General features: G+C 48.9%; 6 protein-coding genes and 1 non-coding gene across 30 annotated transcripts in view; 4 read left to right on the plus strand and 3 right to left on the minus strand.

Annotated features, from left to right (window-relative positions):
* LOC107146666 (CREB binding protein) overlaps window positions 1-4966 on the plus strand; it is a 133605-nt gene extending 128639 nt beyond the window's left edge. For both annotated transcript variants that reach the window (XM_015490802.2, XM_048789245.1), the window contains 2 exons: window positions 256-537; window positions 1624-4966. In XM_015490802.2, the coding sequence (XP_015346288.1) occupies window positions 256-537; window positions 1624-3783 (2442 nt within the window). In that variant the 3' untranslated portion in view covers window positions 3784-4966. The remainder of the gene's footprint in view (window positions 1-255; window positions 538-1623) is intronic.
* A 5805-nt stretch (window positions 4967-10771) lies between these two features.
* On the plus strand, window positions 10772-47432 carry Trap1 (TNF receptor associated protein 1). The gene is made up of 19 exons (XM_048789246.1): window positions 10772-10919; window positions 16322-16325; window positions 23070-23239; window positions 24402-24484; window positions 25614-25754; window positions 28139-28210; window positions 30158-30318; window positions 31640-31749; window positions 32198-32271; window positions 32708-32863; window positions 34503-34623; window positions 35500-35569; window positions 39365-39512; window positions 40868-41053; window positions 41341-41479; window positions 41950-42035; window positions 43139-43284; window positions 47022-47094; window positions 47202-47432. Exons 1-19 carry the CDS (start codon window positions 10838-10840, stop codon window positions 47301-47303), a joined length of 2124 nt encoding a protein of 707 aa, XP_048645203.1. The 5' UTR covers window positions 10772-10837; the 3' UTR covers window positions 47304-47432.
* Window positions 19754-19826, minus strand: Trnaa-ugc. The gene has a single exon. It is a non-coding gene; the product is annotated as a tRNA-Ala (tRNA).
* Window positions 43441-56999, minus strand: Dnase1 (deoxyribonuclease 1). 7 transcript variants are annotated; one of them, XM_048789248.1, is made up of 13 exons: window positions 53860-56999; window positions 52028-52147; window positions 50821-50936; window positions 50382-50646; window positions 49950-50027; window positions 49421-49578; window positions 49055-49143; window positions 48837-48920; window positions 48383-48498; window positions 48088-48248; window positions 47854-48008; window positions 47667-47763; window positions 47386-47568 (listed from the first exon to the last, which is right to left on the minus strand). In XM_048789248.1, the coding sequence occupies exons 6-13, from the start codon at window positions 49565-49567 to the stop codon at window positions 47515-47517; spliced, it is 903 nt and encodes a 300-aa protein (XP_048645205.1). In that variant the 5' UTR covers window positions 49568-49578; window positions 49950-50027; window positions 50382-50646; window positions 50821-50936; window positions 52028-52147; window positions 53860-56999; the 3' UTR covers window positions 47386-47514. The 7 variants fall into 7 exon arrangements, 6 of the variants coding, with proteins under 6 accessions (XP_048645205.1, XP_048645206.1, XP_048645207.1 ...); XR_007342615.1 differs by lacking the exons at window positions 50382-50646; window positions 50821-50936; window positions 52028-52147; window positions 53860-56999 and adding an exon at window positions 43441-47316 and having other exon boundaries at window positions 47408-47568; window positions 49950-50160; XM_048789249.1 differs by lacking the exons at window positions 50382-50646; window positions 50821-50936; window positions 52028-52147; window positions 53860-56999 and having other exon boundaries at window positions 47854-47970; window positions 49950-50174.
* Window positions 57000-64109: 7110 nt separating this feature from the next.
* Slx4 (SLX4 structure-specific endonuclease subunit) lies at window positions 64110-86251 on the plus strand. Of its 5 annotated transcripts, none has more exons than XM_048789254.1 (14): window positions 64110-64992; window positions 66674-66898; window positions 69557-69746; window positions 70848-71060; window positions 72474-72682; window positions 72812-73128; window positions 73673-73880; window positions 74290-74378; window positions 75520-75666; window positions 76826-76992; window positions 77987-80229; window positions 83708-83807; window positions 84399-84812; window positions 85153-86251. In XM_048789254.1, the coding sequence occupies exons 1-14, from the start codon at window positions 64635-64637 to the stop codon at window positions 85505-85507; spliced, it is 5235 nt and encodes a 1744-aa protein (XP_048645211.1). In that variant the 5' UTR covers window positions 64110-64634; the 3' UTR covers window positions 85508-86251. The 5 variants fall into 5 exon arrangements, with proteins under 5 accessions (XP_048645211.1, XP_048645212.1, XP_048645213.1 ...); XM_048789255.1 differs by having other exon boundaries at window positions 64123-64992; window positions 66722-66898; window positions 83705-83807; XM_048789256.1 differs by having other exon boundaries at window positions 64123-64992; window positions 66725-66898; window positions 83705-83807.
* A 2205-nt stretch (window positions 86252-88456) lies between these two features.
* Nlrc3 (NLR family CARD domain containing 3) lies at window positions 88457-116355 on the plus strand. Of its 6 annotated transcripts, none has more exons than XM_015490813.2 (19): window positions 88461-88726; window positions 99356-99417; window positions 99647-99848; window positions 99931-101680; window positions 103008-103094; window positions 104837-104920; window positions 105408-105491; window positions 106829-106912; window positions 108410-108493; window positions 109084-109167; window positions 109739-109822; window positions 110465-110548; window positions 111168-111251; window positions 111697-111780; window positions 113886-113969; window positions 114346-114429; window positions 115083-115166; window positions 115535-115618; window positions 115894-116355. In XM_015490813.2, the coding sequence occupies exons 3-19, from the start codon at window positions 99671-99673 to the stop codon at window positions 115982-115984; spliced, it is 3198 nt and encodes a 1065-aa protein (XP_015346299.1). In that variant the 5' UTR covers window positions 88461-88726; window positions 99356-99417; window positions 99647-99670; the 3' UTR covers window positions 115985-116355. The 6 variants fall into 6 exon arrangements, 4 of the variants coding, with proteins under 4 accessions (XP_015346299.1, XP_048645215.1, XP_048645217.1 ...); XM_048789258.1 differs by lacking the exon at window positions 99356-99417 and adding an exon at window positions 99490-99550; XM_048789260.1 differs by lacking the exon at window positions 113886-113969.
* Window positions 116356-122511: 6156 nt separating this feature from the next.
* Cluap1 (clusterin associated protein 1) overlaps window positions 122512-139683 on the minus strand; it is a 29481-nt gene continuing 12309 nt past the window's right edge. For 6 of the 8 annotated variants that reach the window (XM_048789262.1, XM_048789263.1, XM_048789269.1 and 3 more), the window contains 7 exons: window positions 136492-136625; window positions 133651-133792; window positions 131361-131433; window positions 129261-129368; window positions 126442-126497; window positions 126110-126166; window positions 122512-123005 (listed from right to left, as the gene is read on the minus strand). In XM_048789262.1, coding sequence (XP_048645219.1) covers window positions 122856-123005; window positions 126110-126166; window positions 126442-126497; window positions 129261-129368; window positions 131361-131433; window positions 133651-133792; window positions 136492-136625 — 720 coding nt within the window. In that variant the 3' untranslated portion in view covers window positions 122512-122855. The remainder of the gene's footprint in view (window positions 123006-126109; window positions 126167-126441; window positions 126498-129260; window positions 129369-131360; window positions 131434-133650; window positions 133793-136491; window positions 136626-139683) is intronic. The other 2 variants (XM_048789268.1, XM_048789267.1) reach the window with 1 other exon arrangement.

A 139683-nucleotide genomic window follows, 5' to 3' on the forward strand; every position in this document is an offset into this window, starting at 1 on the left:
CAGGGACCAGATGAAGCAGCAGCTCTGCCTCTAGCCAGGAGATGGAGAGGGCTCAAAGCCGGCTATCTCCAGGTACCCTGTGTAGGTCTACAGTGGAAGGGAGGAGGGCTACTCATAGAGAGCAGAATTGGCTAGTTGGTACTTGTCACCAATTCTGTTCCATCCCATGAAGCTAGGGCCCTTAAGCAGGCATTGGGCTCTGCTGCCTGCCTATTCTGCAGGTGGAGGGGAGGCTAATGCAGCTCCTCTCTGCAGGTCTTCTTTGTGATTCACCTGCATGCTGGGCCTGTCATCAACACCCTGCCCCCCATCGTGGACCCTGACCCCCTGCTCAGCTGCGACCTCATGGATGGACGTGATGCCTTCCTCACCTTGGCCAGAGACAAGCACTGGGAGTTCTCCTCCTTGCGCCGCTCCAAGTGGTCCACACTGTGCATGCTGGTGGAGCTGCACACCCAGGGCCAGGACCGCTTTGTCTATACCTGCAACGAGTGCAAACACCATGTGGAGACCCGCTGGCACTGTACTGTGTGTGAGGTAGGCCCCACCACTTCCTTCCCTTCTCCAGCAGCTAGCACAGAGTTCCAACTGAGCACACACAGGTCACTGTTGGTATCTTTGCCCAGCTGTGTTTCTGCTGACCCTTCCACACAAGGAGCCCGTCGGGACGCAAAGTCTTTGCTGTCTTCTTCCCTGTGTTTCACTGGCTCCTACTCTATGTCTAGTACAGCTGCAGTACCCCCAGGGCAGCCTATGGTTTTGGTTGGGCAGCCTTGGAAGGGGCAGTGGGGTACTTTGGTCCTATGGTAATTCAGATCTCTTTGCCTCCTTGTGACTCCAGCTCTAGTCTTGCTAAGAGATCAGGGATGTCCTCTGCCCTGCTGGCAGGTTGGGCACCTTGGGTCAGGAACGTGAGCCCCTCCTCTCATGTCCCTAATGGACTCCATGGACAGGCTCACTGGTTGCCCCTTGGTGGGCTGGTAGGTCAGACTGTGCTGGGCCCTCTGGTTCCCTTTCTAAAGAGTCACTGATGCCATGCTTCCCACCTGCACTTCCTCCCAGGATGGCCCACAGTCACTGCTATGTGGGCAGCTTGCCTTGGCAGGGCTGGGGTTACCCATGTGTATGCCTGGCCCCTCCTTTGCCCACCTCTGAGTGCCTCTCTTTACCAGCCTCCTCCCACCTTCTCGCCTTCTTTCTACTTTCCTAATACTGGGGCTTTCATATTCTTCCTGTGAGCAGTTTTCACACCCATCCTGGGGCTATATTCTTCAGATTTAGTACTTTATTCTCTGTTTTCAGGTGCATGCAGTTTTCAGTCACTTGGGCTTCTGTGTTGGGGAAGGACCACTTGGCACTCATGCCTTCCTGGGAAAGAGGTCCCATGGTCTCTGGTGGAGTGTGGAAGAAATGGTTGCAGCGTTCACAGTCTGGGTGTGGGAGTCGGAGGGATGCAGCAGGACCTGATGTTTTTCCCACAGCAGAGGAAGCAAGACAGGAAGGGGACAGGTGTCCACTGCCTGGGAATCTCATGCAGACACTAGCGTGGGGAGGGACAGCCAGAATGTCTGGTCATGGTGGGTCCTGTGTTGATGCCAGCCTGTTTCCTTTCCTTGTCTGCAGGACTATGATCTTTGCATCAACTGCTACAACACAAAGAGCCACACCCACAAGATGGTGAAGTGGGGCCTGGGCCTGGATGATGAGGGCAGCAGCCAGGGTGAGCCACAGTCCAAGAGCCCCCAGGAGTCCCGGCGTCTGAGCATCCAACGCTGCATCCAGTCCCTGGTGCATGCTTGCCAGTGCCGCAATGCCAACTGCTCACTGCCATCCTGCCAGAAGATGAAGAGGGTCGTGCAGCACACCAAGGGCTGTAAGCGCAAGACCAATGGAGGCTGCCCAGTGTGCAAGCAGCTCATTGCTCTTTGCTGCTACCATGCCAAACACTGCCAAGAAAACAAATGCCCCGTGCCCTTCTGCCTCAACATCAAACACAAGCTCCGCCAGCAGCAGATCCAGCACCGCTTGCAGCAGGCCCAGCTCATGCGCCGGAGGATGGCCACCATGAACACCCGCAATGTGCCTCAGCAGAGTTTGCCTTCTCCTACCTCAGCACCACCTGGGACCCCCACACAGCAGCCCAGCACACCCCAGACACCACAGCCCCCTGCCCAGCCCCAGCCCTCACCTGTGAGCATGTCACCAGCTGGCTTCCCCAATGTGGCCCGGACTCAGCCCCCTACAACGGTATCTGCTGGGAAGCCCACCAACCAAGTACAGGCCCCCCCACCCCCAGCCCAGCCCCCACCTGCAGCAGTGGAAGCAGCCCGGCAGATTGAACGTGAGGCCCAACAGCAGCAACACCTATACCGAGTGAACATCAACAATGGCATGCCCCCAGGGCGCACAAGCATGGGAACCCCAGGGAGCCAAATGGCCCCTGTAGGCTTGAATGTGCCCCGACCCAACCAGGTCAGTGGGCCAGTCATGCCTAGCATGCCACCTGGGCAGTGGCAACAGGCACCCATCCCCCAGCAGCAGCCAATGCCAGGCATGCCCAGGCCTGTGATGTCCATGCAGGCTCAGGCAGCTGTAGCCGGGCCTCGAATGCCCAGTGTGCAGCCACCCAGGAGCATCTCTCCCAGCGCCTTGCAAGACCTACTGCGGACCCTGAAGTCTCCCAGCTCCCCTCAGCAGCAGCAACAGGTGCTGAACATCCTCAAGTCGAACCCCCAGCTAATGGCAGCTTTCATCAAACAGCGCACAGCCAAGTATGTGGCCAATCAGCCTGGCATGCAGCCGCAGCCTGGCATGCAGCCCCAACCCGGCATGCACCAGCAGCCTGGCATGCAGAACCTGAACGCAATGCAAGCTGGTGTGCCACGGCCTGGTGTGCCTCCGCAGCAGCAGGCAATGGGAGGCCTGAACCCCCAGGGCCAGGCTCTGAATATCATGAACCCAGGACACAACCCCAACATGGCAAGTATGAATCCACAGTACCGAGAGATGCTGAGGCGGCAGTTGCTCCAACAACAGCAGCAACAGCAGCAGCAGCAACAGCAGCAGCAACAGCAACAGCAGCAGCAGCAGCAGCAGCAGCAGCAAGGCAATGCCACCATGGCTGGGGGCATAACTGGGCATGGCCAGTTCCAGCAGCCACAAGGACCCGGAGGCTATGCTCCAGCCATGCAGCAGCAGCGCATGCAGCAACATCTCCCCATCCAGGGTAGCTCCATGGGCCAGATGGCCGCTCAGATGGGACAGCTCAGCCAGATGGGGCAGCCTGGGCTGGGGGCAGACAGCACCCCGAATATCCAGCAGGCCCTGCAGCAGCGGATTCTACAGCAGCAACAGATGAAGCAGCAGATTGGGTCCCCGGGCCAACCGAACCCCATGAGCCCCCAGCAGCACATGCTCTCAGGACAGCCACAGGCCTCGCACCTCCCTGGCCAGCAGATCGCCACATCCCTTAGTAACCAGGTGCGGTCTCCAGCCCCTGTCCAGTCTCCGCGGCCCCAGTCCCAGCCTCCACATTCCAGCCCGTCACCAAGGATACAGCCCCAGCCTTCACCACACCATGTCTCACCCCAGACTGGTTCCCCCCACCCTGGACTCGCAGTCACCATGGCCAGCTCCATGGATCAGGGACACCTGGGGAACCCCGAACAGAGTGCAATGCTCCCCCAGTTGAACACCCCCAACAGGAGCGCACTATCCAGCGAACTTTCCCTGGTTGGTGACACCACGGGAGACACGCTAGAAAAGTTTGTGGAGGGTTTGTAGCATTATGAGAGCATCACTTTTTGTCCCTTTCATGTTCTTGGACCTTTTGTACTGAAAATCCAGGCATCTGGGCTCTTTTTATTCCTAGATGGAACTGCAACTTCCAGGCCATGGAAGGGTGGATTGATGTTTAAAGAAACAATACAAAGAATATATTTTTTTGTTAAAAACCAGTTGATTTAAATATCTGGTCTGTCTCTCTCGCTCTCGCTTTCTCTCTCTCTCTCTCTCTGTGTTTTTGGTTGGTTTTTTTTTTTTTTCCATTTTTTTTTTCTGTTTTCTTTTTATTTTGGGGGGAGGGGGGCTTGTTTGGATTCTTTTTGTTGTCATTGCTGGTGACTCATGCCTTTTTTTAATGGGAAAAGCAAGTTCATTATATTCATATTTTTTATTTGTATTTTCAAGACTTTAAACATTTATGTTTAAAAGTGAGAAGAAAAATAATATTCAGAAACTGGTTCCTGAAATAATGCATCTTATAATGTATCCCGATAACTGACGTTGCGGGAAGATTTTTTTTCTATAGTGAACTCTGTGGGCGTCTCCAAGTATTACCCCTGGACGATAGGAGTTGACTCGGCGTGCACACACGTACACACCCACACACATCTATCTATACATGCTGGCCTAAGCCAAACTCTTGTCTTGCAGATGTAGAAATTGTTGCTTTGTTTCTCTGATAAAACTGGTTTTAGACAAAAATAGGGATGATCACTCTCTTAGACCATGCTAATGTTAATAGAGAAGAAGCATTCTTTTCTTTCTTCTATGTGAAACTTGAAATGAGGAAAAGCAATTCTAGTGTAAATCATGCAAGCGCTATAATTACTATAAATAAGAAAATTCAAGAAGATTCAATCACTGTATAGAATGGTAAAGTACCAACTCATTTCTTATATCATATTGTTAAATAAACTGTGTGCAACAGACAAAAAGGGTGGTCCTTCTTGAATTCATGTACATGGTATTAACACTTGGTGTTGGGGTTTTTGTTATGAAAATGCTGTTTTCAACATTGTATTTGGACTATGCATGTGTTTTTCCCCCATTGTATATAAAGTATCGCTTAAAATTGATATAAATTACTGAAGTTTTTAACATGTATTCTGTTCTTTAAGATCCCTGTAAGAATGTTTAAGGTTTTTATTTATTTATATATATTTTTGGAGTCTGTTCTTTGTAAGACATGGTTCTGATTGTTCGCTCGGAGTGGAGAGGCTGGGGCTGCGCTCATGGTGGCGATGGGGGGGGGGGGTAGCTGGGAAGCATCCCAGGCCAACAGCCTCCTGGGGCTTCCTTCCCAGAGACTGAGACAACAGCCTGGCCTCAGCCTCAACTTTTGATGCTCACAAGTGAATTTCACTCGTGCTGTGAGGTCCACCAATGGGTCTGAAACAGCACTTTGCTTCCAGCCCACTTCCCCTGTCCTGCCTTCTGTTGGAGCCAGTCACCCTGGTGGTGGGGAGGACTTCCTGCCCTTCAGGTAGCCACCTGTTTCTATCTGCAAATCCCAGAATTGTTGAAAAGGGTGCTCAAGGGACTCAGGGTGGTTCCTGACCCCATTCCCTGCCCCCCGTCTAAAATCCTGATTTCATAGGGCAGATACCTCCTTCAGCCTGTCTCATCTGGCCTCAGCAGAGCCTTCTTTACACAGGCCAGGTGCCACCCAGGTCCCATCCTCCCCGAGGTCCAGTTGTGCCCTTACTGAGCAGATGACATGATCTCTCGGATGACATCTCATCCAAGAGGAGGACCAACCCCAGGGGAGCCAAAATTAACCACGTAGTCTGCTACCCTCTCCCCCAGGAATCCATCAAAGAGTGGTCTAGAGGAGAAGAGCAGGGTTTGTGGTGTTGGATTTAGAAATTGTGGCCCTGATAGGTTCCCTTTTGTGGCCCTTATGTTCACAGAAGTATTTTCAAAATACTTGACTTTTGGCTTGGGAATCTCAATTTGAAGATTTCAAAGAAATTGGAAGAGTGCAATGTAGATATAGCATACAGGTTTCAATCTTAAGTTTTAATGATGTGAATTAATCAGGTAAGGATAAAATCACCCATCCAACACCCCTGACCAACCCTCCCACCATGGTGATGGCATGCCCTTCTGTGGAGATCTGCCATCTTGCTCAACTTACTTAGGTCCTTGCACATTCAAAGTCCTCTTCAGATTTCCTTTTCCACCAGAGGGGGAAGCCCTGAGCCCTGTGTACAAACAAAAAGCGGATCTGGAGACCTGGAGGAGCCACTCCCAGCCCCTGCTCAGAAGGTGGTGCTCTCTGACATGCAGCCTTTTAATGGGCAATGGGGTTATCTTTTTCAGGTTATCCTGGAATTTAAAACTTATGTACCAACCTCATCCTCTTTGGAGTCTGCATCCTATGCAACTGTCCCGAGCAATCAATGTTAAGGGTGTGGGGCTGTGGATACTAATCCTAAGGAAATTTCTGTAAGAACTGGAGAGCCCAGATGCTGTGTCTCATGCTGTATACTTCAGAAGAGAAGAAAAAAGTCCTATATTTGTGATCAAAAAGAGGGAACTTAAAATGTGCTGGTGTTTATAATAAAAGCTGGTAAAACTGCTTGGATTCAAAGATGGTTCGGATTGGCTAATGATCCTTAGCGTTAGCTCAGCAGCTTGTCACTGAAAGACTGGAGGTGCTCAGTTGAAATTGTCTGGACTAAATATGTGTTTGATGCTCTCTTTGAACTTCTACCCTTAAAGAGCTGGAATCGAATGAGATGCCTTGGAAGGCATGCTTTACCAAAGCTGCTGCTTCTCCAGAGCTCTCCTGAGCTCTCTGGTAAGTTTAACTTGAGACAGGGTCTCACTAAGTCGCCCAGGCGAGCCTCCAACTCTCAGTCATCCTACCTTAGTCTCCCACATCTAGGATTACCTGCATGTGCCCTGGTGCCTGGCTTCTGTGTCTTCTGATTGCTATACAATTAAACCAAAGGTTTCATTTGAACAACAACGTAGTTTTAGCACTGCACTGCAAAATAAGCTGCTGTTTAGAACAAACACCTCATTAGGGCAGTGATTGTACATTTGGTATCCACTGTGTAGCCCAGGAAATGCTTTTGACACAGAATAGTATGCTGGGAAGTGGAGGCACAGTTTCAATACTGTAGCAGACTCATACGTGGGGGCATGTAGGAATGGGAATAAAGTCTGTTCACCTGGGCCTGAGAAGATGTAGTGGCCTCCTAACAGATGTTGCTGTTAATTACACATTTTTAATCATGTATGATTCCATTATGAATAATAAGAAGTCAAGGATGGGGAAACAAATTAGTTGAATGAAAGATAACTTGAGTGAAGGTAACACCCAAAGTAGACTCCAAAGAACCTTGATGAGTGATGGGGATGCTTTGCAGTTTACCTAAATTGTCCATAAACAATGCTTTCAGCTTGCTTCAATCTTCTTAGGAGTTAGTAGGAATCTTATTGACTGATTTCACTAAACAAAGTTTCATAGGGAGCTGATGGCTACTGAACACTTTTAGTAGAGTGCTTGCCTAGCATGGGGAGGAAGGACCTGGTGTGGTAGGTTTTTAAGGGATCAGGAAGAACCTGGAGAGGGCTTAGAAGTGTTGGCACGAGGCCTCTGTGAGGTTTGGGGGCACTGAGGAACAATCCCAGCAAGGAGCCCTGGGCCTTAGCCTTGACCTCAAGTGAGCTTGCCAAATTCTGCCTTCCTGATATAGACAATAAAGTGAAGACATAGAAAAGGCATTATAATATATGCAAATTGTTTAAATGGATTCACTCCTTTGGCCTGTAAGGTAGAAAAAGGTAAGTGGGGTAAGTGATTTAGCCCAGTCCATAGAGCATGCAGAGCAGAGCAGAGGCACCTGGGCCCTGAGCTCTGCTCTTGCCCAGTGCTTGAAGAGGAGCCCTTCTAGCCTTTGGAGCTCCTACTGCCATCCTTACCCAGCCAGGTTTACCCTGAACCCACCGTGGGGGTGTTTGGGGAACTAGGAGAACAACCTTATATAGTAACCCCCTCAGACATTAAGTGGACAGAAAGTGGTAACAGTTGCTGGTTAACTTTAGAATCAGGAAAATGTTTACATCCTAGTGGTCAATTCAGTGTTCACAGCAACAAGATTATGGTGTAGGTGACTCTGGCCCATCCTCTGCCCAATGCCTATGAGAGGACTGAAACTGAAATGAGTTTTGTAGTCTGATCTTGCATCCCATGTCCCTGGGCTCACAAAGAAGCCTCTTAAAAACTGATTTGGGGGTTTATTTTTTTGGTTTTGGGTTTTTTTCTGTTTTTGTGCTGGGGATTGAACTCAGGCACTTGACCACTGAACCACATCCCCACCCTATTTTGTATTTTATTTAGAGACAAGGTCTCACTGAGTTGCTCAGCACCTCGCCATGGATAAGACTAGCTTTGAACTCACTATCCTCCTGTCTCAGCCTCCCAAGCCACTGGGATTACAGACGTACACAACCATGCCCGGCTTAAAAAATGATTTTTAAAATCCAGGTATGTCCAGGAAATTCAGATGAAAGAAGGCTTGAAGAAGATAGTTGGGGAATGCGCCAAGCCAGGATGAGAATCCACATCTGAAGGTCTTTGGAAGCCCACCGAATCTGGGAAGGGTGACTGAAGGTGTATTCTGCCATCAGTGCTTTCTCTGTTTCTCCAGTCAGCCAGGCTTCCTGCTGCTGGGACTCCTTCCTTGTAGCCTCTGACCCCACCAAGGATGCCTCAGACCTCGACACAGGAGTGGGCCCCTGAGAAGAGGAAGGTTATTTCCTGTGCTTCCTGAGGAAGGAATGGAGGGAGAGTAGGTAAATGCTGCTAAGAGTCTTGGGAACCAGACATGTTCCCAAAGCTGGGAGGTAGAACAAGGAAAAGAAAAGATCATAGGTCAAAGAGACATTTGAAGCTGACAGGTGTTTGTTAGGCAGCTAGAATTGGTGTCACCAGAAAGCACTGGAAGGCAGCCAGGACTGGAGCATAGAGGAACCGCAGACCTTTGTGGGAAGTTACTTCTGACCCTCAATAGATAACATGAGTTCCAAGCATTGGTTTCCTGAGCAAGGAAACCAGCTGGGAGTGGACAGAGGGCCCTAGATATCTTGTCCTGAACCTGGTAGGTTTATCCTCCAGGGAGCCTGGGTCCTGCTGTTTCATGTCCCATCCTAAACGGAGCCCAGGTTTTCCTCCCCTTGCCGAACACCACTTCCCCTTGCTGAAGTGAAAGGATTTCCAAGCCAGAAGTGCCTGTAGATGAATGTGTTTGGTTTTACACAAGAGATGATTTCCTAAATGGTGTGAAAAAGGAATAAAATAGGCAAACACCTCTCAGTTTCCCTGGGAGTAGCTGTGTGAGAACATCCTGGAGACCACTCTGGAGAGTGGTGATGGGGAGGGAACCAGGCAGAGGCAGGGGCAAGTGATACAGGGCCTGTGGGCTGAGACAAGAATTTGAAATCGATTTTTAAGTTTGAGGGAAGGTACAGTAGTAGTTGGCACATCTTGTAATCCCAGTGACACAGGAGGCTAAGGCCATATCTTAAGTTCAAGGCCAGCAAGATCCCTTCTTAAAAAAAAAAAAAAAAAGCCAGGCACAGTGGCACAGGCCTATAATCCCAGTGACTCAGGAGGCTGAAGCAGGAAGACTGTGTGTTCAAAGCCAACCTCAACAGCAAGGTGCTAAGCAACTCAGTGAGACTCTTGTCTCTAAATAAAATACAAAATAGGGCTGGGGACGTGGCTCAGTGATATAGTGCCCCTCAGTTCAATCCCAGGTACCTCCACTCAAAAAAGTTTGGGGTAGACCATTGAGGATTGAGTAAAAAGAAAAGTACTTGGCTTCAGAGGATGGGGGTGCTGGCAAGAGTGTCCAGGTGAGAGGGCTCCTGCCTTCTATGCAACAGTGTCCACCAGGTTCGTTGGATACTCCCCTTCTCAGTTGCTTAGACCAGTACAGTGGAGAGTCATCCCCTATGCTTTCCATCTTGACACATTCCCAAACACACTGTCTCCCAACACCCCAACTCTGTCCAAGATCAATATAGGAGCTGTCCTGGGACCTTCACTTCTCGCAGCTCCTGTTACCAATCTCAAGGAACTATGGGTTGGTTTTTTATTTTTATTTTTTTAAATATTTTTAGTTATAGGCGGACACACTACCCTTATTTTTATGTGGTGCTGAGGATCGAACCCAGTGCCTCACACATACTAGGCAAGCACTCTTCCGCTGAGCCACAACCCCAGCCCTCTATTCTGCTTTGTTTTTGTGCAGGCGGGGTCCGGTTGTAGAGGGCAGCGGCGGGAATAAGCCCAGGGCCTCACACGTGCTAGGCAAGCACCCTACCACTGAGCAACCCCTCCAGCCCTCAAGTAAATGTTTTTGTGTAGTTATTTGGTCACAGCAGCAGACCTCCAACGTGCCTCAGGATCATTTGAGAATCTGTGTAAAAAAGAGCTGTCAGGGCTCCATTCCTGGGTACAGGTGGTGCAAGGCAATCTGCATATGAAGTGGTGCAGGGTTAGGACCAAACCTTAGAGACCAGGTTCATGGTCTCTACCCAGACTCCTAACTTCTAAGAGGGAGGGAGAGAGCTGGAGTATACGAATCATCCCGTTGTGCCGGTGGTGGAGTTAACGTTTTGCTGTAGACCCCGCTATTGGTTCTTCTTAGCTTTAGGTCGGCTAGATTCAGGAGAGACTTCCAGCGGCTTAGTCGGGGGCTGCAGAAATGCTACCGGCTTCTTCCCATCCTCGGCCCTGCACGGGCGCCGACCTCGTCCCACTTCAGACAGACGCACGCCGAAGAGCTCGCAGCCGGCGCGGGCCCAACTACGACCACCTCCCGTGGATCAACGTATGGGGCCCTCGCCCTTGACTACGCGACCCAAGGTCAAGGAAGTCCCGCCCGAAGCCCGCCGGTCGGGCGCTGAGCCGACCCCGTCCCCGTGCCCGCGCAGGCAGCGCCCCGGGCATCCCGGCGCGCGCGGTGACGTCAGCGCGCCGCGCCCAAGGAAGGCCCGCCTCCGCAGCTTCTCGCCGTGAGGCGCTTGAGAGGACAACATGGCAAGGGAGCTGCGGACGCTTCTGATTTGGGGCCGCCGCCTTCGGGCTCCGTTGCGGGCTCCCGCGCTGGNGGGCGCTGGTTTGGTGTTCCTCCGCCCCAGCTGTTCTGGAGCTCTGCGCTGCTTGGGTCCGTGGTTCGTCGGATGCCGCCGCACGCCGATTGAGCCCGGCTCGGGTTCTGGGGCCCCGAAGGCCATCCTGGCCCTCGGGTTGGGCTCTGGGCTGTCGACCACCACATCCAAGGGCCAGGAATCGGTGGGTAGAGCAGTGAATGCAGAATGACCTTAAGCCCCGCTTTCCTGCTGCCAGTCGGAGATAACCACGGTGCAGGTGTTGGCGTTCCTGGTGGGCTCTGCACACTCACGCTACGCACGTGTAAGTGTATAACTTTTTGCCTAAAAAGGCCTGAGTCAAATATGCATCGTGCTCCAGAATTTTTTAACGCTCCCAGTATTCCTTGTACATCTTTATATATACTCACATATATCCTTATACTCCTGGCATTCCTTATGCTGACATGAAAATATCAGTATACGGGTATCCAGCGTATTTCCAGTGGCAACACAGAGTTTTGTATTGTGGATGTATGTTTCTTCGCTTAACGTCCTATTAGATGCAATAAAGATTATTTCAGGTTATTTTATTACAGTGAAGAGTACAGTGAGCACTCCCCCGCTTCCCTTGATCCTGGAGATTGAACCCTGAGGCACTCTACCACTAAGCCACATCCCAGCGCCCCCCCCCCTTTTAAAATAAAATTTATTATTTTCTTTTAGTTGTAGATGGACACAGTGCCTTTATTTTTATGTGGTGCTGAGGATTGAACCCAGTGCCTCACACATGCCAGGCAAGCGCTCTACCACTGAGCTACAACCCCAGCCCTTTTTATTTCTTGTTCTGAGACAGGGTCTTGCTAGGTTATTGAGGCTGGCTTGAAACTTGTGATTCACCTGCCTCAGTCTCCCAAGCTGGAATTAGTCTATAATCTGTGGTTATAGAGACGTGCTCCACATCTTTATTCTGTTTAGCTTTTTCTCTTACTCTCTGTCCTATCCTTGCACTTTGTTGTTGTTGTAGTACCAACAATTGAACCCAGAGTGATACGTTAACCACTGAGCCACATCTTCACCCCTTTCTTTAGTGTTTTTTATTTTGAGACAGGGTCTCAAGTTGCCAGGGTGGTTTTTTTAAACTTGGAATCCTCCTACCTCAGCTTTGGGAGTCACTGGAATTATAGGTGTGTGCCATGGCCCCCAGCTCTTCCTACACCTGCCGGTATAGCAGTTTAAGCTTTGCAGACGCCCCTGTGTTACCTTGATGTTGTCACCTATGTGCACAAGTGTAAAAGTAAAATGTTTATTAAGGAAGAAAACATCGTTTATATATATATACTAAGGGAGGAAGAATGTGGTTATAGGTGAATCCACCCATACAGAAAATCCAGAACCCTTGTTTTTTTTTTCCTTAGGAAAGTGTTGCTGGAATCAAACATGTGATTAGCTTCAAATGTAGGATTCATCCTTCCAAACCCTGCTGACTCCATCACCACTGGCCCCTTCACTCTTCCTCAGAATAGCCCTGTGAGATGTGGGCTAGGGTTTCTGCTTTTATTTTTCATTTTTGCTCACTACTTATCAACAAATACATTTCAAATGCTCTCTGACTTGAGAGGTAATATGACCCTACTGTCAGTGTCATATGTGAACTGGGCAGTGTGCTTAGGCTTCTGTGGAGGCCTTTGTAGGGTATTAGGAGCACAGAAACACATGCAGGACTGCTTCATCTGCTTGCACCAGAGTATGTTTTGCAGAGCTGGGGCTGCAGTTGTGTGGCTCAGTGGCAGAGCGCTTGCCTAGCACGTATGAGGTGCTGGGTTCCATCCTAAGCACCACGTAAAGATAAATAAAGGTATAAAAAAATACAATAACATCAAAAAAAAAAAAAGTAATTCTGTGCCCTGGTAAATGTAGTTATTCGTTGTTGGGAGTAGGAATGGCAGAATATGGGTTACCTGGAAAACATGATGTTAATAATAAAAACGTAAACTGGGGGAATTGAATGTAGCTCAGTAGTAGAGTGCTTACCTAGTATGCGCCCGACCTTATCTCCAGCATCTCAGAAAAAAATAAAAAACAAAATAAAAAATCTGGGGTGAGAAAGGGCTGTCCAGAACGGAGCCTTGAACATGAGGGACTCTTGTTTGAACCCTCCACAACAACAAACGTAAACTGCCATCACATCTTTTCACCAGAGCTCTGGCAAGTATCAGAACTGGCTGGCTGACCACCAGACTGATAGGCTAGTTTTCATCAGAGAGCTAGAGCTACGGCCAGAAAATCCACAGCAGACTATCTTCCCAAGTGCATTGACTAGTCAAGCAGATAGGATGCCAGGCAATCATGATCACCGCAGCCACTGAGCTGTGCCTCTTCATTCTGCCAGATACTTTTGTTTTCAGGATTGAGTGTTTTTTGATTTTTTTCCTTCTCATCCTGTGAGCTGGAGTCTTTGTTAGAAGTGTCTGTCTTGGAAACAAGAATTGCAGGGTCGCCTGCAAGCTCTGGGCACATTAGAAGAGATGATTGCTGATTGCTCTGGAGCTCAAGCATTGGTAGATTTGTTTCATCTAATGAAAAGCACCTCACCTTGGGCTGGGGAAGTAGCTCAGTTGGTAGAGTGCTTGCCTCACATGCACAAGGCCATGAGTTCAGTCCCCAGCACCATACACACAAAAAAGAAAAGAACCGTACCTGGACCCTTCTACACTCCTGAGGGTGGCATTGCCTGGCTGCAGCCTCCCATTTCATACTTTATTTTCTTGATTTATTTTGTTTTCTTTCTCTGGTTATGGTTGGAACCCGTGCGGCTTAATTTTTATCCCTCTTGTGCTGCGGCCTTCACAAGAATCCGGATGAATTCGTGGTGTTCCCAGACTGGACTTCTCAGGATGGAGTGGGGTTGCTGCTTGCTGTCAGATTTTACCCTCTCTGTGAAACAGCTTTATGTTCCTAAGATGACACGATAGTACAGGTTTAGTGTCTAATGTTTTCGCCATCTGTGTGATTTGGGTGCTAGGGCATAAGGGCATAGACAAAAGCAGAGGAGGAAGATGTGGCACAACTACTTGCAAGGTATTGAGTGGGCCTTGGCTTGGTGAGGACCAAGGGGACCAAAATATCTGAGCTGTCTGAGAAAGGAAAAATCAACCCAGATGTAACAGTAGCAAAAACCTCTTTAGTCCCTAGCTGAGTTTTGCTGCCCCCTGACAAGAAGAGGGAATATGGCTTGAAGGAGGAGGGAGTGTGTGTTGAGCTGATGAGAAAACTAGAGTAAATTCTGATACCCTGAATGTCAGTAAATACCAGGTGCAGAGGTAAGTTCTGTAAGGGAGATTTGCACTGAACCCAGCAGTGCTCCTCTGCTTCTTGGAATACTGACAAGCCTCTGATAGTAAATGAACTGTACCCATTTCACACTCCGTCCTACTTAGTCTTGATACTGAAAACTTGGCTTCCACAAGGAAGCTGCTTTTCTTTGTCCATCAGGATTTCTTATAGTTTTGCAACTTTTAGTAAAGACAGATTTCAGGAGATTTGTTTCTGGGGTGGCTGGTTATTTCTGCTGAACCCACTAGGAATTACAGACCATGAAAGCCATAGCTTGCAGATCCAGGATCTATGTGTGGGGCTTCTCTCTATATGCTTTTTAGCTGGGTAGATGCCTGTAGATGAGGGAAATTGAAAGCAAGTGTAACTTCGTCATGGGTGTAACTGATTTAAGAGAATGGCTCACCTTTAGCAACCTTGTGATTAGAATATAGTTAATTTTGAGATAGCCAAAATGCCATATTAAAAAGGCAGAAAATTAGATATTAATATTATTAAGAACAAAATAAAGAGTGTGCATCTTCCTAGTGTACCTGGATGTGATATAGTACCCAGAAGGAGAAATTAAGGCACATGTCTGTTTTAGTTCATCCACCAGTAGTCTAGCCTTGGCAAGTAAATTTTCCATGAAGCTTACTTTTAAAGTGAAGCATTAATTTATTGATTAATTTTTTTGGTCCTGGGGATTGAACCTATAGGCACTCTACCACTGAGCTACATCCCCAGCCCTTTTTATTTTGAGACAGGGTCTCACTAAGTTGCTAAGAATGGCATTGAACTTGCCATCCTCCTGCCTCAGCCTCCTGAGTCTCTGTGATTACAGGTCGGCGCCACTGTGCCCAGCCTAAATATTTTATTTTATATGATTGGAAGTCTTTCAAAAAGACCTATTGGTTAGTTGGGACATAGCTGAGCCATTCTTTGGTGGTTTCCAGGTATTGCTGGATGTCAGTTCCTTGTCTTCCATTGAGTGCTTTGGCCCCTGCAGGGCTTTGAGATTGAAGAACACTTCATCTGTGAAATGCCTCCATACCAAAACTGTGTCTTGAGTACTGAGGAGTTATCATCCTCCATTGCAGTAGCTTTAACCTGGCAGCCTTCTCTGGGGCTGTTGTGAGTGAGCAGTGCTATTGACATATACCAAATGTTTGTTTCTTTCCACAGTGTCAGGGTTTATTAGAACAACAGATTCACTAGCTACACCACTGATAGAGCTGGCGAATCACAAGTTCCTTTATTCTGTTCTAATCTAAATTTCTGATATCTGTGGTGCTCACACTTCACACAATGATAGATAGATAGATAGATATACATATACCATATGTACACACATATATATACATACACACAGATCACAGAAAGACTAAGAAAGGGTTAAGGCAGTCACAGGGTTACAGGATACTGTGCCAAGAGCACAGGCTGAGAACAGATAAGGAGAGTCACTGCAAGTGGTCACATAAGAATTTTAACAAGCCAGTTCTGCAGAGTTGTCAAAATGTGGGTCTGGAAATACAGAAGGCAGTTTCAGAGTGTCAGCTTGGAGTGGGCTGACACTTGGGTAGTCATGAGGATGGGAAAACCCAAGCTCTGCTGAAGCCTGGAGATGGAAGCTGAGGTTCATCACTGTGACAGTTTTCCAGAGTTTGTGGTGAGTGACCAGGTGACAGGGCCAGGGTGCTGCTAAGTCCAGTTTGCAGGGGCTCCTTCATTTATGGATCTTAGGTGAAGGTGTTACATCTTCTGAGGTAGATAAGCTCCTGTGTCTAGTGTTTCTGATATGATTTGGAGTGTCCAGGTGATTGCTTCTGATTTAGTTTCATAAGTTGGCACAAGTTATCACTTTGCACCTTAAAGTTGTGCCAGGTAGATGGTGGTTGTTGACTTGTAAAAACAAGGTATGGAGTTATCCCACTTTGGTACTTGGACTTAAAAAAGGAGTAACTTGAAGATTAACATTTAACAGGGATGAGAGGTGGGAGGGAAAGGGAGAGAGAAGGGAAATTGCATGGTAATGGAAGGAGACCCTCAGGGTTATACAGTGGAGGAGGTAGAGAGAGAGGTGGGGAGGGGGGAGGGGGGAGGATGGGAAAGGCAGCGGAGCACAACAGACACTAGTATGGCAATTTGTAAATCAATGGATGTGTAACTGATGTGATTCTGCAATCTATGTATGGGGTGAAGGTGGGAGTTCATAACCCACTTGAATCAAAGTGTGGAATATGATATGTCAAGAAATTTGTAATGTTTTGAACAACCCACAATAAAAAATTAAAAAAAAAAAAAGGAGTAACTTATGGCAAATTACTGCTTTACAATGTGGAGTAACTCAGGATTAAGCACAGGGAAATTGGGATTGAATTCAGGGGCACTCGACCACTGAACCACATCCCCAGCCCTATTTTGTATTTTATTTAGAGACAGGGTATCACTGAGTTGCATAGTGCCTTGCTGTTGCTGAGGTTGGCTTTAAACTCGCAATTCTCCTGTCTCAGCCTCCCAAGCTGCTGATACTACATGCGGGCACTCAACTCTCCTGTCGAGCAGGCGGGTACCACTGTGTCTGGCTGCACCTTTATTTTAAAAAATTTATTTACATGCAGTGCTGAGAATCAAACCCAGTGCTTCACATAGTGCTTTATCACTGAGCCACAACCCAGCTCTGCTGTGTCCTTTTGTAAGTGTGTTTTGTATCTCTAATGAATTTTTATGTGTTGAAAGTTGATCATTTCTGTAGATAGTTTTATGAACAGGTTACACTGTGCATAGGTTATTGATGCATAGTGCAGAATTCAGAGGACTGTGTGCAGTGAAAAGCATCTCTTCCCCGGCTGCTATGGCTCAGACACCAGTCCTTCCAGGCCCTGCTGCCTCCGTGATGCTTTTCCTGTCTTCATCCAGAGGCGACCGCAGGCCTGAATTTTGTGGGTTTTATTTCCTTTTCTTTATATTTCATTTAGAGATAGGGTCTTGGTAAGTTATTGAGGCTGGCTTTGAACTTGTGATCCTCCTGCCTCAGCCTCTCAAGCCGCTGGGATCAAGGCGTGTGGTGTGCCACCATGCCTGACACACCAGTGTCTTTGATTCCAGTATCTGGATCTGTGGGGATCAGCCTCCATGGACTCTTCTGTTGAGCAGGGGTTACATTTTCCCCTTTCTGTATCAGTGATTTTTTTATTACCTCCTGGGTGCTACGGGTGCTATTTTGTGGACTCTATAGGCTGTTATTTTTCTGAATTGCTTCTGTTTTAAAGTGGGCTATTGACTCGATCAAACTGCACGACAGCAGCTGCATTATTTGTCCTTGGATGGGTCGCTTACAGTTTGCCACACGGCATGGTTTAGGGGATCCGTCAGGAACTTGAGAGGCTCTTTCTTTGACTCTTTTCCTTCAGGGATTTCCCTTTCAGCTTCTGTGATTGCTCCAGTCCTCCCTTTGGCTCTTCAAGTCATTGTGCGGTTTCTCTTGGCGTTCATCCACCTAACTCCAGCCTGCCTCCTTTTGTGTTGACCCCTTCTAGGAAGTATCAGTTGCCTTCAGAGTCTCCTGTTCTTGTTCATTAGCAGCTCCGATAGTCTCTTTTTGTTGATGATCCTGAGTTCATGCTTATCTGTAGGAGACTTAATGTGGTAGGACACAAGTCAGCTCAGCCCGTCAGGAAGTGTTTGAAACTAAATGTGAAATAGTTTTTATTGCTGTCACTCATGATAAAATTGGAGATGGTGCCAGGTGAGGCAGCTGTCTCAAAAAGGGCTAGGGATGTGGCTCAGTGGTAAACGCTGGGTTCAATCTCGTACAAAAAAAAGAAAAAGAAAAATATTACTAAGGAGCGTAACTGAAGATGACATTTTGAAGTAAAACCATAGTAAGGACAGTGACTGATTGGTAAGACAGATGGGTGATCTTTTTATATTAAAGCACAATAGCCAGTGTTTTTACTCATTGACCTTACTTTGGTGGCCTCTGGGCAGGTGCTGTTCTCATTCCTTCATACTAGTCAAAAAAGGGGCTGGGAGTGTGGCTCTGTGGTAGACCACTTGCCTAGCCCGTGCAAGGCCCTGGGTTCCATCCCCAGCACCACACACATACACAATAAATAAGTAAATAATAAACTTGTCTAACAAGCCCCTGAAGAACACCTAACGCCACTGTGGACCACCTTGTGTCTGCTAGAACATAGTGATATCTAAGTTTATAAAAAGTCCTGCATCTGGGGGCTGGGGTAGTGGCTCAGCAGTAGAGCACTTGCCTAGCATGTACGAGGCACTGGGTTTGATCCTCAGTACCACCTAAAAATAAATAAATAAAACAGAGGTATTGTGTTCATCTACAACTTAAAAAAAAAAAAAGTTCTGCATCTAGAGATGTACTGCTTTTGTAATAGATGCCTCCTGAGAAGTATGGATGTTCTTGCCTTCCGAGTATTTGATACAGGGAAATATAAGCTCATTCCTACTCTTAATTTAGTGAGATAAATTATATAGTAACAAGAAATTAATAGAAGAGATGCCTCAAGCCAGCATGTAACAGCAGTTTTAACTGAGCAGCATGGAAAGTAAGTGCTGTAACTCTTTGTAAGGAGAGGTCACTAAGAACCACAATAGGGGAAGAGGGCCTTGACAGAAGGCCTACTGTCAGGTCCTGTGGATGGTGTCACATTCAGACTCCCAGTGTTTCTCTTTCTGTGCGACCCCAAGCTGACTGATACTTTAACGCAAGGATATTGTGGCCTGACATTGAGGTTTGTGGCTTTTCCTATAGGGTGTGGGGGAAATATGAAGACAGATACTGTGCAGATGGTACGTTTGGTATCTGATTTGGGCAGATTGATTGCACTATTTTGGCTTATTTGTGGAGTCATCGAAAGTTCAATAAATCTAAAATCAGGTCTCCTTTTTTTGTTTGTCCCAGGGATTGAACCCAGAGGCACTTAACTACTGAGGCATATCCCCAGTCCTTTTTGTATTTTATTTAGAGACAGGGTCTCACTGAGTTGCTCGGGTCCTTGCTAAGTTGCTGAGTCAGGTTTTGAACTCGCCATCCCCTGCCTCAGCCTTCCAAGCCACTGGGATTATAGGAGTGTGCCACTGTGACCAGTGGATTCACCTTTTTTTGGTGGGGGAGAAGTAGTACGAGGATTAATTTCTATATCAGAAGCACTCAACCACTGAGCCACATCCCCAGCCCTATTTTGTATTTTATTTACACTCAGGGACTCACTGAGTTGCTTAGTGCCTCGCTTTTGCTGAGGCTGGCTTTGAACTCATAATCCTCCTGCCTTAGCCTCCAGAGCCGCTGGGATTGCAGGCACGTGCCATTGCACCTGGCTCCAGACCTGCTTTTAATAGTGATGTGGATTGATGTAGTCTTAAAATTATGTTTCAAGAATCTTGAAGTTCCAGGTAGAAATATGGATTGCTGCTTTCCTTCCTTTTTCCAACTATGGGTACTTATGTACTTATTCCATCACAACATATCAAATCCTTTCAGAAGAATTTTTTTTATTTTTTTTTTATTTTTTTATTTTTTTGGTGGTACTGGGGATTGAACCCAGGGCCTTGTGCATGCAAGGCAAATACTATACCAACTGAGCTATATCCCCAGCCCTTTCAAAAGAATTGTGAATATTAAGGGGGAGAACAGGAAACACCAGACACGGGGAATCATATTTAATCTTGAAGTGATGAAAGTTTTGCAAACAGAACTAGTTTCCTTAGTGTATAAAAGTTTCTTACAAGTCAGTAAGAAAAGATTCAGGATATAGTAGAAAAATTGTCAGAAGATATAAACAGTTGGGCTGGGGATGTGGCTCAAGCGGTAACGCGCTCATCTGGCATGCACCGGGTGCTGGGTTCGATCCTCAGCACCACATAAAGATAAAATAAAGTTGTTGTGTCCGCTGAGAACTAAAAATAAATAAATAAATAAAAAGATATGAACAGTCCATTAATTAAAAAAGAACATATTTTAAATTATGGAGGGGTGGGGGTGTGGCTCAGCAGCAGAGTGCTTGCCTAGCATGTGTGAGGCCTGGTCACAAATTCTGCGTTGGTTTCTATATCTGATCTACCTAGACCAAGGTGGTGAGTCCATACAGAGCCTCCACTTCCAGTGTAGTCCTGCAGGGTTTTTCCCAGCCTCCTTCCTGCTGTTACCACCTTTCTCTCTCAGGGAAGAGCTGAACTTGGTCCACACTCAGAGCAGTTTGGGGCTTGCTAATGTATACTGATGAACAGATTTAGCAACCTGAGTACAGTAGTTATATGCAGTCCTTTTTGAGTTTAGCTTCACAATAAACACCAATTTCTGAAATCACTTAGGTTAGTTCTTGTTTCCTCTTAGGCTCATTGTATCATCTGTAACACGCACCTTTGCTACTGTTTGTGTTTCCTTCTGTGTTCCTGCATGCCCTGCATGGTTAATGGCTCATTTAAAACATTGCTATAGTTCAAAGAGTTAGATATACAAAGAGGTATACTTAGGAGTGTCACATACCCTCCCTCTTTCCACTCCATTCACATATACCAGTTGGGGGTTGAATCCCCAACACACACCAAAAAACAAAACTAAAGTCTTCTCAGTCCCTGTGAATGTGACCTATTTGGAGATAGGGTCTTTGCAGTGATCAAATTATGCTGAAGTCACTAGGGCAGGCACCAGTCTAGCATTCTTATAGGGCTGGGGATGTGGAGAATGGCCATCCAGAAAACTCAGGTGGAGCCAGCCCTGCCCACCCCTTGATTGCTGACTTCTGGTCTCCAGAATTCTGAGACAATGAGTGTCTGTTGTTTAATAAACCATCTGGTTTGCGGCACTTCTTAGGGCAGCCACAGGAAACAATACACACCTCCTTGTAGGTAACCAGTCTATTGTGGTTTTGAATTGTGTCCCCAAGAAGACTTTTCAGGCCCTGACCACTGATACCTGTGAACTAGTTGAAACAGATGCCTCTGATTTCAGGTGTTCTTTTGGGGTAGAGCAAGGTGGCAGAAGAAGAGCTGAGGGGACCAGGAGCCCCAGTGGTGAGGAAAGGGCCTCCAGCAGAGCAAGAGGTCGGGTGGAGGGAGGTGATGGTCTCGGGAAGTGTGCTCCATGGCTGGAGTGGACTGAGGCTTGCTCTTCCCAGCTCCGACCCACCAGAGTGGAATGCCAGCCCCTGCAGGAGCACTGTGTGTGTGTGTATACACGTGTACGTGTACAGAAGCTTAGCAAGTGCTTCCATGTGCCATCAGGGCTCAGGTGAAAGTGTGGGTATAGGGGCATCACACACCTGCTGGAGGGCGGGGCAGGAGGCAGTTGGCAGGCTGTGACTTGAGTGCGGGAGTCCCAGCCCAGAGCAGCCTGCATCCATGTGGTCGGGGTCACAAGTGCCCCACAATTTCAACAACAAGGTGGAACCAGGCGATGTTGAGGTGACCATGTAGAGTTAAAGACTGGATCTCAAGCTTTTCAACTCTTGCTGTGAAGGGATGAAGCACTGGGTCAGAGGAGGGGAGGGCCATGAGTGCTGCTGGGGTGGCCTCCTGTATGAAGTGTGGGGAGGGGTTGCCAAATAGACGGTGGGAAGAGAGAACCCAGGGCATGGCCTGACCATGCAGGAGTGTTGTCATCTTAAATGTTTGATGGGCTGGGCACGGTGGCCACACCTATAATCCCAGCGACTTTGGAGACTGAAGCAAAAGAATCGCAAGTTCCAGGCTAGCAATTTAGTGAGACCCTGTCTTAAAAAATGAAAAGAGCTGGAGATGTAGCTCAGTGGTAAATACTCTTCAGTTCAACGCCCAGTACCAAAAAAATTAATAAATAAATGGGGGAAAAAAACAGGGCTAGGGCTATAGTTAAGTGGTAGAGCACTTCCTAGCATGTGTGAGGCACTGGATTCAATCCTTAGGACTGCATAAAAATAAGTAAAATAGGGGCTGGGGATGTGGCTCAAGCGGTAGCGCGCTCGCCTGGCATGCGTGCGGCCCGGGTTCAATCCTCAGCACCACATACCAACAAAGATGTTGTGTCCGCCCGAAAACTAAAATAAATAAATAAATAAAATATAAAAAATTAAATATAAATAAATAAATAAAATAAGGGCATGCTGCCCATATACAACTACAAAAACAAAGAAAAAACCTGTCTCCTTGTTTCTGTACCTTCTACATCATTCCTTTCTTTTTTTTTTTTTTTTTTAAGAGAAAGAGAGAGAGAATTTTTTTAATATTTATTTTTTAGTTTTTGGCGGACACAACATCTTTGTATGTGGTGCTGAGGATCGAACCCGGGCCGCATGCATGCCAGGCGAGCACGCTACTGCTTGAGCCACATCCCCAGCCCCCATTCCTTTCTATTTGTTACAAGTTTCCAAAAAGTAGGAGAGTACCTGACAGGGCAGATAGATTCATTTAGGCCCGGATTCCTGCAGACTGTCATGTTGACTGTCTACATATCCTTGACCATTCTGTGTCGAACATCTAAGCAACTCCAGTGCCCTGGCCTGCTGGCTCCAGCTGGCGAGAGCACTGGGCCTGTGAGGTTTCTGTGGCAATGAAGGCAGAGGAGTCTGTGAACAGCAGACTGGAGGAGACATCAGCACCCAGTGGGTGAGCTGCTGACTCCCTGGCTGCGAGATAGAACATATCTTTCGCTGTTTTTCATTAAAACACACTTGTGTGGTACATGTAAGGAAATGTCACCAAAACTGCAGCCACACCATGCTCAGTCTTTTCACTCCTCCAGAGCAACAGGCTGCCTTAGAGAAATCCTCATTCCTCTGCTGGACAGAGGAGATGTGAAGAAATTGGGGTATTCTGCTTCTGAGTATTAATTGTCATCCTTTCCACACATTTGCCTTTTCAGGAAAGTCAGTTCTGTGTCCTCAGAGGACCCCACTTCAGTTCAGGAGCCCCGGGCAAAACCTGGTTTCCAGCTTCTACCCCGGACGTCTGTATAGTACGTCGCAGGCTGCTGAGGACAAGAAGGAGGAGCCCCTGCATTCCATCATTAGCAGCACTGAGACCGTGCAAGGTGATGTGGCCTGGGGAGTCTTTCTTGGGTCATTGGTGGCAGGGTAGGGGAGGTTTTTGAGGCAGAGGCAGTGATTGACAGAGCTGCTTATTGACTACAGCCCCATGTAGGTCTCAGTTGTGGGGAGCGATCCCTAGACTAGTGAGTCCTCCATTTCCGTCCCAGTAAACAACTTCTGGCTTTCTCCTGTTGCGCCTTGCCCCCTCTGGTGGTCACCCAGGAGTGTGCTGAGTGGCGATTCACTTCTGCTAATGATCATGGAAGCAGAGTATTGGCCCAGCTTCCACAGGACTGAACTCTGAAGTACGGCAAGTTAGCCTCCAGAGCCAGGCCTGAAGGGGTTCTGTTTCTGACTTTTAAATGAGGCAATAAGAACAGAATCTTTGATGTTGAGAGAACTGAGTTTTTGTCATTTTCCTTTTGTAACTAATTTAATAGAATGCCACTTTTTTTGGAGACCATGATGCAGGATCTGGTTGTCAGGGCCAGCCTGATTCTCATGACCAGCAGCTCTGAGAAGCTGGCCTCCACAGCCCACTTAAGTGTGTTGACCTCATGTGGGAGAGCTTTTCCACATGCACCCACTCCTTTCCGTGGAGATAAGAGTCATGTGGAAGATGTCCTGCTCCTGAGACCCCTTACCTGAGAGATTTTATTTTCTGTCCACTTTTCTTTTTTGTTCACTCTTGAAGAATATTTAAAACTTAGCTGGGCATGGTGGAACACACCTGTAGTCCCAGCAACTTGGGAGGCTGAGGCAGGAGGATCAGGATCACAAGTTCAAGGACAACCTCAGCAACTTAGGAAGGCTCTGAGAAACTTAGCAAGACCCTGTATTCAAAATAAAAAGAGCTGGGGATGCAGGTCAGTTGTAAAGTGCTCCTGGGTTCAGTCCCTACTACCAAAAACACAAAAAGGAATATTTAAAACTTAGAACCTTAAACTTTTTTTTTTTAAAGTTGTCAATGGATCTTTTGTTTATTTATATATTTATATGTGGTGCTGAGGATTGAACCCAGGGGCTTCACACAATGCCTGGCAAGTGCTCTACCACTGAGCCACAACTCCAGCCCTTAAATATTGTTTTGAGTGGTATTATAGCATGTTCTTGCTCAGAGATGGAAACATAGCTTTATTGGCTGCATCTGTGATTGATTACCAGGGTCCATCTCCAGACACGAGTTCCAGGCGGAGACAAAGAAGCTTTTGGATATCGTGGCCCGTTCCCTATACTCAGAAAAAGAGGTGTGGTGCCATCTATCGCTTTCAGGTCTCACATGTTTTGTGGCAGAACTATTCTTACACTATCTTGCCAAGGTGCCGGGATATGTCTTAGTTGTGAGAATGCATTAGGCTGCAGATAGGCCCTGGTCCTAATCTACCACAGGGAGTATTTTCACCAAAATCTGCTTCAGCTTCATGGATAAGTGTATCCAAATGATTTTGGAGGGGCTAGATTGACTCTGGGAGAGTCAATCTGGGAGTTATTTGAATTCTGCTGATAACTTAAAAATCTTTCAAATGCTGGCATGAGCTGTGCTGAGGTTCATTTTTGAGGTGCTGTTGGTGTGCCCTGGGGCCCCTGTTTGTTTACCTCTTTGCTGGCATGACTACATGCAAGTCTAGTGGGACAACAGCGGCTGGAGGACACACTATCTGTGTGGCATAGAGCAGGGAGGGTGACAAAAGAACTTTTCAAGGAGATTAAAACACATTTAAGGGTGACGGGACTTGGATAAAGCAGAGAACAAATAAGCTGTAGGTTCTATGCTAATCACTGCTGGGAAGAAGGGTAAAGCACAATGTACAAAGTGGGAAGGGGCTTTTCAGGAATGCTCGCAGGTCTCCTCTGCCTGGCCAGCTGCCTCCCCCACCTCACCTGAGTGCTCTAGTATAGTTTGAGTGGGAGCTCTGCGTGGGGCAGAGGTACCTCCCAGACTGTGAGAGGACTGTTGGGCCTGGGGCCCTCTTCCTCCAGACCATGGGGGGCTCTGATGTTTGATGACCCCACTAGATGAAATGAAGCAGTAACCCTCTTAAGTAGGAGAGAAAGATGTTGAGGACGATATTTTGTCATCGCTGTGCAAGAGACAGGAAAGAAAATAGCTATAATTTGAGTTAATAGACATGTAATAATATCAGGCCTGACTGAAAACCCCAAAGGAAAGATCAGTAGAAGTCAGTTTGCCACAGAAAGCTGTGCTGGGGAGGAGCGACCCACCCTTCATGTGTGGGCCTGCCTTGACCATCTGTGTTTGGGAGCTGAGTGATCTGTATCAGGTCTCAACTTGGAGCTAGGGCAGATGCAGCCAGCCAGGCAGGTCCCGCAGAGTCAGTGCCCTTCATTATCCTTCCTCTTGCTTCTGTCCTGTAGGTGTTTATACGGGAGCTCATCTCCAATGCCAGCGATGCCTTGGAAAAGCTGCGACACAAGTTGGTGTCTGATGGCCAGACCCTGCCAGAAATGGAAATCCACCTGCAGACAGATTCTGAGAAAGGCACCATCACCATCCAGGTACCTCCCTCTTGATGCCCAGACCCACTTCCCACCTCTCAGAGTTGACCAGGATGGTCTGGTGGGCAGCAGCCCTGCTTAACATGCTGACACAGGGAGGCCACGCCTGCCTTCCAGTTACATCTAGACTCAAGTGATACATGGACTGTCCTTCCTGTTCTGAGGGTTCCTGCCTTAAATTTACTATAAATTAACACATGCCCATCATAGAAAATTTGGAACACACAGAAAGCCGAAGAGAATTTAAAATCACCAGTCTGTGGCTTGTTTTTTTATTATCTTTTGAAGAGCAAAAGATTATTGTTGTTGTTTTCTTTTTTACAGTGCGGAGGATGGAACCCTCATGCTAGGCAAGTGCTCTGCCACTAAGCTAACCTCCATCCCCTTAAGTTGTTTAATTTTAAGGAAGTCAAGTTTATGACTTTTGCCTATTATACTTCATGCTTTTAGTGATCTGTTTGGGACAGATTTTTTTTTTGTACTGGGGATTGAACTTGGGCACTTGACTACATCTCCAGCCCTATTTTATATTTTATTTAAGAGACAGTCTCATTGAGTTGCTTAGTGCCTTATTTTACTGAGGCTGGCTTTGAACTCGAGATCCTCCTGCCTCAGCCTCCCTAGCCACTGGAATTATAGGCATGCACCACCACGCCTGGCTTGTCTGGGACTTTTTTGCTTCTTCCAAAGCCAAAAGTTTCTCCCGCATGGTCTTCTAGAAGGATTGTAGCTTTAGCTCTTACATGTAGGTCTGTGATCCATTTCCGGTGAATCTGGGTGTGGTTTGAGACTGCCATTGGCTTCATGTGTGTGGTGGGCAGTTGCTTCAGCACTGTCTGTTTAAGTACTTCCATCCCCACTGGTCTGTCTGGGAACCTTGGTTAGAAATTGGGGGCACCACAGCTTAATGCCTGTGATCTGTGTGTCTGTCCTTAAGTGTCCGCGTCCTGGCAACATAACTGTTGTAGCTTATGGTAAGGCTTAAATTTAGGTAGTGTAAGTTTTCCGGCTTTGTTCTTTTTCAGTTTATTCTAGGTTCTTTGTGTTTCTATATAGAATTTAGAATTCTCTTGTCGTTTTCCACAAAACCTGTGAAAATTTTCACTGAGTTTCAATGAATCTATAGATCAATCTCAGAAGAAATCACTGTAAGCTGAAAACAGGAACCATTAGGTGCTTTTTCTCCTTCACATCAACCCCAGCAAACACTCTACTGCTGAGCTACATCCCCAGCTCTATACTAGAACTTTCAACAGAATCCTTAGGGGAAGGGCCATGAGGCTGGGGTGTGGCTCAGTGGTTGGGCATTTACCTGGCCTGCAGGTGGCCTTGGCTTTAATTCCAGCACCCAAAATGAAGAAAGTTTTAGTGCATGAAAGTAAGCATTTTAGTGTAATTATATTTAATGACTAATACCAACCAGAAGCTAATTTAAATCAGCTCTTTATCTGTAATTATTACATGTATCACAATAAATGGATCAGGCCAGGTTTTGGACTCTTCTACGAGCACCTCAGAATTTACTAGAAGCCTCTTAGTGTCCCATTTCTTGGTGGGCCTCAGGGCCTGTGTAACAAGTGCAAGGACATCCTGACGGCAGCCAGGGGCTACAGCTGCCCCATGGGCTGTTCTCAGGAAGAACACCTAGAAGTGACTTGCTATAAGAGGGCAAAAGCTGCTTCTGCATGCTTTCCCACTTCGCAAGTTGATGGTGGCATGGCAGCTTGTGCCTTGTGTGGGGTGTCTGCACGTGGGAGCAGGCCAGCCAGCAGAGGTCTGAGGAAGAGGGAGGGCCCGTGGCAGCCTCACTAGCATGTCGCCTGTCTCTGTCTGTTGGGGCTGTTACATTGATGAGCAGCACTAATGGTTGCTGGAGTTATGAGGCCGGGCAGTCCACAGCCATACCAGCAGACGTGGTGTGTTTCTGTGTGTACACATGAGGCAGAGGAATCCTGTCCCCTTTCCTGAGGGGAGCTGCTGGTGGCCACTGACCAGTCTCCTCATGACATCACCACCTGGGGGCAGGGGCATTGGGGAGTGCAGGCCGTAGCCCGTGTGTGCCAGGCCGAGGGTGCAGAGCTGGCTACATCTAGGGCAAGAGTTGTTTTCCTTCCAGTTACTGATGGAGCGTCTCCTCCTCGGTTGGTTTTCATTTGCTTGTGCTGGGGATGGAGCCCCACTGCGCTCTGCCCATCCCCCTGAATTGTCTTAATAACAAATCTCCCACCCCTTCCAGTGTTCTCCAGGGACTCAGGGCTCACATAACTGGACTTGGGCTTTTCTGATGTGTGTGAAGTGTACTTCCCAGATCCCGTCTGGGCCCCACCACTGAGGCTATTTGTGCCGCATGGGCCATGCTTGGCACTTAGTGTCTCTCTCCTCAGGACACTGGCATCGGGATGACACAGGAGGAGCTGGTGTCTAATCTGGGCACAATTGCCAGATCAGGGTCAAAGGTAAGATGGCGCAGTCACTGCTTCTCCTCCGCAGGGCGGCCCTGGGTGCCAGGCTAGTGAGGCCTGGTCAGTTGGGCCCCCCAGAGGGCGCTGTGAGAGCAGCGTTGTTTCCCTTTAGCGTCACAGGTCCCAGGCACTGCTGGGCAGGAAGGGTTCAGACAAGCACTTTGCCCAGAGTGGGAAACAGGATGGCAGGTTCATAGCTGTCAGTCTATTTTGAGGGTGCCATTCACCTCCTGGTGCCTTTCTGTGGCAGCTACTGGGCCCCTGCCTGAGCTGTGTGGGCTTGACACCACAGCAGAGGTGGACTGCCTCCTCCCAGGCAGCCCGGGCCACAGTCTACAGGTATAGCAGTTCTGCTCTGCCAGCCACACGGGGATCATGTGGCCACCAGTGTGGCACAATCTGATGCTGGGAAGAGATGAGTGGTCCAAGAGTCCTCTCAGTGTGTCTGTTCCAGCCTAACACAGGCTGGAGGCCCTTGCTGCCTCTCCTGGTGACTGAGTGCTTTTCTGTTTGTTTTTATTGGCCTAAGTGGTACCATAGTCAGTCCAAAGCGACTCAGAAATTTCTGCTTTTAAAACTTCTGTGAGGGGGCTGGGGATGTGGCTCAGAGGTGGAGCACTCGCCTTCCATGTGTGAGGCACCGGCTTCAATTCCCAGCACCACATTAAAAAAGTAAAGATATTGTGTCCACTTGCAACTAAAATAAATAAGTAAATAAATAAATGGGGGGAAAAAGAACTTCTGTGACCATGATGGCAGGGATAGTATGCGCTATCCTGTGTGGCAGCTGTGAGCTAGGTGTGGCTGCTCACATTTATTTATTTAAAAAAAATTCTTTTTTAGTTGTAAACACAACACCTTTATTTATTTATTTATTTATTTTTTGAGAGAGAGAGAGAGACTTTTAATATTTATTTTTTAGTTTTTGGCGGACACAACATCTTTGTTTGTATGTGGTGCTGAGGATGGAACCCGGGCCACATGCATGCCAGGCGAGCGCGCTACCGCTTGAGCCACATCCCCAGCCCCGCTGCTTACATTTAAATGCAGTAAGAGGAGATAAAATGTCAAGTTCAGTTCCTCAGTCACATTCCAGGTGCTCCACAGCCCCTTGGTGCAGATGTAGAATGTCCGAACCTTGGCAGGACACTGGGCTGGGCTGAGTTGGCAGAGCAGCAGAGCATGTGCATTTTGCTTCCTGTTTAGCCTTCAGAATGTTGATAGCTCAGAACAAGGAACGCTCTGCAATCACTGTCAGCCTACTGTGTGCGGGGGTGCCACAACTACAGATTCAGCCAATCCTAAAAAGTTTTTTTTTATTATGTCTGTACTGAACACGTACAGTTTTCTTGTCATTGTTCTCTAAACAGTATGGTATAACTGTTTACACAGCATTTGCATTGTATTAGGCATTTTAAGTAATCTAGAGGTGATTTAAAATACAGGGAAAGATGTGTTATAAGCAGATGATACACCATTTTATACAAGGGACTTCAACATCATGGGCTTTTGTATCTGTGGGGGTCCTGGGACAGCTGTGCTGGGTTTGTGCTGTCTCCCCCAAGGCTTCAAGTCTTGGAGACACAGGGCAAAAGACAAACTGAGGAGAGTCTTCATTCTTTACTCAGTGACCTGATAGGTGGAGGCACTACTCTGCCCACTCAAGTGTGACCTGCAGGTTTGTCCTTGCCTTGAGACAAGCGGAAGTGTGAGCTTTATGATGAATAAGGACCCTCCCGCTTTGGCCCAGCTGTGTGTCTTTAGGTGGGTTGTCCCAGCTCTTAGTTATTTATGTATAGCATGGGAAGAGGGCATCTCAGCATGGTCGCCTCAGCATTTACTGAGATCTTGACTGTGCTAGAGAACCTACACAGAAAGTAAGAATGTCGGCTCCTGGTGCCAGAGGGGCAGCCTCCCTATGACCAGCCTTTGTCCCCTCAGGCCTTTCTGGAAGCACTGCAGAACCAGGCGGAGGCCAGCAGCAAGATCATTGGCCAGTTTGGAGTGGGCTTCTACTCGGCCTTCATGGTGGCCGACAGAGTTGAAGTCTATTCCCGCTCAGTGGCCCCTGGGAACCCAGGTTACCAGTGGCTATCAGATGGGTAAGTTAGGAAGCAAGCCTCCATCACATGGGCAGTGTCTTTGCCCTTGGGAACACTTGGAGTCAATGTTACCTAACACTTGAGTTTGACCACTGAGTTTGGAAAGAGACTTTATTGAGAAAATGCAAAAAACAGGTTTATGGGTGTGAAACCTGACTCTCCTACTCTGGGAAGGTAGTTACTTTGTGGCTCCAAACAGTCTGTGTGACTGGACACCAATCACTGTGCTCTGTGGTGCTGGCCCGTCCAGGCTGAGCCCCTTCAGTGGCTGGGTATGGGATGGGCCTTCCTCCTGGGCCATCCTGTAGACGGCCTCTCTGGCCTGGGTTCTATGGGGGCTCCTCTGGTTCTCCCCACCCTCTAGGTTCTTGTCCTTAGTACTCCACCCCATCGGCAGGTTCTAGGATGCCTCTGTGCAACAGGTGGTGGCACTCTTTAAGAGCCACTTGCTCATTTCCTGCTCCCATATGTGACGAGTTGATTAGGTAGGTGTTTTAGCAGCACTTCAGCTGTGATTGAGGAGAGTGGGATCTTGGCCAAGTTTAAGCATTGTTTTCAGCTGGCCCCAAAACTTTGTTGTATTTTTTTAGCGTACAATTTAAAATCAGTTTATATATAAACTTTTTTTTAATTTGTTCTTATCAGTTTTAAATGACACCAGAATGCTCTTTGATTCATTGTACACAAATAGAGCACATGTTTTCACTTCTCTGGTAGTACGGGAAGTAGGGTCACACCATTCATGCAATCATACATGTACCTAGGGTAATGATGTTGATCTCATTCTACCCCAAAACTCTGAGTTTGACCTTCTGGCTGTGCAAAGCAGCCCCAGGGGCAGGAGGCCTGGCTGGAGCATAGCTTGCCTCCTCCCTTAGTCCATATTGAGGTCTCTAAATTTCATGAAAGCAGCTGCTCAGCATGAACATGGCCAAGGCATCAGCAAGGCCCTGTCTGAGGGCATCCCCTCCTCCCTCACTTCTGAGGTGGCTTCTGCTTTTCTCAGGGACCCCTGGCCTCTGCTGCAGTTCAGAAACAGCAGAGGTATCTAATGCTGATTTATACTTGGGCCAGGCCTCACTGGTGCCCAGGGTCTGCTTTCTGGTCACTCAAGCCCAGGAAATTCTCCAAGGGAGCCTGGGGGCTTGTACCTGCACCCCAGCACAGAGGTTCTCATCTGGTGTGTACTCTGTGACCTGAGGGGTACTGCCTAGGTCAGAAGAGGCACATCTGGTCTCCCACATGTTGACCTGGGCTCTGCTCAGGAAAGCAACTACCTTTGCCCTACAATGACACTGCCTTTCTTTTCCTTGGGTCTTAGCTCTGGAGTGTTTGAAATCGCTGAAGCTTCAGGAGTCAGAACTGGAACCAAAATTGTCATCCACCTCAAATCAGACTGCAGAGTGTTTGCCAGTGAAGCCCGGGTTCAAGGTGAGTGGCACCTGGGCCCCAGCTGGGCTCTGGGACTTGTGTGGTAGCCAGGTGGGTTGGTGAGGCAGGCATAGCTGAGAAGGGCTGGGCAAGGACTGGGCTTCCAGTTTGGCCAGTAGTTCTGCAGAGGACAAAATTCTCACTGACTCTTTCAGAGAACCAAAGGCAAGGCTTGCTGGCAGACAGGGTGTGTAGCCCTCCATCTTTTGTAAACTTGGTGGGTCTGACAGAGAGCGCTGAGCTCTCTGATGCGGTTAGCCTACATGGTCTCACAGCAGGCCCTGGAAAGTCTGCTCTCTCCAGGTTCTGCCACCGCCTCCATGCAACTGGTGGGCAGGACCTGTGTCTTTGTCGGACCCTGGCCTGCACCTGTGAGTTAGGTGCAACTCAGCAAGCCTTGTCCTCACCCTGGAGCAGCTTTGCTTTTCTCTGTCTCCACCTCCTGCAGATGTGGTGACCAAGTACAGTAACTTCGTCAGCTTCCCTCTGTACCTTAATGGAAGGCGGATTAACACCTTGCAGGTGAGGCCCTGAGCTGCCTACAGGGCTCAGGCAGCCCTGGAGACAGATGTGCCTGCTCCATGGATGGAAGGGTAGAGATGACAGGGAGTCACTGCCCAGAATCCCAGAACGAGGCATCATTTGTGGAGAGATGAGATTGGGGGTGCTGGCAGGGTCCCCAGTCCCAGTGCACCCAGTCCACATTCTGTGTTGGTAGATGGCATGATTCTCCCTCACGCTCTGCTCCAGCCTCCTGGTTGGCCCTTGCCCAACTTCACTGCCCTGGGGAAGGGACGCTTGTGCCAGAGCCTTTTAGGTACTAGAGGGGATGGAGCTGGAGGTGGAGGGTAGGCCCCTCCCCACCCCAGGCTGTCGAGGGGCATGCACTCCTCCACCAACCTATGGGGTTGTGGTGGAGATGCAGCTCTCTGTGCTCCCCATCCATCTCCATCACCAGGCCCTCTGGACGATGGACCCCAAGGATGTCAGCGAGTTGCAGCATGAGGAATTCTACCGTTACATCGCTCAGGCATATGACAAGCCCCGCTACACCCTGCACTACAGGACAGACGCACCCCTCAACATCCGGAGCCTCTTCTATGTGCCAGAGATGGTGAGGCACTTAGCTCAGACCTGCAGGGCCCTCACATGCTACAGCTGCGGAGATACCCCTCTGCTCTCAGAACCAGGACGTTCCTGTGGCCACAATGATGGCCCCAAATGGGCACATCTTCATGCAGACATACCACCACATTGGCAGGATTACAGCAAAAGAAAAGCAGAGGCCTCTGGGTGGGGAATGCAGTCTCTTCAGTCTCCCACATGCAAGGTTGTCTCATGTGACATCTTTTGGAGCAGGCCTGGGCTCAGGCACTAGCATGGTGAGGGGCCCTTGGAGCCGCTGTGCTGGCCGGGCAATGCAGGCTGTGTTGCAGGTCTTGTGAGGCTTTCCCCAGGATGCTGCAGAAAGGGCTCTGGTGGATCCACAGGGTCACTGTGTGCTTCCACTCGTCCCTCAGCCTGGCTCGTGTGGGCATATAGGTTCCTGTGCCTTCACCTGACCAAACTGTAATAGTGCCGGTTTCTTAGTATCCCTTTGAGAAAGAGCTGGACAGTGTCCTCCCTCCAGGTGAGGTCCATGGACTACAGCCTCAGCATCCCCTGGGACTTGTTACAAATGCTGAGAGTCTTAGCCTATCAAGACCTCCTGGATCAGAGCCCACATGAGCAGGACCCAGTGCTGAGGCAGAGTGGGCACCAATAGCCTTTTTTTTTCTTTTTCTAAATTTTTTTGGAGATGGAAGTACTGGTGATGTGTGTCCTAAGGATGATTTATACAGTTTTAAATATTTGGGGTGCTATACTGCTGAGCCACTTCCCCAGCCCTTTTAATTTTGAGACGGGGTCTTGCTAAATTGCTGAGGCTGGCCTTGAACTTGTGATCCTCCTGCCTCAGCATCCCAAGTAACCAGGATTACAAGTGTGCATCACTGCACCCAGCTCACCCCAGCACACATTACTGTAAGAGCACAGAGCACTGGGTTTGGCCCTGCAGCCACATGGTCTCTATGTGGCCACTGACCCTGCTACTATGGTGAGAGAGCCCCATAGACGGTGCCTTGGGAACCACTCAGGCAGGGCCTCTGGGCCTGTAGATGTTAAGATATAGTTACAGGGGTTGGGGCTGTAGCTCAGCGGCAGAGCACTTGCCTAGCATGTGTGAGGCACTGGGTTCAATCCTCAGCACCATGTAAAAGTAGACAAAGGCATTCTGTCCATCCACAACTACAAAAAAATTTTTTAAAAAAGATACAGATCTTTTCACATGTCATTAATTATTTAATTTTCCCCCCAGATATTTAAAACTGTATAAATCATCCTCAGGTCATACAGATAGGCAGTGAGCCAGATTTGGCCTCTGGGTTGTGGTTTTCTGACCCCAGATTTATCACCAAGTTTGGCTCCATTCTTGGAGACACGCACGTCCTTTTATGTTCTCCAGTGGGAGTGGGTTGGGGAGGGTAGCAGCTGCCCAAAGAAGGCCACCCCACACCCTGCAAAACCCTCATGTTAGTGTTATGGAAGTGTCCTCCCTGGACTGGGGCCTCTGGTGGAGCTGTCCCCTGGCCTTCCCGGTTCTTTACCCAGGGCAGCCTTGGAAGGGCTGTCTCGCATCCTGCCACTGGGCTCTGCCTCCCTGTGTCTATCGTGGATTTCTGCCACTGCTCCTGACCTTGTCCTTTTGTTCTCAGAAACCTTCCATGTTTGACGTGAGCAGGGAGCTGGGCTCCAGTGTGGCACTGTATAGTCGCAAAGTCCTCATCCAGACCAAGGCTGCAGACATCCTACCCAAGTGGCTGCGCTTCGTTCGAGGTACTGTGCTGGACTTTGGCCCTGAGTCTGTGAGTGGTTTCCTATGTGGCCTCACATTGCTCACTGTTTGCAAAAGCGGGCTGCTGGTCTGGCTCTCAGATCTGCTTTCCTAAGCATGCCTCAGTGCACTGGCCGTATTTATGGAGTGGGTGAGAAATATAGCTCAGAGCCTCTAGGACTGTTTCCAGCCTCCACATTAGTTGTAGTTGATTTGGGTAAGAGGGCAGGGGAGATTGAGTTGAGTTCTTTCAGTGATTAGAATTATCATGTGAGTTTCAGATTCATGCATGAATTACCTTGAACTTGAGATCATAAGTTGAGTAAAGAATTCAGTGCTTAGATCTTTATATCATTGTAGCACAAAGGTGTCTACTGTCCCTGATGTACCTAGGATTTTTTTCACCTTTTTTTTCCTCCCTTTTAACCAGGGATTGAACGCAGGGGTGCTTTACTACTGAGCCACATCCCCAACCATTTTTACATTTTATTTAGAGTCAGAGTCTCTCTTAAGTAACTTAGAACCTTGCTAAATTGCTGCGGCTGGCTTTGAACTCACAATCCTCCTGCCCCAGCCTCCCCAGTCACTGGGATTACAGGCATGTGCCACTGTACCTGATGCAGCTAGAATTTTTAAGGTCGAATCCCGAGTATGTTTGCCAAGTGTCGAAGGGCTTCTGAGGCGGTAGGCATACCCCCAGCCCAGGCCGGGCCTGTCTCAGATGTGTCTTGTCCCCAGGCTGTCTCTAGCCCCCTGTCTTCCTTGCTCTTCTCACCACATAAGGCCAAGGTGTGAGGCAAAGGGCCAGATAAGAGCTCTTGGGTAGTGGTTGAGGGGCCACAGGCGCAGGGAAGCTCTGACATGCCCTGTTCTTGCAGGTGTGGTGGACAGTGAGGACATCCCTCTGAACCTCAGCCGGGAGCTCCTGCAGGAGAGTGCGCTCATCCGGTGAGCCTGGGGGAAGGGGCAGTGCGGGCTTCCTGTTGAGGACCAGGCACTCCAACTAGGCTGTGCCTCTCAGGCCTGAGCTTGGTTACAGGAACCCAGAGCGATGTAAAGAGCAGAAAGCTGGGCCTGGCCTACTCTTGAACAACTCAGGCTGTGATCTGAAAGAGTTTGGGAGTAGTTGGTCATCACCTAGGCTGAATCTAGAGAGGACAGGGGCTACGGGACCAGCTGGGGTGCCCAGCTGCACTGGGCCAAGGCTCTTGGCAGTGAGCTACAGCAGGCCAGGCCCAGTGCAAAGGTGGAACTCCAGCACAGGATTCTCCATCAACATCTTTACTGCACCCACTCTGGTTCCAGGCTCTGTAGATAGTGTTTTCAAACTGCAGTCACTGTTTTTTTTTCCTAGTGAAAGTTACTGTTTGCTTTTATTGGACATATGTCTCACCTGTAATCCTAACCTAGAAATAGCCATGGTTGGCATTTTAGGATTTAGAATATAGGAGCAGAGGTTTTAGAGCTAGAGTGCACAACAACCAGATCGGGGCCAGATGTGGTGTGGCACACACCTATAATCCCAGGTACTCGGGAGGCTGAGGCAGAAGGGTCACAAGTTCAAGACCAGCCTGGACAATTGAGTTGAAACCCTTTTTCAAAAAATAAACAAGACTGGGGTGTAGTTCAGTGGTAGAGTGCCCTTAGGTTGAATCCCCAATACCACCACCACCCCAAGTAAATAAATAATAAACCAAATTGGGAACGTGGCCTTCAAGAGTCTCCAGGTTGCCCATATAGAACAAGACGCAGCAGCAGCGTGCCTCACTGAGTCTTGCAAGAGCTCGCAGCAAGGGACTGCTCTTCCATCCTCAAGAGGATGTGCTTCCTGCGTAGAGAAGGGGCAGCTCGCTGGTGAGACACCTGCCTGGAGAGGAGCCAGGGCTGTCTCATCCCAGGGCCACTGGCTCCCACTTGTGAGGGTTGGCCTTCAGGAGCAGATGTCATCATGCAGATGCTTTTGTCTTTGTTTTTTACATAATTCATATTTATACTATTTTCCTTACGTAGTAGTTTATTTTGGCTATTTCAAACCACTGTTAATTTGCTGGGAGGCTCTTTTAATAACTGCATAGTAGTATGTCTCACAGATGTGTATAGTATCCAGTCCCCCAGAGTAGAACCAGTTATTTTTCCTATTAAAAACAACCACAATGGGCTGGGGATGTGGCTCAAGCAGTAACGCGCTCGCCTGGCATGCGCGGGGCGCTGGGTTCGATCCTCGCACCACATAAAAATAAAGATGTTGTGTCCACCGAAAACTGAAAAATAAATATTAAAAAATCCTCTCTCTTAAAAAAAAAAAAAAAAAAAACACAAGGTATAATAAATAAAAAACAGACCTTAGTACCTTGTTCCAGTCTGTGCCAGCGATGCCATCCTCCTGAGAGCTGTGGCCTCTGCTTCTTGGCCAGTGGCCGCAGGGCAGTTTCCACTGCTGAGGGCAGAGGGCTTTGGTGCATTTGCACAAGGGTGCTGAGTGAGCCTGGGGGCTGGTGAGTCTGTTGCTTTGCTCCTCGTTAATGGGAAGGGTCCTGGGGCCCCACTGTGGCACATCCCTACTTCTCAGCCCAGGGTACCACAGTCAGGGAGATTCCAGGCCCCAACCACATCTTGGAGATGGAGAGACAAGAGCAACCCTAGAACCAGGAGACTGGTGGCGTGACCCCAGGCTGACCATAGCAGAACTGCATGGGTCTTGTCACACAGCCCCTTCCTGTGTGCGTCACGGAGAGGTCATGTGCGTCAGTCAGCAAACCTGCAGCTCTGACTGCCATGGCCCCAGCGTCTGCCAAACAGCCCACTGTGCCCCACCTGCAGAGGCCCCTTGTCTCTGATCGTGGTTGTCAGGTTGCCAGTCTGACAGCTCAAGAGCCCACCTTATGAGAAATTAGGAATTTCTCATAAGAATTATGAGAAATTTTAAGAATTGCAAAGTCTACAAAGAACATTTTTCCCCTGAATTCTTCATTCAAGTCTTCTTTCACTGCCTCGCCTTCCTTTAGATACCTTGGGGTCCTGTGTAGCTCCAGTGCAGCCTCAGGGTCAGGGTTCAGTGTTGCCATGTCACTATCACCGTCTGTCCTCCAGCCAGTCCAGGTTCCCATGCTGTCCCACTGAAGATGGGCACCTGGGCTTTCTTTGACTTCAGTTCCCAGGATACTGTTGGAGAGGAGGTCTGTGGTTCTGTGGAGTGACCCTGTGTTTGCCACTGATGCTCTGGTGAAAGCACACGGGGACAGTCCTGTCTGGTGTGGCATTGGTTTGACTTGTCCCATGCCGGTGAGGTTCACAGCGACACTTGGCTCAGGGGTGTCTACAGGTGTCTCTACATGGTGTCTCTTGACCTTGTTGTTAATGAATATCAGCTCTGGTGATTTGAAGCAGTGTCATACCATCTTCAAACTTTAGCATATTCGTTTATGATCCTTAAATGTTCATAATTTCTTTCTGGTCTGATTTTCCATTTTCATCAAAGGGTAATAATCTGTTCATCATTGATTTGATCTCTGATTGTCCCCTAAGGCAGGTGAGAGGCTCCTGTCCCTTTGATGAATCTCCACTGAGCTCTGGATGCTTCTGCTGGCATGAGGTGCTCCAGGCCTTCTGGTACCTCGATGCCTCTTTTCCAAGCCCTTCCTTGCTTCCCCTGGGAGCCCTGGTTGAGATCTGAGAACTGGGGAAGCTCGTGGCTAGTGAGGTGTTACTGCTCCCAGCCCTCCTGGGAGAGAGTTCAGAAGCGTGTGAACGTGTGGGTGAGCTCGCACATGATTCCATCTGTGTTTCCCTCTTGTCTGTGGAGCCCATACCAATACCTCCAGTGCTGAGCCAATAGCACGGGTGCATTCTGGACTTGGCCCTCTCCATGTTGAAAACGCCCTTTTGACATGAGAAATCTGCTTCTCATTATTCTTAACGTGGTTCCTTATTTGACGGATCTCCCTCCACATAACTGCTCTGGCATAGTCCCCACCCTCCTTGTGGGGGCCACATCACCTTGCTTGGCTATGATACCCTGTGCCTGCCCACCCTCCTTTCTGGGTGTTCCCCTCCCAGGCCTGGACACTCCACACAATCCCTCCCCAACTTGGGCAGTTGTGACCGCTCTCACAGGTGAGGATTCCCACCCTGTCCCATTCTGCTCAGGGGCTGAAGATGAGTGTTTGGGACAGGAGTACAGGAGGGGGATTAAATGAGCTTTAGACATTATTGTCCCATGCCTTGGATTGATGAGGAAATAAATCCCAAGTTGGACACTATGGTCTGGACACTACTGGTCCTGGTTCCAAACAGATGTGGACAGATGGAGCTGTTCTGTCTTGTGATCTGTCCTGTTGGGATGGCTCTGATTTCTCCTTGGCATGTCTCGGGCTGCTGGGACTCAGGTGATCTGGTGGCTGTGTGGCAGCACACCACTTGTGCTGTTCTTTCCCACTGCTCCAGGACCTTGCTTATAGCAGCTCTGCATCTGTGTGCCAGGCGAGGTCCTGCTCACACAGCCTGGTGCTCCCCTTGTTGCCCATTGCCCTGCAGTTGGAATGACCCGTGCAGAGGGTCATGTTCTCAGGTGTCTTGGGCCTGCAGAGGGGCAGCATGGTCAGCTCTGGGCCTCCAGGGTGACCCTCTGCTGAGAATCAGGAGGCCCAGTGGTTCTGCTATTCTGACATTTTTGAGGGTGGGCTGGTCATTTACCTGAATGTGTCACAGAAGCTGTCATTCACCGTGAGTGAATTCTGTTCCCAGGAAGCTCCGGGACGTGTTACAGCAGAGGCTGATAAAGTTCTTCGTTGACCAGAGCAAAAGGGATGCTGAGAAGTACGCAAAGTTTTTTGAAGATTATGGCTTGTTCATGAGGGAAGGCATTGTGACCACTGCAGAGCAGGAGGTTAAGGTGAGACTGGCTTTCTGGGCCTTTCTCTGGTCTGCCTCAGCACTAGGGCTTCAGAGGAATTGGTTCCTTCAGAGGTATTGCTTCTGTGAATGCAGCAATGGGGCAGCCAGCACCTGGCCACTGCCACAGGGGTCAGTACACTAAATGCTGGGTTCTGGGCCTCTGCTGGCAGACGCAGCAGGCCGAGCACATGGTGCTTGCATGCCCGTCCCTGGTCCCACAGGCACTGTGGCACTCAACTCAAGGGCTGAGCCTCTTCTTCCTGAGGCCCTGGCCTCTGAAGCTGCAGGAAGAGGGATGCACACTCTCTGAGAGCTTGCTGGGGGCTCAGGCGGGCACAGAAAGGCAGGGCAGGCTAAGGAAGGGGTCTGGTGTTAACCAGAGGTTTGCCTTTCGTGACAGTGGAAGCCCCTCAACACTGCTGTTGTTTATTGAGGTTTATTGAGGTGTCATTTGCATACCTTAAACCCATGAATGTCACCCTCTTGAAATGCACAGGTCAGTGGCATCCAGCGCAGCCATAGCGTTGTGCCAGCTCCAACACCCTTTTGTCCCAGGATGTCCTCATCCCTGCCCACGGCATCCTCCCTAAGGCCAGGGAAGAAGGCTAAACACTGGGGCATGGGCCCAGTGGCTTGCCTCTGACACCTCCACCGGAGGCAGCAGACTGCGCTCCCCTGTCCAGCTCACCCCTCGTTCCTGCTGGTCCGGCCTTTGCTTCATAGACCTGGTAGATTTGGTCTTTTCCAAGTGCTTTGTGAACGTGCAGCTGTGCCTACCAGGAAGGGCCCCATGCCTGCCATGTGCGGGACTGTGTTGTGGCCGCTCCAGGGCCATTCCTGGTCTTCATCTTTCCCTCAGTTTGTCTGTGTCTGTCCACCTTGAGTCCCAGGCTTGGCACTTAGTTTGGACCTGTCCCTGGGTGTCCTCTTCACCCTTCCCTGGGTCCCACACTCTCTGCCACCCTTCTGCTGCACTGTCAGCGGTGACAGCAGCTTGGGTATGGCAGTGTCTGGGCTGGGGACATCAGGCCCAGGCTCCCAGCTTGCTGCTGCTCCTTCCTGTCCTTCACATGCAGCCCACATGGAGTCTAGTCGTCACACTCCACCTAGCCCTCCTAAGGGCCTGCTCCAAGGCCCACTCTAACTCACACCCTACTGGCCAGAGCTAGTCACTGGCCACCCCTGGCTGTGAAGGAGGTTGGGAAATGTGGACTTCGTATCTAGGTCCAATCCAAGGTCCCTGTCCCTCTTTAGGTGGGGGTGCATGGGCAGAGGGAGGCCTGCGGCCTGCAGGGTGGAGCTGCTCAGGGAGTAGTCCTGCAGCAAGCAGTGATTGCCCGTGTCTGTCCACAGGAGGACATCGCGAAGCTGCTGCGTTACGAGTCTTCAGCACTGCCTGCTGGGCAGCTGACCAGTCTGTCAGACTATGCCAGCCGCATGCAGGCTGGCACCCGCAGCATCTACTACCTGTGCGCGCCCAGCCGGCACCTGGCAGAGCACTCGCCCTACTACGAGGCTATGAAACAGAAGCACACAGAGGTGGGCAAGCAGTGGGGCTGCCCTGGGGCCGCTGTCCTGGCCAGGCTCCCTTGCAGGGTCAGAGCCCCTAAGCAGAGGTCTCAAATGTCCCAGCCCAGTGTGCCCAAGGCTGGGAGGCCACATGGTATGAGCCAGGCCTTCCTCAGTGGACCCTCTCCTGCCCTGTGGCGCATTTCTCACCAGCAAGTGGCAGGGGAACTCATTCATGAGTAGAGTGAGCCTCAGGACCTGCTAAGAGGTGTCCCCTCTTCTGTCGCATATCCACTGAGGTTCTGTGACGTCGGCAGGTCCTCTTCTGTTATGAGCAGTTTGATGAGCTCACCTTGCTACACCTTCGAGAGTTTGACAAGAAGAAGCTGATATCTGTAGAGACAGACATTGTTGTCGATCAGTACAAGGAGGAAAAGTTTGAGGACACATCACCAGGTGGGCTTGCTTTCCTCTCCAGGGTACAGGGCTAGCACAGGTTGTAGCCTAAGTAGCAGGTGGCCTGGGACTGATGCTTTGGTCCTATAGGTCCTTTCCTGTCCTGTCTGTTGATTGACCTGGGATGTTCTTTTTCACCTTGGTTTGGGGACACCAACCCATGAAAGAAGGTGCTTGGGAACATCTTAGTGATTCATGGAAAATAGGTCTTAGGGCCTCTCTGATGCTCCTTTCATGGTGGCTTCTACTGTTGACCAAGTGTCCCAAGAGAACCAGATTTGGTTCCACCACCAAAACCTGGGCCTCAGGCAACCAAAGTGCCCTCCTGAGGTTTTCACTGTAGATGAAATGAGTCTTCTGGAGCAGCGGGCAGTCGGCGGGGCAGGTGTGGGGAGAGCCCAAGGAAGAAATCCGTGGAGCAGTGTTGTGGGCAGTGGCCCCTGGGCTTGCTCATGCTCATTCTTGTGCAGCCAGTGACCGCCTGTCTGAGAAGGAGACAGAGGAGCTTATGGCCTGGATGAGGAACGCACTGGGATCTCGAGTTGCCAACATAAAGGTCAGGCCCTCCTGGGCGGGTTTCCCTCTACCCCTGTGGCTGTTAAGTTGCTGGCCTGGTGGACATTGGCCCTGGCAGTGGTGGAAACCTGGAGCATATGGTGGAGGTCATGGGAACTGAGGAAGTGGAAGGAGCAGCCAGGGCCCTGGAGGACAGGTGAAGGCAGTAGGTCCCCAGCAGGTACCCCAGGGCCAGCCTGTTCTGGACCTTGTAGAAGCTGTAATGGCTAAAGTGGGGGTTCCAAAAAAGGGAAGTGCCTCCCCTCTGCCTGAGGGGAGTTCATGTTCTCAGTTGGGGTCTTAATGGGGTTCTGGTGGGCTTCATAGAGCTAAGAACCTGCTGGCCTAGCTCAGTGAAAGGAGAGAGACAACCAGCAGCAAAGGGCATCTGGTGCAGGGCCATTGGCTCAGGGTGTGCAGGAGTGAGCTCAAGCAAAAGGCAGTGAGGTGAGGGTGGCCCTGGCTGGAAGAGAAAGAACCTCTGCAGGACACTGGGGCCAACCTGTGCAGACAGGGTTACATGTGGCACCTGCTTCTGTGGTGCGTGTTGTGTCCCTGCTTCAGAAATGCCAGGTCCTTAAGCCCTGGGCAACTGTTGTCCCTGGTCTGTGGTGAGGAAAGAGGACCACAGCTAGACATCAGGGGGCAGAGCCTGAATTGGAGCTCAGAGCCTGTTCCCCAGTGGCCAGGCTGGCAGGCAGGAGGGTTCTCAGCCTGAGTCAAGAGTCCATGGTCCCAGCCACTCCAGACGCTGGAGGGGGTGCCTTGCTGGGAGGGTGTCTTTTTATGATGGGAGGAGGGAGAGCAGGGTTGTAGGACAGAGCAAAGGAGGAACTTCCGAGAAGGACCTGCCCTGGGGCTGGGCCCTCAGAGACACGAGGGCCTGGTGCTTCAGGGAGGCGGCATGGGCCTCAGTGATCCCCTTCTTAGTGGGCAGTGGGGAGGGGGAGCAAGCAAGGCTGGCTCCAGGCTGTGAGGGACTGTCCCTGAGATCCTGCCTTCTACCCTGTGGTGTGGGAGAGCATCCCCCCATTTTAGACCCTGCCAAGCCTGGCCCTTTTGCCCCTGCAGTCCCCCTCAGCTCCACCTTGGCCTTGCTTGCAGGTGACTCTCCGCCTGGACACCCACCCTGCCATGGTGACTGTGCTAGAGATGGGGGCCGCCCGGCACTTCCTGCGCATGCAGCAGCTGGCCAAGACACAAGAGGAGCGTGCTCAGCTCCTACAGCCCACACTGGAGGTCAACCCCAGGTGCAGTCCAGGCGCTTTTCTGACCTGCTGAGGGGTTTTTATCCTACAGGAGCATGCATCCTTCTCGGGCATGGGAAAGTACACAAAGGTTTCACTCAGTTAGACGGCTGTTTATAAGGAGAAGGCCTGTGTCGCTGTGACAAAATACCTGAGAAATTCAACTTAAAAAGAGGAAAAGTTTACTTTGGCTCATAATTTCAGAGTTTTTAGCCAGCATTGATTTGGCTTGGTCACTTGGTGTCTGTTGCAGGGCAGAACATGGTACGGGTATGCAGTAAAGCAAAGCTACTTATGGCAGCCAGGAAGTAGGGAGAGGGGAAGGACCAGAGTCCAATGTCCTTTCAAGGGCATGCCCCCAGTTACCTAACTTCCTTCTGCTGGGCCCTACCTCCTAAAGGTTCCATCCCCTTCCAGTGGTGCTACTCATGGGGGACCAAGCCTTTGACATAGGAAACGTGGGGGATATTTAAGACCCAAACCACACACGATCCACACCTTTGAACTGTACCCCATGAGATTTAAACAGACTGGACACCCTCCCAGGGTTCTGCCCTCTGTGATTGTCCCTCAGAGGTCAGCCACATTTCACAGGACCGTCCTGGCCTCACATTGCCCTGTGTGCCTTAGAGCAGCAGACTGGCCTGTTTTGGACCCCAGGCCTCTACCACTGAGCCACACCCCAGCCCTTTATCTTGAGACAGGGCCTCAATAAGTTGCCCAGCCTGGCCTTGAACTGCAATCCTCCTGCCTCAGCCTCCTGAGTCCCTGGGATCGTGGGTGTGCCACTGCATCTGGCACAGATGTTCTCTTTGAAGTCGTCTTTTTCACACAGCATCTGAGAGATGGTCTGCATTCAGGGGCCTTTGAGGGTGGTTGTCAGAGATGAGTGGCACCCACTAATGAATCCCCCTCGGCACAGCTTGTTCGAGCGTTCTGTTCTGATGGGCATTTTGGTGGTTTCCAGTTTGGGGCTGTTGGAACAGGGTTGCTGTGCACATTCTTGTCCCAGGTCTGGCACGCATATGGCTTCTCTGGGAGGATCACCAGTGGTGAAGTGGCTACAGGTCCTCAGCTGGCCCAAGCTGCTGCCAGGCAGCTGTGGTGCTCTGGGCCCTGGACGGCTCCTGCGCGTGCTTTCTCAAGCGTTTCCTGGCCTGGAGCTTGGCCCCTCTCTTGCTGGGTTCTCTTTTCCGTGGTGCTTATAGTTCTTGTACCGCCATTTGTGGCTGACTCTTCCCTCTTTCCACCTGCCTTAAGGTATCTTCTGGTGAGTAGAAGCACTTGACTTTAATTTAATCAAATCTAGGAATCTGTCTTAGAGGCTTTCTTGGATCTTAAGGAACCTCTCACTGGAGGCCGCACTTACCCCCTCCCTTCCCTTCTAAGGGCTGGGTGACTGTGGCCCTTCAGCTGGCTCTGTAGCTGACTGGTGGTCATGTGGGGTTGGATTTCTACCCACTCTGCAAGACAGCCATCGTCCCACCCACTCGCTGCACACACCTGTCCTTGCCCAGGTCACGGGGTGTCAGGTGTCCACGCACATCTTCTGCTTGTCCCTCTGCCAGTTCCGCAGGGTCCTGGGTGCTCAGCTTTCCCAGGTCTCCATGCCCAGCAGCCAGGTCTGCCCCTTATTTTTTCGAGCAGAGCTGGCTGCTTCTCTGTAAGTGGCCTGACCTGTGCCACGCCCACACCCCTCACACACAGGAATCCAGCGATTGTGACGGGGATTGTCTTAACTCCCTAAATCAGTTTTCGAAAGAACATAGTATATTTCTCCGTTTACTTGGGTCTTTAGTACCTTTTGGCAATTTAGGTTCTCTGTGTAGTTCTTTTTTGTTGTTGTTCGATTGTTTTGTTTTGTTTTGTACCGGGGATTGAACGAGGAACACTTAGCCACTGAGCTACATCTACAGCCCTTTTTATTTTTCATTTGGAGACAGGGTCTTGCTGAGTTGCTTAGGGCCTCACTAAGTTGCTGAGGCTGACTTTGAATTCACAATCCTCCTGCCTCACCCTCCCAAGCTGCTGGGATTATAGGTGTGTGCCACCACGCCTGGCATGTCCCTTTAGTTTTTATAGCCGATGTCTTTTTTTCCTTTGAGATGGAGTCTTCCTAAATTGCCTAGGCTGGCCTTGAACTTGTACTCCTGTGTCAGCATCCTGAGTCTCTAGGTTTACAGGTGTGTGCTACTAAGGATTGAATCCAGGGTGTTCCACCACTGAGCCACATCCCCGGCTCCTTTTTATTTTGAGACAGGGTCTTGCTAAGTTGCTAAAGCTAGCCTGGAGCTGGAGCTTCCTGCTCCAGTTGTTGGGATTCGGGTTTGTGCCCCCACACCCAGCTGGCTGCTGATGGGTCTTTTTATTAAATGTATAAAGTTATCATTTTCTGAACTCTTTTTATTTTCTGTGGTGCTGGGGATGGAACCCCGGGCCTGTCCATGCAGGGCAAGCACTCTACCAGCTGAGCTATGTCCCCAGCCCTTGTTTTGCTTGTTGTTTTTTTAATTGGTAATAATCTTTTGAAATGAAATTACATAAACAAGTTACCAAAAATGTTAATAGCGAAAGGAAAACCCTCATCCACCTCCTCACCTGCCACAGCGTGGCCTACTTGGTGAGTCACATCTGTGTGGAGTTTTCCTGTGGCACATGGCTTAACTTCTTCATTGTCACTTTATCATGGTCTTTACCATGAACTAGTGGGCTGGGGAGGTCTCTCCCCTTTTTGCAGGTCACTTAGGTGAATTGAGTGTGGAGCAACAGGTGGCAGCTCTGGGCCAGCGGCAGCTGTGTCCAGGCAACATGGGGCTGAGGCGGCAGCTGCTGACTGGTTCTGCTGTATGGAAGTGGCCAAGGGCTTCACTTTTCAATCTTGCCTTTAAAACCTGTGTGTGTTCATGTGGTCCAGAATTGGAATGTACCTGGAGTTGATAGGAAAAACGCTCCCTCCTGGCCTTGTCCCCAGTGCAGCCAGAAGTGCGTGTCCCAGGGAGCAGCCGGGGCTCCTCCCGGGCAGCGTGCAGGTGGTCACTTGGATTTTCTCACTCGGTGGTGTAACTAGGGACCCCCCCCCCTGTGCTAGAGCATCCCGAATGCCCTCCTCCTTTGTCCAGCTGTGTCGATGCTGTTGTAAGGACGTACATTAGAGGTGCTTCCTGCTAAGGTGCAGTCTGCAGATGGAACTGCTGCTCTGGGACGCCATCTGTGCATAATTGTGGACCTCAGGTCTCTGTAGAGATCAGTTAAGTTTACCTAAGTGAAGTCTCAACAGTTTGATGTATGTTTCTTATTATAAAGTTATTTTTTCTTTGTAGGAAAAATGTTTTTGTCATTCTTTTGTTTTGGGCTTCTGGGTTTATGAATTTTTTTTAATTTACCTGTTTTCTTCTGAGATTAAGCTTTTTTGAATTGTACTTTTTATCTTTGATCCCAGTTAATTTTGGTCTAAGGAAGAAGGCAGGAATCCAGTCTCATCGTTCTCTGACTGGCTGCTGGTGAGCCCAACACCGCAGGCCAGCTGATCTGCCTTCCCCGAGCCCTGCCGAGCGTCAGCATCCTCCAGGGGCCCTCTTGGCTACTTGCTCTTCTGTGTTTTTTAACAGTCTATTAGTAAATTGGTGGGTTGTTTGGGGATTCACTGGCCATTTCCGGAATGTTCTGTTTACCTGCATGCTGCTGACCCTCTGAGGGGGTTGAGGCCTGAACCAACAGCTCCTGTGGTTCCCACATTGCAGGCACATGCTGATTAAGAAGCTCAGTCAGCTGAGAGAGCAGGAGCCAGAGCTGGCCCAGCTGCTGGCTGACCAGGTGAGAGGAGCCGGGCCCACCCAGGACAGCCCCTGCCCACCTGGGAGGTGGGAAGCTGCTCTCTTGTCTTTGTGACCCAAAAAACAATTTCCACCCTTGCCTTTCAGATCTATGACAACGCCATGATAGCAGCAGGGCTAGTGGACGACCCCAGGCCCATGGTTGGCCGCCTCAATGACCTTCTCGTCAAGGCCCTGGAGAGACGCTGATGACATGGTCCTCCTAGGTGACAAAGGAGATTATGTGCCTGGGAAGTGTCCCCAAGCAGAGACAGTAAGGACAAGAGACCACCACCTTCTTGAGCTTTATTTACCTCCATTAAAGTATTTCTTAATCCACCTTTGGGCTGTCTAGGCTTTGAGATGTCCAGTGAGGTAGCCCCCTTGGCTGGAAGCTGCACAGCCATGCTACTCACTGGCGTCAGGCTCTCCTCAGCGTCACCTCCACTGGGTAGTGGTCACTGATGGCTTCAGCCTGAAGGGAGACACACAGGGCTTCGGGACTTAGCCCCACCCCTTCCCTGGAGGAGGCGCATCATCTACCGACCCTGAGCTGGCAGGGTGCACACTTACGAGCTTGTTGCCCAGGCCGTAGGCCACTTGGAAGTCATAAGGGACAGCGGAGTCGGGAACAATGGCAGCTTGGAGGAGAGCTCCAGAGACCACAATCCTGTGTGACACAGGACAGGAGGTGAAGGCTGGGCTTCAGAGGCTTGGTGATGCATTCTGAGGCTGGGTGCCCATGATGTGTCCTACTCACCTGTCGTAGGCACAGTGTGTGGATGTGACTGTGGTGTCCGCAGTGTCGGGAATGAGCCACTGGAAGGCAGGGTCTGTATGCAGACGGATGGAGGACCACTGGGAGGGGGTCACATAGCTGCAGCCAGCATTAAAATCACCCATCAACATGATGTCCTGCGGGAGACACCTGCCTGTTGGCCCTCGGACTGATTGGGCTGCTAGAGCCCACTGCCCACAGGACAGACCGTCTCACCTCCAGGCCCCACTTCTGCCGGACATCCAGGTAGACGTCATAGAGAGCATCAATCTCCGTCACTGCGTCAGCTGGGGCAGCATGCAGGGGCACGATGGCAAACTCCCTGACATCTGAGGAGACAGACACATTGAGCACCTGGCAGGCAGAAGCAGGCTCAGCTGTTGGGATAAAGGACACACAATGGTGCCCCAAGGTGTGGACTTTCCCCTGCATGACTTGAACAATTAAGGACAACAAGATCCCAACGGGTGTGGGGACGGCCTGGGTAGGGCTGAGGCTCAGCAACATTCACGTGTATATGGGGAGAAGAACTTGACAATGGCTGGTTCTCGACTGAAGGTGTCATTCCCACAGGGCTCACAGCCGTCGTCGTAGTAGTAGCTGTCCAACACGGACACTTGGTCAGGCCTGCGGGAGGGCCAGACAGGAGGTGACCCTGGGGCTGGTGAACCAGCCGGCTCCTTCACATTATCTCAATGAACCTGCTAGCACTGGCACTAGCAGGTGGCCCTGGGGAGGAGCCGGCTCACTCTGGGGCTGGAGGCAGGGGTGGTTGCCTCCACCTGGAGTGCTCTCTTTTATTGGGTTCTTATCCCTCCCACTTTCCTAGGATCCTCCCAGGAGAGAGAGGGGCTTACTGGACTCTGGACTACCCCTGAGCCTTGTGAGGTGCTCTGTGGGTACAGACGGGGTCCTTCTCACATCCTGGTCCTGGCAGTCACAGACTGCACTGGCCCAGGTTTTACCTGTACACGAAAAGGTACTGCTCCTTATAGCTACTGCGTCCCAGTGGCTCGCTGACCACGTAGTGGTAATTGTCCGGTGCATCTCTGGATGGGGGAAACAAAGGTCCATCAGGGCCTCAGCAGGGCTCTGCCTCCTGTCCCTGGGACCGGAATGAAGTGAGGCTGTACCATGGAAGTGGTCTCTTCTCCCAGAACCCTACCCTACCACTGTCACCCACCGATTAAGTTCATCCAGCAGTTTCCCCACAGCTGTCAGGTAGGTGTCTCTGACCTCCTGGACAAGAGCAATGTCGTAGCGACTCAGGATCTAGGGGACAGGGCCGCACGGGTACTGAGCAGGAGCTGGGTGGTGACTCCAGCCCTTAGCTGCCTGGGGCATCGGGTCCCGCCCATCTCAAGGGTCGCAGCCAGAGCCGTGGCTGCTCCTTGGGACATTCTTAATGGTGCAGCAGGCCCTGTCTTCACCTTGCCTGGGTCCTGGGGCTTTTGTTGCCCCATGGAGCTGCCCTGCCCAAACCACTGGCCCTATGTTCGTGGGGCTGTGACACCCTCCCCCTGAGGTCTGCCCTCAGGAGCAGACTTACCTGCACAATGTAGCTAGAGAGGGTTGCATTGGACATCTTGGTCTCCCCAAAACTCCGTATGTTGAAGGCTGCAATTCTCAGAGATGTGACTACGTGCTGCAGGCTGGCCAGGGCAAGCAGCACTATTATGGGCCTTGGGCCCCTCATCCTGGGAGAACCTGAGTTATAGGGAACAGTGGGACATCACCTGTCGTCCTCGCCCCCGCCTCCCCAAGGTCAAGGGCATCTGCCCTCATGGCTGTGCTACAAGAGCACAGGCCAGGGAGACCCTCAGTGCTTTCACCACATATCCAGAGGGACAAGCACCCAGTGCCACAGAAGTCCCTGGTTTTCCTCCTCCACCCACCAGGGGAAACAAGCCCCAGAAGCATGCCATCCTGAGCCACTGGGGCCACCAGAGTCTCCCAGAGCCTGCACTTGCCAAGCAGACCCTGTTCTGTTGGTGGGACACAGCTGAGCCTGCCCTCCCTGCTCAGGGACTGGCTGGTCACCTAGAAGGACTCCACAGATGACCAAGCCTAGCACTCACCCAAGGTGATGTCTGCAGAGATGATGGGATTTCTGCTAAGAATTTGGAATATTCTTTGATGATAATTTTCTCCTTTTGCTGCTTTAAGAAAAAGTTAATTTCCAGAGGGAGCTCTTGGAAGAAACAACACAGCGAGGACTTGCAGATCTGCCAGGGCTCCTCCCTGTCCAGACACTGCTGGTCCCAGCCAGGGTTTTAAGGGTTCAGGCAGGGAGACCGCCCCCAGGGCACACGTGCGCCTGCACCTGAGCAGAACAATGGCACCACCTGTGTGGCCCTTGACAGACCGGCTCCATCATGGGGTGAACACAGCAGCTGATAATGATGTTTGCACTTGGCTGTAAAGTGTCTAGTAAATGTCCTTTGCCCATCCAGTATCTTCCCCACCAGGGATGGGCACAGGTGTGTGCTGGAGGGCAGGGCTGCACTCACCCACCGTCTGCCTCAGATCTAGGATCCTGGAGGTCACCTTGGAGCCAAGGCCAAAGCCAGGAACACAGCTGCACGTTGCCAGCGGAGCCCCACCACTCTGGCCCAGGACCTTCAGAGCACCCCAGTTCCTCCCAATTCATCAGCTGTGACAGGCGGCAGGCTGGCAGCTGAGCAGGAGCAGGGCTGTGAATGGGGGTGCAGGCCATGGCATGACAGCGTCACTGGGTAAGGGTGAGGACTGCAGGGCCAGGCAGCAGGGAACTTTCTGAAACAGATGAGAGGCTTAAGCCTCAGGGACCTTCAGTGAAGAGGTCACAAGGCCACACCTTGGTCCAGTCATTTCAGACCCCTTGGCCTTCCCATGCGTGTTCATGTCCTGAGGCTACAGCAACAAGTCACAGATTCAGTGGCTTAAGACAATAGGAATTGATCCTCTCACCGTTCTGGAGGCCTGGAATCAGCATGGCCATGGGTGCTGCTCTAGGGGAGGATCCTCCTCTAGGTTAGCTCCACTCTGCCTCTGTGATCATGTGGCCTGTCAATCTGTCAATTCTCCTAGAAAGGTAACCATGGTTGCATTTGGGGCCCTCCCAGGTCAGCTGGATAATGTCCCCACCTCACCATACTTAGTCTCATCTGTGAAGTCCTCTTGCCACATAAGCTTAGGACATGGGTATTTCTTAGGTACCTTAGGTACCGTGCTCAGGCAGTCCATCTAAGTGGGCTCTGCCCCATGTGGGAAGAGCTATTGCATCTCCAAGGACAACCATGTGGGAGGCCTTGGTCCCTCCTTGGGAGGTGGGAGGGCCTGGCAGAAATTGTAGGACCAAGGCTCAAGAACCTTGGGGGAGGGGTGCTAAGGGAGATCAGGGAGCAGGGTGGCCTCCAGGGCAGGAGTCAGTAGGGACTAAGGTCAGTCAGGAAACTACAGATCTGGCCTGCTGGCCAGGAACCAAGTGCAGGCTCAGTGAGGGTTAACAGAGGGTAAACCTGAACTTTAAGGAATCAAAGGGCACTGAGAAGTGACTCTGGCCATCAGCACAGGTTCACTGGACTTTGTTATGGCACCTGAGAGATGGAGTCACCAACTTGCTCCAGCTACCAGAAGCCCCGTCAGACTTTTTCAAAGGTCTGGTTGCTGGGTTTTCCCTATTTTCAATCTCAGGAGCAGGCTTAGCAAGTCACTGTGCTCCACAGAGGTGACTTGCTCAGCTTCCAGGTGGATGCGGGGCACCGATTACCATTGACACAGTGTGTCAGAGGTAGCTCGGGTTTGCAGCACACTGGACAAGGGTACCTGGGGGCCTCTCATCCCTTCCCTACTCTTGGGAACTCCCAGGCACCATCCTCACCCTCCTCCTACCCACCAAGAAGGTTGGGACTCAGGCCTTATACAAAAGACTGGGCCCTGGACACCCACTGCATGTAACAGCCTTCAAAACAGGGGCTCCTATTCTGTGTGAGCCCCCAACTCAGCACTGGTGGTCCCAACCATCAGAAGGGGTGGGACCACCTCCACTGCTGTCCTGAGGTTTAAGTAGCAGTAGACACAACACCATTCCACAGAATCACTGCAGCTCTTCAAAAAAAGTCCCGCGCTCCCTGAGGACAAGCCCTCTCAGATGCTGTACCACCATCGATCTTACCTTTCCCTTCTGGGTATTTCCATTTGTTTCAGCCAGTTGTTGCTGTGTAACAAGCTGCCCCAAAACGAGTGTGCACAGCCAGGCATAACAGTGCATGCTGGCACCTCAGCAACCTGGGAGCTGAGGCAAATTCAAGGTCAGCCTGAGCAATTTAGTGAGACCCCATCTCAAATTTTTTAAAAAGGGTTGGAGATATAAGTGCCCCTGGGTTCAACCCCAGTATTGGGGGGGACAAACACAAGTCTCTGTGCACAGCGTGCATTTCCTTTCCTGTGTGCAGGTCTGCAGACCAGCTGGGATGGCGCTGGGCCTGCTGGGGCTGGGCTGGAAGGTCCCAAGGGGCAAGCAGGGTATCTGACACCCCTTGAGGCCTAGGCTTGGACTCTGTGCTGTCCCTTCTGCCCACTCTTTTGGCCCTGGCAGGCCAGTAGGCCAAGCCAAGGTGAGCGTAAAGGAGTGAAGTACACTCTTCTCAAGGCCCCTACTTTGCAGATGCAGAGATGGGCACCAGGGAAGAGAGAGGCATGGCATTCCTGGCATTTCCAGTCGTATCAGCAAGGATATATGTGCCGAGAGCCAGTGCCCACAGCGTGGAAGCTGGCCCCTTTTTTACGTCAGGGTGAGCTGTTTTTACATCAGCCAAAAGGATCTGCAGCTTTCTCCTGTCTCCTCCACAGAAACACAAAGGGAAGCAGCTCCTGACAATGGTCTCCTCAAGTATGAACCAAGTCACAGGATAAAGAAAATCCTACAAACACCCAGTCAGGAACAAAGTGTAAAGAAAATCCTATAAACACCGCAATCAGGAACAAAGTGTTATGGGCCAGACTTTATAGGCAATGACCAAACAGACTCCATTTTGCCCTGAGACTCCACATCATGTAAGAAATGCTCCTCCCATGGGAATACCTGCCTCTGTGCCCATCAAACAGCATAGCATGTTTGGCAACACAAAATGGCAATTCTTTTTTTTTAATATTTTTTAGTTGTAGTTGGACACAATACCTTTATTTATTTGTTTATTTTTATGTGGTGCTGAGGATCAAACCCAGGGCCTCACGCATGCTAAAGCACTTTGCCACTGAACTACAGCCCCAGCCCACAAGATGGCAATTCTTACACAATGTAAAATTGTTCTCTTTGGTTCACATTTTTCTTGGACAATGTACCCTGTCAGATTGGTTGTCTAGATATTAGTAACCATTCTTTAACTTGTACCAAATGAGGATCATTTTGACCTACTTCCCCTTCCCGTTATGATCTCCTGATGTTTGCTTATGGTCTTGAATCAGCAACAGCCACTTATGATTAATGTGGTTTTGGACTGTAAAGGTGTGCTCTAACCCCAGAAGGGAGTCGAAGGGTGTAGACTTGCAGCCTGCCCCTTGACCCGCCAGCTGGTGGATGCCAACCACAGGCTGCTGAATAAAGATGGTTCCATGTCCTGCTTTAAGATCTACTCAGTGATTTAATGCAATCTCGCCATAATAAAAGGACCTCAAAGGGACATGTGCAGTGGCACAGGCCACACAGGGGTCAAGGCAGGGTGCAAGGAGCTGTGCGAAGGCACCCTCAGATCAGGCATATGCTGCTCAGGGAAGTCCACGGTCCTGAAGCTGCATCCCACTTTACTCCTTTCTATGCTATCCAGTATCTGCAGCGCTAGCTTGGAACCCAGGCACACCCCCTTCCTGGCCCAATGCAGTGACCCCACCACATGCAGATGCTAAAATTCCTGAGAGCACTCCAGGTCCTTGCTGTCCCCAGCCCTCCCCCAAACATCCAGAGTCCACTTCTCTCCAATCCTGCAGCCACCACACTGGCCCGCTCACCACTGCTGTGTGGCCTCCCAGCTTCCAGAAACACCTCCATGGTCCACACGGTCCCAGAACATCTCCTAAGTGTGTAATCAGATCACATAACACATTATTCCTCTGCTTGGAATCTGTCACCAATTTCTCATTGTCCTTAAGGAGAAATCAATGCTTACCATGACCTAAGCAATTCCAGCTCAGAGCTTCTGCTCACCTGAGCATCTGGGGCCTTCTGTCATGTCATCCCAGTTTCAGCTTAAATGTCACCTCTTCCAGAGAGGCCATTCCCTCCCTGCCCACAGGGCCCTTGCTGCTCAGTGGTTGTAACATGCTCCTCATTCACACTCCCCGATGGCCGACTTCTCAAGCAGAAAGCTCTGCGGCAGAGACCCTGGCTCTCTGTCCATGTAAGGTCCCCGATGCACACAGCAACACCTGGAAGGCCCAGGGCACCCACAGCTAAGCTGCGCTCAGCTTTCCTGCTCCTCCTGGCTGAGAGAGAATGTCCCTTCCTCCAGGACCCTCCAGAGAAAAGCCTGTCCTCAGAGACACTGGGCACAGGGGACACTGCGGGCATCCAAGGCATAGCTCCCTTCAATGGGCTAGATGTACCTCAGGAGGCACATGTGCTGCCCCACACATCTTGGAGGACAAAGGCCCTGTCTTTGCCATGTCACTGTAATCCCTGAGGAGGTCACAGGCTTCGCTCAGTACAGTGTGCTGCCCTTGGCCCATGACTGGCCTGCACTTGCCAGCCCAAGTTCATTTCTGCTCATTTCCACCCAGGGTGGAAAATTCCTCAGAACAACACACATGAAATGCCAAGACTCGTGACCGCCACTCTGTCACGCTCGGCCAGTCATGCCAAACCCAGTGCGTTAGGGGGCGGATGGCATCTGGAGGCCAGGAGCCAGCACTCCCAGGAGGGCTCTGCCAGCCTGAGCACACTATTCTGCACCCTGATTTCAGGAAAACACAAATACAGGTCGTCTGCCTAAAAGGCACATTCTAAAGTGCATGCTGGGTGCGTGGGTACCCCGCAGCACATGCCTCTGGGGTGCCAGCCACAAGCTGCACTTCCTGGGCATGCAGCAGGGCCCCAAGTGCTACCATGAAAATGCCTCTCAAATCCCCTAGTTCCAAAGCTACTTCAGCCTCCCACAGGCACAAGGAGCGCTCTAGGCAGCTCCCTGTGTCCACCCTGGGGCTGGAGCTATAGAGAGGTACGCAGGTCCAGGGTCCCAAGGCTCAGGCCATAGTGTTTTCCACTGACCTCCCCTCAGCTCCCTAGTCCTGGTCTGCTGGCCTGCTCTGCTGACAGAGCCACCCGAAGGTAGACTCCAGCCACAACCCTCTCCTCATCTTCCTCTGGGAATTCCAATGCCCCTGAACTCCCCTCACCCTGTCTCTTCAGGGGTCAGCCACAGCTGTTCCCAAGCCCATCTGTGAGTCATCTTCCCAAGCTCCCATTTCCTAGTGTGCCTCGTCACTTTCGACTAAGCATTAGCCACTGTGACAGAAGGCAGCATCTGGGTGTGTCTCCTCCACGGAAGACTTACCTCCTTGGAGGGCCAGAGGAACAGCCTACTGGGGGGCACTCAGGGACCTTGTGAAGACCAGCTGCCCTGTGGCCTGCTCACTTCCACGTGCCCCACACCTGTCCTGACCAAAAGCCTGCGTTCTACCTTAGGCCCTTCCTCCCGACAGGCCTGACCTCTCCCAGATTCTCCACTTCCGGATTCTCTTCCTGGTGCTTGGGATTGTCTCTTCTCTGGCCTCCTCCTCCTTGGGGATCCTGGCTCTGGGGTACTGCTGCTCAGCTGGGGCCCACCCTGGGATACTGCCTACAGCCCTCGGCTTCACACCTCAGCGTCCTGCCTGGCCAGGGCCCTGGGGGGAAGGACCCCGCACAGGAGCCTTCCTGTGACTGGGGTGGCTGTCCTGTGTTGGGGCCTCGCGTCCTTGGCAGCGCTAGTCTGCCGCAGGCTGCTCCATGGGAGCAGCTAATCTGGGAGCAGCACCCTGAGTCACTTGAGATGGGCTGACACCAGTGGGGCTGGTCCAACCAGTAGCCGTTGAACAGCCCTAGTTACGGATGTCCTGTCTAGAGTGCGCCAGATGAGGGAGAATCAGGATGGACACAAGCCCATTTTGTGGGGCAGCCAGGGACTGAGCTGTACCTTTCTGGGACAGTGGCCTCTGCATCCTTGGCAGCCTCGTCCTAACAAGGATGGCATGTGCCGGGAGCTGGTCAGTCCTCCCACCAGAAGCTGCCTGTTGGCTCCTGAAGTGAGCGAGAGGGCCTGTGCTTGTCCTCGGGCCTCCTCTTGGACACAGGTGCAGGGTGTAAAGACGGCTTCTGCCCTCTTGGCCTTCTGAGGGCTGCATGTCCCTCTGCAGCTGCCAGGGCGGCTGCTCCTACCCAGCCTCTGCTCTCCCAGGCACCTCAGGATTTCAGCACAGGACACTGGGGCAATGTGACCCTGCCAGGGCAGCCCAGCTCCAGTTGTGAGGAGTCCATGGTGCCGAGCTCACCCAGGTCTTTCCCCCACCTGCGTTGCCCAGGAGAAGTCATGTGCTGTTACATTCTCCACAACTGACCTCTCCTCTGGGGGCAGGGACATGTGCAGGAAGCACACTTGTTTTCAGCAGTGTGGGGAACCAGTGCTCAGGGAAAGGCCTTGCCCCATGGTGGCCTCTAGGACACATGCCTTCTGAGGCTGCAATTAGTACACCAATGTCCCTCCTGTCCCAATCCCCCACTGGCATGAGGGGCTCCCCAAGGCCCTCCCTCCATTCCCACCTTAGCACAGGCACCAGTCCAGGGCAGGATCTGAAACACAGAGGCCTGGCTGTGGAAAGGGAAAGGTGACCGAGGGGGAAATGTAGCAGCCAGACATCTGCCTCATGGGGCCCGGAAGCAGCACCATTCCCAGAGTCCCCTCACCTTGGGAAGGTGACTTCCTGGGCTCCCTCTCCTGGACATGCAAGGAAGCACAGGTGTCCACTAGGGTGAGCACTTCTCCCTGCGTCCCTGTTCAGAGTTCCAGCATGTGCCGCCACCACCAGCACCCTGCCTTGAGTGAGCCGGGTGCAGTGGCGCATGCCTGTCATCCTAGTGACTCAGGAGGCTGACACAGGAAGATCGTGTGTTCAAAACCAGCCTCAGCAAAGGCAAGGTGATAAACAACTCAGTGAGACCCTTTCTCTAAATACAATACAAAACAGGGCTGGGGCTAGGGCTCGGTGGTCAAGGGCCCCAGAGTTCAATCCCTGGTACCAAAATAAGCTCCTAAATGATCGGGCTCTTTTCTCACTTGGGCTCTGTGCGGAGGCGCTGAGGGGCCTCAGGTCCCCAATGACATAGCTGTGGGACACTGGAGAAGTGCAAGCTTGCTGGGGTGGCAGATTCCAGCTGCCTCCTGGCTACCACTCACAGCCTCTGCCATCTTGCTGCTCCCATTCCCAGGTGGCTGGATCCTAAGGAAGGGAAGAGGGGTGTTGACACAGCCAGCTTGGCAAGTGGGTGCCACCTGTTCTTCAAGCTCCTGACAGGCTTAAAGTGGGACAACAGGGACCCCTGAACACATGGACAACACAGATGAGGATTTGCAGGTAGAGAAGAGGACAATGCCCAGAGGGTCCCCTGGGGCCTGCAACTGGGGACTAGTCAATGCCTTGTGAGGGGGAAAGGACCCAAGGGAAAGGACCCTGCAGGGAATGGACTAAGAGTCCCCAGAACCCACTTGGGCCACTGTTCCTAACTCACAGGAGACTGGGTAGAACCTCAGAGGAGCACGGCCCTTGATAACAAAAAAAAATTAAAGCTGGACTAAAGGCAGCTGTGAGCAAAGCCCAGAAGCACACCTCTAAAGACCCTCGAGTCGAACGAGCTTTGCTAGATCCTAACTCGACACTGCTGAAGGAAATATAGAACCCCAGAGCCAGCGATTTAAAATCCACAATATCTTCAATCCAGGTCTGTCCGTGGGTCCAACTCGGAGACAAAGGCCGTTCAGTACAGAGAACAATTAATTACTTACAGAAATTAACTAGGAACCAACAAAAGAGAACTCCACAGAATCCCTAGGGTAGAGAGGCACCAAGGGAAGGATCCAGACCTGGGAAGAGTGTGTCACAGGTGCCCCGCCATGGTGTCCCAGGTCAAGAGTCGAGAACCCCTGGGGGTGCTGAACCCAGCTGGCAGGCTCTCTGTGGAAGGGATGGGAAGACCTGAGGTGGGGTCCAGCTTCACGTGTGCAGCCATCTTGGTGGTAGCCTCCATCTTGCCACCAGGAGACCCTGGCACGAGTCGCAACTCCTAAAGGGCAAATAGATCATTAAGACAATCAGCTGAGTGGGCTGTGCCCTTGACCCATGCTTGGACTGCTCCTTGCTCCTTGACTGTGTGGACATGTTCAGAGTTCATGGGAAAGGCCAAGTGCATTCTAGACGGCACAGCCCACCTCCATCCAGCTCAGCATGAAAGCCCGTCCTCCTGCCACCACCACCCAAGACACCTTCTGTCCTCTAGTCCCCAGGAGACTACAGTCGGTGCATTACTGGCTCTGTCATCCTCTTACTTTGGTCTGTGACCCCTTCCACCTTTGGCAACTGGTTCTCAAACACTGGGACTGGCTTTTTCTAAAGCACAAACTCACCAGAAAGTAGCCAGGAGCCAGCTGGGGCCACAGAACCTGCCTAAAAGCGCCCAAGTATCCCACAGGCCAGACTGTCACAGAACAGGCATAAGCAGAGCAGCAGCACAGAGGATGCTCCTCCAGCCCCAGCAGATCAGCAGGCAGCAAGGGAGGAGGGTGTCACCCGCAGCAACCACAGAGGCCTTGAGTGGAGGTGACACACCAAGTCTGCTGTAACAGACCTCAGTCAAGGGGACGCCAGCACACAGCCACTGCCTTAGCAGCTAAGTTGCCAAGACTGGCCTCAAACTCCTGAACCTCCCCAGTCCCTGGGGTTACTGGCTGTGCCACTGGGTCTAGCAAAGAAAATAAAATCTTAAAAATGGCCCTGGTAAAAAGCACACTACGGCCAGGCACATGGTGCACACCTGTAATCCCAGAGACTCAGAGGGCCACACGTTCAAGGCTAGCCTCAGCAACTTAGTGAGGCCCTGTCTCAAAAAAAAAAAAAAAAAAGGGGGGGGGGTGTGCTGGGGATATAGCTCAGTGGTTAAGCACCCCTGGGCTCAATCCCCTGGTACCAAAAAAAAAAAGTATACTCATCCACGACTGAGGATGGTTGCAGTGCAGCTCAGGGCACAGGACTTATCTAGCATGCAGGAGGCCCTGGGCTCCACCTACTGTATTGCAATTCATTAAAAAGAAGCAAGCCAGCCAGCCAGGTATGCACACCTGTAATCCCAGCTACTTGGGAGGCTGAGGCAGGAGGATGGAAAGTTTGAGACCAGCCTCAGCATCTTAGTGAGACTCTGTCTCAAAATAAAAGAGGAGGCTGAGGATGTAGCTCAGTGCTAGAGCAGCCCTGGGTTCGATCCCCAGTACCACCAAATAAAAATATAAATGCTCGGGCTAGGGATGTGGCTCAAGTGGTAGCGCGCTAGCCTGGCATGCGTGCGGCCCGGGTTCGAGCCTCAGCACCACATACAAAGATGTTGTGTCTGCCAAGAACTAAAAAAAAATAAATATTAAAAATTCTGTCTCTCTCTCTCTCTCTTTAAAAAAAATAAAATAAAATAAATGCTCTACCAGGTTCATTTCTACATACACTTCTTGCCTTTCCTGACCAACTGTTTCCCTCCCCCTGCTACAAAGGTGTTTGTGAATCCTCAACCCCCCACCCCAGCTACAGACCCAGGAGAGAGAATCATTAGCCTGGGGGGACAGGGGGGTCCTATTCAGAACCGGGCAAACAGAGCCTCTGAGTGCCCCTAGTTCAGTCCCCAGTACAACTGGAAAAAAAAAAGGGAAAAAGTAAAATTACTACAACCAAAAAAACTGAGAAGACAATTATTTGCTTACTCAATCTGCACTCTCCCTGACCCCTGCCCAGATAAACGAGGAGGAGCTGGACAGGTTTTGGCTTTGCAGAACTGAGACAAGTGCTTTCACTTCTTCCACAGGACTGCTTCAAACATCAACTCAGTGGAAGATGCCAAAAGTTTTCTAAAAGTAATTATTCCAGGACGGTTAGGCTGTGATAATCAGAGCATTCAACCTCTTTGCTTTTTCCCCTGGACTCAAAAAATTACCTACTCCAGTAGGCTAGAAAAACAGAGCCCATGCCTGGAACAACAGGCTTCTCCCACACACTTCTGCATCCATCCAAGGTCAAGCCTCACTTTTTAATACTTGAAGTGTCCCTTTACCTCCCTGGGTTATGGGTTTTGCAAAGCAGGAAACATACAGTAATATTCCCATGGAAATAACGTGGACCCAGTATCAGTTTCTGGACACTTGTCTCTCAGCTTAGTCACAGTGGATGACTTCTGCCTAATCCCAGTGCTTCTGCTGGAGATTCATCCCAACAGGGTCAATATGCTCACATCCTTCACCCTGAGTCAAAGAGAAAGCTGTTCCAGTTAGGGATAACTTAAAAATTTTCTGTATCTTATGATACTTAATCTTGCTGTTGGGAAAACACCGCCTCTCTCAGGACTAGCTAATTCCTAGGGAGTACAAAATTTAACTAGGGAGTGTAGACTCATAGGCAAGCCACTACCCTCTTTATCTAACTCACACACCATTATTTTCCTTCCTCTAAACCATCCCACCGCCAGGTACCAAGCATCTGGGGAACAACACTATCTAGCCCAAAGCCCCTGGAATTATTTATTCATAAAATGTATCTCATATATATTTGCACATATTTAGTTACATAGATGGACACAATACATTTTTTTAGGTTTTTTTTTTTTTTTTTAAGATGGACAAATCATCTTTATTTTTATGTGGTGCTGAGGATCGAACCCAGTGCCTCACATGTGCTTGGCAAGCGCTCTACCACTGAGCCTCAGCCCTAGCACCCCCACCCCCAACTTATTAAAATCAGCCAATCCTATATGTCCACTCTGTCCCAGGTGCCTTTCCTGCCAAGGCCCCATGAAAGTGCTCACCTAGGCTTCCCTTTGCTCCTGCTTCCTCCTGAGCAAACCCTTCCCCTGTGGCCCTGACTGGTTTGGCATGCTCCCTCTTCTAGAGAAACTATTCAGTTCCTCTTTTGATGGCACTGACCTCTACACATTGTCAGGCAGGCATCTCCATAGGCTAAAACTCCAGACAACCCATGCTTCCCTGCTGCCTTCCAGGCTTGTCCTATCTACTTAACTAGTCCAGTTGGGAACCATACTACAAACTAAGATTTCCAAACCCAGAGACCAAGTAATACCTCCTAGCTCATTCACACAGAAAAAAATCTTGGAATTTCTCTACCATTTGAAATTCAACAGTCAGAGCTAGGGTTGGGGATGTAGCTAAGTGGTAGAATGTGTGTTTAGTATGCAGGAGGCACTGAGTCTGCCCCCCACAAACGCAAAACTAAATGTTACCAAAAAAAATCCAGAAGTAGTTTTACCCAAGTAATGCCACTTCTAGAACACAAAATCTTGCAGCATTATTTAGAGTAACCAAAAAAAAAAAAAAAAAGGAAGCACCCATAAGTCAATTAACTGATTAATGAAATGTGGTGTATACCTACAGGGAATGTTTATTCAGTCACAAAAAGGAATGAAGTGCTAAGTCAGCTACACCATGGATGAACCTTAATTAGTAAAAGCCAGACAGAAAACTCCTGGTTTTACGATTCAGGGGAGACGGAACACAAGGAAACGGGGAGGGAGAGCAGATAGCTTCCACCTGGGGTCATTAGAGGGGCAATGGAAGCACAATCTTGTGACTGAAAAACCACGGAATCGCACAGGTTCAAGGGGTGACTTTTACATTATGAGCATCACACGTTTAAAAAAACAGCAAACATTATCTTTCCTCAAACCTACTCCTTCGCCTTGAGCGGTCACTCGTACAGCGCCTGGGATCCCACTTAACTCAGATGCTCGGCCAGAAAGTAACCGACGGCGACCGGGCCGGGCCGCTCCAAGCCCTTGGCACCGGCCCTTCGCGCCCCGCGCCTCCCCTCCTCTGAGCGCGGCCGTCCGCACCACCGCCCAGGCCTCGGGCTGCAGCGTGGCCCCTACGCGGGCCTCGACCGTGCCCCCCAGGTCCTGCGGGCGCAACAGGTTGGGGCTCGGGGCCACCCTGGGCGAGGCTCCCGCCCGCGCCACCGCCTTTCCCCGCGCTCACGCTCCGCGGCAGGTGCTGCGACGGGGCCGCGGCTGCACCCGTAAGCGTCCCAGCAAAACCACGACGCGTGGGGCGCACCCGGCTTCTGCCCCGACCCTGAGCCACCTTCCTCGGAGCGGTACAGCCGCGCCTCGCCCCGCCCACTCGCCCTGCCCCACGCCGTAGCGCGCCCCCGAGGCCGCAAAGGAAGACGGGAAGACCCCCCTCCACATCCCTGACGCGACCGCTCTGCGCCTGCGCACAAGCCGTGCTCCGTGGGACGCTGGGGGGCGCATGCGCCAGCGCAAGGCTCTCNCGGGACTGGGAGTCCGCGCCCGGGAGGAGGAAGGCCTCTCCCCTCGAGCCGTTCCCGCTCTTCTGCGGGACGATCTGTACTCACCCGCCTCTGGCGGGCCTCCTAGCCTCGGCAGGGCCGCATTCGCGGCCCAGAGGCCGGAGCCGCGCCTGCTGCACGGGGGCCGCTCGGAGGGAGGCGGGGCGGGAGGTTGCGGCCAGCGATCGGGGTCCTTCTCTGGCCTTCGGGCTCTCAGGGCCCTTGGCATCTCTTCCCCAGACGGACCCCCAGCCCCTGCCTGTAGTGGCCGGGATGGGGAGGCGTCCCCCCGCCCCGACTCATTCATTCTTCCCGCGCCTGCTGGGAGCGCGCCCGCAGAGCGCCCTGTCCTGCCGGCCCCTGTCCGTTTGTCATCCGGCAGGTAGTGACTGCGCACCCACCGGGGACCGACCGCCTTGACAATCACCGACCGAGGCGTGGGGGCTCCTCACTGTGGCGTGTTGAATTTGGTCTAGCCGCCCCCACCCCGACAAGACGAAATCAGTTTGCTTTAGCCTGATGTTACGCGCTCTCCTGAACCGATCTTTGCTGCTCCCTGCAGACCTCCCTACCACTTCCTTTACTTCTATTATATCAAACTCTCTGCAGTTCATGATCAACAAATGGTTGTTGAGCACCTTATTACAGGTCAGGTGTTGGATCAGCCAGAAAGAATTCACTGTGCCCTCTTGAAGTGTTGAACTTAAGTTTGGACAGATAAGTCAATGAATAAAAACATAAGAGTGATACTCTGGAACCACACTGCCTGAGTCTGATCTCTGCCTCGACATTTGAAAAGCTGTATGGACTTGAGCTAGTTCCTTATTCAGCTTGTGCATAGGTCCTTGCTGTAAAGAAAAGATGATGGTTGATTTTCTTGTTTAGAGTTGTAAGGATTAAATGAGTTAAAGACTTGAAAAGCAATTGGAACAGTCTGGCACACAGTAAGCACTCAATAAAGGTTTTTCATTGTATATGACTGTAACCTTGATGAGTGCCATTTTGAAAACCATGTGTGACAATACATGGAGAGTGTTCACTTAAACATCAAAGGAAGCTGCTCTGAGGAGATAACATGGAAGATGAGACTCAGCCAGCCACCATACAAAGGAAATTCTGGGCAGCTTTATCTGCCCAGTTCTGGAAAACTAAATGATTAATTAGACTGGGCATTGGAGATTTTGTTGAATTCGAAATGAAGGACTTTGCCATCTGATAATTCAGTTTTGATTTTTGAACCACACTAAATAGTGTGCTGAAATAAATAATAATGCCCTTTGGTTCAACCTTTGCATATAAGCAGTATTCTGGTTCTCTGGGTTTGGAGAGCTCTTGTGGGCTGAGAAGGTAGAGAAGTGGCCTTTTCTCTCCTACATGTTTGGGGTTATATGCTTTTTCTTTTATGCAGCATTTATTCATGGAGCCCCAATCCATTAATAAATCTGGTAGTTTTAGGTCTGTGTAGGGAGATAGGTTCCCTAGGTTTGGGCTTACCCAGTTTCTTTGGCAACTGTCCTTTGTAGGGTTCTCCAAATTTCAGTAAAAGCAAAGCTCTCTTAAGATGCACATATTTTTTTCTGCCTATGGAAGACTGCATTAGCAGGTTTCTAGATACCCTGATGTGTTGTGATGTCCTGTGGGATGATTATACTGTGTTAATAAGGCCATACAGAGCATTTGTAGAATGTTATTACTCTGAAGACTTTTCCCACACCCTGCATGGTTTTTACCTTCCTGGAAGAAATGACATATGATGGTAATATTTGTTGAATTACAGTTCTGCTTTTGGTTTTCCACAGATATGAAATCAAACCAACCCATGTGCTTCATTATCATGGAGATCTTGGAGATTCACCTGAGCACGGAGTTCATGTGTGTTTTATGTCAGAGGCCTCTGTTGGACAGCAGAATATTTTCTCAGCTGTGAACTTTAGCAGAAGGAAGCTTTAAATATGTGGTTTAACCATGGGCCCAATTTGAAGAAAGATATTTAAATCATTACGGAGAGGAAAACAATACTTTTTGCTCAGTTGTGCACTCTCCACGGGACTTGGTAAGGCGAGGAAGAAGCTGGTGGAACTGAAAGTGTGACTGAAGCTGGGCTTGTAGGCAGCCTCTCTCTCTCTTACTGTTGAAATGCCCTCAGATCAGTCCTTACTCCCCTGAAGACCCTCCCCAAAGCCTTAAAACTCAAAACTGGTCAGATGATGGATGAGTCAGATGATGATTTTAAAGAACTCTGTGCCAACTTTTTCCAAAGGGTAAAAAAAAATGGGACCAAGGAAGTGTCAGGAGAAAAGAAGACCCAGAAGGCCTCAAACAGCACTCAGATCAGAAACAAACTGAAAAAAAACAAACAATCCACCACCAAGAGCAAAACACTTCTTGGCCCTGCAGGGAAGAAACCTAAATTAGGCAGCGAGGACCCTAGCACTAAAAAGCCAGAGGCAACCAAGTTGCAAGAAAATGAACAAGCTCTCTCTGTGAATGGGGAGGGAGGAGTGCTTGTTCCTGCTCTGAATCAGCCCAACCTCTGCGGAAGAGCACAGAGCATCCAGACAGGTAACCAGGCAAGAACCATGGCCACACCTTTCAGAGAGGACCACAGAAGTGATTTGCACTATCTCCAACCATGGGTTGGAAAACTTTCTGAAAAAGGCCAAAGATAGTAATATTTTGATTTTGTGGGCCCTACAATCTGTTAGAACTGTCATTGACCCTCCCTATAGGTGGGATACAAATCTGAAGATTCAGCCAGCTTCAGATAGCAAATATTTGAGGAAAAACAACTGCATCTGTACTGAGCAAGTACAGACTTATTTTCTTATTATTTGCTAAACAATACTGTGTAACAATTACCTAACACATTATATTAAGTGTCATAAGTCATCTAGATATGACTTAAAGGTCCTTTGCAAATATTGTACTATTTTATATAAGGGACAAACATCTGCACATTTTTATATTTGTAGGGGGTCCTGGAACCAGTTCCCTAGAGGGATCACTATACCCAACTCTGATACTATAGTGTGAAAGCAGCCATAGACCATATGGAAATCAGTGGGTGTGGCCATGTGCCAATAAAACTTCATGTACAAAAACAGGCAGCCAGCCCCAGGCCCAGAGTTTGCCAACTTATAAACTGTAACTATAGAAAACATGAGCCCTTTGTGAATCTCCCATGCAATTCTCTTTGGAGCCCTTTGCTCTTTGAGAATTGCTCGTGAATGTTTACGTTACGTAGCTAACGGGAGTTACACAACCTGAAAATAATGCTGTGATTTTCTTGAATTCATTCCAGTGTGGGTAAGTTGGAATGGCCAGCCAATTTGTTTAGGTTGCTGAGAAGGCTGAGGAAGTTGTGCTGAGTCTAGATCCCAGGAGCATCTTCAAGTCTTAACTCTTCTCCAAAGACCTTTAATTATTTTTTTCCTTTTCTCATCGTTTGAGGTAACCATTCTGTCCTGCTGCCCTCAGCACATTGAGGCCTGCCTCAGCATAAGTTCTGCATGCAGAACTGAAGGCCAGCCATGTGTGAATAATGCACCACAAGTCCTCTGAGCTACTGTTCTGTTTCTAAATTTTCCTTACCTTCACTTCCTGACCTGAAATAGCATTTTTCCCCCTAACATGGGCAGAAGCTCCTCTAAGGAGTGGTAATCAAACCTTAGCTCAGAGACTGTAGACGGCAGCAGTAATGTCGCCTAGACACTCTTGGCCCTTCATGCTCCCTTTTGCGCATCTAATGAAAGCTCTTCATGGTTCCCAGAAAACCCTATGCCTGTAAAATTGACCCAGCTTCAGAGGGTTCATGGTCTCCACTGAAGGCCTTCTGTGGATCCAAAGTTAAAGGAGAATGGATCTAGAAAGAGAGAAACATTTGTCATTAATAATTAATAAGTTTTATTGAAATATAATTCACTTCCTGTGAAATGTATTGGAATTTAATTCACTTATTAAAGTGTAGAGTTCAGTGGTATAATCAGAGTTGTGCCACCACCACTGCTACCTAATTTTAGAACATTTTTAAACACCCCAAAAATAGACCCCAAGCTCATCAGCAGTCACATCCCTCCTCCTGTCATTGCCACAAACAAGTTCCCAGCAAGCAGTCTTGCTCATACTTGCAGGTCCAACCTAAACTGGTTGGTAAAGTATCCCTTGGAACCTTGGGTCACTTGCCTCTGGTGGGGAAAGTCTTATTTCTCTAGTAGTACAGACACTGAATATTTTCTTCTGCCAGAGAATGCTCCCAGTGGTGACTCCCACCTTGCTCCAACCTGTTTGACAGCAGCTGTGCCAAGTCCCTCCAAACCCCGCACTGCAGAGCTGGTTCTCCAGCGGATGCAGCAGTTCAAGCGAGCAGACCCTGAGCGTTTGAGGCATGCTTCAGGAGAGTGCTCCGTGGAGGCCGCACTGGAAGAGAACAGCCCACAAAGTCCTCAAGAGGAGATGGTGACAGGAAACGGTATGAGAAGCATGTTCTTCTTCCAAGCAGAGATAAGTTATAGCACTGGAGTACGGGGGTGGAAAGGAACCAGTGTTCATTCCATTTCTGTTGTAGGCAGGCTCTCTGCCTATTGTTTAAACTTTTCCAGCCAAAGAATGAAGGGTCCCTTGGTCATTTCAATTGGCTTCCTTGACAAAAGTACCTTTTTTAAAAAATTTTTTTTATTTTGACATTTCATTATATAAGTCTTTGCTTACAGAAAAGTTTTTTAAAACACAACAAATTGATAAAAATTACAATGAATTCTCTATACTTTCATATAGATTCAACAATATGTTAACATTTTGCCACATATACCCTTTTTTTTTAGTTTTTCAGATCTTAATTGGTTTTGTTTGTGATTCTAGAATTGGCCAGTAGTCCCAAAGTTGGTTCAGAATGTTCCTGTTGTATGTTTCTTTAAAAATGTATATTTTTATATTATTTGAAAATAAGTTATAGACATTATGATGCTTCACTGCTGGATTCTCCTGCATAACCACACCACCAACATCCATCTGATTCCACGATTGAACTTATATGCAGTTCATAGTCCTATTTCCCAGTTGCTTCAGGCTCACATAACTGTTTTTTCCTAGTGAGGACTCAGTATAAGTAATACACTTTGTATAGTTATAGCTCTGTGGTATCTTAAGGTCATATTCTAGACTAGTGCCCTGGTTATATTTATTTATTTATTTATTTATTAGGTGTAGATGGACACAACACAATGTCTTTATTTTTATGTGGTGCTGAGGATCGAACCCGGGTCCCGCCCATGCTAGGTGAGCACTCTACCTGTGAGTCACAATTCCAGCCCCAAGTGCCCTGGTTTTTATTTTTATTTTGTTTTGTTTTAACACTAACTTTCCTAGGAGTCCAGGCTAATTGTCCTATGAGATCTCCCACTTTCTGGATGTGTTTGATTCTTTCCTCTGGTGTCATTTCATGCCTTCTGCTGGTGCTTGGGTTGTGGTGCACTGTGGGTAGGTCGGGCTCCACTGGCCCAGGTTAAACACTGTGAAGCCACACTGCACAGTGCTGTGTACTTTGTATTGCACCACTGCAAGTGTGTCAGTGTCGTAGTGCCAGATGGTCCTCTTTATCGCCTAAAAAGCATGGATCCTCTGATAAGTACATAACAACAGGAAAAGAAGTAGGAATAAACCATTGTGGTAGAACTACAGCTAATAAATACAGATTGGTAATATATTTCCTGATTTCACCTAAGAGCATGAGGATTCTTGGGCTGCCACAAAGGTCTACAGCATGTGAGTTGATATCCTACAGAGGCATTGATCCTTGTGACACAAGTGGGGGACAGAGGAGTCACTCAGCAATTACCTAAGCCTCGCACCTGCCATACATTTGACTCAGTTGTTTGCCAGGTGTTTTCACATTATGCCCAACTAAGATTCAGGAAGGGATAGACCTTCCTTGCCCCCAGTACTGGTGATTGAACCCAGGGCACTCTGTCACTGAGCTATGTCTCCAGATACCCCCTTTTCTTATTTTTTAAGTTTTGGGACTGATTCTCACTAAGTTACCAAGTCAAATCTTGAACTTGAGCTCTTTCTGCCTCAGTCTTCCTAGGTGTTGGGTTTACAGGTATGTGCTACTGTGCCTGGCTCCACCTCTTTATTTAAAAAAAAAAAGAAAAGAAAGGGAGGGCTGCCCAGCATGGTGGGCATACCTGTAATCCCAGCGGTTCGGGAGACTGAGACAGGAGGATAGCAAGTTCAAAGCCAGCCTCGGCAAAAGCGAGGTGCTAAGCAACTCAGTGAGACCCTGTCTCTCAATAAAATTCAAAATAGGGCTGGGGATGTGGCTCAGTGATCGAATGCCCCTGAGTTCAATCCCCAGTACCAAAAATAATAATAAAAAAAAGGGAGGGTACCTGGGAGCAAGCTCGGTGGTAGAACATGTGCTTGGCATGGGTGAGACCCTGGGTTTGGTTCCCAGCACCACAGGAAGAAAGGAAAACAGGATGCCAAATGAAGGGGTGCTGCTGCTTCCTGGTTTTGTGGCTGCAGTGATAGGCCACAGTGATGCTCAGCTCCAGTAATATCAGATGGGCCACCCGGCAGCCATTTTAGGGTCAGAATCAGTTCCTCCTTTGGTCTAATGCTAAGTTGGAGACTCTGCCTTTAACCACTGAAGGCCTTTTACTTTGCTGTGGTTTTTCTGTCATGGGCAGCAGGTCAGCAGTGGGGGAGGCTAAGCTTGAAAGAGAAAACCTAGTTCTGCTGGACTAGGAGCCGTGTGACCCTGTAGTGCCCAAGGTGCAGGATTTAGTGGAAGATGAAGGACAGCTTCTGCAGGACCACTCAGAGTGGCCTGGACCACTCACATCACCCATCTGGTGGCTGTTAGAGATGCAAAGTCCCAGGTGCCACCTGGACCTCCTGAATCTGAGCCTGCATCTTAACAAGCCTCGCAGGTGGTTCGTGTGCATACTGGACTTTGGGAGAGCTGTTCCAGGAGTGCCCCCGTGCCCAGTCTCCGTGGGCCGCACCCCCATCACCAAGCCTGCACAGTGGTGCTGGGTTCTGGTTTCTTCATGCTCTGTGAGAGGCATAGACTTGGCAGAGTCTGGTGGTGGCCCTGTCCTCATGGATCTTGGTTGCTTCTCCACAGGGTATGAGGCCAGGTTCCCTGCCACAGACAGTGATGCTGCCGTGGCCTTGGCCTTGCAGCAGGAGTTTGGAAGGGAAGCAGCATCTGCGCACAATGGTAGCCTGGAGGAGAATGGGTTGTTCTTCTGCCAAATGTGTCAGAAGAACCTCTCAGCCATGAACGTGACCCGGAGGGAGCAGCACGTGAACAGGTAGGAGCAACACAGACCATCCTGTCTCCCACCTAAACGACCCAAGTGGGGAACAGCCCACTCTAGAGGGAATTGAGACTAGCACCTGGGTGTCATCACCATGCCCTGCCACCTAACAACTTTATTGGGATATAATCACATATCATACTTTTCACCCATTTAAAGGGCACAATTCCAGCTGGGTGTGGTGGCACATACCCCTGATCCCAGCTACTTGGGAGGCTGAAGCAGGGAGATCACAAGTTTGAGGCCAGCCTAGGCAAATTAGCAACACCCTTATCCCCAAATAAAAATAGTAAGGGCGGGGGCGGGATACAGCTCAGTGCTTATCTAGCACTTCTGAGACCCTGGGTTCTATTCTCAATGCCACAAGAAAATAAAAGTGTACAATCCTGAGGCTTTTGTTATATCCACATGGTTGTGCGGCTGTCACCAGTATCAGTTGTGGGTTACTTTCATCACCCCAAAGAAGTCTCTACCCCATTGCCCCTCCGTCACTCCCCTAGAAACCACAGATCATGGTTTGTGGGTTTGCTCACTCTGGACACTACATAGATGTAGAGTCAGGCATTACTTGATCCTTTTGTTTTCTTCCTTCACTTACATGTTTTCATGTGTTCTTTCCTTTAACATAATGTTTTCAAAGGTCATCTGTGTGGTGCATGTATTAGTGTGTCATTCCTTTTCATGGCTGAGTAACAGCCATTGTATGGAGCCACCACATATTTATCCTTTCATCCCTGTATATACGGTTGGATGTTTCCCACCTCGTGGGTTTTGTGAATAGAGTTGCTCTGATGGAGATTTCATGTATTTGTTTGAACACCTGTTTTCAGTTCTTCAGGGCTTGTGCTTGGGAGTGGAGTTGCTGGATCCCAAGGTAACTCTGTTGGGTCTCTCCTTGCTTTCTTTAGCCACTTTACTAACAGATGTCTAAATTTAGTTTCTGGAGCCAACTGCCGGGGAGATGAGCAGACTGTGGGGGACTGGCTTTGGGGACATGCCTAGACCACAGCAGATCCATGTTGACATGAACCAGCATTTGCTGCCTTCCATGTTCCTGGGTAGGCTGGCTCTCCCCTATTTACTGTTTTCCTTCAGGTGCTTGGATGAGGCTGAAAAGGCACTAAAACCTTCCATACCTCAGATCCCTGAGTGCCCGATTTGTGGCAAACTGTTTCTCAGCTCCAAGAGCAGAATCAGTCACCTGAAGCAGTGTGCAGTGAAGATGGAGGTGGGCCCCCAGCTCCTGCTGCAGGCCGCGCGGCTGCAGACAGCTCAGTTGGAGGCAGGCGGCAGTCTTCCTGTACCCAGGTGAGACACATGACGAAAAAAGGAGCCAAATGATAGTGTTGATATGTGGTTTGTACTTTTTTTTGGGGGGGGGGGGTAGTTGTAGATGGACAGAATGCTTTTATTTTATCTATTTTTTTTGTTTGTTTGTTTGTTTGTTTAATGTGGTGCAGAGGATCAAACCCAGTGCCTCACACAGGTTAGCTTTGCTCATACTGCCCTGGGGCTCAGGACACCCAAATTGATCCCAACTTTAGAGGGAACGAAGGCACTGTGGGCCTCAGACTATTTTAGGTTTGGGACTTCTTTTCTTTGACAGCTAGTAGGAGTATAGGGAAGACGAAGGTTGGGGACTGTTTATACCACTGTCTTGCCTGTGGGTCATGGGCAGCTGGGCTTGGTCAAGCTGAGATTGCAGAGGCAGAGGGGTTCTCTTAGCTGAGAAGCCCATTTATATTTAGACATCCACACTAGATTATAGGATGGGCAGCCTGAGGCTTGTGAATAGACTGTCTCACCCATTGCTTGCCAATCAGATTAAATGTCTGCTTCTAAAATTCTCCCAAGTAGTGAAACTAGACATATGTGGGTCCTAGAAGGCAGGTTGAATAGAAAGCTACAGGAATTGGATACCCTTGAGGGGTCTTTGAACTCACCCTCCTGAGGCCAAGCCTGGGCATGTGGCTCTCTGGCAGAGCTCGCTGGCCTGGGTGCCTATGTTGCCTGGGCACCCAGCCCCTGAGCTCCTCACTTGCTTTCCTGGAGCTCAGGCCCTGCCGCCCTCATAGGAGCAGGCTGGCCCCTTTCCCTTTGGCAGTTATGGTTCCTAGGAAGCTGGAGCTGAGTTAGGGCTTGCTTAGATCTTCCAAAGCACCCCTGGGAATCTCCAGCCTTCCTCACCCAGCAAGAACACAGCATTTGCAAAAGCCAGGGCAGGCAGATTCCCTCCAGCCAGAGACCCCTCCACACTAACTGCCCATGTCAGAGGCGCTGCACTAGCTGAGGCTGCTCACTGTTGAAGGAAAGGAGGCCCTTCCTTTAGGCCTGGAGTAGAGACATTGCCCTGGAGCCCCTGAAGGAAGGGCTGCTTTGGGGCCACCTGAAATTTCAGTGCAAATCTAGGGAGCCAACTCAGAGCCATCAAGTGTTGACTACACCAGAAGGTTTGGACACAACTAGGGTTTACAGGGACCACCAGTGGCTTTGTCTGTCTGCTAAGAACCTAACTGGACAGTCATAGAAAGGGCCCAGATCCTTCTGTGTCCCGCCCATGCTGAACTTTTGGCTAGGATTGTGTGAGCTCAGGAGGAGCAGAATCAGCACAGTGGAAGCTGAGGTGACTGATGGCATGTCAATCCTTTTCCTGTCACCCCTAAAAGGGAAGAGGCCCAGGCTTTGGGGATGCCCTCACCAGCCTTTCTCTGTGCCTTTTAGCTCCGGCAGTCACACTAGGGGTTTGAAACGGAAAGGAGCCACCAACAAGAAGGAGCCACAGAAGAGGCGGAAGGTTAGCAAGCCCAGCGTGCCATCCGAGGACCTGCTGGTGGCCATGGCTCTGTCCCGATCTGAGATAGAGCAGTGTCCAGCTGTGCCTGCACTCATACTAGAAAACGCTTTTTCTGAGAGAATGAGACCAGGAGCAGGTATGAGTGGCTGGGAGCAGGGCCCCCCGGAGATCTCGCTGCTGTGCCATGACTAAGTTCCTCTTAGTGGGGGCTTCCAGACAAGGAGATAGATCCATCACTGACTGAGCCACTTCTGTTTATCTCTAGAGAAAAAGAGTCGCAAGAAGAAACCCCCGGCATCCCCCCCACAGTTGTTAGTTCAGGATTCTGAGACCACAGGTAGACAGATTGAGGACCGCGTGGCCCAGCTGCTTTCAGAGGAAGTTGAGCTGTCCAGCACGCCACCACTTCCTGCCAGCAGGATTTTCAAGGAAGAATGGGAAGAGGCAGGCTGGCGTCTACAGCTGCCTGAAGGAAAGAGGAACTTTCTGTGGGAGGGAAGTGCCCTGACTAGGGCCTGGGCTGTGGAGTCCTTTTACACCATGGGCCTGGTACCTCCCATCGTGCCCCAGCAGCCAGCCAAGGTGAGCCTGTCCCTCCTAGCACATGGACAGGCTTTGGGGAGAGTACAGAAATGCAGCCCTGGATATGACAGTGGGCAATGAGAAGTCCAGGAAATAGAAGGGGAGGAAGCCAAAGGGGCACCAGCTGCCATTCATTTCTCCTTCTAGCAACTAAGTGGTTCTCTTGATAAGAAAAGAAGGACTTTGGCTCCAAAAATTAGCATGCCCTCCACCCCCAGGGGGACTAGTAAAGTCTTTCCTCAGAGGATCCTCCTGTAGGAGGTCCTCAGTCAACACTCACTGCATGCAGCCATTTAGATGACATTAGGTCCCCTTCCAGCCCAGGGATGGACTGCAGACATGGATGCCATGGCCTAGCCGGGCCATGACAGAGCCCAGGATACAGGGATGAGAGAAAGCCTCCCAGGACTGCTCCTGGCTATGACTGGCCACCCTCAGGACAGCCCTTTTCCTGCTATGCAATTTTAGGTCCAGCCGTGTGGGGGGGAGGTGGCTGCTGCAGTGCGTGACAGTGATCAAGCTGCTGTTTTCCACCTTCTTGCAGGAACCTGAGCTACCACTGGTGCTGTGGGAGCAGCCAGAGCCAAGCGTGCAAAAGTCACCTGCTCTCCACAGCAGCCACCCTGCAGGCCTTGGCCCCAGGGACCCGTTGCTCTCTGCCAGCCAGAGGGAGCACCAAGCCCTGCAGGACCTCATGGACCTGGCAGAGGAGGGGCTGAGTGGCAGCCCATGGCCCTGCAGTGGGGTTGCAGGTGAGCCCTGGGGTTTTGGGCCAGCCCTACCTGATGTGGCTGGCCAGGCTAGACCGAGCTGTGAGGTAGCTCAGACCTGAGGCTCATCCCAGCTCAACGTGAGGGTCAGGCCTTGGGTGTTTTCCTTAGAGGGAAGTGTGATGTAGGACACTTGTGTCTGCCACAGTTTTGCAAGAAGTTCAACCAAAGACTGAGCCATCCTCGCTAACTTTGTCTGTTTTACTGTCCTTTTACCTCCCCCTCAGGAAGGGTGGTGAGAATAGTCTTGGTGGTGTGCTTTAAGTGCAGGTGGCCTTGGCTGGCAGTTTGCCAGGGCACTGCTGGTGCAGCCGAGCCTAAGGTGGTGCTGCCTGCTTGGTGGTTGACGTTGCCAGGAAGTGATGTTCTAATGAGTGACTCCTTCTCTTAGGGATAGATTCGGTGCCCAGCAGCCTTCCACTGACTGGCTTTGTCCTGCCGTTCAGGGAGAAGCCTCCTGAGAGAGGTGTCCACACTTCGGTAAGGATGGGCTTCTGTGCCACAGGCCAGGCTTTTGGCTGTGCTCCAGCTCCATGGTCTTGGCCACTGGTGCTCAAATACTGGTCTCTGCTTCCCAGATGACTGACACCCTGACTGGCCCTTGAATGGAGCCAGCAGAGAGCCCACCTGCCCTCCTGAGTCCCCTCCTGGTGCTTCTGTCCCTTCATCCTTGGATGCTGTGGGTTACCTCAGCACCAAAGCCTTGGAGCCTCTCTGTCCTGGGAGCCCAGTGGGACTGCTGACTGCAGCTTCCTCATCCTGGCATCTGCTCACATGCTCGTTTCCTTCATTGTGTAGGGACTTGCTGTGACCCTTCTGTGTGTGGGTCCTGGGCTCCAACTAATGGTCCAGTGTCCCATGTTGTTGGCAGAGAGCATTAGAAGTTGGGTCCTTTTTTTTTTTTACACCTTTATTTATTTATCTATCTATTTACTTATTTATTTAAATATTTATTCTTTAGTTGTAGTTGGACACAATACCCTCATTTGTTTTTTATGTGGTGCTGAGGATTGAACCCAGGGCCCCGCGCTTGCCAGGCGAGCGTGCTACACTGAGCCACAACGCCAGGCCCTATTTATTTATTTTTATGTGGTGCTGAGGATCGATGTCTTGCACATGCTAGGCAAGCGCTCTACCATTGAGCCACAACCCCAGGCCCAGAAGTTGAGTACTTTTTAGAGTGGACATCATCCCAGGAGACCCAGCACCTCATGCCATGGGCCAGCCTGGTGATGTCACCACGTATAGTCAGGAAATGGCAGGTCCCCGAGCACCTTGAGTTCAGGGTTCTGGTCTGCTACATCAGGCTGCTCTGAGGATTGGGTGTGACAGCATGTGCACACACAATCCCAGAGGCTGCGAGGACATCTTATCGTAATCTACTTGCAGGTCCCTTCCGTTGTGGGTCAGGGAGCACAGTATGCTAGGGAACCTGAGACAGAAGTAGTGTTTTGCTCCTCTGGATCACTGAGGGCTTTAAGGTAACCCAGAGGTGGTGCACGCACGTTCTAGAGAGGAGAGCAAGCGTCCTGGCTCAGCCCACCCTAGTGCCCCGCCCCCCGGTTGGGGCCCTCAAGGCCCAGTTAGAAAAGCTAGGATTCCTCCTTTTCTCCTTCTGCAGGTCTCCCTGGGGCTGTTGGCTGCTGACTTCAGTGCCATGGTCAATAACCCACACCTGAGTGACGTCCAGTTCCAGATGGACAGTGGGGAGGTGCTTTATGCCCACAAGTTTGTGCTTTATGCCCGATGTCCACTTCTCATTCAGTATGTAAGTATGCAGGGCAGTGGCCAGCACGTACCTCTCGCCCTCCCTTGCCACCTTTCTCCGACCGGGCCCTCTCTTATGTCTCATGCAGCCTTTTCCCTTCCTCACTCCTCATCTCACCCCACACTGCTGTCCTGTCGCAGAGCAGGCTTCCTGATGGTTGCCAGCAGGGTCTGCTTCTGTGGTTCTGTGGAGAAGGGAGGACTGCAGAGCTGGGAAATGTCAATTTTTTTTTTTTTTTGTACTCGGAATTGAACCCAGGGGCAACATCCCACTGAGCAACATCCTCAGTCCCTTTTTGTATTTTTTTTAATATTTTTTTTTTTAGTTGTAGATGAACACAATATCTTTATTTATTTATTTTTATGTAGTGCTGAGTTTTAAATCCAGTGCCTCACACATGCAAGACAAGTGATCTATCACTGATCCAACCCCAGTCCCCCTTTTGTATTTTAATAGAGACAGGGTCTTGCTGAGTTGCTGTGGGCCTTGCTAAGTTGCTGAGGCTGGCTTTGAACTCACAATCCTTCTGCCTCAGTCTCCTGGGCTTCTGGGATCACAGGCGTGTACCACTGCAACTGGCCAGATTTTCAGTTCCTTATTTTCCCCTCAGAATTGTTCCCTTTTTCCTCCATTTGTACTCTTTTAAAGTCTTACATCAGTCTCTTTAAGATTGAGTTGCTGTTCAGACATGTTGTAACTTATAGGAATCCAAGAAATTAGTCTGTGTCAGAAAACTCTAGACCCTGTCAAAGGAAAATGAACTAGCTCCTTAAACATCCACCCATAATGTGACTTTGAAAATAAGAACTGTTATATCCCAAGCCAGGAATGGTGGCACCCACCTGTAATCCCAGTGGCTTGGGAGGCTGAGGCAGAAGGATTGAAAGTTCAAGGCCAATCTTAGCAATTTATTGAGATCCTGTCTCAAAATAGAAAATAGAAAGGGCTGGGGATGTGGCTCGGTGGTTAAGCACCCCTGAGTTCAATCCCTGGTACAAAAAAAATAAAGAGAAATGTTATAGCCCATCCTCCAGAGTTGTGGCCAACTAAATGCACAGCAAAGGCCCAGGCTCAAGACACATGGACATCTGGACAATCTGCTCACTCCAAGTCACAACTGTCCAGTCAATTAACCTTCTGTATTTTGTTTTATTTTCAGATGAACAATGAAGGCTTCTCTGCTGTAGAAGATGGTGATCTGACCCAGCGTGTCCTACTGAGCAACGTGAGCTTCGAGGCGGCCTGTGCATTCCTGCACTATCTTTACACAGCAGATACTAGCTTGCCTCCGTGCCTGGTCCCTGCCCTGAGCTCCTTGGCCCTCAGGTTGGGACTGTTCCTTCCACAGCTTCACAGTCTTTGAGTCAGTGGTGAGGGCTGGCAGACTGACAGCTCAGGGGAAGATTGTGCTGCAGGAATGTCAGGGCTGAGGCTGTTAAAACTTGGAGTCCTAGCCAGGTCTGTTAGTACACCTAATGTCCTAGTGGCTCAGGAGGCTGAAGCAGGAGGATCACAAATTCAAAGCCAGCCTCAGCAACTTAGTGAGGCCCTAAGCAACTTACTAAGACCTTATCTCTTAATAAAACATAAAAAGGGCTGGGGATGTGGCTCAGTAGTTAAGCATGCCTGGGTTCAATCCCCATTACTCCCTTCCCCCAAAAAACTTTGAAAGTCCAATTTTAATCACAAGTTTATGACCAGTGACAACTCTGAATAGAGTATGGTAGTTGAAAATTGGGATGCCAAGCCCTGGATAGGGAGGATTCTGCCAGGCCACAAGCATGATGAGAGGCTGGCCCGCGGCCTCAGCATCCCCACACTGCAGCCTCTTGATCATCCCTGTGAGCTCAGCAGTAGCAGCAGGCATCCTGCCTCCCAGCCACCTCAAGGGCCTTGGGGGTGAAGCCTTGCTCCTCCCAGGCTGCCTCATTCCTCAGTGTCTGGGAAGGAACAGCTCAGCCCCCGTGTTTAAGAGGCAATGCTGAGTCCCAGAGCCTCGGGGCAGTGGCTGACTGGCCTGCTCTGGTCTCTGACTGACTATCCCAGGGGCCTCTCAGGGCAGCCTGCACTGTGCAGATTTGCAGCCCTGCCAGCCCCTCCATCCCGTACTCTGTCTACACACCCCTGTGTTTGTAGCAGCCCAGTAAATGTGGTAGGTCTCTGGTTCCTAGAGCTAGTGGCTGGGGTGTCCTGGGCAGGAGAGTGGGCGCCATCTTAGGAGAGTGGGGAAGGCCACAGCCGAATCCCTTGGCTGCTCCTCCTCCTGAAGACAGCTTGGGCCACCACCCTAGTGGTGGTGACACAGTGCTTCCTGTTGCAGGTTTGGTGTGAATGACCTCGTTCACCTGTGTGAGCAGGTGCCTGTCCTGATGGACTCCGAGGGCGAACAGCAGGAGAAGGAAGATGAGAACTGTGACAGCAGAGTGGAGAATCTCCAAGAGCTCTTGAGGGCAGTGTGGGCGGATGAGGAGGAGGAGGAAACAGAGAGCCACCAAGAAGACAGAGTGCAGGTCAATGAAGCAGAGATGGAAGAAATTTATGAATTTGCAGCTACTCAGCGAAAGCTACTCCAGCGGGAGAGAGAAACAGACACAGAGAAGGACAGTGACTACCCCGGGAAGGACAGTCCAGTGGCTGGGCCTGTGCTGGGAAGGGTCCAGAGTGACGAACAGTTAGAAAAGCAAGAACAATCGGAGTTGTCTGGGCCTGGCAAAGAGGAGGCCTCAGCCACCTGGGGAAACGCACCACATTCCCTTCCGCTGCTCCCGGGCCTGCGTTCAGTCAGCACAGGGGAGGCAGAGACCCACGAGCAAGAGGTGCCAACAGGGGCACCTGGCCCGAGCCCCTCTGGGGGCTGCCAGGCAGGGGGAAAAGAAGGCTTCCTTTTGCATCCAGTGAAGATCCACAATCACCAACAGGCCTGTTCATCAACTCAAGGATCTGAACTGTCCCAAATAATGAGCAGCCCTGAGGAGCAGAGTGGCACTGTCAGGGAGAGGCAGGTGGAGATGGCCTGTCCTCTGGCTCCACAGCAGATATCCTTGCCACACCCATGCTACCTCCTGTCACAGCCCCCCGGAGGCAGGAGTCCTGGCCAGTCACAGTTCCACCTTGACATAGGTGATCCATCCCCAGCAGCGTCTCAGTCACATGGTGGTGCTTCCCGGGTGGCCTCCCCAGGCTCACTGTCCCCACTTGTACCTTTAAGGCAGAAGAGGGACAATAGTTTTCTCACTTCATTCACAGAGCCAGGTCACTGGAAAGGCAAAGGATGTAGTTCCATGTTAGAAGGCAAAACCAAGGGTGTCCCGATTTCTCCAGAAAAATCTTCACCCATTGACCTGACCCAGTCACAGCCTGACCACTTGAGTACCAGCTCCCAGGACCTCCCATCCCATTTGAGCAAAGAGAATGAGATTATCCTTTTACTGGATTCAGATGAAGAGTTGGAACTGGAACAAACCAAAACAAAGTCCATTTCTAATGATCTCCCAGAGGAAAGGAAAGTTCTAGAATTTAGCCCCAGGTCCTCTGAACTATTTTCAGTCATTGATGTTGATGCAGATCAGGAATGTTGCAGCCCACTGAAGGAAGGAGCTGGGATACAGCGGGAGGAAGAAGAGGGAGAGCTGGAAAATCAGGATGCATTGGGCCGTGGAAGGGTCCCCTGGCTGTTGTGTGACCAGGAGAGCAGCCTCCACGAGGACAGCACAGACACCTCATGGCTGGTGCCTGCCACCCCACTGGCCAGTAAAAGCCGTGACTGCTCATCACAAACCCAGATAACAAGCCTTGTTCCCAGGACTCCAGGGGACAAGATGGGTCGGCACACGCCCAGCGCCGCCTCAGAAAACAGGGCCGCTCAGGAAGCTGCACAGTCTTCAGTGAACACGCCCCAGATGTCACCTGTCACCCCAGGAGCCTCTGACAGTGGAAGGCAGGTCTACAGAAGCCCTTCCGGTCCCCACCCCAGGTACTGCTCACTTTCTTCTCCACGTGCACAGCAGCCCGCTATAGGAGGCCTCACCGATGTCACCAGCAGGTTCCAGAAACTCTCACCACTGGGGCCATTCCTGCCGAATCAGGCTGCAGCAGGCGAAGTGGTGGAAGTTGGGGACAGTGAAGATGAGCAGGAAGTGGCCTCCCATCAGGGAAACAGCAGTACACTGCAGGATAGTGACCCCCCAGTTCCAGTGGATGACTGTTGTTGGCATGTTGAGCCCCTCTCACCAATTCCAATTGACCACTTGAACCTCGAACGGACTGGCCCCCTGAGCACCAGCAGTCCCAGCAGACAGGCCCATGGGGCTCTAGACAGCAGTGACTGCCACTCCCCAGGACTCCCCGGCACCACTCCAATTCGAGGAAGCTGTGCTGCCCATAGAGAACCTCAGCAGCAGTCCCCACAGGCCGGCTCCTCAGGGAGCAGCAGGCTCAGCTTCCTGAACACAGCTCTGTGGGACAACTGGGATGGGGAAGAGCAGAAGTCTCCAGAGGCTTCGCCTGTGGCCCAGACACCAAGTGCCCACCGAGCTCAGCGGTTAGAAGGGCCAGAAACGCCAAGTGAGTGGCCATGAGGGTGGGGAGGGATCTCGTCTTGTAGGCTGTTTGACCCCGCAGGGGTGTGGACAGCAGTAATGGGACGGGGCTGATGATGCTGAAGGCATGCTCACCTGGGGGTGAGCTCACCTGGGGGGCCCTTCCTTCCATTGCCTACAGACCGTTTCCACAGCGCTGGGAAGCTGGCAGGCTGTCGAGCTCATTCTCCGCGGCCAGTTGGTCAGCGTTCCTAAGCTGACCTGGATCTCACTAGTGCTCACCTGGGAACTTGTTAAAACTCTGTACCAGCTGGGCGTGGTGGTGCAGGCTTGTAATCCCAGTGGCGCGGGAAGCTGAAACAGGAGGATCACAAGTTCAAAGCCAGCCTCAGCAAAAGCCAGGCACTAAGCAACTCAGTGAGACCCTGTCTCTAAAATATAAAATAGGGCTGGGGATGTGGCTCAGTGGTTAAGTGCTACTGGTTCAATCCCCAGTACCCATTTAAAAAAAAAAAAAAAAAAAGCTTTGTACCTTACGAACTCCCCTCCAGAGCCCTGGACCAGCATCCCCAGAGGTGGCAGCTCCCAGCAGCAAACATCACAGTTGCAATTCCACACTCACCGGTGTGTCCACAGTCCTCCAGGACAGGGACTCAGATAGCTGCTTATGGCACATCGGCAGCACTAGTGTTGATAGACGGTGTAAGTTACCCAGATGTCCCTCTACTGACGAACAGGCAAGCAGAATGTGCTTTATCCATACTGTAGAAGGTTCAACCATAAAAAAAAACGCGACAGTGTGGATGAACCTTGAAAACGTTATGCTAAGTGATGGAAGCCAGACAGCAAAGGCCACATGGTATATGATTTCATTTCTATGAAATACCTAGAAATCCAGAACGATAGGATGAAGACCAGCAGATGCTTGCAGCTAAGGGATGGGTGACTACTTACTGGGTACAGGGTTTCCCTCTGGGGTGATGCAGATGTTTTGGAACCAGATAGAGGGTGGCTGCCCAATACTGAATGTAGTGACACATTTTTAATGTGAATTCCATTCTCGTTAGACAAAAGAGGGGCTAGGGGCAACTCGGAGCACATGCTTAGTATGCATGAGGTCCTGGTTCGAACCCGAGTGGGGCCTGGTGTGGTGGCGTCTGGTGGTGCACGCCTATAATCCCAGCGGCTTGGGAGGCCAAGGCAGAAGGACTGCAAGTTCAAAGCCAGCCTCAGCAATTTAGCAAGGTCTTGAGACGGTCTCAAATGGAAAATAAGAAGAGCTGGGGACGTAACTCAGTGGTAAAGTGCCCCTGGGTTTAATCCCCTGGACTTAGAAAAAAAAAAAAAAAACAGGAATGGGGAGACTGTGAGCCCCTGCTCTTCCTCACCCCCTCTGGGAAGTGGGGCTCATCTCAGACACCCCAGGAGGCTCAAAGCCTCGGCTCCCAGCCAGGCACTTCGAGTGAAGGGAGGAAGGGCCCGCTGCATTGAGACGTGACGGACACAGCACGCAGCACTGCAGCCTGGTGCCTCCTTCCCTCCAAGATCCCAGATCAGTCAGGCCATTGATGGTGCTTACCCTTCAGTGGTTTCAGAGTTGCTGAGAGCTTGTTAAAATGCATGTGTCACCGGGGCTGGGGTTGTGGCTCAGCAGTAGAGCGCTCGCCTAGGACATGTGGAAGACCTGGGTTTGATTCTTAGCACCACATAAAAATAAATAAATAAAATAAAGGTATTGTGTCCAGCTATATATATATATATATATATATATATATATTTTTTTTTTTTTTTCCCCTTAAATGCATGTGTCACCAGTTACACACCTTTAATCCCAGCCACTCAGGAGGCTGAGGCAGGAGGCTCACAAGTTCAAAGCCAGCCTCTGCCAAAGGTGAGGTGCTAAGTAACTCAATGAGACCCTAACTCTAAATAAAATACAAAATAGGGCTGGGAATGCAGCTCAGTGATTGAGTGCCCCTGAATTCAATCCCTGGTACAAAAAAAAAAAAAAAAGTGCATGTGCCATTTTAACATGCTAGAGCTTCTGCTTCAGGAGGCCCCTGGGGACTCAGAATTTGCATTTCTTACCAGTTCCCAGAGTGGTGCTATGAGGACTTTTGCAGCAGCTTGAGACCTGGGCACCTCAGTCGGAATCTGAGGGAGGCTCAGAGACAAACTCTGAAACCATAAGAGGCAGAGCCTTGGAGAGGCCCTGTGGCCACAGAAGGATGAGAGGGAGAGTCTGCATGGCCCTTATTTGTCTCTGTCTTTTTAAAAGCAATGGCTTTATTGAGATACAATTTATATGGTATAAAATTTACCCTCTTAAAATGTACCTTTGGGTAGTTTGCAGCAGTCACCGTGCTGTGCAGCCGCCCCGTGGTACAGTTCCAGAGGTTCTCGCCGCCTCAGAGCCGAAGCCCGTCAGCAGCCACCTTGCCAGCCCTGCAGCTGCTCATCCACTTTCTGTCCCTTTGAATTGACTGCTCTGCACACTTCATATAGAGTGCCCCTAGGTTCAATCCCTGCTACCCTCCAAAAAAAGAAAAAAGTGCAAGACTGTTTGCCAAAGCAGCTGCTCCATTTTCCATCCTTCCCAACCAGCTGCTGTGAGGGTTGTGATTTCCCCTGCCTTTGCCAGCACTCACTGCTGTGTCATTCCATCCAGCCTGGTGGGTTCCCAGTGGCATCTCATTGTGGTTTTGGTTTGTATATTCTTGATGGCTCACAATGCCGAGTGTCTTTTCATGTGCTTCTTGGACATTCATATATCTTTGGAGAATCGCCTGCTCAGATTCTTTGCCTGGTTTTTTTGTTTGTTTGGTTTTGTTTTAGGTGCTGGGGATTTTGAGGAACCAGGGCCTTGCACATGCTAGGCAGGCGCTGTACCACTGAGCCACATCAAGCACTTTTTTAATATATAAAAAAGACAGCAGAATGCATTACAATTCTTATTACATATAGAGACCACAATTTTCATATCTCTGGTTGTATACACAGTATATTCACATTGATTCGTGTCTTCATATACATCAAGCACTTTTTGAGACAGGATCTAAGTTGCCTAGGCTGGCCTCAAACTCCTGCTTCACCCTCCCAAGTAGCTGGGATTACAGGCATACCCCATTGTGCCCAGGTCTTTGCTCATTTTTAATTGAGTTATTTGTCTTTATTTTTGAATTATTAAAAAGTACTAATGTCTAAGCCTGTCAGTGCTGCCCATTATCAGAAGCCAGACCTGTATCAGGTGTTGGGCTGTTGGGTTGAGCAGCCCCAGGGGCCCATTTCCTGGGCATCAGCACTATACAAGGTTGTGCTCTAGGCTGCTGTCCAATGGGAAGATGTGACTCCAAACAAGGGTGGGTATCTCTGCTCTCATGGAGCCAAGTGCTGCTTGGAGTCTTTGAGAGATGTATTTCTCTTGGTGACACTTGCAGAACTGGAAGTGGTCACAGATCCACATCTCAGACTGAGATTTTTGCTTCTTCTGTTTTACCCAGAAGGTGCTAATCAGAAGAAGAACTTGCCCCCCAAAGTGCCCATAACTCCAATGCCAAGGTATTCCATCATGGAGACCCCGTTGCTGAAGAAAGAGCTGGACAGGTTGGTGGTGCTCTTGAAAGCTTGCTTGCATGTAGTCTTTTCCCTCCTGCACATTACCAAGCTCAGCAAGACTGGGAGTGGAACTGTCCAACAGGTGGCCTTTCAGATCTGATGGGCACTGCTGGGCCAGGCCAGGGAAGAAGTTGTGCCATCAACTCTGCAGGGAGTGTGTGGCTCCTGGGGTGGGGTGAACGGCCTGGGACTGTCTGCATACTGCTCCCAGATTACAGACGAGATCGGGCACGTTCAGGGTGGTATGGCCGTAGACTGCTCCCAGATTACATGGGCCCAAAAGAAGCCAACCAATGAGACTCCTTTGTGTCACCATAAGGAAACAGGTCTCCATGCTCCACAGGGTGAGTGGCACCTGGGGAACTCGCTGCAGAGCACTATAAGAATGCCCTCGTGGGTACTGTGCAGCATAAGCTTGCTTGGTGCATGAGTGTTCTTGGAGGACAGGTGTCTCCAGTGTCAGTCCCATTGAAACGTTCCTTGAATCCGTTGGTGTTTGCTCTGTGCTGACATAGAACAGCTTGGAGTGTGTAGGCAGGCTGCAGAGCTGTGTCGAAGTTCACCTGTTTCCCCATCCAGGTTTGGAGTCCGCCCTCTCCCTAAACGCCAGATGATTTTGAAACTGAAGGAGATTTTCCAGTACACTCACCAGACCCTGGAGTCTGACTCTGAGGATGAGATCCAGTCCTCACAAGTGCCACTGGAGGCACCTTGTAGCCAGACCCTGACCACTGAGACCTATAGGCCTTCACAGGCAGGCCACACCCAGTCTAAGGCCACTGCAGGTCCTAGGACCCAAAGATCCAAAGGTCCCACTAAGGCCAAGGGCCCCCGACATCCAAAGCACCAGCCTGGTGAAAGCATTCCGCACCCAAGGAAGTCAGCAGCTGAGGAGCCATCTCCAGGCCCTGATGGTGACGCTCAGCTCCCAGCCTCCCAGGAATCCGTGGCCACCTATGTGGACAGCAATGACAGCTCCTTCAGCTCACAGAGGTAACTGGATGGAAGCGACAGGGCTGCCTCATGTGTCCTCTGACTAGCAGGGCTGAGGGCGGGCTCAGCACGGCCTGATGGTGATGTTTAGAAGCCTGTTGTCTTGGGCTTGAACTGTAGGAAGCCCGGGTGGCAGACCTTTCCTTGCCCACACGCCCAGAGTTTATGGCTTACGGGGGATCCAGCTCAGGCAGCCCAGCTATGGGGTATCATCAGGAGATCCTGCCACCCTGGGGGTTGGTCATCTCTGCCATGCCATGCCCCACAGGGACACAGAAACACACTTCTGGCCCCAGGCTAGAGAGGAAGGGCACTCCAAAACATCATGTGTTCTTTTCAGTTCTTCCTCCTGTGAGTTTGGAGCCACCTTTGAGTCTGCAGGTGAAGACGAGGAGGGTGAGGAGGCGGTCAGTGCATCACAGGCAGCCGTCCAGGCAGTGGACACGGAGGAGGCTGTGAGATGCTACATCCGCTCCACGCCAGCCCTATACCGGAAGGTGCTGACGTACCAGCCCCTTGAGCTGGCAGAGCTGCAGGCCGAACTGAAGCAGAATGGCATCCGCGTGGCCACAGGCAAGCTGCTGGACGTCCTAGACACCCACTGCATCACCTTCACCACCGCTGCAGCCCGGAAGGAGAAGCTCAAGCAGAAGGGGCGACGGCGTGTGGGCAGGAAGAAAGGGGTGTGGGATTGACAGGGCCCTGCCCCATCCCCACTGCCAGTGGCCTGTAGCATCTATGCCCAGCACAAGTCACCCCCTCTGGCCATCTCCAGGAGGGCCTGGGTACCCAGGGTCAGATGTCCACAGGCATGCCTGGGCCTCAGGACATCAGCCCACCTGCCTCCTCCTGACCAGCTTCTGCTGCAATAGCTGGAGCATGGTGCCCACTTAGTTAGGGTCCTGTGAGAGGGCCATAGTGCCTGTCAGGCCCTGCCAGTGTGTTCCAGAGGGGCAGTAAACCACCCCAGCTGGCCAAGGGAAGGCCATTTCTGCCCCTTCTGCCATTCGGTGTCCTTTAGGCCCAGGCAGACTGCCCCATGAGTGTGTCCCAAGATGTCTGTCGGGTCCAGCCTGCCCCAGTTGGCCAGCCTGTCTTCCTTCTCTGCACTCAGACCAATCCCAGTCACCACCAGCAGACCCTGGCATCTGCAGGCTGCCTGCACCACCATGCCTCAGGGGCAGCTTCTAGCACAGCTGCCCAGACTTGTCATTGTCACCAGCAGTCTCCAAACTGAACAGTACACAGGGCCCGGCACACCCCTGCAGACCCCTGTTTGTTAGTGGGTTCCATCCACGGGTGGAAGCTGCCTCTGGCCTGGGAGTAGTGTGGAGCACGGGCGGAGCTGGAGAGGAGCAGAGCTTGGGCCTCCATGTCCTGTGAATGTCCTCGTCTGTCAAATTCAGCACAGTTGGTTTTATATGATGTGCAATAAACATGAAAAAGACTATAAAAACCAAATGCTATGCCCTGGAAAAATCTGCAGGAGCTTGAGCTCCAGCCCCTGCTGCCCACCTGAGGTGGCAGAGACTTCTTTGTGCCTGCTCTCTTGGGTTCCAGGCCATCGTCTCCCCTTTTTCTGGTTTCTGGATAACAGACACAGGTGCTCACTTGTTCCCACACTGAAGGGAGCACTCACTGGCTGTGCTCAGGAGGCCTGGGCACTGTGCCCAGCCTTATCTGGGGGGCATTTCAGGAGCAGGATGCTTAGACCTGCCAGTCAACCTGCCTTTGTACAGTCAATCACTGCCATGGCCTGTCCCCTGCCTAGCATGGGGGTCAGGGCTCCGTGGCCTGGAGTGGCATCAGGGACAGCTTCCTGGAAGAGGGATTTGTGAACTGGGCATTAGGGCAGATAGCACTTAGGAGAAAATGGGGCTTCATAAATATGTAGTGTGTGTGCTGGTGGCCACCAGGTGGAGGGACCCCAACCTGGCTTACGTTGCTGTGGCACCCAGAAACAGTAACTGAGGAGGAGGTTGCTGCTTCCAGAAGGGGAGGGGTTGTGTGGGCCGCTGCCGTCAAGGAACAGTGCAGATGGAGGGGCCTAGTTACTGAGCTGAAAATGGTGGTGAGGGGCTGCTTCAAGCCCAAGTCAGGGGGCATCCCCTCCAAAGGCTTCCTGTCCCTGACAGGAAAAAAGCCCCGAGCCCCTGCAGAATGTTCGCTGGATTGCCTGAATCTTGATGCAATGTGACCAGACTGCCACACCTGCCCACTTCCTGTGGCCTTGGTCCTGGCCACAGCCTGCATTCGTCCACTCAGAGAACAGTCAGAGGAGAACCACTGGCCCAGGCAACGAGGCTCACAGGGAAGGGCCCTGGGCTCCGCAGGCAGGACGCCTCATGCGGCTGCTGAGTGGACAGAAAGCCCCAGACCACTAAAGACTCAGGAGCCTCTTCATCCCCCATCCGTCCCCAACCCCCAGGAACCAGAATGCCCTGCCCCCAAGTTAACTGCTAAGAACAGGGATCAGCCCTGTGTAGGTTGAAGGACATGCCTGTGAGCTGGGGTGTAGCTCTGGGAGGCTCCCCGAGATCATTTCCTCTCCTGTGTGCTCAGCATCTGTCCGCAGGAACCTAGGAAGGAGGCAGAGTGAGCCTCTGTGTCCTCCTCATGTGACAGACCCAAGGCCCTGTGGTTTCCAGCATCCTGTGGGCGGCTTGGCTTCAGCTTTTGCTGCACCCCAGGGCCGAGGCGCAGCCACCAGTTCTGGCTCTGCCTGCCTGGAGGCTCACGGGCTTCTGGGGGCCCAAAGTCGCATCCTCTCAGCACCAGGCACATCCCTGGGTGCTCAGAAAGCACTACTGGAAAGGAGCGGGGGAGGCAGACGGAGGGTGTCATGAAACCCAGTTCCCCCTCCATCACCTGGAGAACCAGCAGAGAACTGGTGCGTGCCCTGCCCCCGCGACAAGCTGCTGTGTGCACCTGACTCACTGCTCTGCGCCACAGCCATTGCTGGCTCCAGCTTGCTTGTTGAGGAAATGCAGTCCCCAAGGCCCCCATCCCTCACCTTGTCACCGATTTCCCTCGGTGTCCACGTGTTAAGTGGCTGGCTCCCTGTCAGAGGAGGATGTTCCGCATCTTTCCTTTTTGTAAGTTTTCTCAGGATGTTCACTCTGGGCCACGGTTCCTCCCTCCCACGCCCTTCCCTGCCGGGACCCACCACCTGGGGGTTCTGCCTGCAGGCCTGGGTGATCCCTGCCATGAACAGCCACTTTCTGCAGTTTCAAGGTGCAGGGGACCTGGCGTCAGGGGCTCCTGAACTCACAGATATTGTGGGGTCCAGCTAGTCTGAAGGTGCCTGTGGAGTGACAGAAGGAGGAAAGGGAGGATTCACCACAGGTGGGAGGAGTCCAGCCCCAGAGGTCTTGGCACCCAGGCACTGACCTTCCCCACCACCTGCCATCTGTTGATGGCCTGTCTCCCTTTTTGGCGGGAGGAAGGGACATGAGGACAGCTTTGACACTGTACCACTTTCTGCCAAGCACAGTCTGCAGGGATACTTGGTCCCAGAATCGAGGCTCCAGTGTCACTCCCTGCTCTTAGACTTGTGGGGTGATGACAAAGCGAGGTGAGCCCGAGGCAAACCCAGCTCATTGATCTGTGTGAGACTGTTGGCTTTTGAAATCAGACAGGAAGGAAGGCCGAGGTGGAGCCTGGCGGCACAGGAAGAGGTGAGCAGCCAGGGCCGCAGTGACAGGTGACGGCACGCATTAAGCTTCCCGGATCCCTTCTGACCAGGCTTCCTCAGCCTCGGACAGAGCCCAAGGACTCGGATAGCCTGCCACAGGGATACCCAGGGCCTCCCACCGCTGCCCAGCACTGGGGCAGGGCAAAACCCAGTGGCAAGGAGATGGAGCTCCCCGGCTCCCCATTCTTGTCATCTCTGGAGCAGCAGCTTGGCCCAGGAGGTAAGCAGAGTCCAGGCCACCTCAGTGAGGGGCAGATGAGGCGGGGGGGGGAGGGGGCAGACGAGGCGGGGATGGGGTGGGGCAGCTAGCAGGAAGGACGGTAACTTTTTATTCTTTTTTTTTTTTTTTATGTACTGAGGATTGAACCCAGGAGTGGTCTACCATTGAGCTACATCCCCAACACTTTTTATGTTTTACTTTAAGACAGGGTCTTGCTAAGTGGCTGAGGCTGGCCTCGAACTTGTAATTCTCCTGTCTCCCCTCCCAAGTCACTGGGATTTTAGGCATAGCCACCGTGCTTTCCTGGAATGGTGACTTTTAAGGACTGAGTTACTCTGGGCATAGAGGAGTCTCCAGTTAATTTTTCTCTGAGTGCTAGGAGCTGCTGAGGCCAGACTGGTTTCAAAGTGTGAAATAAACAAACATGCCCAAGGGACAGGCCCAGGGGAGGAAGCCCAGTCCCCACAGGAAGGGTGGGAAGGTAGGAGGCAGCGGAGCACCCTGCAGGCTGCGCTCCTGGAAGCGTTGCTGTCCGTGGAGGTAACACCATCAGCACCTGCCCCAAGGGTCATGAGGTCAAGGGAGGAGATGCCCGTGGCTCTGGGTGTAGCTCATTGCTCCTGCCCCATAAATGCTGTGCTTGTGTTGGTGTGCAGCCTCTGGGCCTTTCCCAGCTGCACCCTCAGGGAAATCGACGCTTGGCATTCTGAGAGACATACCCATTGAGGGCCTTCTTTGGAACAGTGCTGCCAAGCTGGGCTGGGTGGGTGCTGGCCATGCTGGGGTATTGGCTGTCAGGCCCTCCCAATTGGACAGGCTCCTGGGTCCCAGGTCCTGAGTCTCTTCCCAGTTCCCTCTCTAGAGCCGTGTGCTTCCCAGAGCCTGGAGCTCAGCTTTGACCATCCCAGGCTGCAGGTGGAGCACCCCTCTCCTGCCCAGGGGTGCTGGCTCCCAGGATCAGGCCTGCCCTCCCACTGGTGCCCCAGGGTCAGTACAGTAGGGTCTATCTGAGGACAGGTGCTACTTCCTCCTCCCTTTGGGGAGGCTTCACTCAGGGGTTAGGCAGCTGGCCATGGCGCTAGGGCCATCTCAGGAGGGCTAAAGTACTAAATTTCCAGGCCTGGGGAGGGAGAGGATTCGGAAGAGAGGCGAACCTAAGGAGCTGCGGCCAGAGACACATGGCATCCAGGCAGTGGCCAGTAAGGGAGGCCGCACCTGTCCAGGGCTGCAGGTGGGCAGAGTGGGGGCTGGCCATTCAGGAAGGGCCCAGTAGGCTCAGGTAGCACTGCAGCCCCAGGGCTGAAGTATAAGACAAAGCAGGATCCACTGGTGGAGACAGGGAGCCCAGCCAACCAGGCCTTCTCAGGGTGGAAGCTCAGATGTTGTGCCTGAGCGGCGGGGTCTGAGCCACACCAACCCCAGGGAGGTCCCTAGAACCACCCTCCCTACTCAGAGCTCAGGAGACGGGCCATGGGGACACCTGGAAGGCTCCCAAAGATGGCAGTGACCACCCCTTGTCCCTATAGCCTTGCCCTGTATGCTACAACTTGGATCCCCCAAGACCACCCGAAGCCCATAGTCCCCAGTCTTCCCCTCTGTATCTGGGCTTGCAGGGTCCCTGCAGCTTCTCTGGAAGCCATTTACACTGGGCAGATTGCAGCATGACTGTGATGGCATCTGTGGTCTCCTGACCTCATCAGCTCAGAGGTCTGTGGGAGGCTCCAGCCCACAGAGAGGCTCTGGGGCCCTCAGGGCCTGCAGGCAGAGTCAGCCAGGTAAACGCCCTGGGGTGGGGTGGGGTTGAGATGAAGGGTTGCGGGTCCCCCTGCGCCTCCTTCTTTGTCCTTATTGGAGAAAGTGTCCACAGGGAAAAGCCAGGTTGGGGAGGCTTAGGGTCTTGTTGGAGTAGGGCCTGGGCAGAGGTGTCAGCTCAAATACAGGACGTTGTAAAATTTGAATTTCAGGTAAGCGATAATTTTTTTGTCATATATCACGAGGATTATACTTGTACTAAAAATTATTTGTTATCTGAAATTATAATTTCACAAGTGATTTCCTAATTTGGCAACCCTAGGCCTGAGGTTGGTGGGGTAAAAAAGATGTGTGGCTGATAGAGAGGGAATGTTGGCCCCCAACACAGAGGACCACAGAGGACCACAGAGGCAGGGTGCTTGCTGGGAGCCCCTTCTCAGGTGCATGCAGGTCCCGACCCTGCTCCGCATCCATGTTAGCCTGCTACTCTCTCCTGCTTTGTTCCTCCCGCCTCCCTCTGATCCAGGGGTTCTCGACTCTGGGGGTCCTGCAGGTACCTAGGGGACTTAAAATAGGTCCATGTTGGGGCCCTGCCTCACAATGGAATCCCAGGGTGGTTGGGCTTGAACAGTGGAGTGTTAAAGACAACGCTCCATAGAATGACCATGTGGTGAGCAATCCCGCCTCTGGTAACACACCCCAAAGAACTGGACACTGGGTCTCAAAAAGATGTCTGTACCCTGTGTTCACAACAGCATAATTCACATAGCCAAAAGGTAAAAACCACCCAGGTGTGCACTCCTGGACAAATGCGTAGAGAAACTGTGGTCTACCAGATACCATATCCAACCATGAAAGGGAGAGGAGCCGGCTGGACAGAGGGCTTTCCACTGAGCCAAGGCAGCGAACACAGAAGGACAGACCCATGATCCCCTGTGAAGTCCCTGAGCAGCCACACTCATAGAGATGGAAGCAGATTGGTGGGCGCCAGGGGCTGGGGAGGGGGACAAGGAGTTGTTCAGTGGGGACAAAGTTTCAGTTCTTCAAGGTGAGGGTCCTGCAGGTGGGGGCGATGGTTGCTTGACAACGTGAATGTAATACATGCTACTGAACTGCATTCTTAAATGCTTAAAATGGTCAATTTTATATTATGCATATTTTGTAACAACTTAAAAACTGAATTAAAAAAATGCTCTAGATAATGTCCTTCAGAGCTGAGAAGCACTGAGCTGGGCCATTCACCCTCCTGGCCACCATGCCATCACCAATAGCAGCAGAGTTGTCACCTGGTGGGCATACCTGAGAATCCACCCCAGGGCCACACCCTGACTGCCTGGCCTGAGAGCACAAGGGTCCCCTGGTGTCCTGGCCTGAGGCACTAATGGTCACTGCTTCCTTTTGAACTCTACTCTTTTGGATTTTTAGATAGTTGCTAGCTTAAAAATCAAGGTGTGACTTCCACATGACATGGTGAGTTCAATGGCTTTGTACACACCTATACACCTGTGGAAATACCACTCAGTACCGTAGAGGGCTCCAGTGAGAACCGTCCCCCAGGGTTAACCACTGTTTTGGCATCTTTTGTTTTAGATTGGTTTTGCCTGATTTCAAACTCCCCATAAACAGAATCCTAGATGGAGCTTTTTTTTTTTTTTTGTATGAAAATGTGAGAATCATCCACATGGGTGAAGATGTCCATAGTTCGTTCCTTTTTCTTTTCTTTTTTTTTTTTTTAATGGACACAACACAATGCCTTTATTTTTACATGGTGCTGAGGATCGAACCGGGGTCCTGCCCATGCTAAGGGAGTGCTCTACTACTGAGCCACAATCCTAGCCCAGTTCGTCCCTTTTTCATTGCTATATAGTATTTGATAGTACGAACATACCCCAGGTGATTGTGGGTGAAAACTGGTTGGTCCTACTATTTGGGGAGGTTATGAATGAAGCTATTAAGAACGCCTGGTGGGGGGCTGGGGATATGGTTCAAGTAGTAGCGCACTTGCCTGGCAAGCATGAGGCACTGGGTTCGATTCTCAGCACCACATAAAAATAAAATAAAGATATTGTGTCCACCAAAAGCTTAAAAATAAATATTAAAAAAAAAGAAAGCCTGGTGGGCTGGGGCAGGGGCTCAGTGGCAGAGCGCTTGCCTAGCATGTGTGAGGCCCTGGGTATTGATCCACATTACCACATATAAATAAGTAAATAAAATAAAGGTATTTAAATAAATAAATAAAGGTATTGTGTCTATCTATAACAAAATATTTTTAAAAAGAAAATGTGTGGTAACTGTTTCTTGGCAGTCATAAATGCTCATTTCTGTTGGGTTTCAGGAGGAGAACTGCTGGGCCAGAGAGAATACGCATCTTGTTTTTGTTTTGTTTTGGTGCCAGGGATTGAACCCAGGGCACCAAAACTGAGACACATTCCCAGCCCTTTCTTTGTACTTTATTTAGAGACAAGGTCTGGTTAAGTTGCTTAGGGCCTTGCTAAATTGCTGAGGCTAGCTTTGAACTCGAGATCCTCCTGCTTCAGCCTCTTGAGTAGCAGGTATTACAGGCTTGTACCACCAAGCCCAGCTATAGTCCTAATTTTAATGAATTAATTCCAATATAGTTTCTAGCTTTCTTTTCTTTCTTCTTTTTTAATACTGGAGATCAAGTTCAGGGTCTTATGCATGCTGAACTATACTCCCACCCAATTTCCTTTTCCTTCTTTTTTTTTAATATTTATTTTTTTGTTGTAGTTGGACACAATATGTTTATTTATTTTATTTATTTCTATGTGGTGCTGAGGATCCAACGCAGGGCCTCACGTGTGCTAGGTGAGCGCTGTACTGCTGAGCCACAACCTCAGCCCCAATTTCCTTTTCTTTTATGGTCAGTGTTATTTGTGTTTAGTTTTTACCTAGCCCAAGTTCATAAAGACATTCTCCTACACTTTTTTTCTAAAGGATCTATTGTTTAGACTTCACATTTATGTCGATAGTCCAGCTAAAATTAATTTTTATGTACCGTGTAAGTTGGGGGTCAAGGTTTATTTTGCCCATGTGGGCATTTCATTGGCTGGCACAATATACTGCGAAGAACATCCTTTCTCGCTGAATTACTGTGGTGCATTGTCATCCGCCGGGTGACCGATGTGGGTCTGCTTCTGGCTCTCGGTGCACTGCCCTGGTCTATCCGTCTACCTTGTACCCGTTCCTCACTCCTCCACAGTGCGTCTTGACATTGTCTACTGGGAGTCCTCAGCTTTGTTCGTCATTTCTCAAAATCACTTTGGAAGCTGTGGCGCACGCCTGTAATCCCAGTGGCTTGGGAGGCTGAGGCAGGAGGATTGTGAGTTCAAAGCCAGCCTCAGCAAAAGTGAGAGGCTAAGCTACTGAGTGAGACCCTGTCTACATAAAATACAAAATAGGGCTGGGTATGGGGCTCAGTGGTCCAGTGCCCTGAGTTCAATCCCTGGTACCAAATAAATAAATAAAATAAAAAGGGCTGGGGTTGTAGCTCAGGTAGATCCTCCTCACCCTGTGTTCAATCCCCATTACCAGAAGAAAAAAATATTTTGGAAATTCTGGGACCCTTTCCATTTCCAGCTATGTGTTAGCATCTGTTTGTCAATTTCTAGCCCCTGTTCCCCCAAAAGCCGCTGGGATTTTGATTGGGATGCCATTGAATCTATAGATCAATTTAGAGAGAATTGACGTCTTAATAATATTGAGTCCTCTAAACCATCAACTTAAAGAAGGCCCATGTCTCCATGGGTATTTTAAAGTTTCCTTTAGAAATGTTTAATATTCTGGGGCTGGGGCTGTAGCTCAGTGGTGGAGTGCTTGCCTAGCACGAGTGAGGCCCTGGGTTCCATCCTTGGCACCACATAAAGTAAATAAATAGAATAAAGGTGTTGTGAAAAAAATTCTAAAAAAAAAAAAAGGAAATGTTTGATATTTTTGATTGTCCTTGGTGGCACATGCCTGAAATCCCAGTGGCTCAGGAGGCTGGGACAGGAGGATCACAAGTTCAAAGCCAGCCTCAGCAACAACAATGCCCTAAGCAACTCAGTGAGACCCTGTCTCTAAACAAAATACAAGAAAGGGCTGGGTAGGGCCAGGGTGTGGCTCAGTGGCAGAGCACTTGCCTAGCATGTGTGAGGCACTGGGTTCGATCCTCAGCACCACATAAAAATAAAGTAAAGGTATTGTGTCCATCTATAACTTAAAAAAAAGTGCTAGGGATATGGCTCAGTGGTTGAGTACCCCTGGGTTCAATTCCCAATACCAGAAAGAAATGTTTAAGATTTTTCAGTATGCAGGTTTTATAATTTTTGTTAAATTGTTTCATAGACATTTGACTTTTATGGTATTTTTTGAGGTACTGGAGACTAAACCCAGGAGTACACTATCACTGAACTACACCCCCAACCTTTTTTATTTTAAGACAAGTTATCGCTGAGTTACTGAGACTGGCCTTTAACTTCTGATCCTCCTGCCTCAGCCTCAAAAATAAATAAGTAAATAAAAAAATGTTGTTAATGAGCATTATTACATTTATAATTCTGCTAAACAACCTGTTTAAATTGGAGAGGGGAAGTAATGTTTGTTAGTAAAACTTAAGCGATTAAAATTCACAAAGAAACAAATTCCTTAATTCACTATCATATACTTCTTTCTACATCTTTTTCCTATAGGTGTACAAAAATTGCATCTTATCACAACTGTCTTATGCACCTTGTTTTTTTTTTACATACAAATATATTGAAGATTCTATAGGACTCTATTTATACAAAATTCTACAAGAGGCAGAACTATAGCAAAATAATAGACTAATGGCCACAGGTCTGAATGGGATGGGAAGAGACTGCCAAGGGGCAGAGGAAACTTTCTGGAGAAAAAAATATTTAATGTCTTGATTGTGACAATTGTTACTTAGAGGATACATTTGTCAAAACTCATCTATTGTATACTTAAAATGTGCACATTCTATTGCAAATTCACACAATAGAACATCAAACCATTTTCTGTAACGCAAGGAAGTGATTAAAACCTTTATGGTAAGAGACATTCTTCCAGTGTGACACAGGCCTTGTGCCCTGTGTGATCTCATGGTTCAGCACAGCAGAACAGGGCAGTCATTCACTTTACCAGTCCCTTCTGGGTAGATACTTACTCTTTACCCCTTCCGTTTCTTGCTTCTGCAATCAATGTTTCTGTGGTCTCCCTCCTAGTCCTGTCTTTGAACACCTGTCTGGTTATTTCTTTAGGATAAATTCCCACGTGTGGAATTTCTAGAGCAAAAGTTATTTAGTGGCACTAAATTGATGATCCACAATCAGGGCTAGGGATGGAGCTTTGTGGTAGAGCTTGCCTAGCATGCATGAGACCCCAGGCTTAATACCCAGCACTGGAAAATTAACCATAATTTTTGTAATAATTTACATTTAACACAAACTATGTATTAAGATTCCTACTACTGCCACATTCTCAATAAGGCAGCCTAGTATGTTTTCTTCTCTCTCTCTCTCTCTTTTTTTTTTTTTTTTGGTACCAGGGATTGAACCAGTAACACTTAACTGCTGACCACATCCCCAGCCCTATTTTGAATTTTATTTAGAGACAGGGTCTCACCAGTTGCTTAGCACCTCAGTTTTGCTGAGGCTGCCTTTCAATTCATGATCCTCCTGCCTCAGCCTCCTGAGCAGCTGGGATTGCAGGCGTGCGCCACCTGTGAATTATATATATTTTTCTATTTCTATGTCCATTATTCTTTTTTTTTTCTAAGATGGATCTTTATCCATTAACTTGCTATTTTATTCTTTTCCTTAATTTAAAATATCTGAACAAACAAACAAAACTTCCCTCCCACATTGTTCTGCAGAGCGGGAAATTTGGAAGCATGTGATGGCTCACTGGATTTTGGAGTTGCTATGGTAACCTTGTGTCCATACTTCTTTTTCACTATTTATTTCTTGTTGCTTGGTAAGAGTTCTTTACATATTGACAGTGATGTTCTTTCATATATTTTGTAAATATTACTCCTGGTTTATGTGTTTTTTCCAGCTTTACCTATAGCACCTATTGTTATTTGGAAATATTTTAATTATTCAATATTTTAAGTAATTTAAGGCAAATTTGTTAGTCTTTTTCTTTAAGAATTTTGGGTTTTGTGACTAACTTTAAATAGCCTTTCTTGCTCAAGGACTATTTTAAGATTTTCCTCATATTCTCTTATGGAACTTTATGGTTTCATATTTTTTAAAACTCTTTAGCTCTCTAAAATTAAATTTTATATTAATGTGAACTAAAAGCTCTTACTTTTTTTTCATATGCTGGTCAATGGCCCCAATTCCATTTCTACTGATTTGAAATGCTACTTTTCTCACATTACCAAACTCCTTCATGTGTAAAGGATATACACACGTATTTTCTCCCCGACTCTCTTCTGTTCTACTGGCTCGTGCGTTTATTCTTATACCATCCCATAATCTAGATGCAAGGCTTTCTAAGAACCAGAAGTCTACCTGTGCAGCTCATGGATTGGCAGGGAGGTCTACGGACACTGATCACATCTCTCCTCCAGTGGCTCCCCCCACGCTTAGCACAAAGCCAAATGAGTGACAGTGACCTGGTCTCTGCTCCCCTCTGTCCTTGTCTCCGGCCCGAGGGTGGGCCACCTGCTCACTCACTGTGCCCCAGGAGCTCTGGCCTTTGCCTCCTCCTCGAGCGCAGGACACTTGCAGTTTTCTGCCTCAAATGTTCTCTGCACGGTCAACTCCTTCCCTTCTCTGTCTTCTACAGCTTTCTCAAAGAGACCATCCCTGGCCACTGTGACTGAAGCAGCCGTGCCCGCCCCTGCCCTCCACCTCCTCCATCACAGCCCTGGTCACTGTCAGAAGCCCTGGCTTACTTACTTGTCTTCTTCTGTGTTCTCCACTGAGCTGCACCTGGGCTGCGATCTGTTGTCACTCTCCGTTACCCTGCCCCACATTCTCACAGGATAAGGACTTTACCTAACTTATTCAGCTTCACACCCCCGGTGCCTAGAACACACAAGAGGCCCTTAATAATTTTTTTCCTCATTGAATGAATGATGGAAATAAATCAGTGATGATATCAATATATAGTAAAAAGCTGTTCGTTCCTAATTTTTAAAGGATGTGTAAACCTCTTACAAGTGATAGAGATAATACAGCACAACACTGGGGTCAGTGCTATCTCAACTCAACCTCTTCCCACCATGTATCCTGAAACAAGTCACTTACCTCTCTGAGTCTCAGTGCCCTCATCTATAAAATGGGAAAAATAAGGGTAATGAGATTTCTCATAAGAAGTAAATTAAATAACAAAACGGTGCTCAGCAGAATGTCTGTGACGCTGTCGACTTTGATATACAGTATGGGGCATTATTTGAATGGTAATAGGAAAGCAGGGATCTTCCTCAATGGAAGAAGAAAATTAACTAGAAATCTATCATAAAAATCTGCCATGCCCAACAGTGTGGGCTAGAACCACTCCTGGTATTGCCCGGATACAGCAGGAGCACAGCACAGTGGCTGAGACCAGCACTGCTCCTGGGAAGGGGGCTGGGTGATGGAGTAAAACTGTTCAAAATAAGAGTGACAGTTTAGAAATGAATATATAAAATTATTCTTGTGAAAGAAATTTGAAAACTCAAAATGAATTGACAAATGAAAACCAATGTAAATGAATAAAATAAAGGTCCATCAACATCTTTAAAAAAAACTTTAAAAAAATACCTCTACACAAATGAGAAATTGTTGTTTGGCAAGATCTCGGTAAGAAGAAAATCCCAAGTCTTACTGAAAGGACTAAATAAAAACCTCCAGACACCCACGTGAACAGTACACACTGTTGCTTGCATCAAAACCCCACCTGCGTTTAGAAGAACAAGAGTAAGGAGAGTCAATGGGATTTTGAAGCACAACGAGGGTGGCCTCACCCTGGCTAATGTTTTGGCAGTGACAACACCTGTGTCATTTAAAAAAAAAAAAATATATATATATATATGTATATATATATATATATATATATATATATATATATATTAGTTGTAAATGGACACAATACCTTTATTTTATTTTATTTTGTGGTGCCAGGGCCTCAGGCGTGCGAGGCAAGTGCTCTGCCACTGAGCGACAACCCCAGCCCCCACCTGGGTCATTTTTAATGAAGCAGCAATAAGTCCTGCTCTCTGCTGACCTCAAATCATGTTTTCTCTCCTAGAACCATAGATGATGGTGGCTGGTCCCCACCCCCTGAGTCCCTGGGCCCCTGCTGGAGGGACTGCTGTAGCCTTGTGTCTGGCAAGGAGGGACAGAGGGTAGGGGTGGCCTTGGAGTCCTCGGTGTCCACCTGGCTGCAGAGAGGGCCAAGCGATGCCAGAGATTGGGTCTCAGCATGGCTTCGCTTCCTGGTGCCTCTGCATCACCATCTCCTGCTGCTAGCGGAGCTGCCTGAGGGCTGGGAGCCCCGGCTTCCAAGGAGGCTTAGGAGACCAAGACAAGCAGCTGTGCCTCTGCCTCCTCCACAGATGTACCCCTGCAGAGGCTCCGCCTGCTCTGATGATGCCCTACACCCCACGACCCCACAGCCTAGTCTAGCGTGGTTCCCTCTTGGTGTCGGACATTCTGAGGCTGGACACCTGCAAAATGACCTGTACCCACAACGCAGTGTCACACAGAGCACTGTCACTGCCTGTGCTCCGCCCCCAGTCCTGGCTGCCTCTTTATCTCCCAGTCTGTAGTTCTACCATGTTAAGTAGCTGGAGTCACACAGTCCGTGTCCTTCCCACAGGACTGGGCAGGCCACTTCCTCTCTCCCTCCTTTTGAGAAAACTGCTCATAACCTTATCATTTCCAGGTCACAAATGAGGACAACAAGGTGGGGAGAGGTGACGGCAGCCTGCCCAGGTCACCCAGCTGGTAAGAGCAGATCCAGGGCCCAGGATCCATCTACCTGACCCCTGTCCCCATATGATTATTCCCACTGTCCAGGAACAAACAGCCCTTCCAGCCTCTTCCTAGAGGCCAGGCCAGTGGGCCCCCACTGGGGAAGGTGAGAGTGGATCCTGTCCCTGCCTGGGCTAGCCACCTGTTCCAGGACACTGGACAGGGGGGCAGCAGGCAGCAGGTCTGGGCCCTGTCTTCACAGCTCCGGGCTGCAATCCTGGACTCCATGAGGAAGCAGGAGGTGTGGACAGGCGGGGAGGCCAGCCAGGCCCACAGCACCGGCTCCCCAGCTGAGCAGGTGAAAGCCCTTGTGGACCTGCTGGCCTGGAAGGGCAGTCAGGGTGGTCAGACCCCTCAGGTTCCTGACAGGACACCGGACTCCCCACTGGGTCCTCGCAGCAATGGTAAGCCCCAGCCGGGAGGTGGGTGTCGGAGGGGCACACCAGGTTCTTCCCCTTGCCCCCGCCCTCACCTTGTCCTCTGCAGATTCAAGGATCCGGAGGTACCGCGAGGCCCTGCTGAGCAGGATGGGAGGCGGCCCAGAGCTGAATGGCCCACCGCCCCGGCTGGCCAGCCTCCTGCTGGTGGAGGGCCTGACAGACCTGCAGCTGAGAGAGCACGACTTCACACAAGTGGAAGCCACACGTGGCCAGCAGCGCCCTGCTCGGCCCATCGGGCTAGACAGGCTCTTCCTGCCTCTGTCCCGGGTGTCCATTCCACCCCGAATCTCCATCACCGTTGGGGTGGCTGGCATGGGGAAGACCACCCTGGTGAGGCACTTTGTCCGCCTCTGGGCCCAAGGGCAGGTGGGCAGGGACTTTCTGCTGGTACTGCCCTTGACCTTCCGGGATCTCAACATCCACGAGAAGCTATCTGCCGACAGACTCCTCCGCTCAGTCTTCCCAAATACTGGGGAGGCTGGCCTGGATGTGGCCACCCAAGCCAGAGTCCTCCTGGTCCTGGACGGCCTGGACGAGTGTAAAACACCTCTGGACTTCTCCAATACTGTGGCCTGCACAGACCCCAAGAAGGAGATTCAGGTGGACCATCTGATCACCAACATTGTCCGAGGCAACCTCTTTCCAAAAGTTTCTGTTTGGATCACCTCCCGTCCCAGTGTGGCTGGCCAGATCCCAGGGGGCCTGGTAGACCGGATGACTGAGATCCGAGGCTTCACTGAGGAGGAGATCAAGGTGTGTTTGGAGCGGATGTTCCCTGAGGAACAGACCCTCCTGGGCCAGGTCCTGAGCCAGGTGCAGGCCGACAGGGCCCTGTATCTGATGTGCACCGTCCCAGCCTTCTGCAATCTCACGGGCGCAGCACTGGGCCACTTGTGTCGCAGCAGGCCAGCACTCCATGACGCAGAGCTGTGGCCTCCAAGGACCCTGTGTGAGCTCTACTGTTGGTACTTTCAAATGGCCCTCAGCAGGGAAGGGCAGGAGAAGGGCAAGGTGAGCCCTCGGATTGAGCAGGTAGCCCATGGTGGTCGCAAGATGGTGGGGACGCTGGGCCGGCTGGCCTTCCACGGGCTGGTCAAGAGGAAGTACGTGTTTTATGAGCAAGACATGAAGGCGTTTGGTGTAGACCTCACTCTGTTGCAGGGCGCCCTGTGTAGCTGCTTTCTGCAGCGGGAGGAGACGCTGGCCTCTTCGGTGGCTTACTGTTTCACCCACCTGTCCCTGCAGGAGTTTGTGGCAGCCGCGTATTACTACAGCGCCTCCAGGAGGGCCATCTTTGACCTATTCACTGAGAGCGGCATGTCCTGGCCCAGGCTGGGCTTCCTCACGCATTTCAGGAGTGCAGCCCAACGGGCCATGCAGGCCGAGGACGGGAGACTGGACGTGTTCCTGCGCTTCCTCTCTGGCCTCTTGTCTCCAAGGGTTAATGCCCTGCTGGCTGGCTCCCTGCTGGCCCAGGGCGAGCACCAGAGCTACAGGGCCCAGGTGGCTGAGCTCCTGCAGGGGTGCCTGCACCGTGACACTGCAGTCTGTGCCCGAGCAGTCAATGTCCTGCACTGCCTGAATGAGCTGCAGCACACGGAGCTGGTCCGCAGCATGGCGGAGGCCATGGAGAGTGGGGCCCTAGCCAGGCTAACCGGCCCTGCACACCGTGCTGCCCTGGCCTATCTCCTGCAGGTGTCTGACACCTGTGCCCGGGAGGCCAACCTGTCCCTGTGCCTCAGCCAGGGTGTCCTCCAGAGCCTGCTGCCCCAGCTGCTCTACTGCCGGAGCCTCAGGTGGGCATGGGTTGTGGGCCAAGGAATGAGCAGGACTTGGAATGGTTCCTCCTTCCACTGTGTCCCCTGGGTTAGTCACCTGGTGTGCGATAACAAAGTTCCAAAACTGCACCCAGTTTTTTTTTAAAGGTGTATTTTTAGTTGTAGGTGGATACTATACCTTTATTTTGTTTAAAAAATATAGTTATATTTTAGTTATAGGTGGACACAATATCTCTATTTATTTTTATGTGGTGCTGAGGATTGAACCCAGTGCCTCACCATGCTAGGCGAGTGCTCTCCCTCTGAGCCACAACCCCAGCCCTGCACCCAGTTTTAATACCACAGAAATTCTTTCTCTCACAGTCCTGGAGGCCAGAAGTCTGAAATCAAGGCATTGGCAGGTCCTTGCTCCTTCTGAAACCTGTAGGGAGGACCCTTCTTACCTCTCTAGCTCCTGGCATCTGCCAGCAATCCTTGGTGCTCTTTAGCTTGTAGCTGCCTCTTTCCAGACTCGGCCTCCTTTGTCAAGTGGCCATCTTCTGTGTCTCTGTCTTCACATGGTCCTGCCTCTCCTGTAAGGACACCATGACCCTAGATTATAGGCCCCCTACTCCAGTATGACCTCCTCTTAACTGTTATATCTGCAATGTTCCTATTTCCAAATAAGGCCACATTCTTATGGCACTGGGGGTTAGGACTTCAACAAATGCTTTTTTGGGGAACACAATCCTACCCTTTAATAAACAGCCTCTGAGCCATCCAGTGCTGATGGAAGCTACACCCACTGACTCTACCCTTAGCCCATGCTCCGTTCACTGCTCTGGCCTCAGCAAGTGGGGAGGAAATGGTTTAGGATGAAGCCCTGATGACAGCTCGCTCATGCATTCTCAACAGAGTTAAGGCTGGGCACAATGGCACATGCCTGTAATCCCAGCAGCTCAGGAGTCTGAGGCAGGAGGATTGTAAGTTCAAAGGCAGCCTCAGCAACTTAATGAGGCCCTAAGCAATCCAGTAAGACCCTGTCTCTAAAAAAATATAAGATGTAGCTCAGTGGTTAAGCGCCTTTGGGTTCAATCTTGGGTACCAAAAAAAAAAAGTAGAAGAGCTAGAAGACTGTGTCTCTTAGAGGCACCTGTGAATGGGGTTATTGGGACAGTAACCCCCGGAAGAACCCCCTGAGTAGGAACCCCAGGGATCATAGGCACTGGGTCCCAGGGTTCCCCCTGTAGGGAAGGTCTGAGCATTGCATAGAGGTAGCTCTCTGAGCTTCAGCATGGTGCTGTGGGATGGGGGCTGCCCTGGGCCATTCACCCCCCCATCCCCCGCTATTGCTGCCCCTGGCCAGGCTGGATACCAACCAGTTCCAGGACCCTGTGATGGAGTTGCTGGGCAGCGTGCTGAGTGGGAAGGACTGTCGCATTCAGAAGATCAGGTAACGCTGACCTGGGAAACCCCATCTGGGTGTGTCATGGGGTGTGAGATCCCTTTCCCACTATCCTTTCTGGCCAGTGGCGCCCTTGAGCAGAGGGATCTTTGCAGTGTATGGCTCTGGATGCAGTCTGTTTGCTTTAGCCCATGCTAGAAAGTGCCAGAGACTCAGGCATCTCCTCTTTAAGAAGAGGGAAACGTCCCGGTGAGGCTCGGGCACTGTGTGTGCTATCATAGCTCCTGGCACGAGGTTCTCGCAGCTCCCTTCAATGTCTGCTTTCAAGCTATACTCTTGGCACAGGATTGCATGTTTAATTAAAATTCAAAAACTCAATTTCAAAAAGTTTTAATTTTAATTAAAATTTAATGCATCTGGGCATGGTGACTCCTGTCTAGAATTCCAGCTACTTGGGGGCTGAGGCACGTTCATTCACAAGTTGGAGGCCTGCCTTGGAGACTTAGCCAGACCCTGTCTCAAAATAAAAAATAAAAAAGGTCCGGAGATGGAGCCCAGTGGCAGAGCACCTCCCTGGATTCAACCTCCAGTACCAAAAAAAAAAAAAAATGTGGAGGGCTAGACACATTTTACTACAGCCACACACTCTCTTTCCCCTCTGCTCCTCACTCTCTTTCCCTTCTCTCTCATTGGTCCTCAATGACACGTCCTTGTTTCCAATGTGCAAGGTAATCTGCAAAAAACACACAACTGCTTGTGAAATATTACTTATAAAACATTATGAGCCCCTAGGCTGTCTAGAATTTGAGAACTTTTATGTAGGAGGAGGCCTGGATGATAGATGTTCCTTGAATTCTTTTTTTTTTGTGTGTGTGTGTGCTGGGGATTGAACCCAGGGCCTTGTGCATGCAAGGCAAGCACTCTACCAACTGAGCTATATCCCCAGCCCCTTGAATCCTTTTTTTTTTAATTTTTAACTTTTTTTTTATAGTTGTAGATGGACAGAATGCTTTTATTTTATTGGTTTATTTTTATGTGGTGCTGAGGATCGAACCCAGTGCCTCATGCATACTGGGCAAGCGCTTTGCGACTAAGCTACAGCCAGTCCCCCTTGAATTCTTTTTTAAGCAATAGAATCCTTTTAAAAAATGACATGTCAGGCAGAACCCCAATGAATAAACCAGACAAAAGGGGAACTTCATGATTGAAAGAAGGAATTTGGGGGCCACAGCCTGGCCCATTTGGTTCCCCCTCATCCTCCTGTTGGCTACTGAAGCTTTCCCCAGAGTCAGGAGGGGCCCTAGGAGAATAGCTTGAAAAGTGCCTGGGGACTCTAGTTGAACACCATATCCCATGAGCTGAAGATCCTATAGAACTATAGAGACATCTCGACTGCCGTCGAAACAACAGTAAATAAATCAGGGGTGTGTGTGTGTTTGTGTGTGTGTGTGTTGTTTTCTTCCTGAGGGTCAGTTTACAATACCTCTCTCTGGGGGCCATATAGCAGATTTCTGTAATTGCCATAAGTCTTGGCTCTCATTTGGGTAGAAAATTTCCTCTAAAACTCTTTGCCAGGGTGAGGGTCTGTTGGGCCTCTCCGTCCTTACTTGTCTAGGCTCAGGGACTTTCTTGTGATCAGCTTTCTGCTCCAGGGGTCAGTCACCTGGTTTCTGCCTATTTGGGGGCTCTGATGATTCAGATACTTGAGGCTAATCACGGGCACTGCGTTAAGGAGGAGGTGATGAGATTCTGCACCTGAAGTAATCACTCCTGTCTCTCTCCTCGGGCAGCCTGGCTGAGAACCAGATCAGTAACAAAGGGGCCAAAGCTCTGGCCAGATCCCTCCTGGTCAACAGAAGTCTGACGGCTCTGGAGTAAGTAGGACACCTAAGGCCACTGGAACAAGGAGAGTTTTAAGCCATCTCCCTCCTATGAAGTGACTGGGTCTTATCTGTCCTTCCCTGATGCCCCAGACTCAGCCCTGGTAGACTCTGGGCATGGCGTTCTGTCCCATTTAGGACAGGTTTCACCTCCCTGCAGCCCACGTTTTCCTGGATGGCTGGAAGGACAGCCGAGCTTGCAAAGTCACGGCTCCTCAGCTGTTGAGCTTCACCCTTAATAGCAGCCAGTTTTCAGCCCTCAACTCAGCTTCGCTGGGCTACCAGCCCTGCTTCCTTTCCCCATCATGTCAGCTATCTGGAGAGACACTCCCTCCTTGCTCACTTATTAAGGATCCCTTCCCTGGTTCCACCAGGTGTGAAATGCTAAACCCTCACGCATTCCCTTCAAAGATCCCAGATCTGAAGGTCTGTGTACTTTCTGTCCCTCCTCTCCTCCCTGAGAGTCATTTTTCTCTGTCAGCCTCCGCAGTAACACCATTGGACCACAGGGAGCCAAGGCGCTGGCTGAAGCTCTGAAGATTAACCGCACTCTGACCTCTCTGAGGTACGCGTCTCCTGCTCCCAACCTCCAGGAGAGGGCCTGCAAAACCCTTGCCTCAGGAGGCACCTATGGAGTGGGAGGTGATTCAAAATGGTGGGCATGGGACACCAGCTTTCACCCACTGGGTACCAGAGCTTGTATCCTAAGCAAACTTCAAGTTCTAACTCTTCCTTCCTCTTTGTGCCTCTGTAACTCCACAGTCATGGCGTTAGACTTCCCCTGTAAGCTGCCTTCTTGAAAGGGCAACATTTGGTGTGGTTGACTGTGTCCTTTTCAGGAGCCTGTGGCTGTGTCCATCCTTAGTTGAGTGGGTACCACTGTTCTGTCGTTTTGCCATTTGTTTATTATTAGTATTACTCACATAATACCATTTTGAAGTACCCAGGTAACTGGTGTTAGTACACTCAGCGCTATGTCACCATGCCTGAATCTCGTTCTGAAATGTTTTCGTCATCACAAAGGATTCTTGTACACGTTAGCTGTCACTTTCCATTCTCCCTTCTCTCCAGCCCCTCTCGTGAACCAATCCTTCCTCTCTGACTGGATTCACCCATTCTGGACATTTCATCTGAATGGAATCAATGGTGCCAGGTCCATTGATGACATGCCTCTTTCTTCTCTCCTGTTTGGCTCCTTTGTCTTTTTCCTGCAAGGTGGAATGAATGGGGTGAACCTCAAACTTCTGACCCATCTGGATAGGCCCTATAACAAGTAATGGCATGCACTGGTGCTTCATTCTATTTTATGGATAATACTCTGTTGAATAGAGAGGCCATGATTGGTTTACCCATTCACCCATCAATGAGTATTTGTGCTGTTTCCTCCTTTTGGCCATAATCAATAATACTGCTATGAATATTTGTGTGCAAATATTCAAGTGCCTGTTTTCAATTCTTTGGGATATATACCTAGGAATGGAATTGCGGGGTCACCTGCTAACTCTGTTTAACCTTCTGAGGAGCTGCCAAGACTCTCTTCCATAGAGGCTGTGTGAGGGTTCCCAACAGCAGTGTGAGGGTTCCAGTTTCTCATTATCCTTGCCGGTAATTGAGTACTGTGGCTTTTAGGTGCAATGGGCTATTGATGATTTTGTTATTGTTTGACAGAAGCATGGGCATCTTGCTCTCACTTAGTAGGCATGGGCTTGGAACCAGTGAAGGAAGGGCTGACTCTAGTGGGCAGTGAGGAGGGCACATAATGGTCAGGGCCTCTTCTCACTAAGGCCAGCTGCTGCCCTCTCAGCAGGTACCCTGTGGAGGTGCCTCCACTGCAGGGAGTTCAGGCCACACCAGGAATTCTCTTGTGCTCCATCAGCAATATACTCCTTCCTGCCTCCACAGCCTCCAGAGCAACATGATCAAGGATGATGGTGCCAGGTCCATGGCAGAGGCCTTGGCCTCCAACCAGACCCTCTCCCTGCTGCAGTGAGTGGACACATCTCCCCTCTCTTCTCCCACCTCCCCTCTCTCCTGTTTGGCCTCTTCTTTTCCTGCAAGGAGAAATGGATGGGGTGAGGCTGAAGCTTTCTGACCCCTCTGGATGGCCCCAGGATAACTTGATGCTCACTGCTTTTCCAGAGAATAGATGTGGGGAAATTACTGGAAATAAAACCTCTTGTCAAACCAGAAAGCCCTCTCCACAAACATAGGAACGAACACAACAGTCTTATTGTTGAATAAGCATTCAGGACTGCAGTGCACATTGTAGGCAATCTGCTGCAGCCCTTTTCTGCAGCCCAGCAGATAGGACCCATCCCTTACACTCTCAAGATAAATGACAACTTATAAGAAAACACATTATTATTATTATTATTATTATTATTATTATTATTATTTTGTAGTACTAGGGATTGAACCCAGGGCCTCATGCATGCTAAGCAAGTGCTCTTTTTTTTTCATTTAGCCTTTTTGAAAAATATTTGTTTTAGTTGTTGATAGTCCTTTATTTTATTTATGTATTCATATGTGGTGCTGAGAATTGAACCCAGTGCCTCACACATGCCAGGCAAGTGCGCTACCACTGAGCCCCAGCCCCAGCCCCAAGTAAGTGCTCTTCTTATTTTTATTTTGAGACAGAGTCTTGCCAAGTTGACCAGGTTGGCCTCAAACTTGCAATCCTCTGGCCTCAGTCTCCTAAGTAGCTTGATGACGCCATTTGTCACTTATAGCTTATCCTACAGTCACCAAATAATTTGGGGGTGATCATCTATTTCCCCAGTTGCTTTTATCTAAGGGAAAAATAAAATTTTTTCTGTCTTTATGACAAGCAGGTACTCACAACAGGTGCCCAGGCTAATTCCCACAGAAGCAGGAAGACAGGGACCATCCCTTGCTAGATTTTTACCTGTACAGAGACCCTGAGAAAGACATTCCTAGGCTGTGAAATGGGCAGGAAGTTGATTGAGCTCTTAAAGAGACTTGCATATTTCTCAACAGGACAGAGAGTACTTGCAACCTCATGTGTCCTCTAAGAGAGTGGTGGTTGTCTCTTTTCTTTTTGGAAGATTACTTTTTTTTTTTTTTAAGGCTCGTATTCGGCCTCATGTAGGAGGCTCTGTCCTGTTGATCCTCCTATCCCTCTCCCCAGAGGTTCTCAAAGGGGGGGGCAGGCTACTGGCTGGTCTAGATGGAAGACTGACAGATGAGGGCCCAGCAGGTCTTGTGCATGTAGGTCCCCCATGCAGGAAGGTGCTGGCTCTATCAGCAGCCACTGATTGCCACTTACATGGGAGGCCCCAGCTGCTCTTGTCCCTTGTTCTCCCACATAAAAACATCACCAGACCCTCTGAGACCCCTTCCCACTGCTGTACAAATGGAGACATGCTCCAACTTTTCTCTACCTCTTGCCCTGAACCTAGACTGTCCTTGGCCTGGCAATAGCTGTGGTCAGATTTGCTGATGGACCCCTCTTGTCTCCCACAGCCTGCAGAAAAATAGCATTGGGCCCGCGGGAGCCCAGCGGATGGCAGAAGCCTTGAGGCAGAACAGGAGTCTGAAGGAGCTCATGTGAGAAACACAGAAGGGCCAAATTGGTATTCTCAATGCCCAGCACAAGACCAACCATCCTAAATATTTGTGGGCACAAGCATGAATAGAGAGATGGGAATATGATTGGAAGGGAAGATGGGAGGATGGTGAATAGATGGATAGATGGATGGATGGATGGACTAATGGATAGCTGCAGGACAGCTGGCTTTTTGATTACAAAGCACTGGGCCAGAAGAGTGGAGACTCAGATGTCCAGGATGGGGTGACTGCTCACGTTCTCAGGCTCATGCTTACTGCCTTCCCAGCTGGTACATTTCTTAGTAAACTTCACATTAAAGTACCACCAAAACCTCTCACTAAGGGTCGACACTGACCTCCTGCCCTTGCCAGGGAGTCAAGAAGGACTTTGCTACCTTGATCTTTTACAGGGATAGGGGGTCACTTGCAAAGACTACAGATTAACAGGACCCAAGCAGAGCAAATTGCCCTGGGCACCCTTGAGACAGAAGAGGCTACTTCCCCTGAAGGCTTCCCTGGGCCCTGATGCCCAGGTCTGGCTCTGTGCAGCTGCTGCAGGAGGTGGGCTCACCCATGTCTCTCTCTTGTAGGTTCTCCAGTAACAGCATTGGTGATGGAGGTGCCAAGGCTTTAGCTGAGGCCCTAAAGGTGAACCAGGGCTTGGAGAGCCTGGAGTGAGTCTGCCTGAACACCTTCCAGGGGTGATAATCATTCCCGGGCTCTCCATCTAGCAGATGGCTGGCTGGTAGTGCCAGAAGAAGGCTGCCAGCCAGCACTTCTTCCTTGCCAGAATCCTGCTAATTCCAGCCCTGAGTGCATTCTGCCCTCCTTGTCCATCAACTCCATGTCTCTGGACAGTAAGGCTGGGGTTACCTCTAGTTTCCAGAACAAGTTCCCAGTGCTCTTGATAAGTGCACAGATGAGGAGGGAGCTGGCTGCCACAGCCTTGACTGGGCAGGGGGTGCTGAGTGACTGCTGTACCATACTCTTTGGGCTGCAGAAGCAACGTGCCTTCCTCTGAGGACATGTGGAGCCACCCATGTCAAGGCAGAGTCTAGACCTTGGTGCTTGTGCTAAACCTACCTACCCTGACCTGGCAGGGGCTAGAAGGTAGGGCAATGGGAGGAAAGAGGGATGAGAGCAGCAATCTCCAGGCCTCCCCAACCCAGAGCCTGTGGCCTCAGGCTGGACTGGACAGCTTTCTCTGGGTCCTGGGACAGCCATGACGCCACATTCTGTCTGCAGCCTGCAGAGCAACTCCATCAGTGATGCGGGAGTGGCCATGCTGATGGAGGCCCTTGGTGTCAACCAGACCCTCCTCAGCCTCAAGTAAGTCCTGGATTCCCTCCCACCCAGGGTGTCCTTTTGACCAGAGGCTATGCAAGGAACTCTGGGATTTGGAAAGAAGAGCTGGTGCTGGGAAGCATGTTATGGGGAAATCTGTGGCTGGGGCAGGCTTGGCTCTGAAAACTGGGCACCCTGCTCCTCTTGAGGGCAGGAGATAGTTATGGCCCTATGGGCTGCTCTGCTGCTCCGTACCCATGGGCAAGCCCTTCAGGTGCCCAACATGCTCACCTGCCTCTTGCCCTTCACACTTCTGAGGTCCTGTCATCCTATCCTCTTCCTCCTGGACGTTCTTGTATGGTCATTAGTCCTGAGTGGGGGCACCTGGCTGGCAGCCCTTGCTTGGAGCCCTGGTTTGCTAGAACTGGCTCCTTCATACCTCAGCCAGCACCTCTTCCCTGCCAGAACCCCGCTAATGCCAGCCCTGAGTGCATTCTGCTCTCAGTCTCTGACCTCCATCCGCCTTGTCCAGCAGTTCCATGTCTCTGGATAGTAAGGCTGGAGTTACCTCTAGTTTGGCCCAGGATCCACCTGAGGTTTCTTAAGCTTCATAAAACCTGGGTGTATCTGCCACTAGAGGTCTCACCTGCCTCGTAGGAAGCTCAGGGTCTTCCCTTTCTTTCTTAGCCTTCGAGAAAACTCCATCAGTCCTGAGGGAGCCCAGGCCCTGGCTCATGCTCTCTGCATCAACAGCACTTTGAAACATCTGGAGTACGTGATGGGGTCAGGGAGGGTGTGGGGAAGGGGGTAGAGACTGTGCCTCCTTGGGATCATTTGTGCCACAGCCTCCTCGCCCACCCAGAGCTCAGAGCTGGTGGGCACCATTATAATGGGCCAGGCCCTCAGTACCCTCACCATTTTACAAGGCTAAGAAGGACCTGGGTGGGAAACAGGCAGCCCTGGTGACTGGTGGCAACCCTCACACGAGCCCTCCCCTACATTGTGGTATAAATGACACAATTGACGACAGGGAGATACTCTGCTGGTCTCCACTGGGGATGAACCAGCCGAAGGGAGGGGACTCAAGAGTTGATGTGGGGTCATAGTATTGAGAAGCAACCCCCAGGGCAGCTCCACCACATTCTGGCCAGGTGACCTGTCACTGCACCCACTGAGCTGAGCCTGGGACCTGCCCCTGGGTTGTTTTCAGGATTTGGTACGACACTCCCCAGGACACCAAAGTTCTCACAGATATGAGCCAAATAATTAATACCAGCACAGACTTGGGTGGTCCTTGGGAAGAGGGGGAGTGGGTAGAACTCCCCAGTGACCAGGGACAGGCAGCTTCAGGACAGGTTCCCATTCACTCGTTTCTTCTCCCTTTTCCCAGCCTGACAGCCAACCTCCTCCATGACCAGGGTGCCCAGGCCATTGCAGTAGCAGTGGGAAAAAACCACACCCTCAAGTCCCTTCAGTGAGTCTGTGCCCCACCCCAGCACCCCATGCCCCTCTGTAGAGCTGCAGGACTACTCCCAAAGGGCCACAGACCAAGCCTGGCTTCGGGACACCCTCACCTGGGTCTCAGGGGCTTTCCAGGCTGCCCATCTTCAAGTAATATGTGCCCCCTCTCCATGGTTCTGATTCCTGAGGCTGATCCTCAGACAACAGAACTATGGTGGGAGATGGATGCCACCATGATGCCCTGGGAAGCCATGCTTTATGCAGGGACTGTCTGGAGAATATTTAAGCTTGTCCCTGTGGTCACCACTAATAGAATGCATGCTGACCCTTTGGGAACTAAGTCTGAGGGGAGCAGCAGGAATCCTCTTGGATTCACCCTGCTATCAGATCCTCTAGAAGCTTCTGGAGCCTCCTTGGCTCTGCCCCTGAGCCACGTGTTCATGTGTCTGTCTGCTTAGCCTGCAGTGGAACTTCATCCAGGCCAGTGCTGCCAGGGCCCTGGGACAAGCACTTCTGCTCAACAGCAGCCTGACCAGCTTAGAGTAAGTGTGGCCTGCAGGGACTAAGGGGAGGTGGGGTAAGCAGGGAGGTCTAAAACCTCAGATACCCAGGCACAAGGCTGGTGAATGGATGACCCTTGGTGGTACAGAGCTATCTCTGCCCTAAGACCAGCGGGCTTGTTTCAGGACTCACCTGTTTAAAAATATCTGTGTATCTGTTATATAGAGATATATAGCAGTTTTACTGGGACATAATCCACATACCATAAAATTTGCCCATTTTATTTATACCAAATAAAATGTGTACATGCACACAAATATATTCTGATCCTCAGACAACAAAACTATGGTGGAATGAAGTACTAACACACGGTAAGGAATGAAGTACTAACACACGGTGCAACCGCAACATGGATGAACCTGGAAATGTACAATAAACACAGGTGTGCTGGGGAGCTCAGGGGTAGTGTGCTTACCATGATCCAGGCCCCGGATCCAATCCCCAGCACATACACACACACACACAAAATTGTAAAACCAGTACCAAGATCATCTTAGAAGATTTCTCTCATCCTAAAATGAAACCCATACCCATCAGCACTCTCCATTCTCCTCCCTGCATCCCTCAAAAATGAATCTATCTGTCCCCTGGATCTGCCTAATCTAGACGTTTCATCATTCCACATAAATCCAATCATACAACATGTGATCTTTTGTGACTTTTTTTGAGCCCCATCTGCTTCCGCCCTGACAATTCTCCCTCAGCCTCCAGGATACTCTCTCTCTGGATGGTCCTCCTCAATCTTCTCTTCTGTTCCACTCTGATTCTGGGGCTCTTTGGGGTTCTGGCCCAGGCCCTTGTAATGACATTCCTTTTCTGAGTTTGCCTCCTCTCCTAAGGCTCCCACTGCCTTGAGAATTCCAATGACCTCCACATCAACATTCCAGCTCTCTCTTAAGTCCTGTGGAATTCACACCTTGGCCTGTCCCCTCAGTGTCCCACAGGTAGAGCAGGATGCTGCATTCTTTCCCACAAGCCTTTTTGGTTTCCCATCTGGCTCCTGGGACAAGCTACTGTGCAAGCCAGAGCACCACACTTGCTCCTTCCTCCATTTCCAGCTCATCTCCAAGTCCTGTCCATTCTCCCTCGTGGTGTCCCTCCCCCCCGTTTCCCTCCACTGCCAGCATCCAGGCCACATCCCTACTCACCTGCTTCCCTGGCAGCCTCCACATCCAGGCCATCCCCTCAGGCTGCTGAACAGTGTCCCCACCTGGGTGAGATCCTTCAGTGCTGTCCAGTGCCTGCAGTGAAGTGTTACCCTGCAGCATGGCTTACGAGGCCTGGAAAGATCTATTTCCTTCACACTCCCCAGTCTTTTTTTTTTTTTTTTTTAATTTAACCTTTATTTACTTGTTATTTATTTTTTTAATGTGGTGCTGAGGATCGAACTCAGGACCTCACCTGCCTCACCTGTCCTAGGCAAGCACTCTACCTCTGAGCCACAACCTCAGCTCTCCCCAGTCTTTTGTTTCTCACCACTCCAGGAACTCAGCTCAATTTCCCTGGGCTCCTCAGAGGTGCCAGGCCCTCCCCACCCCTTATTACCTGTGTTGGTTCAGATCTGTCTCTGGGGTACCACACTGGGATAGGAGACTCCATTGGCCTTCCCTGCAGCTGTACTTAGCTAAACTACTAATTTAATTGCAAATTCCAATCTGAGTTCCAACAGGGTAGAACTGCCTTTCCTGCTTTGCACATATCCAGCACACAGGGCATGCTCAAATATAATGAATGCAGACTGATCACTTTACATGCCATATCCACTTGACCTAAACTCAAGTCATTTATCGTGACAGTGCCTGCTATTTTCCTTGAATTTTGAAGAATGGTGGTTATAAAACCCTAATCAGAAAGAATGGTCTGGAGATTGAGAGCTTTGAGTTAGTTTCTGGTTGGCTTTGAAAAGCATTCCCCTTTTGGTCCCGAACCCTTGTTATCAGCAATTCCCATGTGTTCTTTCCTGGACTCTGATGGTTTGTTCGTGGCTGGTGTGTGGTCTGAATTGAATCTGGAAGGCCCAAACACAGCAGGTCCTTGCTACAGTGCTGGCCCATCCCTCTGTGCCTGAAGAGGTCACTCTGTTCAGCTTACAGGAGAACGCCATTGGGGATGAGGGAGCTTCTGCGGTGGCCAGTGCGCTAAAGGCAAACACAGCCCTCACTGCTCTCTAGTAAGTCCCTGTGGTGCCAGGAGCCCAGGAGCCCAGCTCCTTCACTATCCTCTCATGCTGCCCGCCATCTTTGTTTACAGTCAAGAAAGGTGTGTTTGATTATCAGTAACTGGGAAATCAAACACCTAGAGGCATGAATTAGGGGTACCATGTGTCCTCCTCCAGTAAATCCAGGAGATTGCTTCTGCTTTCTGCACCCTGTGTCCAGACCTCCGTCTCAGGCATAAGGGTGTAGGTGGGAGACGCAGTAGTATTCTCTGGACAGGTCACAGACCAACAATCTGCAATGCTGTTTCTCCACTTCTACTCCCCGTGAAGGGTGGACCTTTTGGAGGGAGGCCTTGCCTGCTTGCACTGATTGCCCCTCCTCTTGTAGCCTCCAGGTGGCCTCCATTGGTGCACCAGGGGCCCAGGCGCTGGGGGAAGCCCTGGCTGTGAACAGAACGCTGGAGATTCTTGAGTGAGTATTCCTGTCTCCGGCAAGTCTTTTGCTCAAAGAAATCAAGCTATGGATTCATAGTGGATACCAATTGACATGGAAACTCACAGATGATCTTCAGTATTTCAGGTCATGTGTACCCCAGCGTCTCTATTCCCACTCCCTGCCTTTTTCCTGGAGTCACTAGTTTGTCCTGCTCTTTGGGTTGGCCTTGCCCAGGCTAAACATGTGTGGAGCCCCTGTTTAGGTCTCCGTGGTAGCAGTGGCAATGGATTCTGGTCTCTGAGAAGGTCCAACCCCTGGTGAGGGAGCTTAAGCACCATGAAGCTCTTGGGTGTGTCCAGGTCATCCCTGCTCTTATGGTTCCCTGTGAGGCTAAGTGCACTGGTCACTTGCTGGATGGAGTGCTGCATTGCCCATCTCAGCCCAGCCTTTCTTGGAAATGGAAAAGGAAAGGACTCCAACAAAGCACCCAAGCCTGGGCTGGCCTCAACCCCCTTCGTGTGTCCTGCTCCCTAGAGCGCAGCCTGGTTCTAGTGCCTAAAAGTGAGGAAGGCGCAACCCTCACCTCCAGTGATTGCCGAAGTCCAAGTAACCCCACATCCACCTGGAGAGGTGCCATTGTCACTTCTCAGCCTGTCCCTGTACCTTAGGTGTCCTGTTTTTCCTGACAGCTTACGAGGAAATGCCATTGGAGTGGCAGGAGCGAAGGCCTTGGCCAGCTCACTGAAGATTAACTCCAGTCTCCGAAGGCTTAAGTGAGTGGCTGTCAAACCTGCCTGTGTCCTGGAGCAGCATACTGCTGTGCTGGATCTTCCCTGTGAGCTAAAATGCTCCTGATTTCCTCTAGCTACTCCTCTATTAAAGTCCATATCCTTTGTTGGTGGCTTTGTTCCTTCTGCTTAAGTCAGAAATCACTTAAAATCTGCACTTAGGGTCTTGGGTGGGGCAACCTGACTGCTGACAGACACCATCATGGTCAAATGCCATCTCACAGTTGTGGCACCTACAAACAAGTCAAACCCAGAACTGCTTGTCCTCCCTGCCCCCAATAAGGTAATGTCTCCTTAGGCATTTCTCTGGTCCTGATGACTCACTGTAGTGACTCCATCTTTTCTCTGCCTAGTCTTCAAGAGAACTCCTTAGGGATGGATGGGGCCATATGCATTGCCAGTGCTCTGTCTGGGAACCATGGGCTGCAGCACATCAAGTGAGTAGCTTCACTAGCACTGGCTCTTTCCACTTTTGCCCCACCTTCAGAACTGATCCCAGGTCAGGCCCTGCCTTTAGCTCAATTCTGGGAACCAGTGCCCAGGCCGCCCAGCAGCTCCACAGGGGAATGCATTCTGAGGAGGAGCCAGCTACAGACTCATCTGTGGGAGGGACTGTGGAAGCACAAAGGTTCCTCAGTTGCTATGGTGACCACTGCTCTACTCAAGGGAACGGGTGGGTGCTGAGCCCTGTCCTAACCCTTCTCTATTCTAGTCTCCAGGGAAATCAAGTTGGGGACTCTGGTGCCAGGATGATCTCAGAAGCTATCAAGACCAAAGCTCCCTCATGCACTGTGAAGATGTGAGCAAAGCCAGTCACTGGTGGAGAGGATGGACAGATTCCAGAGAATGAAAGCTTCTGAACAGAAAGTGATCTCTGGTCACAATCCTGCATTCTGGGAATGCTGCTGACCCAGTACAAGAGCTGGTCTCCTGCACAGAGGAAAAAAGGTCTCAGGCACCTTTTCCTAGTCCAGGGCAAGTCCTGACGATGGTGGATGGAAATTCTGCAATGGCAGAGAGAAGGAGCTGCTACCAAGGGACTTGAGGACAAAAGTCTCAAAGTTCATCAATGTAGGGAGTTGGTTCCACGTTATTTATATCCAAAGTATTTAAAAGTTCCAACTTTGAACAAATTTAGCTGGGTACAGTAGTATAATCTTGTAATCCCAGCTAATTGGGAGGCTAAGGAAGGAGGATGGCAAGTTTGAGGCCAGCCTGGGCAAGTCAGCAAGACTCTGACTCACAATAAAATTTAAAAAGGGATGGAGAGGTAGCTTGGTGGTAGAGCACTTACTTAGAAGTATGAAGCCCAGGGTTTAATTCCCAGTACTAACACCCCCCGCCCCCACAAAATTACACCCTTTTTTCCCCTTCATCTGATGAAAAAAATCATCCCTTTCTCTGGAATGAGTTGCCATCTTCAAGTCCATGAAGGACATAAGTTTGGCAGGGGTGACAGTGGGGACCTTTCTTCCCTTTCTTAAGAAGGAAAGACTTTTGAGTGATCCTTATAGACATAGAAAAATTAAAGGAAATTTGTGAAGATAAATGAAGAATTTAATTCTAAGATTTTGGAGATGGAGACAAAAGTCTCCAAGGGTTCTGCCAGTTTTGATTCACTCTACGTAAGATCTCTTGGACAAGGATGATGTCTGCCACATTATCTGAAGTCTGGCACACTTGTTAGTCAATGCTGGTTCCTTGATGTTGTTATCCTGTGTTAGGCTTCCAAAGCCTCTCCTGTGGGTACGGCTTCCCTACAGAGATAAGCAAGCTGAGCTTCCATGCGGCAGAATTCCATAGCTATCTGTCTGGATTGAAAAGGGAAAATCCAAACAAACATCATAGCACTCAAAAACTAACCAACCAAGAAAAATGTTTATGAAGACCATTAAGTGATTATCACTTATAATTGTGAGAAGATGTAACTGCCATTCAAAATATTTATTTAAAAATAGGTATCCACTGTGGCTCAGTGGTAGAGCACTCACCTAGCATGTGTGAGGCACTGGGTTTGAGCCTCAGCACCACATAAAGATAAATAAAGGTATTGCCCATCTACAACTAAACAATAAAGATATTTTTTAAAAAGTTTATTTATTTATTTATTTTTAAAATACAGGTATCCAGCCAGGTACAGTGTTGTAATCCCAGCAACTTCGGAAGCTGAGGCAGGAGGACTGTAAGTTCAAGACCAGCCTCAGCAATTTAGCAAGGCCCTATGCAAAATTTAGTGAGATCTTGTCTCAAAATAAAAAAATAAAAGGGCTAGGGATATGGCTCAGTAGCTAAGTCTAATCCCTCATACCAAAAAAAAAGCAAGGGCATCCAGAGTCGTCATGGATGTTGACCCTGAGAGGCAATGCTGCTATTTATAAAGGGGGAGAGGTGCCTTAGGAACTTGAAATCTGACATATGCTACCTTAACAATCAAGGGACAAATGGCCAGCACATTCCCTGATGCACTGCCTTTAGGACATAACAGCTTATGTAGCGTTCTTGCCAAAAATGTTCATCTGAACCTAATCATGAAGGAATGATGGTACAAAATCCAAACTGAGGGGCCATTTTGCAAAAGCAGCCCAACCTCTTAAAAAATATCACTGTTATGGTAAACACAAAAGGCTGGAGATTATTTTAAACAAGAGATTAAAGAGGCCTAACAAATGTTAATGCAAAATCTTTGATTGGATCTGCAGGAAAAAAATTCTCTATAAAGAACATTATTTGGAAATTGAAGACGTGAACATTGTCTTACATTAGAGATACATTTTTGTTGGGTACAGAATTCTACGTGACCGTTTTTTCTTTCAGTACTTTTAAGAGATTGCTCTATTGCCTCTTGTTTGCACTGTTTTTACCTCAATTGAGAGCTCAGCTGAATAGATAAGAAGGTAGCAACCAAATGCTGGAGAAAGCTACTCCCTGCAGAAGCTGAGCACTGGAGAAGTCGGAAAGGCCAAAGCTGTGGAGAATAAAAGGGTGCCCCTCTAGGGACTTGAAGCAAGCCTAACTTAAAATTAGAAGGCAAACCCCTTTTTCCACCCAAGCCTCCCCAGCACCCCACCGATAAGGCTTTATGGCATACTGGCTGCAAAGGAGAAACATTTACAAAGTCTGGCTCTATTACATCACCACAGAGCAGGCTGAAAAGGTAAATATGGAGTTGAGGCAATACACTGATAATAGAAAAAGTTTTTTTTTTTTTTTTTTTTTTTTTGTCTTTTCCCATTTTCAATTTTGGGCAGTTTCTACTGCTGTGTTTTCAGGGTCAGCATGTCACCTGCTGTTAATTGCATCTCACACATTCTCATCTCAGGCTTTTTTAATCTCTGGAAGTTTTGTTTGAGGTGACCCTTGGGTCACAGCTCAGCTCTAACACTTGTTTTTCATGTTCTCATCCACTCCATTCTGGTTCTTGTTAACCTTGCCTCCTTTGAAATTTTTCTTTTTCTCTCATATAAAATTCTAGTGGAATTTTAGGAAGACAGAGGTAAATTAATGTATTCTGTCCATCATGTTTAACTGGAAGTTTCCCATTTGCATAAGTGATTATATGCTATTACCACCCATATGTACCTTCCTTACCTGCTATTCTTCCTGTATCTCTCAGGTAACAAGCATCCAAAACAAAACTCCCCTTCACCTTCAATCATTCCTCTTCACCAGCCCTTCCTAGATAACAGTCTTCAAAGCCTGTCCGTTCTCCTGAGGTCCCTTCTGAAAAATGAACCTAGTTCTTGAGGCCATCACCAAGAGCTTGCTAACCATCTTGCTGTCTTCTGTTCTAGTTTTTGCCAGAGTGATTTTTTTGGGGGGGAAAGATCTAGTCTCTGCAGGTTGCCATCTGCCTACAGAACAAAACACAACCTATTCCTTAGCATGACAGAGTAGTTCCTTTGGATACTCCCTCACCATATGCTCTACTCTTCAGCCTTAATGTAATACTTATCACTCTGTAGAAAGGCTGTGCCTTTTGACCACTCTGTGCCTTTGTACATTCAGGCTCACTATGATGCCACATTTGACTTGTCTGTCTGATGGAGACTTACTCAGCTTTCAAGATGCAGTCCAAATCTGACATCCACAGAAATCTTGTGTCAACTCTTCCAGGCAAGGATAGTTGCTCCTTACTGTGGATTCCCATGACAGTATATAATATTCTTAACATGCATGTAACATACTACATTATAATATTAAATCCTTTTTCTTTCTAGGTTGTCAGATGCTAAGACTTAATTATATTTGAATTCTCCAGTGTTAGCAAAGTAGCTGAAAACAGTAAGTGCTAAAAAATGTTTGGTGCATAGAGGAAACAAGGACCGAGAAAGCTCATCCATAGCAAAATGATCCCAAGGCCAAAAAGCTGGACAGAGTCCATGTGACCATGTATTGCGTTCCTGAAACTGCTACATTATTACTACTCTTTCCTCTGTGTTACATGTTCACATCCTTAGAAAACAAATATTCCCTCTGAATCATTTAAATGTGCCATTCCTTTAACCACAAACTGGCCCAACTGACAGGGTCACTGATTACATTTTGTACCAGTCCTCCTCCTTTCACTCTTTAAGCAGACCACACCCTCTTCTCAAGCCATCTGAAACAGCTAGGGTTCAGTGTGTGATCACAGATACACCAAAGCCAGCTGGCCCACACAGACCCCATCAGAAATAGTAGAGAAGAGAATTAATTCATATACCCAGAGAATGGATTTCTGTTTTAGGTAAGAGGTAGAAGCTTTGGCTCCTTTCTAATTCAATAAGTCCTGGATCCTAGCACCTGAGAGGCCCTTGGGTCCCTTTAACAGCTGTGATATTTACCTTGAGTGCTGCTAACCTAAATGGGCACACCCTTCTTTCAAATATTTGACATCGATTAATTTAAAATGATAATGAAAGAAATCTCATATTTCTTAATGTCCCAGATAAAATGGAAACAGTTCTTTGCATTTCCCATTGGGAGTCCCTGCTTATGTTTTTTGTTTTTGCATGGTACTGGGATCAAACCCAGGGCCTCAAACATCTTGGCAAGTGCCCTACCACTGAGTTACATTCCCAGCCCCGATTTTGTTCTTAATGGCTACCACCAATAAAAAGTAAAATCAAATAGAGGACTTGAAAATTTCTTTCTATTTTCTGCAAATGCACATATTTTAAACATTTTAAGAGGTCCTTTAATCATATAGTAAAAAACATTGCCAGCAATGACCAAAATGCTAATTTTTCATTGACCTAATCTCACCATTTTTTTCAGGGCCTGAGGTATGCTCAAAGCACCAGGCCACAAGATACTTGTACATCTCTGACTCCAGGATCTGTCACAGTGACTGAAACACTTAATGACAAGGATCAACACATGCAGTTCTCTTTGTTATAGAACCTGCTCATGCAGTGTGGTGTTGCACCATGGTGAGGCTCTGCATGAAGTCAGCGAACCGACTGATGAAGGATGACATGGAAGAGGTGAAACTACAAACTGCCCTTTGCAGCTGCTGCTTGCATCTGTATTAAAAGCCCAGGGAAGTGCTGGGGAGTGATACTGGCCAAATTATATTGTTATACTGTGTGCATGTATGAATATGTAACAACAAATCCCATACATACAACTACAATGCACCAATAAAAAATGTGGGGTCAAAAAAAGCCCATTATAAGGAAATATCCCAGAAGGAAAACAGAATTTTCCTGACATAAGTCAGGTCATCAGGTAAGCCAAATCTGTGACATTTTGGAAAACAAGTGACTCTTCTGCCTCTCAGAAGCCATGGGGTCTGAGCAGCCACCAGGCTCCCAGCCCACCCATTTCCTCTTCAAGCTAATGCAGAACATTTCAAATTAAGGTAAATTAGCTTAATGCTAAGTGTTTTTTATGAAAGATACATAAAATTTAGGAAGAGAGGAAAAAAGAGCAAAGATGACAAAAATATTTGTTACATAGTATCCTAAAACTTACATGTATCATATTAACCTGTGAAACTTTCTTGAATATATAAACAAAATAATAATACTTTCAAGTAAAAATAATACAAAAATATGATATTAAATGCATTGTATTACAGGATAAATAACTTTAGAAATCTTAACTTTATGATTATAAAATATATGAAAGCTGTTCCATGATTTTCATATTAAGCTAACTCTGCCGTGGCACAGTGGCACACACTTGTAATCCCAGCATCTTGGGAGGCTGAGGCAGGAGAATTGCAAGTTCAAGGCCAGCCTGGGCAATTCACCAAGGTCCTTCACAATTTAGTGAGACCCTGTCTCAAAATAAATAAAAAAGGTTGAAGTTTAGTTTAATGGCAAGGTATCCCTGGGTTCAATCCCCAATACAAAAACAAACAAACAAACAAATCCACAACCATAAAGCAAAAAACAAACTCCACCTGTCATTTTTTATTTCACAAACAGGGAAATTCTAGTGCTACTCCACTTAATTCTGGTTTATTTTCTTAATTAATTAACTAATTATTATTATTTTAAATTGAGGATTGAATCTAGGAGCACTCTACCACTGAGCTACATTCCCAGCCTTTTTTCTTTTTTGAGACAGGATCTCACTAAGGTGCTGAGGCTGTCTGTGAATTTATAATCCTCCTGGTCCTTGGGAGTCACTGGGATTACAGGTGTGTGCCACCATGCCCATTGATTCTGGGTTGTTTTTTTTTTTAAATGAGAAACATGAATGTATATTGGCAATTTTTCCTTAATTGACTCCTTCTCCTAAAGAGACATGTGGGTTGGGAGATTCAGAGAAACTGTCTTTGTCCCTATATTATGGATAAATGTCTTGCCACACTTTAGACAAGACCAAGGAAGGAGAGTGGAGTCCCAACCGCCACTGTGGCAGGAGTTTGGAATCTCTGAAGGGGTAGCCCAGGTCTGCGGTTCCCAAATTTAACTGGGGAAACAGAGGGGATTTTGATCTGAGATGGATCTGACTCCCAGGGGAATGTCAGCATCCTTAGTAGCTTAGCAAGAACCTGCTTCAAAAATAAAAAAATTAAAAAGGCTGGAGATGTAGCTCAGTGATAGAGTAAGAAATTATGAGAAGAAAAAAATAAAGGCAAGAATTAAAAGCTGATATATAGTAAATGTTCTAAACTATGCAAGTGATTAACAAGCCAGATGTTCCCCTGTAACTCCTAAAACAAGTATTGTGCCAAATTCCAACCCAAGATCTCCTGGGTTCTGAGAGGAATGTGTAATAACAGCAGCAGCCAAGACTTACACACTATCAGCCCGGTTTTGTCCTGTGGGTTTGAACTACTAAGAACACATGCATTTCCCAAGGTTTAGGAAACAAAGAAGGCAAAAGAAAAAACATCTTTGGGGTTTGCTTCAGTTGTTGATTAGACTTTGTGGAATACAAATACAAGATGATAAAGCAGAAAGAAGTAATGCTTCTTTTTTTTTTTTTTTTTAATTTTTTAGTTATGGGCGGACACAACATCTTTGTTTGTATGTGGTGCTGAGAATCGAACCCGGGCCGCATGCATGCCAGGCGAGCACGCTACCGCTTGAGCCACATCCCCAGCCCGAAGTAATGCTTCTTAACAATGAGCCAAGATGGCGTAATGAACAAAATACACGTTAACTTCCTTGCCATCTAATTTCCCATTTACCTACAAATCTGAGGCTTTTAATCTGCCTGGGTCCCTTGGCAAGAGGGTCAGAAGTCATTGTCACTCTCATCCAGGGGCTCAGGTTTCCGAACCCTTCGATTGGGCTTTGCTGGTGAGAGAGCAATGCTCTCATCTTCCAAATCATCGTCATCTTCTTCATCATCTTCCATGTCAATTTCACTGTCCTCCGAGTCTTCCTATAGGAAAAAGGCAACAAATGCAACTGGGGAGCCCACCTTGTCCTGAGAGACCCTGCCTCACTGTTCACTGTAGCACCAGGATTAACAGCACAGTAACCAGCAACAGCTGACACAGCGGAGGAGCAGGGCAGTGCTGCAGTCAGGCATCGGGGCCTCAGCAGACACTGCCGGCTGGGAGACACCACGAGGTTCCTCATCCTACCAGCAACCTGAACACAATATGCAGCTGAGCTTGGTGCTGCAGGGGTTGGCTCACCTCTGGTCACAAAGCACCCCTGTCTGCACACTAAGAGTCCTGGACACTGCTTGGCTCCTGGGGCACCAAAGATCCAATGGATAGCAAGGAGGAAGGGAAGGAAGGCTTGTTTTGGTTCCTTCCTGCTAGTGATGGAAAGCAACACAGAAAATGGGTGCAAAGAGCAAAGTGAAAGGCACACCTGCACCTCCATCATCTGGACCCAGGGAGACCAACTCAGGCCAACTTTAAAAGCGGATACACACACACACAATAATTTTCTTCTTAAAGAAAAACAAAAAGACAGAAACCTTACACTACCATCCTCTCATGTTACTCCACCCTCCTCTTGGCTGAACTCTTTAGGAGAGTTGCTGAGCTCACTATCCCACTCATTCCTCTCTCATGGACAGGCTAATGAGGCTCTCAGAAACCGTACCCTGCTCTCATCAATGGATTCCAACTCAACGGATTCACAGTGCTCACCTTGCTTGACTTATGGGCTCCATCTGACAGAGGATCACCACTCCTTCCTTGAAACCCACTCCTCTGGCCTCTTCCCCCAGCTCTAGTGCCATTTACTCTGTCTCCCTTGCCTTACCCTCTTTGCTTCCTTTCTTTTCTTCCTGCTCCCCTGCTAAGCAAATTTATCTGCTATCCTGGCTTCAATACCATCTACATATGGGTGGCTCCCCAACTCCATCTCCAGCTAGACCTATTCCTGAACAGACCTGAATTTCAACTGGCTATTCCACACTGACACATGGGTGTCTAATAGGCAGCTTACCCTTAGAACATCCACAACCAAACTCTTGATCTGCCCTCCAAGCTCCTCCTCAACAGCCCTATCTCAGGAAAACAAAAAACAAAAAACCCTGCACTTAGTTGACTCAACCACAACCGAGGCGGCTTCCTCTCTCTTCAGCACCTATGTCCAACCCACTAACAAAACACGATGGCTCCCCCTCAGAAACATCTAGAACCTGACCTCCTTTAAGTACCTCCACTGCCACTCCCTGAGGCTGAGCCACTGTCACCTCTGACCTGCAAAACCATGCTCACCTCCTCACCGGTTTTTCTCATGGATGAGCTAACTCCTGGCTCTCTGGGGCTGTAGTGTTTGCTGGTCCCACTCAGGGAAAAGACTGGGTTCTCATGGCATCTGTGAAGCTCATGACCCCTGCTACCTCTTTCAGCTCCTAGCTAGTTCCCTCCATCCATCACATTCCACGGCCATGCTCCCTAGGCCCACATGCCACTCCCATGCAGTTCATCGCCTCCTTTCATTAAGGCCTCTGCTCCAATGTCACTGCATCAGAGGCCTTCCCTGACCATGGGGGAACATCCTCCCACCTTGTCTCTGTCACTCCATCTCCAGAACTTGCTTTGATCTCCCTGTGCATCCTGCCTGGCACACCTGAACAAAGGCTTTCTCCCATGAATGTTTTAACAGTGCATACTGCAGGTACTTAACAAATGAATTTTTTTAAAATTATTTTTTTTATATTTATTTTTTAGTTGTATACAATACCTTTATTTTGTTTATTTACCTATGACTGTGGTATATCTGTTTGACTTCTATCACTGGAATGTACGTCCTAAGGCATGTATCCCCTGCTATATCCCCCAGGGCCCACAACAGTACCTGGCACATGACAGGCACCTAAAATATGGCTGTTGAGTGGCTGAGCATTGACTTGAAGGACCAAGCCCATGCTTGGGGGCTGTATGACAAGTGACAAGGCAGGGAAAGACCTGAGCTATAACTGAAATTTCATTCTGAAAAGGACACAAGCAAATCTAACAGAGACCAGGATCCCCTGCCTTCTTGGCACTACTGGCTCCCAAGTCAGACTCAGTTTCAGACTCAGGTATGTAGGACTGATGGATGGAAGCTACCTCACCCTCTGTGCCCTACCTGTTAAAAGTTATTTTTGAGGTACTTTCCCTGTTTCTTTACAGACTGCTTCCTAGGAAATCAAGACCTAATCCTCCATGTGCATCCTGCCTGGCACACCTGAGCAATGGCTTTCCTCCCATGAATGTTTTAACAGTGCACACTGCAGGTACTTAACAAATGAATCTTTTTTTAAATTATTTTTTTATATTTATTTTTTAATTGTACACAATACCTTTATTTTGTTTATTTATTTTTATGTGGTGCTGAGGATCAAACCCAGGGCCTCGCAAGTACTAGGCGAGTGCTCTACCGCTGAGCCACAACCCCAGCCCAACAAATGAATCTTTGTACAGAGGCATAAGCCTCTGCTTCTGTCTCTGAATGGCCATCAGTGCTGTGCCCAGATACAGGTGGATTTCGCAACAGAGCTGGTCTGGGGTCCAAGTCAGTTCTGACACCTTTGCCATGTGGGCCAAGCAGCATTACTAGGGGCTCTCACAGGGTGAAGGCCCAGGGTGATGGTAGGGCATCCATAATGACTTGATACCTCTAGGACCCTCCTCTGCTTTCCCCTTCTAGTTAATTTCCCCAGTCAGTTATCAACCCAGTAAAGCCTAAGGTGATGTCTTAGCTCTTGCCCGGCCTGAGCCCTGGTCTAAAGAGAGCATTTTTACAATGTTCCTTACCCAGAAGGGAGCTGAAGACAGGGCTGGTCTTGGCTACAGCACTGTCCCTTGATTTCAGGGGCCTGCTGACTCCTAGCTACAACCTTTCCCATGTCTGGCCTTGGCACTTTCCCTTCCTACTGAGCCCAGGGAACTTAAGGCCTCTCTGCCTCTCACTGTGGGGTCTGTTCTGAGTGGCTTCTTGGCCAGCAGAGAGGAAGCATTGTCCCTAGGAGAGGCTCTGCTGGCTGAATGCGCTGACATACACCAACAAACAGACGAGGCAAAAAAGAAAACCAACCTGCTTCCTGGAGCTGGGAGTCTTGCATTTACCTAAGAGAGCTGGTGCTGCTTCCATCTTTGGAAAGCGAGAATGGAAAGAACAGTAAGAAGGCGAAAAAAATAGGGCAAGCAAACTGTGTGAAATGAGAAATGAGCTATCAACAAGCAAAGAGGAGCTTAGCCCCTTAGTAGGCCAAACTCTGCCCCCAATCAGCAATATACTGACTGGGAACAGACAGCCCCCTCGCTGCCAGCAGCTTCCTGAGCTAAACTAGTCTCTGAGGACAGCCCAAGACCAGAAAGTACAGAACTGCTTGGGGGGCAGGATGCAGGGAGTTGGTTGGGACTCACATCGTCATCAGAGTCTCCACCTTGCATTGTGCCCACGACGCGTTTGCCCGGTCTTCCTGGAACAACAAAGGCATGCAGGAAACATGAAACTTTGGCAAGTAAGGCAGGAAATGGCATCCAGAATTTGTTCTCCCTTAGAAAACTGAGAAAAAGAAGCACACTAAAAACTCATTTAATCAGCGTCCAACTGACCAGAACTGTCAGTAAACTGTAATGGATACCCCATACTTCTACTTTGAAGGAAACAAGAAAGGCAATAAAATATAAACATGAGTAATCCCAGTGAGTTGAAAGGCTGAGGCAGGAGGATTGCAATTTCAAAGCCAGTCTCAGCAACTTAGTGAGACCCTGTCTCAAATTAAAAAATAAAAAAAACAGGGGCTGGTGCTGTAGCTCAGTGGTAGAGCTCTTGCCTAGCATGTGTGATCCACTGGGTTTGATCCTCAGCACTGCATAAAATATATATAAATAAAATAAAGGTATTTTGTCCATCTACAACTAAAAAAAAAAATTAAAAAAATAAAAAGCTAGTGATGGGATGTAACTAGTGGTAAAGTGCTATGGGTTCAATCCCTAGTAACAACAACAAAAAATATATAACCAGGCACACAAGAGTGTGTGTGTGTGTGTGTGTGTGTGTGTGTGTGTGTATATATATATATATATATATAAATAAAAATGTGTGTGTGTGTGTCTGTATACATATATATATGTATACAGTGTGTGTGTATGTGTCTGTATATAAAAAACAAAACAGGAAGGCCGGGGGTGTAGTTCATCAATAGAGCACTTGCCTAGCATGTTCAAGGCCTTGGCTTCAATCCCAGCAGCACAAAACACAAAATAACCATTAATCATGAATTAAAATAAAATTTTAAAAAAGCACCCTGAGTGTTTTAGGAAAATTACTGAATTCCATTATTAGTTTACATTCAGTGGAACTGGCATGCTAGCTGTTGAAATATATCTTCCTTTAAGGACCAATGCCACTCTATTTGGATCTAGGTCTGAGCTTTGAAATGAAAAAGTTTAAAAAAAAAGTTAAGCACTACAATTAGTAATTCATCTTTCAAACATCATTATTATCTCAGAGATTCTCTTCAGAAGTCAACAGTGTTTAGATGTGACACCTGCAAAAACTCAGGGACTGTCCTTTACCAGGAGGTGGGGCAAGGGAAAGGAGCAAGCATGACCCCTAGCCAGGTCCACGTGAAAGGCAGCTTGGGCAGTGCATTGGGAGCATACTTGGGACAGGCTAAGATGACTGAGCACTATTTACAGACAAAATGCAAAATCTTTCTCAAAGCCCTTTTTTAGCTTCTAGAACTGAACTCTGTGATTTTACTCTGCAGGTAAAGTGGTCAACAGAATTTAGGAGAACCAATGCTTTACACATGCCTTTTTACAGCCCTGGCTCCTATCCATCAAGTGAGAGTCATAATCTCTAATCTCTACTTAAGCCAAAATGCTTTTTTTTTTTTTTTAAATTATCTTATGAAATAATATAATATATAATGAAATAATAAATGAAAGAGATAGGCTAAGAATAAGAGAAAGCAGCTGACAACCAAAGTTAATTGTAAAATGATGAAAGGACAATGATTCACCCTTAAATTTACTAGGTATAAAAATGCAACTGTACTCCAAACATTAAGTGGTGGTAGATAAGAAATGTATTTAAAGGCAAATACAGGTCAATTTAGTAACATTTATCAAAATTAGTTTATAGATGGGGCTGTGGTTGTGGCTTAGTGGTAGAGCACTTGCCTAGCATGAGTGAGGCACTGGGTTCCATCCTCAGCACTACATAAAAACAGATAAAGGTTTGTGACCACCTAAAATAAATAAATAAATAAATAAATAAATTTTATATATATATATATATAGTTTACAGAACCTTTGGCCTAAGAATTCCATTTTTTCATGATGCAGCCTGAAGAAATACTTGCAGAAAAAAGTATACATAAGAAAGAGTAGAAATAAGTGTCAAGTAAGTGACAGGGTATGCCCAAATTAATTAGGAGTGTAGTCATACTACAGAATATGATGCAGTCATTAAAAAAAATGAAGACATGGGGAGAGTCGGGAGAGTCACAATGTATTTAATCTTAAAAACAAAGGCAACTTGCAGAATCATACATAAGGTCTGGTCCCATTTAGGACAAAGAATTTTTGAGGTGATCTCTGCACCCACATTTGATTCTATGTGTGTATATGTACGTACAAGCTTGTATGTGTATGTGTAGACACAGAAAGGCAATTTGTAAAGACACGAACCCCAGCCACTAGCTGTGACCCCTCTATGGTGGGAATGGGACATGAGGAAGACCCCAGGGGAGCATCCCATCTGCATCAAAAATCCTGTTGCTTGGATCTTTGCAATTAGAAGGCAGAAAACAGAAGAACATTTTTAAAGGCTGAGGTGGTCATGTGATCCCTTCTCATTGCATTAACTTACTAACTATAATGGGTGCAATTGCACTAAGAGCAATTTAGGACTGAACATGGGAAGAATTGAGCTCAATGGCAGAGGCAGTGTGTTTCCCATGGCCTCTGTGAGAAATGCCAGGCTATAAATAGGAATCATCTGCTCTCAGGACTGCAGGTAAAAGTGTTAGAAGCAACCATGACCACTGAGCAGTTTAAGAGCCAGATTCTGACAGACAACAGAGAAGAACAAATCTGGGGCAGAAACTGCTTCCAGGGACCATTCATGGTCCACTGTGTACCTTAATATTAAGCAGCCCTGATCCAATCCTGGCCATTGTGTTCTGTGAAACAGACCCAGGAAGTGGCACACGTGAAAGAAGCCATGCTACCTTGCATGAGCACCTCCATGGCCGTCCGTGGCTTGGACAGCCGCCGTTCCTCCAACTCACTGTCGGATTCATCATCCTCCTGGATGTCTATGTCTGAGTCATCATTACCTGGTGGGACACAAGCAGGCAGAATAAAAGAGCAACTCCATCATTACAACTGAACAGCTTTTGTCTAGTAAGGGTCATGCACAAAAATTTTCTGCCCTTCCTATCCTTTCTCTGGATGCATTAGATTTTATGAGACTCCCTGGATCCACTTGTGTAAACTTAGTGCAGAGTTAATGCAGACAATAATGTGCCGCATTTGTTTTAAGCAATTTCCATGGCAAGAAAAAAGTGGGTCACATGTATTAGTTAGAAACACTAACAGTCTGAAATTTTAAAAAATGAGTAGCCACCTAACAAGGAAGGTGAAATTCTTGGTTCACTGAGAGGAAAAAACGCTCTCTGTTCAGTGTTAGGCCATTACCCCAACTCCAGCTCCCTGATCATACGAAGATGAGGAGAAGTAAGAAGAGGAGCCCACTGAAAAGACAGCTAAACAAGACCAGAGGAAGGAGGAGTCAGGCCAGGAGTGGCAGAGTGGGCTGTCTTGAGAAAGCTGGTGACGTGATGACTGGCAATGTGAGCTGGTGTGCATGATGCTGTTATGGGCCAGGCTATATGGGCAATGACCAAACAGACTCCATTTTACACTGAGACTCCATGTCGTATAAAATACTTCTCCCATGGGAACACTCTGCCTCTGTACCTATCAATAGTTGCTTGGCACAGCATGTTTGATAACACAAAATGCCAATTCTTACACAAAGTAAAACTGTTCTCTCTTTGACTCCCATTTTTCTTGGGAATGTACCCTGTTAAGAGATTGATTGTCTAGATGTTAGTAACCATTCTCTAACTTGTACTCAGCTAGGGTCATCTGAACCCACTTCTCTTCTGCTTGCTTGCTTCTATGCCAGCCTGGACATCTGTGGGAAATTCCAATGTACCCATTGCATTATTTCACTAACTGCTCAATTCAGCTTCTATACCCCTGCTTGCTTGTAGCTACATCAACCCGGATGTGGTTTTTGCAGTTTTTGCCTATAAAGACCCTGAAATACTCAGGCTCGAGGCTGTTCCTTACAGAGACACTTATGGGTTTTGTGGGGAGTAGTCACCAGCTGGCTGGCTATTAAATAAAGACTCTCCAATTCAGACAAAATGGACTTGGTACGTTTTCTGAGAGGTCTGCCCCATAACAATGATCTTTTCTTCACTGAAGAAACTCCTTTATAAAAACACATCTTGGCTGGAGAGAGGAGCAGCTCAGGGGCAGTGATATTAATTCTTAAATACTTCTTAAATTCTTAAATAATATTAATTCTTAAATACTTCTCTGGATTCTCGCAGGCTGAACACTACCTAAATGGAAACTACAGAAGGAAAGTCTCCATGGTGGGAATAAAAAGCTCTCCCCCAGTACCTGACTTCTCTATATCTAGGGAATGTGGTGGATTTTGATGGGGTTTGTAGTTGCCTTTCTTCTTTTTACCTTAGCAGTGCTAGGGATGAAACCTAGGGTGCTGCCTCCACTGACCTACATCCTCAACTCTTTATATTTTGGGACAGGGTCTAAGTTGTGTAGGTTGGCCTTGAATTTGCCATCTTCCTGCCTCAGCCTCCCAAATTGCTGAAAATATTTTTGTACCTACTATCAACAATGAGATTATATACATTAAAAAGTTTACAGCCTGGTGTGGTGGTACATGCTTGTAACCCCATATCATCTGAAGGCTGAGGCAGGAGAATCCCAAATACAAGGCCAACCTCAGCAACTTAGGCCCTAAGCAACTTAGATACTGTCTCATAATAAAAAAATAAAAAGGGCTGAGGATGTGGTTCAGTGGTTAAGCACCCTGGTACCCCTCCCCCGCCCAAAAAAAAAAAGTTTACAGGGTAGATCTCATATTAATTGTTCTTACCATATTTTTTTTAAAAAAGTGCTAAAAGAAAATATTTACAAAATAAAACTAATGTTAGAGAAAGTAAATGCAAATGTGTCAAGGCTGAAAATGCTAGTGCAGAACAAGCAGCTCTGTCCGAGCTCGGCCTTACTTCCACTCTTGAGCAGCCGCTTTTCCTCCTCCTTTAGCTTGTTCTGCATCAGGCGGAGAGTATTTTCAGCTTCCTGAGGGAAAGGAAAAACCATACTTAGAAGCCATGACCCTCTGGTAGACAGTCCTCTTCTCCTTTACCATGGAGTGAGCTCTGCTAGGTCTGTGATAAAGAACTGGGAAAGATCTAAACTTTCCTGAGCAACCCTTATAGTCCCCAAATCAGGGGCCCTTCCTCTCTGTGATCACCCAGCAACCCTATGGAAAGGGCCTGAGAGGTGTAGTGGGCCCCACGCCCTCTCACTCCTCCTGCTATATAGAGCAATACAACTGCTGCCATCACAGGTGCCATGTGGGCTGGCAGCTAGGACTGACAGGCATACGCCTCTTGCTCACAAAAGGTGGCACCAACGTTATTGTCTTTCTGCCTTGTGCCACCTCCACCACTCGTTTTGAGAGATGCCAATGGACAGGTCAGGACCTGAAAAGACAGGAGGTAACAGCAATCTTAGTTCCTGGCCCTGATTAAGCCAGGCCTGGTGGCATACACCCATAATCCCGGCTCTTGGGAGGCTCAGGTGGAAGGCCAGCCTGGGTAACAAAGCAAGACCCCATCTCAAAAAAAAAAAAAAACAAAAACTGTGGCCTTGATTTGGAAATTAGTTTTCAAATTATTGTTGTTGATGTTCTAAACATTAAAAATAAAGCACAGCAGTGGGGGCTGGGGTTGCAGCTCAACAGTAGAGCACTCACCTAGTACGTGTGAGGCCCTGGGTTCGATCCTCAGCATCACATAAAAATAGATAAATAAAAGTATTGTGTCCAACTACAATTGAAAAATAAGTATTTTAAAAAAATAAAGCACAGCATTCAGGTATGAGATATATTGAGGGAACAGGTGCCATAAGAACCCACAGCAGGAGTGAATGCAGAATGGGAGGAGAGGACTTGCTGGAAGAAGGGGTAAGGGCATCCTCAGAAGCAATGTGGGCCAGGGGCTCTCCTTCTGAGGCATATTCTTCAGTATCTTCTCTGAACCCAGATAAACAAAATGACCATTAAAATTTTTCAATTTAATTTTACTTTTTTGTGGTACTGAGTCAAAATTTATTTTCACAGGGTTTTTATTGTGGTTTCCCAGATAGCCAATGTTTATAACGTCCTGAACTCCAGAATGTACCCATTTTATGCTGTTCCTGAATGGCTGCCCCTCTGCCACATAGCAGTGGTGGCAATGAGTTAGCTGAATCTAAAAAAAATGTATTACACACTCCCAATCAGCAATCTCAGACAACAAAACTGCCTTACCTAACTGATGTGCACAGGCTTGTAAGATGGTCAGCATTCCCTTAGTACCAAAAGTCATCAGGGAGACTGTAGAAAGGGAGACTATACACCAACTTCACCTTGAACATCAGTTCTAACTGACTATTCTCAGCTTAAACAGAATATTTCTAAGAGTGAAGTCCAATGAAAACATGACTGTAGCCTGGCACAGTGGCACACACCTGTGTTCCCAACTACTCGAGAGACTGAGGCAGGAGGATAGCAAATTCCAGCCTGGGCAACTTAGTGAGACCTCGTCTCAAGATAAATTTTAAAAAAGGGCTGGGGTGTGGTGATGTATGCCCGTAATCCCAGTGGCTTGGGAGGCTGAGACAGGAGGATCATGAGTTCAAAGTCAGCCTCAGCAATTTAGTGAGGCCCTAAGCAACTCAGCAAGACCCTGTCTCAAAATAAAATATATTAAAGAAAAAGAAAAAGTGATCACTGTGTACTCTATTTTCCTTTGCTTTGAAGCTCTGAATTTCACATTGATCAACTTGTGCTGATATCTAAAATACTCTTTCCTACATAAGACAGTTGTTCAGTTCTGGGTCACAATCAACCAATATAAAGCAGCACCCAATGAGCTAGTTTGGGTTGTTCAATTAATAAGGGCTTGAAAATCTTCAAGTGCACTGAGAATGTTTAGATCTAAAGACCACTTGCATAATTTGTGGGGATCAGTGCAAAATAAAATGCACTTGAAAATTATGATGTATTTCAAGATGGTGATAGCAGAGCAAGTGCAGGCCCTTTTTAAACACAGGGCTACATGACTGCACAGGTCCATGTTGCTCCAGTTTGTACTCCTGACCAAACACTGATAACACAACATCAAAAGAATCACATGAGCAACACTAAGATTAACACTTTTTTTCACAATGATATCTACAAACTGACATATCACCAAGCTCAAAACAACATGCCAGGAGGAGCAGTCTGCAGAGAACAGGCCAAAGACTCACTTCAAACCTCTCCTGCTCCATCCTGTGATGATCCTCAAGCTGCTGTTCCAGGTAAGCCAAATTTCGAAATTTTTCTAGGTAAACATCGTAGTGCTTTTGCAATTCTTCCTCAATCTTCTCATACTCATCCATAAAGGCTGGTCTAAAATGAGCACATGAAGTTAAAAATGAAAGGTTAATTAATATACAGTGACTTGACATTTTTATTCATATCCAGACTCCACCATGGCTTTCTTTGGAAACCTTTAATTACAGAAGGTTCTTTACTCTTGATAAGTGCTCAAGACTCATGTCCTTTTTCTCCTCCCTACCCCCTTAATAAGCCTTCCTTTCCCTTCTTTTCTTCCTTCCCTGTTTTCTTTTCTGCGACTGAACTCAGAGACCACTGAGGTACATCCCAAGCCCTTTTTAATTTTATTTTGAGACAGGGCCTTGCTAAGTTGCTGAGGTAGCCTGGAGCTTGTAATTCTGCCTCAGCCTCCTGAGTAGCCAGGATTCGGGTATGTACTACAGGTGGAACATGCCTGCTACAAACTTCTTTTTAAATTACAAATAAGATGTTTATTAAAAAAAAAAATTTGAAATAATCCTGAGTGTACAAAGAACAAAGGAAAAATTATTCATAATCTCATCACCAAGTATGTGTGACAGACATTTATTTTTTAGTTGTAGTTGGACAAAATACCTGTATTTATTTATTTTTATGTGGTGCTGAGAATCAAACCCAGGGCAAGCATTCTACCACTGAGCCACAACTCCAGCCTGGAATGTATTTTTTTAACAAAAATTAAATGTTGCCATAAATGAAGCTTTGTAGTTTATTTTAATATATTGCTGACTTCAATAAAGAGCTAAAAATAATTATATGCCTTATACAACTCTTAAAAATCATTAAGTTAAATATATTTTACAATTTTTTTTCCTGTGTGTGTGTGTGTGTGTGTGTGTGTGTGTGTGCGCGCGCACGGTGATGGGGATTGAACAACCCAGGGCCTTGGGCATGTGAGGTAAGCACTCTACCAACTGAGCTATATTCCCAGCCCAATAAATTAAATAAATGCATTGTTATCTTGGCTAAATATAATGTTCCACTGTTGGGATGTACCAATGTTTAACGGGCTGCTGCAAATGAATGCAGTTTTTAAACAACATAAGACTTACAGATAAACCATTACATAAAAACTTGTTTCAACAGGGTGTAGTGGCACATGCCTACAACCCCAGTAGCTCCAGAGCTTAGGCAAGAGGCTCTCAAGTTCAAGATTAGCCTTAGTAACTTAGTAAGACTTTGAATTAAACAACAAGTAAAAAGAAGCCAGATGCAGTGACACATGCCTGTAATCCCAGCAGCTCAGGAGGCTGAGACAGGAGGATTGTAAGTTCAAAGCCAGCCACAGAAACATTGAGGTGCTGAGCAACTCAGTGAGACCTGTCTCTAAATAAAACACAAAACAGGGATGGGGGTTGAGTGCCCCTGAGTTCAATCTCCCTGCCCCTGCCAAAAAAAAAGTAAAAAGGACCGGGGGTGTACTCAGTGGTAAAGAACCTAAGTTCCATCACCAGTACTGGAAAAAACAAAAACAAAAAACAAATCTGTTCAGAACTAAGGCCCTAGGTTTGATTCCCCAATGCTGCAAACAAAAACAAACTAACTCTGTTTCAACTAGTTGGTTAAACTTTTTCTCTTATTCTTGATCTTAAGGGAAAATTTTGTTCTTTCAAAAATACAAACATAGAGCTGGGCATGATAGTGTGCACCTGTAGTCCCAGCTCCTCAGGAAGCTACGGCAGGAGGATTGCTTGCAGCCAGGACCTCAAAGGCAGCTTGGGCAAAACAGCAAGACCCCATATCTTAAAAAATAATAAATAAGTAAATACATACACATCCACACACATCACTGGGAATAGATATAACTTAGTGTTAGAGTACTTGCCTAGGAAGCATGAGGCCCTGGATTTAATTCCTAGTACCAAAAATAATAGTAATACATACACACACACACACAAAATACATGATATATATACCCACAAACTAAAAGTAACTTATAATCTCTTAAAATAGAACAAATAAACTTGTCTACTAAAGGATATGGGCTTCAGCAGAATGACTTTATGCCTTAAGACAGAATTTGTTAATAAGACCAATTGAGGGCTGGGGCTATAGCTCAGTGGTAGAGCGCCTGCCTTGCACATGTGAGGCACTGGGTTCGATTCTCAGCGCCACATAAAAATGAATAAATAAAATATATATTAAAAAAAAAAAAAAAAAGACCAACGGTGGTGCTATTTCAGGAGTGGAAGGAGAGTTGCTCCCCATGCAGTGGAGAGCAATGGCAAGGAGTGAAGGTCGGAAACAAGTGAAAAAGGTGGGCAGCAGCTCCAAGAAAACAGAAGCGCACTGACACAGCAGCTGTCCTGTACTTTCCTACCCTGCTCCCCAGAATCGTACTCCAGTGAGATCCAATCAGAAGGAAGCTGAGTTGCTAAAACGTGAGGAATCGTCCAAGTCTAAAAAGTCTACAATCTACTCAAACCAAGAGGTGGGAGTATGTTCTGTTTCTACCTAATTTAGGCAAGGTCTGAGGAGATGAAGCCTAGCGTAACTCCCACCATCTGGATTTACCTGCTCTACCTCACAATCCAAGCCATAAACAATTAAAAGGGTGGCTGAAGAACTCAGCTGTCTCCTAGACCCTGCGACTTGGGTGCAGCATGCCACCCCAAGCGCGACACCTCACAGGGGGTTCTGCTTGCTACTGGAAAAGTCAAAGCCAGTGAACTCTGAGCCTTTGTTATAGCTTTACAAGACACCCTTCTACTTACTCAAGTGTTCACACCTACCTGACGCTCTGTAGAGTCTGCAGTCGCTTCCGATTTCTTTCCAGTTCTAATTTTCTCTTTTCAATTTTGGCTTCTAAATTAGCTTCATCGGAGGCCACATTATTGAGCAGGTCTTTAGTCTTCTGAACCTGCGCCTACATTTAACAGGAAATAATGAGACCATGCGGACTCTTTGAAGATGGCAACTTCTCAGTTCTTCAGACCCAGCAAATCACACTGAACAAACAAAAGCACAGACAACCCAGGCACTCCCCCAAGCAATGTTGCACCTCACCACCTAGTTCCAGGAAGAATCATGCACAGATCCAGAAAAAAATTTTTATTTCAGCAGTACTGGGGATTGAACTAGGGGTGCTCAACCACTGAGCTGCATTTCCAGTCCCCCTCCCCCATTTTTTAATTATTCATTTTGAGACAGGGTTCCTGCTTAAGCTGCTCAGGCTGACCTCAAACTTGTGATCCTCTTGCCCCAGGCTCCCAACAGCTGGGATTATAGGTGTGTGCCACTGTGCACGGTAAAAAATATTATTTTCATGAAAAGCAGGCATTTCTGCCCAGGGAAATAAATGAAGATGACGAGAAATGTCTTAATGGTGTACCTGTCCAGCTTGCCTGGCTAGAACTGAGTGCCTATGCTTGCACTGTGGGCTTGCCTTCCAAGTAAGTCTCCATGTGACAGTGTCTCACAAAAGTTTCCTGACAGTTTACCTACAGGCCTCTGAAAAGCTATGGAGTTCACCTGAGAAGCCCAGATATTCTTCATGATTCTCAGAGATTTAAGTGCGTTTTTGGAAGCAACCACAGTTACTGTCAATGAATTTATGGTTTAACTTTCATTAACCACTTGGTCTAACTTCATTAACCACTTCTAAGATGCTTTCTTCAAAAAAAAAAAAAAATCACTAATGATTCATGAACTGCAAATACTTTAAAAACCCAAGTAGAAATGTGAGTCTGCTCCAGTCAGAGGAAAGGTAGGTCCCTCCTGAACAACTCAGCCAGTATCAACTGCTCTCTGAATCAGTTAGACTAAAGCCTAGTGAATTTATCTGACCTCAGAACTGAAAATTATTAAAGGTATCTGGTTCCTCAAATATGAAAGACAGACATCTGTAAACACAAACAATTTTTCTGTTTTCTGAAATAACTGGTCTTTACTTCATATCCCCTTTTAAGTATCCACATTGTTGTTTTGGTTTTATTTTTAGAATTATAAAACATAACAGGTATTTTCCAACAATGAAAGGAGATCATAAGACATGATCCAGGGGCTGGGGCTGTGGCTCAGTGGTAGATTGCTCGCCTAGCATGCATGAGGCACTGGGTTCGATCCTCAGCACCACATAAAAATAAAAAAATAAAGATACTGTGTCCACCTAAAATAAATAAATAAATAAATATATTTTTTAAAAAGACACGATCCGGGTTGGGGTTGTGGCTCAAGCGGTAGCGCGCTCGCCTGGCATGCGTGTGGCCCGGATTCGATCCTCAGCACCACATACAAACAAAGATGTTGTGTCCACCGAGAACTAAAAAAAATAAATATTAAAAATTCTCTCTCTTAAAAAAAAAAAAAGACATGATCCAGCTAATTTTTTAACATATGAGAACTAAAGGCACATTCATGCCATATTCACTTGATTCAGTCAGAGTGTTGCCAAGCATGAGGATGAATTAGTATTTTTTTAAATTTAGAAAGTCACAAACTCACAGAAAAGCTGGAGTATAATAATAGTAGCATTTTTTTCTACCCAGGGGAGAGTGGTGCTGCCCTGAAGTCCCAGTACTTCTATAGACAGGGACTTCCTCCTCTACAAGCATAATGCCATCAGCACATCATATGTAAGCAAAGGCCCATTTAGTCTCCCCTCTCATCCAGAGGATCCCCCCCACCCATCCCCTGCAGGCAGCAGCCCCATGGCACACAGGTGTCACTTCTCTGGGGCCTCCTCAATCTGGAGGGTTCCTCAGCTCTGTCTTTGATTGCCTCATTTTTGAGGAGGACAGGCCAGCTCATTTATGAAATGCCCCCCGGTCTGTCTGAACAGATTTTGATCACGCATCCTGAGCAGGGATACTGCAGAAAGGGCTGCCTGCTGTCAGGCCCCACAGTTTTGATTTGTTTCACTGCGGTGATGTTTGCTTTGGTCATTTGATTGAGGGGTGATGCCAGGCTTCTAAGAAGGTACTCTTCTAATTAGTAAGTATTTTGTTAGGAGATACTTTGAACATTTATTTCTTAAATATAAGAACCCATGGTTTTCTATTTCATTCAATTGCACTGTAAAATCAATTACTATAATATATTTACTTAGATGCTTACACTAACTCTGGTTTGGCCAGCAAAAAAGCCAATCAAGCTGGCCCTGTGGCCCTTTAACAGATCCCTGTACTTCTTCGAACACTTCCTTATTTTGACACAACAAGCTTGTACTTCTCTGGACCCAGCTCTGGAATTAATCACTTTCCCAGAGAGCCCTGTCTCCCTTCAGTGGATAATGGCACAAAGAAGCCAAGATGCAGATGCTGGTTGTACTCAGAGCTCAGAAATGTGTGAGTGTGGGTGTGCTCATGTGCATAATGACATATCTACATATATGCATACATTCCCCTACATGTATATCAACTTATTCCTATATTTATTAATACATATACCAAATATCATGCCTTTAAACAATACTTCCAATTTCGGGGTTCATTCTAAATTTCTCTTCCCACATTTATAACTCTCTTCTCCAATGGTGAGGAATTCTGCTCTGTTATTCTTTTTTTTTTTTTAAGTATTTTTTTAGTTGTCAATGGACTATTTTATTTATTGATATGTGGTGATGAGAATTGAACCTAGTGTCTCGCTTGCATGCTAGGCAAGCACTTTGCTACTGAGCCACAATCCAAGCCCTGCTCTGTTATTCTTAATATATTGACTGATCTGGTTGATCTGGTTGAAAACCAACCTCCCAACCCTACTGCCACACCTTCTCACTCAAGAAGGCTTAGACTCCCTTCTCTGGGCTGCACAGGGTGGTTACTGTTTAATGATAAGAGTTATTAAAAAGAAAACCTGACTTTTAGAATTTTGTACAACTTACAACCAAGTCTGATTTTATGCCTATTCCTAATTTAAATATGGCTCCTTGCCTGTGTTTATTGAATAAAAGGAATCATTAACGATGGCTGAATACCTATTGTGCA

This window comes from Marmota marmota, unplaced genomic scaffold, assembly GCF_001458135.2.
Source record: "Marmota marmota marmota unplaced genomic scaffold, marMar, whole genome shotgun sequence".
Classification (NCBI taxonomy): Eukaryota; Metazoa; Chordata; class Mammalia; order Rodentia; family Sciuridae; genus Marmota; species Marmota marmota.

Excerpts from the sequence above, each read along its gene's own strand:
- Nlrc3 (XM_015490813.2), top strand. The coding sequence starts at position 99,671 with ATGAGGAAGCAGGAGGTGTGGACAGGCGGGGAGGCCAGCCAGGCCCAC. Across the intron at positions 105,492-106,828 it reads CGCACTCTGACCTCTCTGAG|CCTCCAGAGCAACATGATCA; the intron begins GTACGCGTCTCC and ends CTGCCTCCACAG. Across the intron at positions 113,970-114,345 it reads ACAGCCCTCACTGCTCTCTA|CCTCCAGGTGGCCTCCATTG; the intron begins GTAAGTCCCTGT and ends CTCCTCTTGTAG.
- Slx4 (XM_048789253.1), top strand. The coding sequence starts at position 64,635 with ATGATGGATGAGTCAGATGATGATTTTAAAGAACTCTGTGCCAACTTT. Across the intron at positions 73,129-73,672 it reads TGCCCCAGCAGCCAGCCAAG|GAACCTGAGCTACCACTGGT; the intron begins GTGAGCCTGTCC and ends ACCTTCTTGCAG. Across the intron at positions 74,379-75,519 it reads AGAGAGGTGTCCACACTTCG|GTCTCCCTGGGGCTGTTGGC; the intron begins GTAAGGATGGGC and ends CTCCTTCTGCAG.
- Dnase1 (XM_048789248.1), bottom strand. The coding sequence starts at position 49,567 with ATGAGGGGCCCAAGGCCCATAATAGTGCTGCTTGCCCTGGCCAGCCTG. Across the intron at positions 48,249-48,382 it reads GTTCTTCTCCCCATATACAC|CTGAGCCTGCTTCTGCCTGC; the intron begins GTGAATGTTGCT and ends TTATCCCAACAG. Across the intron at positions 48,009-48,087 it reads GGCAGAAGTGGGGCCTGGAG|GACATCATGTTGATGGGTGA; the intron begins GTGAGACGGTCT and ends TGTCTCCCGCAG.